This window comes from Gorilla gorilla, chromosome 7 (genome assembly GCF_029281585.2).
Source record: "Gorilla gorilla gorilla isolate KB3781 chromosome 7, NHGRI_mGorGor1-v2.1_pri, whole genome shotgun sequence".
Classification (NCBI taxonomy): Eukaryota; Metazoa; Chordata; class Mammalia; order Primates; family Hominidae; genus Gorilla; species Gorilla gorilla.
In genome coordinates, this window is record NC_073231.2 from 72,337,426 (window position 1) to 72,481,604 (window position 144,179).

Consider the following 144,179-nt stretch of genomic DNA (forward strand, 5'->3'; position numbering starts at 1 on the left):
GGACCCAGGAGGCAGCCTGCATGGGAACAATGTGGACGTCCCCGGAGCTCCTGGCTGCAGCCCCGCTTTGGCACTGGACTTGGTGGCGCCAGCCCCTCAGCCTGGAGGTGTTCTGATGCCTGCTCTGACCCCCACTTCCCACTGGGCCCCCCAAATCCTTAGACGTGTAAGGCTGATCGCCAGCATAAACCTTTACCTCATGAGGCTCTTAGAGCACTCTCCCCAGGCTGAGCCCTGGCAGAGCCCCGAGTCTTCCAACCACAGTCGTTCCTTTGTTCAGGAAACATGTTTTGAACAAGGAAGAGGCTTTCAGAGTGCCTCTGTGCTTCCTGCCTGGTTGACCCAGACAATTCAGTAGCCACTGATCAGGAGAGCACAGGCCTCGGGAGTCCCCTCTTCTGGGGGCCTCAGGTGAGGTCACAGAGCAGGTGACAGAGTGACATCAATTCTGAGATCTGCAGGGATGACCACCAGTCAGATGAAAGCTGTCCCCAAAGCAACCATGACAAAGCAACTGATAGGGTTTGCTGTGTCCCCACCCAAATCTCATCTTGAATTCAAGATGTAGCTCCCATAATCCCCAGCTGTCCTGGGAGGGACCTGATGGGAGGTAATTGAATCATGGGGCGGGTCTTTCCCGTGCTGTTCTCCTGATAGTGACTAAGTCTCATGAGATCTAATGGTTTTATAAAGGGCAGTTTTCCTACACATGCTCTCTTGCCTGCCGCCATGTAAGACCTGCCCTTGCCCCTCCTTGCCTTCTGCCATGATTGTGAGGCCTCCCCAGCCATGTGGAACTGTGAGCCCATTAAACCTCTTTCCTTTATAAATTACCCAGTCTCAAGTATGTCTTTATCAGCAGTGGGAGAAGAGACTAATACAGCAACTCAGCACTGAGTGGGGCAGGTGAGCTGGGAGCAGAGGCTGAGGCTGCAGCAAGATGAGCAGGGCTGCTGGGGAAGGTTTCTAACGCAGCCTTGACCTGGGCACCTGCGACCAGGTTCACTCCATGGCTTCCCTTGGCCTGGTCTCCAGGGCCTGCTGCCACTGCCCAGACCCCCCCTCCAATGCAGCCCAGGCCTTGTTCTTGCGGCTGCACTAGCAGCTCCCGCGTGGGCGTTTCTCCGCCTCAGGCTCCCTTCCCTTCCCGCTGGCTCCCCAGCACTGCCTGCCCACCCTGGACATTCTCGGGAGACCCTTCTGTCCACTATTTCAGTAGTCCAGGGCCGTCTAGTGTGGAGCCCCCAGCGCAGGTGTGAGCACAAGCCCACTGGACACTGCCCGCAAAGATGGGGCCATGTGCAGGGAACGGCACCTGGAGGCTGTTGCCAGCGCCTGAGCGTCTCCCGACTGAACCGCAGAGGGGCAAGGGAGCCTGCAGAGGAGCCTTCGTGGTTTCCTTGGATCTCGCGTTCGGAATACTCCGCAGGCACCGGGCTGTAGTGAGTGTCCGTCCTTGTGGGATGCTGGGCTTTGGAGTTCCAAATGGAGGGCAAAGTATTTGTATCCACGAAGAGCATTACTAATAGAACTGACCTGCAATTCAGAACTAATTCCTATTTTAAGAGGAACGCAGTAAAAAACTAATAATAAAATAAAATAATAAATATAAATAAATAATAAAAATAAAATAAATTGGTTGCCTTTCATTTCTAAGTAAATATGCAACAGAGTTTCCAAGTTAATACAGGAAAATGTGGACAATTCAGTAATTAAATGCATCCATTTGTCAGATATCTCTAGAGGCCTAGTGCGTAACTGCTAAGTCCTGGGAATAAGGCACGCTCCCTGCTCATCCAAGAAGAGAGCGATTGAGAAAGCAAGCATTTAGTTACAAATTCACTGAGCACTACCACCCACAAATGGAAACTGTAGTGGGGTGATAGTGTCCCCTAAATTCCTGTCCACTTGGAACTTCAGAATGCAACCTGATTTGGAGACAGGCTCTTTGAAGATGTGATTAATTAAGATGAAGTCATACTGCATTTAAGCTGGGCCCTAAATCCAATGACTGGTGTCCTTAGAAGAAGAGGAGGGGACACAGAGATACATGCAGAGAAGTAAACAGGATCTTATATGGAAAAAAAAAAAGTGATTAAAGATCTTCAGAGGAGGAATTTACCCTGGACTATGTGGGTGGCCCTAAATGCAATCATCTTTGTCCCTGTGATATAGAAACACAGAGGAGGCTGCATGGCCAGGGAGGCAGAGGTTGGAGTGATGTGGCCACAAGCCCAGGAAGGCCGGCAGCCACCAGAAGCTGAAGAGGCAAGGAACAGACTCTCTTTCACCTGGAAAGCCCAGAGGGACCCGACCCTGCCAGCCTCTGCATGGGTAAGAAAATGAATTTCTGTTGGGTCAAGCCACCCAGTTCATGGTAATTTGTTAAGCTACAGGAAACCAGTCCAGAGCCTTTGACCTCCTTGTCCTCCAGAGTCCTTTCTTCTGCTCCACCTGCTTGGCTGTCTGTCGTGAGAGTGGTATGAGAGTCCTTCTAGTATTCTAACCATTGCAAACAAGCAGATTCCTTGCAGAGACAGCACACGAAGAGCTTGGAGAACTCTGTGCACAATCCTAGAAGGAAGCCAAGTGCTCTTCCAAGTGCTTTGCACACTTTATCTAATTGAAACCTCAAATAGCACTAATTGATGAGCACTGTTGCTTTGCTTGTTTGCCAATGGGGAAACTGTGGTGTGGGGATGTTGGGTTACAGCTGAGGCAACAGCTCACAGGCGACAAAACTGGGGTCTGACCTGGCTCCAAAGCCCTGCTTCCTCACCCAGCTGCCGGCCTCTCGGGTAAGGAGCTTCCTCTGAGTTGTATCTGTTATTGGAATACTTTGGGGAATAACCCATTTTAGATCTTGTCCAATGCAAATAAAGCTCAGTGTGCTGGATGAATGCAAAGGACATACTTTCCCATCATGATCAGCTCAGAGAGAGAATTCATTAGCCAGTTTGCCTTAGAAACGCCACACAACATCCAACAAATCCAAGGCTGAGCCAAGAGAAGGTTTAGCCAAAGTAGATAAACACAAGAAATCCCCTTTTCAATCAAGAATATTTCCCCTACAATTTTTCACTGTAAATTGTGCATCTTGATGGGCAACCAGTCATTCCCTCCCATAGCCTTCCTGTGACACCAGCAGGACATCCGGGCAGATGTGTCCACAGATGGACTCTGCCCACCAGGAGGAAGGTGGAGCCCCCAGCCACGTATCTGAGAGTTGGTTAGGACAGACCTTAGTTGAAATTATAACTAGTTAGTAAAAAATCTAATCTTGGGAATCCCCTCTTGAAAAAAATGTTGCAATTTTAAGTACTCTATCAATATTGTGGAAGATCCAAATAAAAGTATCATAAAATGAAAAATTTTCCAGCCCATTAAGCCTGACTTTTTAAAATAGTACTTTTTACATTTGCTTAAATCGGATTTAGGCAGGGAAAAATTTTAGTTGAAATTTTTTTTTTTTTTTTTGAGATGGATTCTCGCTCTTTCTCCCAGGCTGGAGTGCAGTGGCGCTATCTCGGCTCACTGCAAGCTCCGCCTCCTGGGTTCATGCCATTCTCCTACCTCAGCCTCCCGAACAGCTGGGACTACAGGTGCCCGCCACCACGACCAGCTAATTTTTTGTATTTTTAGTAGAGACGGGGTTTCACCGTGTTAGCCAGGATGGTCTCGATCTCCTGACCTTGTGATCCACCCACCACTGGCTCCCAAAGTCCTGGGATTACAGGCGTGAGCCACTGCACCCAGCTGATTTTAGTTGAAATTATAATTGCTTAGTGAAATACATAATCTTTGTGTTGAGACATTTTGCTATCTCTGCTCTCTGGGAAATGTAGCAATAGAGAATGACACCCTACACTGACCTGTTGACCTCAGGATATGAATGGGGCAGTAGGGATCTGGTGTCCAGACAGCTGGAGACAAGCTCCTGAGGTGCCTGTATATCCCCGCCTGGCGGGGTACAGCTTGACAAGCCCTAGCCCCAGCCTAGGAAGATGGGCAGGGGGCACGGGAGCAGGAGCTCACAGATGAGAGGGGCCCCAGGATCAGAGAAGGCTGAAGCTGTGTTACTTACCAGCAGCACGCCTTCCCCTACATACTCCATGGCTTCAAGCTCCATTCGCCCCTTATAAATGGGGATTGTAATACTTAAAATATCTTATAGGACTGTTGGGAACGTGAGTGAGGCTTAGCACAAAGCCAGGAATATAATAAGGGCTCAGTAACTGATCATTAAGGTTCCCTGGAGCACCACAATTGTGGGGAAATCACAAATGAGTGTTTCTGATGGATCATTTTCAAAGGGGTTTTTTCTCTTCAATCTCCATCTCACCACCCCTACCCCCAGCCCCTGATAAACACTATTCTGCCCTTTGCTTCTATGAGTTTGACTTTTTAAGATTCCGTATGTAAGTGAGGTCATGCAGTATTTGTATTTCCGTACCTGGCTTATTTCACTTAGCATAATGTCTTCTAGGTTCATCCATGTTGCCTCTGATGACATATTTCCTTCTTTTTCAAGGCTGAATGGTATTCCATTGTGTATATACACCACAGACTCTTATCTTTAGCCAAGGTAAATCTCTAGCTCCAGCCCAGACCTTCTCCAGTGCTCTCCACAACCCACTCTGGAGGAATTCTTTTCTCTTAAACTGCCCATTCTCCCTCAAGCACATCCCCATGGAAAACCCTGGGAAATGGAGAAGAGGAAGTCTCTGTAAAGAATTAACAGCAGGAAGGCAAGATAAGTCTTTAAGTTCAGCAGACTAAGGAGCTCCTCCTTTTTATAACTTTATGCCTGCCACGTGTGTGCCTCACATTCCAAGGACAAGTGTATTTTGCTCAGTACGCCTCATTACTCAGTAAAAATTGAAGCAAAAGCATCTCTCTCGCCCATCGAGCACTCAAGGCTTTGCCTTCAGTCTGACTTTGCTCTAGGGGCCTTTTGCAAAAGCCCATATCCCTTTCCTCTCTGTGCCCCCAGGCCAGGCAGGCTGAAGGCAGCAGTGCCTCCTGCAAAGGCTGTGCCTGGTGTTCATGGCAGCCATGAGGTCAAGTAAATGCCAGAGACCAGTGACTGCCCCTGCCATGGGTAGCGCTGTCCTTCACCATCACCAGAAGGGCAAGAGAATCTCACAGGGAAAATCCCCAGGCATTTGTGTCCAGTTGCATTTGACTCCACAGATTAACTGTGGGTTCATCAGTGTTGCTCAATTTGCAATGAGCTGGCAAAGGCTAGCGGCTTCAAGAATGCAGTCTGGGCTTTACTTCCCACCAACCAAGGCCCTTTGATAAGTCACAGTGACTTATTCTGGGAAATAATTAACTTCTTTGAAAAATCAGATTAATGCTAATATCTGCCAGTTTTTCTGGGGAAATAGGTTTGGTTCATGACAGTAAAACACCACATAACGTGTTCTCCGTGTTGATGAGACATTACACTAACAGTTGAAGTCAGGACTGTGATCCGTAGTATATCGAGCTATATTAGTGATACATGATGGGTGTATAGTTTTGAAAACTTTGAAAGTGGTTTCAACATAGAAGATGCCATGTAGTCCTCCAGGGCAGAAGTCATTACCTCCATTTCCTGGAAGAGAACAGATGCGGAGAAGTTAGTATGGTTCACGGCGGGTTGGGGGTGGGGGTGGGGGTGGGACCTCGTCTTGTGCAGGACAGCAGGTTGGCGGAGAGCTGTGCTGAACAGTGGCAAATTACAATGTGGGTACAAATGGAACCACACTGTGGTGGGTCACTCAGATGTCCTGAACAATGCGTGGTACAGTGAGACACAGAGGGGTCAGAGATGAAATGGAAAGTGAGACACTCATACCTCCTGCCCCACACCTGCTGGCCTCTCCCCGGCAAACACCATCCCCCCGTCTCACCTGTGCTTTCCTCCCTCTGTTCACAATTTCCCCACCTAAGTTTGCCTTTGTTACAGCACTGTTACTGGTACAGGGTCTTGACTGCAAGTTGTTGAGATTCTTGGCATTTTGAACAAAGAATTGGACAAAATGCACAGCAAAGCAACGAACGAATGAAGCAACGAAACAATGAAAGCAGAGATTTATTGAAAACGAAAGTACACGCCACAGTGTGGGAGCCTGCTGAGCAATGCTCAAGGGCCCGGACAGAATATTGTCAGGATCATTGGCCACTTCATGCTCCCCTCATGTAAATGAAATGGTGGCCTGCAATCGGTCTGATTGGTTGCAAAAGCAACCAATCAGAGGCTGAAGTGCAGTTACAAAGGGCACACTCCTATGCGAGTATCTGATTGGTTGCTTTTTGCAACCAATTAGAGGCTAAGATGAAGTTACAAAGTTGCAAACGAAGACAATTTTCAATCTGCCACACAGAAAAGGTGGGGGATTGGAATAGTAGCCTCTGGTCCTTTTGTTACTTAGACGTGGAAAGTTACGGTTTTCCTTTCAATTTAGTTCTAGGAAGTTGGGGTGAAACAGCCTTAGGTTCCCTGCCTCCAGACCCTATTCTCCTGCCTCAGTACCTGTTAAACTCCTCTGTCACTTATCTGTCTTCCCAATTAGGCTGACAAGCTCCTGAGGGCAGTGGCCCTAAAATGACATCACAGTGGCCTGATAGTGAACACGTGGACCATCCAAAACAAATCTGCTTCAAAGGCAAATGACATGTGTGAGAGACGCTACCCAGGGCCAGGTAGGCTGTCTTGGGGGCACAGAGAGGCACAGAGAGGAAGCATGAGAGCACCTTCAGTGCATCAGCCTGTGCCAGTACCACGTGCGTAAAGACGCAGGAGATGATGGCAAGGAATTTTAACATCTGCCTCCTTGATATTCCCATATGCTAATTTTTGTGAGAAATATTTTGAATACCAAAACCAATTTTTGTTGAACATTGTGTGTGCTCTTGCACTATTTAACCTTTATGTGCACTAAAGGCTGAACTTACCCTAGTTCATCTGACTTTTAGCCCCCATCCCCCTCTCACTATGGATGTCTCAGGAGAAGAGGTGCCATAAACTGGAGTTTCCAGTTCACCCCAAGGTTCATCAACAGGGACACTCCACGCTATATCCACAGACAAAAGAACATTGAGTCAACCCTGGCCACAATGACTCAGGCACGGACACACCTGGCCCTGCCAAGAAGCCCCAGCCACAAGCCAGAGCGGTGAGTAGGACAGGGACTCCTGCAGGGGACAGGGGATGTGATGCATCCTCTAGGGCAGGCCAGCTGCCTGTGGGGGCCCTCAGACCATCCTGGAATCTCACTGTTCAATCCAAAATGGGGCTTCTAACCTACTGGAGAGGCCCCTGTTTCCTGCGGTTTGTACCCTCACCTAAGCAAACGGCCACATCTTGCCTACATCTTGGCGTTTTTGGAAACACCATAATTATATAACGTGATGTGTCAGTGGTAGTATTTTCCCATTGTGACAGACTTTCCTCCCATATGAACTGTGTGTATGGCCTGTACATTTTGTTTTATTTTATTTTTAATTTAATTCTATTTGTTTTTTTAGAGATGGGGTCTTGCTATGTTGCCCAGGCTCATCTCGAGCTCCTGGACTCAAGCAACCCTCCCACCTCAGCCTCCCAAGTAGCTGGAATTACAGGCTCAAGCCACTGGTGCCTGGCACCTGTCCATTTAGAAAATAACTGCTGGGCTTTCTGAGCACTCGTTATATGCTATGCCTCTAACACACTTTCTCATTTAATCTTTGGGGCACCCTATGGATTAGATATTATTCTCTCCCTTCCACAGAGGTACAAACTAATGCTTTGAGTAGGGACTTGCCCAAGGTCACACAACTGGCGAGGGATGGCCCTGAAGTGTGTTTAAAAAGTGAACCACAGCTTACCCAAGGCCAGACTGACCAAAGCAAGGGACATGCACCTCGAAGCAGTCCTTGAATCAGAGCGATGTCCAGCTGCCTGCTCTCTCCTGGCCTTGTTGCCTCATTTAATTTAGTTCCAGGGAGTCAATACATGTATTATTTTAAAGGAAAAATGAAAACATTCCAGAAGAACATTTGAGTATAATTTCAAGCTCAAAAAGAACACAAAGATCACTTTACAAAGAAGTCCTATAATGAATAAACTCTTCATGGGGGGTGGGGGAAACCAGAAAAAATAAAGTTGGATTTCCTTGGGATCCACTCAACTCTTTAATTCTGACTCTCAGTTACTAACAAAACATTCTCCCGTGCAGCCCTTCACCCCATACTGCTCCATCAAGCAGGAAACTCAGGAGCCTTTACCAAAATTGGCACATGACTGTTTTCAAATGAATCATCAGCTTGCTATTGTTCTTTCAAGGAATTTTTAGGAAAGAAAGAAAACAAAATTCTCCAGAATCCAAGATTTGGTGATAGATGTTTGTTGTCTTCTTGGCCCTCTTCTGTAAAGAACTTCAGCGAAATCAAAGAACAGATGCATCTTTAAAAGACAGAAAGATGAGAGAAAACTAAAAGAAAAAAATATGGTGGTTGCCAGGGGAGGGGTGCTGGGGTAAGGGATTGGGAAGACCCGATACAAAATCTCAAGAAGATCAAGAAATCTATTGTAGGACACGGTGACTGTAGTTAATAACAATATATTCTATCTTTGAAAATTGGTAAGAGTAGATTTTAAGTGTTCTCATCACAAAAAAAGTATGTGAGGAAATGCATGTGTTAATTAGCTCAATTTAGCCATTCCACAATATACACATATTTCCAAACAACATGTTGTACACCATAAATATATAGAATTTTTGTCAATCCAAAAAAAATTTAAATCTTCTGAAGTGGAGAATCTAAATGGAAAGAAATATAAAGAAAAATATATTGATTAACAGATAAAACAGCTAACGTCAACTTCATTTGAGCCTCTGATATTTGGGGTCCTGGCTGCCTCTGCTGTGGCCTTGCTCCCTGGCCTCCCGCTGGTCCCGGGCTGGCGGCTCTGGGCTTGCTTCCCACAGCCGCGTCCCTCCTCCTGTCTCCTGGAAGATCTGACCCGACACAGTAGCCTCGGTACCATCTGTGGATGGGAACCTCCGAGTCTGTGTTCCCAGCCTGACCTCCTTCTTGGGGTCCAGTCCGGAAGCTCTCGCTGCCTGCCAGGCCTTCCCTGCTGTGGGCCACTCACATCCTGCAGCCTAAAATTTCCCAGAAGAACCTCATTTTCACCGTGTGCCACCGAGCCTCTGTAATGACTCCTTGTTCTCCATGGATGGCCGGGACACCTGACCTGGCCTGGGGATTCTGTCGGCCCGCACTGCCCCCAGCCGCCGTGCCCAGCACTGTCCTCATGCCCCTCTGCGGCGACACGCAGCACTCAGTCCCATGGGCCCCTTGCTCACGCTCTCCCTTCTGCCTGGACGGTGCTCTCTCTGCCCTTTTCCACCCGATTGACGTCTACTTTTCCCGTACATTTCAGCTGAGATAAACCAGACCCTGAAAAGGCCTTGGTGACTTGCTAGGCAGGCCGGCACTGGTGGGCGCGTTGGCTCCACGCACCTGACCCTGGGCTATGCCACATGCCCACTAGTTCCAGGGACTGGGGACAGACAGTGTTTCTTATTCACTAGGAGGCACAGTGCCCGGCACACAACAGGAAGTCGCAAGCAAATGAGCAAATGATTGCAGCATGGATAAATGAAGGTAATTGATTTCTTCCTGAGAACATACTTGGGTCTGGGCCCCACAGGAAGTGCTAGAAAAGCTTTCATCTGATGCTGGGTTATTTATGCCCAAAAAGGTTTTCTTGAGGGATCATGGAAAGACACAAGGTCATTGGATAAATATAGTACTACTTCCTAGAGGACCTGATTTACTGAATAATTAGCTGACATGATAGAAAACAATAGTATCACTGCAAAGAGGCCTTTATAAGATTTGACACAAAGGCCTCCAAGACGTATTTGACTTTGCACCTGGCTACCCAATTCACTTTGCTGCACATCCCCCAAGGGGGGCAGTCCGTCTGTCTACTGGGCTCCTTCTCTGGAAAAGTCTGGGAAACATTTCCAGGGGGAGAAGCTCTCATGCTGTCCCCCTGAACACCTCACAGCAGCCCTTATGGTCAGCCTTTGAAGTGATGGTTTTTGATTCCTTACTTTTCCAAGTCAAAATCAGCACAGCCCTCAATGACTGGGGCTAGGAGCAGAGGTAGAGGAAGTTGGGAGGCGTTGGAGTAGGAGATTCAGGGAAGACAAGTTTACCATTTGAAATCATGTCGTGTATTGAGAAGGGCATGGACCTTAGAGACAGAACTTCCGGCTCTGCCACGGACACATGCAACCTTGGGTAAGGTAAGTCTCAGGTAAGTAAATTAAATCTGCATGGAAAACCCCATTTAGGGCTTGGCTTACAACTGAGCAGCAGGCAGTGAGAGCTGGTAAGGATTCTGTTCTCATGACGGTCATTTGGAAGGTTGGTGCCTTTACCTTGCACACTGGGGATTCAACTCAGTCCTGACCCACCACCTCAAGAAAACAATTTTCTTTCATTTCCTTAACACCTGATATGGTTTGATTGTGTCCCCACCCAAATCTCACCTTGAATTGTGGTTCCCATAATCCCCATGTATCATGGGAGGGACTAGGTGGAGATAATTGAATCATGGGGGCAGTTTCCCCCATCCTGTTCTCCCGATAGTGAGTTAGTTCTCATGAGATCTGATGGTTTTATAAGGGGCTTCTGCCTTCACTGGGCACTCATTCTCCCTCCTGCCACCATGTGAAGAAGGATGTGTTTGCTTCCCCTTCTGCCATGATTGTAAGTTTCCTGAGGCCTCCCCATTCATGCTGAACTGTGAGTCAATTAAACCTCTTTCCTTTATAAATTACCCAGTCCTGAGTATGTCTTTATTACCAGCATTAGAACGGACTAATACCCAAATCTCTATTTCCTTTCTTGCATATTTAAGAGATGCCAGAAGTTAACTTCAAGTAGTTTGAAGCCTCTTCAGTTGCTTTGAGGCTGGACCCAGCGGGCGCCCTTCCACTCTCTGGCCTTGTGCACAGTCAGACTCTTCTCCCAGGAGCCAGAAGGAGCCAAGAGTCAGCTGGACAGGTGGTATGGCTGGGGTGTGCCCAGGAGTTTGTGAGCAGGGGCCAGGCTGGGGAAGGATGCCGCAATTCTGAAATGCTGTCCTGATCCAGTTTTGAGGCCCTGGCTAGAAGTCAGTCAGTTCCCCTTCTTGAGCAGATTCACTCCACATCCCCAGAGGCTGCCTTTGTTGGGCTCTCCCACTCTGGGCCACTGTCCACCTGCCCTCATCACCCCAGGACAGATACCAGACAGCCCAGCACAGCCCCACTGCTCCGGAGCCCTGACATTGTTCAATCCCACCAATCCGCAGCCTGCTTGCCTGGCCTCACCTGCTCCTTCATGCAGAAACTGCAAGAAGGGAGCTTGCCCTGAGCTCACTCCCCTCATTCAGGGCCTCCTGACCCTATCCAAGCCTCCCCAAGGAGCCATGAGAATAACAAACTGTAAAATTCTTTCTGGTGTCATTCCTGACCTGCATCTGGCCTCACCACACTTCACCCAAGGTAATGTGCTTGTAACAGGCACAGCCCAGGCAATCAGACTGGCCTTGGGCATTCATTGGCACGAAGAGCATGTCCCCTCTTTGGCATTCCCTCACCCCTGCCCCCCAGCCACCAGGCCAGAGCCATGGGAAGGTCACCTCTTGGATGTTAGCCACCCTATTACTTTCTAGATAAAGAAACAATCTTGCTGCTTCCTCTGCTCTAATGTGGCAGTTGCTGTCTGCCTCACCCAATGGGAAACAGTCATGAGCAGTGTAAGATGAGACATAACCAGGCCCACACATGTCTTTCCACAGGTCAGAATTTACGGAGGCTATTTTAATCATAAAAGCTACAAATTACCTGGAGTTCTCAAGGAGGCAATTCTTAGTATCAGCTATGGAAACACAGGCTCAAGCCACTCCACAAGTCAGTCAATATTGCAAACCATACATAGTAGTATATTTAATCAATATATAAATGTTATAGATTAAACATTTCACATCAAACAAAGTAACGTTCAACGTTCAAGAGAAAAGGAGGTCAGAAAAGGAACTAATGAAGCAGTCCAAGGAGAGAGACGAGGAGAAGGGGAGTGTCCTTGGCTGATCCCGACGGACGCCAGTGTCTTGCAAGGAAGAGGCTTTGATGTGGGCAGAGGCTTCATCAGCAGATGCCAGGTGCTTATCACAAGTGACAGCAGGACAGGGTCTGCCAAGACAGCAGTGTCTACCTGATGAAGTCTCACTCATTTTATGGCCACAGAGTCCTCTGGTGAAGACTGATAGTAAAGGGTCATGTCTTATCTGGTTAAGTGCGCATCTGCCAAGAGGGTCTTGTTAGCTAGTGAAGTTCTGCTCATTTTATGGCCCTTGAGTCATCTGGCAAGGACTGATAGTAAGCGTGTGCCTGTTCATGCCCTTGTCTAGTTAGGTGCAGTCTCTGTTGATTAGGGGAACATCTTTTCTCTATTGGCACGACGCCTTTTGAGATGTAAGATGGAGTAGTTTTCCAAGATAGAGTTACTTATGTCAAGCGTGCTGTTTACAGAAAGGCAGAGGTCTCCTTTCATTGTTCCCCACAGTCATCTAAATGCGGAGGTCTTCCTCCCTGAGGCAAACTCCCCGGAGTGGGGGGAACGCTGGCCTCAGAGTCAGAAACCCAAGCTTACTTGCACCCTGAAGGTTTCACTTGAGCCAGGTCACTTTACTGCCCTGGAGCTCCATTTTCTTATTTCTAACATGGAAACAATAACACCTGCCACAGGGTACCATGAGGAGGGCGAAGAGAGGATGATGCCTGCCCTCTGGTGATGCTGCTGGTTTGAGCAAGCCTGAGGTAGGGCTTTCCCCTGCTGCAACAGGATCCCACTTTCTCCACCATCGCCATTTGTAACCCTAGCTGTGGCCGTTGGTCTAGGGGAGGAAAATGTCCCTCACTGGGACATGGATGTGGTGCTTTTAGGAGCCTGCATGGTTAGTGGATGAGAAGTAATTCCCAGACCACTTCAGGGCTGCTTACTGGTCAGACAGCACACAACCGTCTTCCCTTTCTAAACCTAGAGTTGAATTTACCCTCATCTTGTTCTGCTCCCAGAAATCATCCTTCTGTTTCTTGCTTTTTATGCTCCTGTAATGTAAAAAATAGTTGGCAACTTTTTCAAAAACTATGTAGCTGCCTAAAATCAAGAATTTCTATAATTTAACCTGATTATTAACTCCCTTAAGGAAAAACAAAGATGAAAAGCTTTTGGTAGGAAAGTTACATTGTGAAAGGATGATTTTGCTACTTATGCAGTCAGTTTTATTACCGAAAAGCTAAACGTAACCCAGAAATTTAAATATCCTGAGATGTGGTTTTTATTTGAAAATCACTAAATTGTGCTGAGTGTAGGGGTTCAGCTAATTGTGAGAATCTCTTTTTGATGACGTCATTACCCAGAGAAAGAAGAGCTGCCCCCAGATCTGCTCAACAGGGAATCCAGTGCCTCCACTGAAATAACAATCCTTTTGTTTAAGGCAACAAATCTCTCCATAAATCAAAATATTTTTCAACAGAGAAACTGTTGCTTCAGAATTGATGAATAATTTTAAAAATTCTATTTCTATTCTTACATAAGATGGTTAATTACAGGGATTTGAATCACTAGTAATCGAAGGATCAATAAAATATATTGGCTGGGCTCTGTGGCTGGCATCTGTAATCCCAGCACTTTGGGAGGCCAATGCAGGAAGATGACTTGAGGCCAGGAGTTGGAGAGCAGCCTGGCCAACATAGTGAAACCCATCTTTACAAATTTTGTTTTAATTAGCTGAGTGTGGTGTTTGCATGCCTGTAGGCCCAGCTACTCCAGAGGCTGAGGCAGGACTGGATCCCTTGAGCTTGGGAAGTCACACCTGCAGAGAGCCATGATCATGCCACTGCACTCCAGCCTGGGCAACAGAGCAAGACCCCATCTCCTATATATACATAGGGAGAGAGACTATATTCAGTAAGAAAAGGATTTCTGTTTTAATATGCCTTCATTAATTTGGAAGATAATGGCAACGCTGAACTTTACCTAAGCCCAGTTCTCCTGGGAAGCGTTCCAAGAAATGGACAGCCCCCCAGGACCCCCTGCCGTCCCGTTTCTGAGATAAGGCCCTCCTCCAGCGTCGCTCAGTCACTCACATGAGGCCCGTCTCCTCTTCTTGAGATCCCAAGGGACTCTGAATGCCTTCCTTGTCTACCTGCCTTGACACATCCCCAGGCTGCCAGCTTCACTTCAAGATGCCTCTCACTGCAAAACCTTCTCCCCACTACGGCAGCCCAAATAAAGCAGTCTCAGTTGATCTGTGCATTCTTTCTTTCTCAGTTTTGGTGCCGTGACTCAGATAGGGCCAGACTTCACCTGGAGCCCTCATTGATCCCCAGGTAACGAGGCTCTTAGGGCCCTTGGTGCTCCATTCCTGACTGGTGCTCCGGAGACCCAGGCCTGTGCCTGACCTCAAGTGATCTACCTCCCTTGGCCTCCCAAAGTGCTGGGATTACAGGTGTTAGCCACCACTCCCATACTAAATATTTAATATTACGAAAAATTTAATTTGTGTTTAACAAAATTAAATCATTTTGACAAACTTTTATTCATAAGTAATCATGTTTTGTATGTTTTGTAGTGAGTCAACTTTAAGTCAACTTAAATTTACAGTTTCCAAGATCTTTAGGTAATTTAAAACTGGGACTGAGGCTTAATTAATGAATATTTATTATATACCTAGATCATTTGTAAGTAAGAGAACATTGAAGGATTAATTACTAAGCATAATTTTAATTTTATATAATGTTTGCCTCTTTTTGTTGTTGTTGTTTTGTTTTGAGACAGAGTCTCACTCTGTCACCCAGGCTGGATTGCAGTGGCGTGATCCTGGCTCACTGCAACCTCTGCCTCCTGGGTTCAAGTGATTCTCCTGCCTCAGCCTCCTGAGTAACTGGGACTACATGCACTCGCCACCATGCCCAGCTAATTTTTGTATTTTTAGTAGAGACAGGGTTTCACCATGTTGGCCAGGAAGGTCTCGAACTCCTGACCTTGTTATCTGCCCGCCTCAGCCTCCCAAAGTGTTGGGATTACAGGCATGAGCCACCGTGCTCAGCCTCTTATTTTTATATGTACAGAGAGGTTATATATATATTTGAGCCTATTAGTGAAGACGCATATTTTTGGCATTTTGAGAAGTTGTAGTATAAGGGATATGTGGGTCTTAGAAAGCTGTGAAATGTATATTCATGAGTTCTGCTAACCTGTTGCAAAATGCTGGTGTGTGACAGTTTGCAATTATTTACCTCCTAATTTGCTGTGTGACATAGAAATTACTTTGGATAAAAGTTAAAATCAACATATATGATTTTACTGGACTCTACTGGAAGCAATAAAAGCAGAGAGAAACAACTTTGTAAGCAATCTGTGTAGGATACGTTTTTGCTAAAGGGAAAAGAGAGTACTTTTGTCCTAAAGTAAAACGACTTGTTTTTCCATAATAACAAAGAGGAAAGTACAGGACAAAACCTGAATGAATATAGGAAGTTGCAGAAGGTTCTCAGAAAGTGATTTTTCTTTGCAGTGGTCAAAGCTGGCTAAGGTTGGTCGGGGTTTGTTATGTAACAGAGCAGTTCCCTCACTGCAATCTATTGAAAGTCAGCCCTTGACACAAGGGTTTGTATTAAAAAAAAAAAAAGACATTTGCAGGGGTCGAGCCAAGATGGCCAAATAGGAACAGCTCCGGTCTATAGCTCCCAGCGTGAGCAATGCAGAAGATGGGTGATTTCTGCATTTCCATCTGAGGTACCGGGTTCATCTCACTAGGAAGTGCCAGAAGGTGGGCACAGGACAGTGGGTGCAGCACACCATACACGAGCCGAAGCAGGGCGAGGCATTGCCTCACTCGGGAAGCGCAAGGGATCAGGGAATTCCCTTTCCTAGTCAAAGAAAGTGGTGACAGACGGCACCTGGAAAATCGGGTCACTCCCACCCTAATACTGCGCTTTTCCGATGGGCTTAAAAAATGGCGCACTAGGAGATTATATCCCACACATGGCTCAGAGGGTCGTACGTCCACGGAGTCTCGCTGATTGCTAGCACAGCAGTCTGAGATCAAACTGCAAGGTGGCAGAGAGGCTGGGGGAGGGGCGTCCACCATTGCCCAGGCTTGCTTAGGTAAACAAAGCAGCCAGGAAGCTCCAACTGGGTGGAGCCCACCACAGCTCAAGGAGGCCTGCTTGCCTCTGTAGGCTCCACCTCTGGGGGCAGGGCACAGACAAACAAAAAGACAGCAGTAACCTCTGCAGACTTAAATGTCCCTGTCTGACAGCTTTGAAGAGAGCAGTGGTTCTCCCAGCACGCAGCTGGAGATCTGACAACGGGCAGACTGCCTCCTCAAGTGGGTCCCTGACCCTGACCCCTGAGCAGCCTAACTGGGAGGCACCCCCCAGTAGGGGCAGACTGACACCTCACATGGCCGGGTACTCCTCTGAGACAAAACTTCCAGAGGAACGATCAGACAGCAGCATTTGTGGTTCACGAAAATCCACTGTTCTGCACCCACCGCTGCTGATACCCAGGCAAACAGGGTCTGAAGTGGACCTCTAGCAAACTCCAACAGACCTGCAGCTGAGGGTCCTGTCTGTTAGAAGGAAAACTAACAAACAGAGAGGACATCCACACCAAAAACCCATCTGTACATCACCATCATCAAAGACCAAAAGTAGATAAACCACAAAGATGGGGAAAAAACAGAGCAGAAAAACTGGAAACTCTAAAAAGCAGAGCGCCTCTCCTCCTCCAAAGGAACGCAGTTCCTCACCAGCAATGGAACAAAGCTGGATGGAGAATGACTTTGATGAGTTGAGAGAAGAAGGCTTCAGAGGATCAAACTACTCTGAGCTACAGGAGGAAATTCAAACTGAAGGCAAAGAAGTTAAAAACTTTGAAAAAAATTTAGACAAATGTATAACTAGAATAACCAATACAGAGAAGTGCTTAAAGGAGCTGATGGAGCTGAAAGCCAAGGCTCGAGAACTACATGAAGAATGCAGAAGCCTCAGGAGCCGATGCGATCAACTGGAAGAAAGGGTATCAGTGATGGAAGATGAAATGAATGAAATGAAGCGAGAAGGGAAGTTTAAAGAAAAAAGAATAAGAAACAAACAAAGCCTCCAAAAAATATGGGACTATGTGAAAAGACCAAATCTATGTCTGATTGGTGTACCTGAAAGTGACGGGGAGAATAGAACCAAGTTGGAAAACACTCTGCAAGATATTATCCAGGAGAACTTCCCCAATCTAGCAAGGCAGGCCAACATTCAGATTCAGGAAATACAGAGAATGCCACAAAGATACTCCTCGAGAAGAGCAACTCCAAGACACATAATTGTCAGATTCACCAAAGTTTAAATGAAGGAAAAAATGTTAAGGGCAGCCAGAGAGAAAGGTCGGGTTACCCACAAAGGGAAGCCCATCAGACTAATGGCGGATCTCTTGGCAGAAACTCTACAAGCCAGAAGAGAGTGGGGACCAATATTCAACATTCTTAAAGAAAAGAATTTTCAACCCAGAATTTCACATCCAGCCAAACTAAGCTTCATAAGTGAAGGAGAAATAAAATACTTTACAGACAAGCAAATGCTGAGAGATTTTGTCACCACCAGGCCTGCCCTAAAAGAGCTCCTGAAGGAAGCACTAAACATGGAAAGGAACAACTGGTACCAGCCACTGCAAAATCATGCCAAATTGTAAAGACCATCGAGGCTAGGAAGAAACTGCATCAACTAATGAGCAAAATAACCAGCTAACATCATAATGACAGGATCAAATTCACACATAACAATATTAACTTTAAATGTAAATGGACTAAATGCTCCAATTAAAAGACACAGACTGGCAAGTTGGATAAAGAGTCAAGAACCATCAATGTGCTGTATTCAGGAAACCCATCTCACATGCAGAGACACACATAGGCTCAAAATAAAAGGATGGAGGAAGATCTACCAAGCAAATGGAAAACAAAAAAAGGCTGGGGTTGCAATCCTAGTCTCTGATAAAACAGACTTTAAACCAACAAAGATCAAAAGAGACAAAGAAGGCCATTACATAATGGTAAAGGGATCAATTCAATAAGAAGAGCTAACTATCCTAAATATATATGTACCCAATACAGGAGCACCCAGATTCATAAAGCAAGTCCTCAGTGACCTAGAAAGAGACTTAGACTCCCACACAATAACAATGGGAGACTTTAACTCCCCACTGTCAACATTAGACAGATCAATGAGACAGAAAGTTAACAAGGATACCCAGGAATTGAACTCAGCTCCACACCAAGCAGACCTAATAGACATCTACAGAACTCTCCACCCCAAATCAACAGAATATACATTTTTTTCAGCACCACACCACACCTATTCCAAAATTGACCACATACTTGGAAGTAAAGCTCTCCTCAGCAAATGTAAAATAACAGAAATTATAACAAACTGTCTCTCAGACCACAGTGCAATCAAACTAGAACTCAGGATTAAGAAACTCACTCAAAACCGCTCAACTACATGGAAACTGAACAACCTGCTCCTGAATGACTACTGGGTACATAACGAGATGAAGGCAGAAATAAAGATGTTCTTTGAAACCAACGAGAACAAAGACACAACATACAAGAATCTCTGGGACACATTCAAAGCAGTGTGTAGAGGGAAATTTATAGCACTAAATGCCCACAAGAGAAAGCAGGAAAGATCCAAAATTGACACCGTGACATCACAATTAAAAGAACTAGAAAAGCAAGAGCAAACACATTCAAAAGCTAGCAGAAGGCAAGAAATAACTAAAATCAGAGCAGAACTGAAGGAAATAGAGACACAAAAAACCCTTCAAAAAATTAATGAATCCAGGAGCTGGTTTTTTGAAAGGATCAACAAAATTGATAGACCACTAGCAAGACTAATAAAGAAGAAAAGAGAGAAGAATCAAATAGACACAATAAAAAATGATAAAGGGGATATCACCACCGATCCCACAGAAATACAAACTACCATCAGAGAATACTACAAACACCTCTATGCAAATAAACTAGAAAATCTAGAAGAAACGGATAAATTCCTTGACACATACACCCTGCAAAGACTAAACCAGGAAGAAGTTGAATCTCTGAATAGACCAATAACAGGCTCTGAAATTGTGGCAATAATCAATAGCTTACCAACCAAAAAGAGTCCAGGACCAGATGGATTCACAGCCGAATTCTACCAGAGGTACAAGGAGGAACTGGCATCATTCCTTCTGAAATTATTCCAATCAATAGAAAAAGAGGGAATCCTCCCTAACTCATTTTATGAGGCCAGCATCATCCTGATAGCAAAGCCTGGCAGAGACACAACAAAAAAAGAGAATTTTAGACCAATATCCTTGATGAACATTGATGCAAAAATCCCCAATAAAATACTGGCAAACCAAATCCAGCAGCACATCAAAAAGCTTATCCACCATGATCAACTGGGCTTCATCCCTGGGATGCAAGGCTGGTTCAATACATGCAAATCAATCAACGTAATCCAGCATATAAACAGAACCAAAGACAATAACCACATGATTATCTCAATAGATGCAGAAAAGGCCTTTGACAAAATTTAACAACCCTTCATGCTAAAAACTCTCAATAAATTAGGTATTGATGGGACGTATCTCAAAATAATAAGAGCTATTTATGACAAACCCACAGCCAATATCATACTGAATGGGCAAAAACTGGAAGCATTCCCTTTGAAAACTGGCACAAGATGGGGATGCCCTCTCTCACCACTCCTATTCAACATAGTGTTGGAAGTTCTGGCCAGGGCAATTAGGCAGGAGAGGGAAATAAAGGGTATTCAATTAGGAAAAGAGGAAGTCAAATTGTCCCTGTTTGCAGAAGACATGATTGTATATCTAGAAAACCCCATTGTCTCAGCTCAAAATCTCCTTAAGCTGATAAGCAACTTCAGCAAAGTCTCAGGATACAAAATCAGTGTACAAAAATCACAAGCATTCCTATACGCCAATAACAAACAGAGAGCCAAATCATGAGTGAACTCCCATTCACAATTGCTTCAAAGAGAATAAAATACCTAGGAATCCAACTTACAAGAGACGTGAAGGACCTCTTCAAGGAGAACTACAAACCACTGCTCAATGAAATAAAACAGGATACAAAGGAATGGAAGAACATTCCATGCTCATGGGTAGGAAGAATCAAAATCGTGAAAATGGCCATACTGCCCAAGGTAATTTATAGATTCAATGCCATCCTCATCAACCTACCAATGACTTTCTTCACAGAATTGGAAAAAACTACTTGAAAGTTCATATGGAACCAAAAAAGAGCCTGCATTGCCAAGTCAATCCTAAGCCAAAAGAACAATGCTGGAGGCATCACACTACCTGACTTCAAACTATACTACAAGGCTACAGTAACCAAAACAGCATGGTACTGGTACCAAAACAGAGATATAGATCAATGGAATAGAACAGAGCCCTCAGAAATAACGCCACATATCTACAACTATATGATCTTTGACAAACCTGAGAAAAACAAGCAATGGGGAAAGGATTCCCTATTTAATAAATGGTGCTGGGAAAACTGGCTAGCCATTTAGAAAGCTGAACCTGGATCCCTTCCTTACACCTTATACAAAAATTAATTCAAGATGGATTAAAGACTTAAATGTTAGACCTAAAACCATAAAAACCCTAGAAGAAAACCTAGGCATTACCATTCAGGACATAGGCATGGGCAAGGACTTCATGTCTAAAACACCAAAAGCAGTGGCAACAAAAGCCAAAATTGACAGATGGGATCTAATTAAACTAAAGAGCTTCTGCACAGCAAAAGAAACTACCATCAGAGTGAACAGGCAGCCTACAAAATGGGAGAAAATTTTTGCAACCTACTCATCTGACAAAGGGCTAATATCCAGAATCTACAATGAACTCAAACAAATTTACAAGAAAAAAACAAACAACCCCATCAAAAAGTGGGTGAAGGATACGAACAGACACTTCTCAAAAGAAGACATTTGTGCAGCCAAAAAATACACGAAAAAATGCTCACCATCACTGGCCATCAGAGAAATGCAAATCAAAACCACAATGAGATACCATCTCACACCAGTTAGAATGGCAATCATTAAAAAGTCAGGAAACAACAGGTGCTGGAGAGGATGTGGAGAAATGGGAACACTTTTACACTGTTGGTGGGACTGTAAACTAGTTCAACCATTGTGGAAGTCAGTGTGGTGATTCCTCAGGGATCTAAAACTAGAAATACCATTTGACCCAGCCATCCCATTACTGGGTATATACCCAAAGGACTATAAATCATGCTGCTATAAAGACACAGGCACACGTATGTTTATTGCGGCTCTATTCACGATAGCAAAGACTTGGAACCAACCCAAATGTCCAACAATGATAGACTGGATTAAGAAAATATGGCACATATACACCATGGAATACTATGCAGCCATAAAAAATGATGAGTTCATGTCCTTTGTAGGGACATGGATGAAATTGGAAATCATCATTCTCAGTAAACTATCAGAAGAACAAAAAACCAAACACTGCATATTCTCACTCATAGGTGGGAATTGAACAATGAGAACACATGGACACAGGAAGGGGAACATCACACTCTGGGGACTGTTGTGGGGTGAGGGGAGGGGGGAGGGATAGCATTAGGAGATATACCTAATGCTAAATGACGAGTTAATGGGTGCAGCACACCAGCATGGCACATGTATACATATGTAACTAACCTGCACATTGTGCACATGTACCCTAAAACTTAAAGTATAATAAAAAAGAAAAAAAAAAGCTGGCTAAGGTTTAATGGAATTACTTACACAATTTTCAAAAAGAACTTTTTACATTTACATTTGGTCTGCTCTCACTGAGATGTTGAAAAAGTTTTCCTTTGCCTTCTGAGTAAGCTGCCTAGAAGGTAAAGACCCTTGTGCTTTATGTTGACTTTTTAATGTTCTTGATTATTTAAGAGAACCAAATATTCTCATTTTGAAAGCATTAAGATTCTTTATAGTCATGTTACCCCCTACGTTTCCTTATAAAACTTTTTTATTTCTGAGACGGAGTCTCTCTCTGTCACCCAGGCTGGAGTGCAGTGGTATGATCTTGGCCCACTGCAACCTCCACCTCCTGGTTTCAAGCGATTCTCCTGCCTCAGCCTCCCAAGTAGCTGGGATTACAGGCATGCAACCACACCCAGCTAATTTTCGTATTTTTAGTAGAGACAGGGTTTCACTATGTTAGCCAGGCTGGTCTCGAATACCCGACCTCAGGTGATCCTTTAATGTCACTTTGGTTAAGTAGGTAGCCAGGTACAATTTCTCAGTAATCCATGATTACACCTTTTTTTTTTTTAATGTTATCTTAGAAACAGGGGCTGTCTCTGTGGCCTAGGCTGGAGTGTAGTGGCATGATCATAGCTCACTGCAACCTCGAACTCCTGAGCTCAAATGATCCTCCCGCCTCAGTGTCCTGCTTAGCAAGGACTAGAGGTGAGCACCACTGTGTCTGGCTAATTTATTATTTTTCTGTAGAAAGGGGTCTCACTGTGTTGCCCAGGCTGGTCTTGAACTCCTGGCCTCAAGAGATCTTCCTGCCTCAGTCTCCAAAGTGCTGAGAGTACAGGCATAAGCCACCATGCCCAGTCTTCAATTATTTTTTAAATGTCAACTTCATCATGATTTTCCCTCTTTAATTTGAATCTAACAACTTCTCAGCCAGTGGTTTTCTTTTTTAAAAAAAAAGCAATGAATTTTATTCATAAAATGTGCTTACAGAGTAGATTTTAAGTGTTCTCACCACAAAAAATTATAAATACATGAGGTAATGCATGTTAGCTTGATTTAGACATTCCACAATGTATACATTTATTTTATTTTATTTTATTTTTTAATTTTACTTTAAGTTCTGGGATACATGTGCAGAACGTGCAGGTTTGTTACATAGGTATACATGTGCCATGGTGGTTTGCTGCACCTGTCAACCCGTCATCTATATTTTAAGCCCCGCATGCATTAGGTATTTCTCCTTATGCTCTCCCTCCCCTTGCCCCCCACCCGCCAACAAGCCCCGGTGTGTGATGTTCCCCTCCCTGTGTCCATGTGTTCTCATTGTTCATCTCCCACTTATGAGTGAGAACATGCGGTGTTTAGTTTTCTGTTCCTGTGTTAGTTTGCTGAGAATGATTGCTTCCAGCTTCATCCATGTCCCTGCAAAGGACATGAACTCATTCTTTTTTATGGCTGCATAGTATTTCATGGTGTATATGTGCCACGTTTTCTTTATCCAGCCTATCATTGATGGGCATTTGGGTTGATTCCAAGTCTTTGCTATTGTAAATAGGGCTGCAATAAACATACACATGCATATGTCTTTATAGTAGAATGATTTATAATCTTTTGGGTATATACCCAGTAATGGGGTTGCTGGGTCAAATGGTATTTCTGGTTCTAGATCCTTAAAGAATCACCACACTGTCTTCCACAATGGTTGAACTAATTTACATTCCCACCAACAGCGTAAAAGCGTTTCTATTTCTCCACAGCCTAGCCAGCATCTGTTATTTCCTGACTTTTTAATCATCGCCATTCTAACTCAGCCAGTGGTTTTCAACTGGGGCTTTCACATCGCTTACCCATGAAGTTTTATAATGTGCAGACATTCAGGACCTGCTCCTTCCTGAGTCCCTTTGCACTTCATATATTCTTGATATATTTTAACTATATGCTTTCATATATTATGTCAGTATTATTATATGTTGTATCTGAAGATATTGTCTCCATAAAGATCATGTTAATCCATTTTAATAAATTAGATGTGACAGCCATTCTTCTTTGAAAATGGGGCTGTCCATGTTTGTGGGTATTTTATCTAAGTTTACTTGGACTGATTTTACTACCGTGTTTTGCATATGCCAGAGCAACAGCACAATTTCCCTGTTGGTTGGATCATTCTTGTCATGAATTCTCATCAGACTTTCACTTTTGAAAATGGTCAGTAATAAGGTAACCACAGCCATTGTAAGTCTTTCTTCATCTACATAGTTTTTTTTTTCTTTTACTCTGATGCTTCTTTGAAAGCTTTACAATCAGCTATTGGCCAAGGTGATATGGTTTCAAAAAAGAGTTTTCTCAGAACCCTATGGAAAAGGTATCTGTTTAGGTGCAGATCTCTGATGGCATTGCCTAAACCATGTCTGTGGATTGAGTCAGGACTTCCAAGACTCTAGTTGAGAAATAGATGGATTTGTGAGACTGCTGACCCAAGATCCAAGAATTAATTGCATAGGGCTGAATGAACAGATGAGGAACAACTGTGGTTTTTGTTTAGAATATTATTGATGTTTTAATGTTCTATTCTCTGAATACATAAGGTGTTTTTGCTTTCCTCTTAAGCTATCTGTAACTAACAATTTATTAGACTCTTTTTGTAAGTGGAAATAAAACATTTATAAGTGATATCTTATTCTCCTTGTCTGGGCCCTCCAGAAGTCAGAACTTTTATTGAGTGTTCTTACTTTTTCATGGCAATATAATTGTTTGTCTAGGTTGGATAAGAATCTGTCCTCCTTGTAACAAGACAAAATTGGAAACAATGGTTCCATAACAAAGGCCATGACTGAAATGTCATATTTGAGAATGATGGTCATTTAATAAGATATGAACAGACACTTTTGAGGAACTAAGATTGACTGTATGGAGCCAATGTTTACAAACTCTCCCAGGAATACTGGTGTGGTACCTGGCAAATATGTTCTCAGCCTTACAGATGAGCAAAGACTACTTCCTGACCAGCCCAAGAACATTAGGACAGCTTGGGTGGGGACCTCAAGATGAGAAGAATTTGACCAAATTTATAGATATTGCAAGTGAAATCTAGTGGTTTGATCTAGCTTTGCCTGCTTAGCATCAAGAGGCTTTAAGAAATCCAATCTGAGATTCTTTATGAAAACTTCCAGCACAGCAAACTTAAGGCCAGCAAATTTAACATCCTACAACACCGACATAAATAAGTAGGCTAAATCTAATGAGACCAGCCTTATTTTGTGATCAAGAGCAAGGTTTCTTTCATATTATCTTTAATCAAAAGGGGGATAGTTAAAGAGAATTGTGTTTGAGTAGAAAACTATAGCACTCCCTGGGTTTATCGAACTCTGGCCCTGCCTTTGGGCTGTTTCTTGCCTCTTTTTGTAAATCAAGGTACCTGATGAATATGCATTCTCTGTCTTATCTGGCAAAGAAATAATTGACTTCCTCCCGCTCTGAAGAAAACGGCATTGATACCTACTTATAAATTAGATCAGACCCTGTCACCTTACTCAGATCGTCAGTTTCCCTCAGTGTCTACCTAAAACTCTCCCAGCAAACAGTTCCCATTTTTCTCCCTCCCTCCTGACTTGGTGTCACTGAGAATTCAAGCCTGACGGCCAGATCCCCTAGAACTCCAGGCTGCCTCATTAGTGGCCCTTGCCTAGGATGGCAGAAGCTCTGTGAGCTGAAGCCTTTGGACTTGATCCAAACCTCCCAGAGGCCCCCCTCTCCCCCCACCACCAAACGGCAGACCCTGCATGGGCTAGATTCCCCTGGACAGGTCAGAAGGAGGTTGAGCAGAATGCTCAGGTCATGCACACCCTCGTACAAGAGATAACCATACCTGTGCACAGCATCACAAGAACACCAGCAGCCTGGCTCAGGAACTGCAGAAACTCAGGGAATGGGGCTGCTTAGTGGCTTGGAACCCACTGAGAAAGGACAAGAGCCTGGGGTGTTAAAGCAGTTAAACAGGGAGTGGTCCAGAGTCTCCTGGGATTCACAAGAGAGAGGAGCCAGGTCTTCCAAGCCACTGAGCCAGGCTAGAGGGGAGTCTCATCCTGGAATATGGGAGGGCAGGGGGTCCTGTGGGACTGTCCATTTCTCTCTTAGATCACAAAATGGTAGAAGAGGATGAGGATATCTTATTTATCTATAATATATTTAGGGCTACAAGTGCAGGTTTCTTACATATATTCATTGCAAAGTGGTGAAGTCTGGGCCTTCAATGGAACCATCACCCAGGTAGTGTACATTGTACCCAGTAGGTGGTATTTCATCCGTCACCCATCCTTCCACTCTCCAACCCTTCTGAGTCTCCAAGGTCTATTCTTCCACTGTGTATGTTCATGGGTATGCATTTCTAGGTCACATTTGTGAGAACATGCAGTATTTGACTTTATTCTTCTGAGTTATTTCACTGAGGATAATGGCCTCTAGTTCCATCCATGTTACTGCCAAAGACATGGTTTCATTCTTTTTTATGGCTGCATAATATTCCATGGTGTGTGTGTGTGTGTGTGTGTGTGTGTGTGTGTGTGTGTATGTATGTGTATGTATATGTATATGTATATCTCACATTTTTTTTTGGATCCTGTCTCCTGTTGATGGTGTTGGTGGACACTTAGGTTGATTCCAGATCTTTGCTACTGTAAATAGTGCTGCAATAAACATACAAGCTCAGGTGTCTTATGTAATGACTTACTTTGAGGGTAGAGGAGGATTTCTTGACCATCAGTTGTTGTATTGCAGGACAAGGTAAAGTTCAACCTTGTCATTCTCCCCTCTTATTCAAGAGGAATGAAGATCATCATTGGTGAACAATATTCACCAAGGTTAATCATCATCTTCCTGAGTGAGGTGAAGTGGGTCTGAGAAACACTCTACCAGGACTTTTGCTCGTGGCATTCCTGTGAATCGGTTCAACCACCTGTTGAGAGGGGGTGGCACAGTCCAGAGTGTTAATACATTGAAGGCCAGTCTTATTGAAAGAGAAATGCCTAAAATGATGAAGAGAAATGTGAGTGTAAAGGTCACATTAAAGGGAAGAGTGAGTGTCGATCCCTGGGAATGATGAATCTCACTGAGCCCTCACTGATGAAACTTCTCCCCTATTGCAACAGCCTAAATAAATCATCTCCTTAATTGTCCAGCATATTCTGTCTTTCACAACAAGATTGAGAGTCTTAAATTTACATAATGTAACAAAAATATTAGAAATAATGTCATGAAGTGTTCCATCTTAAACCTTCTATGTAGTATTTTTTTAAACCTTGTGTGGTATTTTTATGAAAACATCTGTAATCTTCTGATAAAAATACTACATAAGATGGTGAAAGATTTGTCAACCAGTAAAGAACTCCTGTCTTGGCCTAGGAAGGTGTAACTGTGTAGACACAGTTCATAAACCTAGTAGTGGGCATTCAGCTCATTTTAGTTCAATCTAAGACCTTTTATCAGAGCCGTATTTTATTATTGCACAGGCACCTACCCCCCCCCCCCCCACCCCGCCCCACCTCCTCCACACACACAAGGCCTAGAGGACTTTACACAAATGAGGCAATCCAGTATCGTGGTTTGATTGCTGTAATGATGGACAGATAACATTTCTTGATGAGCTGTCTCCCAGATTCTCCCAGCGTAACCAGGGTTTAGTCGCTTGTGGTTTGGACACACAGTCTCTGGAAGCCCATCTCCTCATTTTTAGTCAGACCCAAAATGTAAAGAGTCCAGCCCATCCTCATCCCCTGGGTGTGCCCTTGAAATGCGACTGGTGTGAACCGGGACGTGCTGTGTGTGTGAAATGCACACCAGATTTCAAAGACTTAGTATGAAAAGAAAAATGCAAAGTATCTCCTTAATAATTTCACATGGTTAATATTGATAGGTTAATATTCTGGATATGTTGGGATAACAATAATATCCCATTAAAATCAAAATTAATTTCACTTGCTCATTTCTTCCTTTTTAAAAATGTAGCTACCAAAAAATTTAATGTTACATCTGAAGCTCACATTCTATTTCCGTCAGACAGCACTGAGTCTAAACTCAATTTCTGTGAGTACTAATAAATGCAGAGTGACCTTCATGGGGCCTGCTTCACAAGGGTCACACACCCTAAGGCATCTGTTCTCTCGCCTCTTGTCACATGGAGTCCCCCAAAGTCAGCCTCTCAAGCAGCAGGGCCCCTGAGCACCAATTTCAAAAATGGACTGGGTAGGAATTCCCCACCCCAGGCAATCTCCCAGCCCCTACCTGCTGACAGAGATGTCAGCCAAGTGTCAGAACTGTGACCAGGACACAGATTCCTGCACTCCCACAGCTCCCCAGGCCCACAACAGGCTGGCTCCAGGACCGTGGGGGCCCATAGCTCAGGCAGCCCCCACATCCCTAGGCTGCCAGGTCTTGGTTTCACACCTTCCCCCTCATCCAGACACAGTCCTCTTTCCTCTCTTCCCTTGGAAAGTCTCCTAATTTTGAGCCACTAGCCGTTCATCTGAGGCACCCTGGGGGGCTCCTGCTGCCCGTATTGAATTGTACCTGCATTCCACATAAATGACTGCAGCTGGCTCTGGCCAGACTTCCCTAGAAGAGGAGAGCAGGAAGGCCTTGCTGGGGAGCATTCGGGGTCCCTGGGGCCAGCAGGGCATTCAGCAGCAGTTGTGTAGGGTGACGGCGCACCTGCCAGGCACCCTGGGAGCAAGCTGCCCTTCACCTGCTGCCCTCTCCCTGCAGGAGCTACAGCACCTGTTACACAAGAGTGCAGGTTTCCCTTCTGTATTTGAAAAGGGAAATCTAGTCTTCTCTTAAGGGTTGGCTTCTTCCCAGGTGTCTTCTCCAGATAGATCATTCAAGCATCTGTTCCTACCAGGGCCGGAAGAAGACACCCTAGAGGAGTACTTCAGATTCCCAATGGGAGGGCAACCCCTGACCTAAACACCTGAGAATGTCTCTAGGACACAGGGTGAATGTGCTCTGCAAGATAATGAATGAGAACAAAAGAATTAAGACAAATACAGAATAGCAACTTTATCTTATTCAAAAGACAGATACTATTTTAATTGCTACAGATCTTAATGGGTTCAGCAACCATCCATTAAACAATCTGTTAAGACTTAAGGCAGAACTGTCATTAATCTGAGTTTTCTAATGAAATTGTTTGTACAGAGCATAAATATCAATCTTCAAATTACAATACGGAGCATAAAAGGGGGCCTGAGGATCTCCGCAAGGCAGAGCTGACCACTGAGCTCTGGGGTGCTGGGATAGAGACCCCCAACACCCAAGCCTGCCTTAATTTCCAGACGCAGCTTCCTTCTTAATAGTCTATTCCTAACATTCTTGCCTTCTCTAGATTTCTGAGGTTTTAAAATGCTGCAAATACTCATTTTCCTGTTGAAATCTTTCACACGTCTTATAGTACGTAGCCCCCACATTAAAAACAAACAAAAGAAAACACCAGAAAGTTGGGGATGGAGTTGTGAGGCAGCCCGGCACAGGCCTGGGCTGTCCCAGGGGTCTGAGCAGATGGCCACCCAGCAGGGTGGAAGGTGGAAGCTTAGCCTCCAAGAGGGGATTGAGTAAATAGTAAACAAGGAGCTAGGTTCTTCATGGTAGCCGGGCGGGGTGGTGCCAGCCTTTCACTGTGGGAAGAAAGCCTCACAAATGCAGAAAAGGGAAGGGCTGGAATGAGTGAGTGCTGTGGGCCTGAAATGGGAGGCATTGGTGTGAACTCATGGTTTCCAATTTAACTTGATAAATGTGGAAAGAAGTATAGATGTGAGTATGTACAGATGTGTGTATGTGTGTAGAGATATAGAGATAGATGATGAAATATATTTCTTCATGCTGTCCACAAAAGGTACCTGGGACAAGGACCCCTTGGTAACAAAGGCCACACCTATATTGCAGATCTTGGCTTCCAAATAGCATTTTTCATTACCACAAGGAAAAACGCCTGGTTCAGAGTTAGCAGGGAAAGCACAAGATGGCCCTGGAGTATCCTGATGTGGCAGAAAATAAGAACGTGCTCAAACAATAATGGGCACATGTGCAGGAAACACAGAAGCCAGGCTGATGAGGCTATCAGTGGCCAAATCCAGGGTAATTTGGACATCAAGACAATAATGATAGCAATGCATTATAACTCATTGAATAAAACAGGAATTCATGAGAATGCACAAAAATAATGTTTTGAAACCATACACACGTATGTACACATGTGCATATATGAAAGAGAACTACCTCTTAGTAGAATGCCAACTGATAAATGCAGAAAAAATAATGACATTTGAAAAACACCTCTCAGCAGTCCTCTATTCCGGCAAGAAACATCAATAGATGTTAAAACTTAAGAAGGCAAATGGATGAGGAATGAGACCTTAAATAGTTTCAACTTTATCTCCACAGCAAATAGTTACTGAATGATTGCAAACGGAATCAAAAGTAACTTTATAGCAGAGGAGCCTGGCTACTAAGATAGCATCTTAATCATGTGATCAAAGTCAGTGTCACAAGCCATGAGAGAAATCAGCATCAATTTGCCAACTGATAAGAGGTAACAGAACATACTACCACATACGTGACAATTCAGTGAAAATACGTGGAAACCAGCTCTAATCTAGAGGAGACACTGGACTGCACCAAGTGGAGGGATATTCTACAAAATTTCGAGGCAGCAATTTTCAACAATAACAAGGTCATAATATTCAAGGAAAGACTGAGAAACTGTTCCAGATGGAAGAAGATTAAAGAGATACAACAAGTGGGTGCAACATGTGATCTTGAGTCAGGGCCTTTTCCTGTAAGGTTTATGACAGGGAAAATTGGAGAAATTTGAATGGGATCTTTGTACTATTCCTACAACTTTTCCTTAAGTTAGAAGTTATTTCTAAACTAAAAGTTAAAAAAAAAATAAGTATCTTGTCTCTTTTATTGTTGCCTGTGACCAATAAAAATCATTTTCTTAATTTTTGCAATCTAGCATCTGACAAGGTCTAATATCCAGAATCTACAAGAAACTTAAACGAATTTACAAGGAAAAAAACATCAAAAAGTGGGTAAAGGACATGAACAGACACTTCTCAAAAGAAGACATTTATGCAGCCAACAAACATGAAAAAAAGCTCCACATCACTGCATTAGAGAAATGCAAATCAAAACCACAGTGAGATACCATCTCATGGCAGTCAGAATAGCTAGTATTAAAAAGTCAAAAAACAACAGATGCTGGTGAGGCTGTGGAGAGATAGGAATGCTTTTACACTGTTGGTGGGAATATAAATTAGTTCAACCATTGTGGAAGACGGTATGGCTATTCCTTAAAGACCTAGAACCAGAAATACAATTTGATCCAGCAACCTCACTACAGGGTATATACCCAAAGGAATATAAATCATTCTATTATAAAGATACATACACACATATGTTCATTGCAGCACTATTCACAATAGCAAAGACATCAAATCAGCCCAAATGCCCATCAATGATAGACTGGATAAAGAAAATGTGGTATATATACACCATGGAATACTATGCAGCTATAAAAAAAAATAAGATCACGTCCTTTGCAGGGACATGGATGGAGCTGGAAGACATTATCCTCAGCAAGCTAATGCAGGAACAGAAAACCAAACACTGCATGTTCTCACTTATAAGTGGGAGCTGAACAATGGACACAGGGAGGTGAAGAGTGCACACTGGGACCTTTTTTTGGGGGAAGGGGAGGGAGAGCATCAGGATAAAGAGCTAATGCACATGGGGTTTAATACCTATGTGATGGGTTGATAGGTACAGCAGACCACTATGGCACACATTTACCTTTGTAACAAACATGCATATCCTGCATGTGTATACCGGAACTTAAAATAAAATAAAATAAAATTTAAAAGAAGGAAAAAGAAAAAATTATTTTCTTGCATGTAAATAGGTGAAAATTAGACCTCATAAATGTGTATGTATATGTGGTATACCTGGATGATAGATAAATGACAGATAAATAGATAGGACTTAATTTTCAGTTAAATATATTAATATATGTGCATAACATTACACATACATCACATATATGACTTCGCTCTCAGGTATATCTTTTACATAAGAACCTCAAAAGTCTTTGGAACAGAAACATAAGCTCTTCCAGACTTTAGATTAATTTAAACTTCAGTCTCCATTGTAACATTCCAAAACTCCTGTTGAGCAGTAAATTGGAGTTGCAAAAGTTGTATTTCAAGAAGCCCTGAGTCACAACTTTTCAAAAAGTGTGGCTCCTGTTAAGCTGAGGTAGGGAACTCTGGGGGCTTATGCAAGGACAATCTCTAACTTGAAAAAGGAAACTGTATCAGAACATCCTTAGTTCTCCTCTGACTTTGTTTTAAGGACTGCACTCCTCCATTGCTAATGTCTCTAGCTCACTGGGCTCTTTGACTCTAATGCTGCTGCCCTAGGCAGGTGGGCAGGCCTCTGAGATGCTTCAGGTTTGTTTGCATGAGGGCTAAGCCAGGGTCCCACAGCACAGGGTGTCCCATGCCCTCCCCGGCTCCAGCAACAAGGGACATGGTCTATGGGTGAGCGGGGCCCATGGGGGCCATAGGAGCTGGTCAGAACCAGGCAACACTCCCTGCAGGCTCCTGGGAGAGTCACTGGCCCAATCTCCTTCGTTACAGACCCTCTCATAGAAGGTCTTCCGTAACCCATCTTCCTACCCCATCAACCTTCACAAGAATCACTTCTGAAACACTGAAGACCTGACTGACGCCTCAAAGCATATTGGTAAACAAACAAATCAAGGTAACTATTTTCATGACTAACCTGAAGGAACAAAAGGACTAAAGAACATGACCCAAAATACCAGCCATAACTACTTTACCAAAGATATGTTTTAAAATCTTCATTTGTACACTCTCTCTGCTCCCAAACCCCTGCTCACACCTCATTAGAAGGTGAGAACAGGCAGCAAAGATGGCTTCTCACTTTTTCTCCATCAGAAGCTTAGCAGTCAGCCTAGGCAACATAACATAAGCCATCTTTACAAAAACAAACGAACAAACAATTAGCTGGATGTGGTGGCCCAAGCCTGTGGTCCCAGCTACTCAGGAGGCTGAGACGGGAGGATTGCTTGGGCCCAAGAGGTTGAGGCTGCAGTGAGCTATGATCCTGGCCACCTCATGTCTGGTGAGAAACAGAATAAGCATAAGGCTGGCTAATAAAGGTGGGATCCCCTGCAAAGCTCTCACATGGAAGGACATGCTAGTGACATCTTGGTACAGCAAGGACCATGGCTCACCTGAGACAAAGTGGGTGGCTGGACACCTGGCCATCCCCTGCCTGGGACTAATGTGTACACAGACGCCTGCTTACAAGGACAAGTGCAGCACCTTAGCCCCCACCCCCAAGAAAGGGATTTGTGATCCCAGTAATATTTATCATCAGGGTTTTTTGTTCTTTCTTAAAATACCTTGTTCTAAATCCTGAGTACTGGTGTCCACTGTGAACGAACCAGGGCCAGTGATTAAGGAATGAAAAGAAGCAAGGTCCACTGCGCTTATGCCCAGGTTTGTTTACCAGATCCCCTCAGCTACTCAGCAAACCTGCAGATTTTGCAATCCCGTATTAAGAGGCTTGAATGAAGTCTTTATATGCAATTCAATCATTGCAGCCTTGGGTCTAGTCCATGGGCCTGGATATTTATTTTCACATCTTGACCTGAGGTTGGCTCATGTTAGTGGCTGTGTCTGTGATCTGTCCTCAGGGCCCTCCTCTGTGTAACTTATCACACCCTGTGACGCAGCAAAGAGGCAGAGCGGGTACCAACATTCGCGTGAAAACCAAAACTCAGTCTCACACAGAGGCCTTTACACAAAACCCAGGACCCTGCATCTTAACAAAAGGCGTCCATCTCCCAGCAAATGGTGTGAGGAAAGAAGGCCCCTCCCTGAGGGTCCCAGCAGCCTGGGGTGGGGCGGGGATTCAGCTGCATCCTGGGATTGCTCTTGAAGACCCTGCTCCCACTAGGACCTGCCCTGAATACGAGAAGGAATGCACTCACCAGGGTGTCTGCCACCCCTGCCGACCGGCCAACTCCCTCCCGTCTCTCTCCTTCTTTGCTTGTTTTTTGTCCAGTTGGGCATTTGCTGCCAGCCTTTTTCTGTTAACGTGCCCCTGTTTCAGGGTAAATTTAAAGGTCACAGATCAGCCTCTGGAGGGTAGGTTTCTTTGCTGCGGGTGCACAGACCCCCTCCCGGGAGCAGGAGGTACAGCAGGAGGCTGTGTGCCAGACTGGCCCCTGCTCACACCTCATTAGACGGTGAGAATGGCCAGGAAAGACAGCTTCTCACTTTTTCTCCATCAGAAGCTTAGCAGTCAGCCTGGGCAACATAACATGAGCCATCTTTACGTAAACAAACAGAGAATTAGCTGGGCATGGTGGTGTCAGCCTATGGTCCCAGCTACTCAGGAGGCTGAGGCAGGAGGATTGCTTGAGCCCAGGAGGTTGAGACTGCAGTGAGCTATTATCACACCACTGCACTCCAGCCTAGGCAACAGAGCAAGAACCTGTCTCTTGAAAAAAAATTAATATTTTTTAAATTTTTTTTAAAAAAGAAGCATATCAGTGACAAAGTAACGCATGGACTGGTGGCAGGAGGAGCCTAGCAGCAAACAGTGGCCATCCAGGCCCTCGGCATGAAGAGACACACTGTCAGCATTGCAAATGTAGTATCAAAAATACATTTATTCTCCCTCTAAGCAATCTTACCCACTCATGGCTTTATTTGCTACCCACATATTGAGAACTCCCAAATATGTGACCATTGGTCATGTCTGAACACTGGGCTCCAGACCTGCAGACACCAGCATGCACTGGACGTTTAGCTGTCTGTCCCAAGGGGCCTCAGACTCACCATAGCCCCTCCCTGCCCAAAGGATCCCCTGACACCTTTCTGTAGGATCCCAACATGAGGAGCCCAAGCTGAGGCCTCCCATGACCTCTACCCTCACCTCTACGTCCAGTCTATCACTAAGCCTCCTGAATGGGTGAGCATCTGAGGAAAGCCCACCAGGCCCAGGTTTCCTGCTCCGCACCCCAAGAGGCCTCCTGGTCATCCCCTGTCATCCTCACTCTGACCTGCCTTTTCCCTGTCTACCCTGCAGCCTTCAGGGTCGTCAAGTGCAGTCCTAGCCAGACTTACTCCCTCCCAGGTCCTCTGTTGCTTGTGACTCTGTCTGCTGCCCTCCCTCACCAGCCCGAGACCCTCAACTGGCCTTTATACCCAGCCAAGATAGCCATGCATCCACCCTCCCAGTCTGAAAGGCCTCTTGTTCCTGGACTTCTGGACACCAATGAGTTCACACCTAACTCGGCCTTCAGACTTCAGCTCAAAGGACACCTCCTGAGGGAGAAGCTCCTCTTGGCCCTGTCCTCCCCCAACCCCAAATCTGACTCCATTTAGTACCCTCACCAATACCACTTTCAGGTGCTTCTAGCACGCTATTCCTCAAATCATCTACCAAGTTTGCAGTTAGATGTTTAATGTTCAGCTGGTTTGATTACTGTCTCTCCCACCAGCTGCCTTCCACTACACAATTTTGCCCAACTCTGTGTCCCTAATCCACAAAAAGTATGTGAGGTACAGCACATATATTCTGTGCTCAGTAAGTGTTTGTTAAATAAACACATGCATGAATGGCAGAAAGATGCTATAGAAAGAACTCAAGACATGCTGGATTTTCAGTCATCATTTTAGGTTAATATCATCTTAGGTTTGAGTCAATGTGAAAAAAAATACTAAAACTATTCTACAGATTAGAAAGCAAAAGGAATGGGTGTATAATGTGTTATTTTCATTGTCATGATTCGTTCTAGCTGATTTTTGTTTTTTTCCCTGGGGAAGGTTTGCGCTGCGGTGGTGTTGCCCAGGGTTGGCCCATGTGTATGGTGGGGAAGCATGGACTACCAACCGTCGGGAGCTTGGGGGAGGCATGTTCATTTCTGTGCATTCCCCCCTGCTCCTCTAGAGTGTAGGCACAGCATGGGAGTTACAAATAATCTGTAAAATGCCACTAAATGTGTCCTTTCACTATTCAGAAAGTCCAAAAGGAAAGAGAAACCAGTTGAATTTCATGGCCCTGAGACACTCGTGGGCTTCTATGACTTTGCATAATGCTGGCTGATAGTTGGTACAGCCCATCCCAACTCGTGGCCTAACACGATTTTTTGACTTTATGGTGGTGTGAAAGCAACACGCATGTAGCACTCAAAGCACTCAAATCACGCTTTGAATATCCATGAAAATTCTGTGTTTCACCTTCAGTACAATCTCAATAAATTACAAGAGATAGACAACACTTTTTTCTAAAACAGGCTTTGTTTTACCTGATGTTGCCAAACTGTGGGCTAATGCAAGTGTTCTGAGCATGGTTAAGGCAGCCTGGGGCTAAGCTGTAATGTTTAGTGTGGTGGGCACATTAAATGCACTGTCAATGGTACTTCCAACTGACCATGGGTTTGTTGGGACATAGCCCCATTGTAAGTCAAGGTGCATCTGACGGGTTGGCCGTGCCTCACAAAGCCATTTTTCAGAAATGTTCAGTGGACCGAATGTGCACAGATGCTGGGCACTCACTCCACAAACATGACCATCATTCTCCTCCACTCCAGCCTTTCACCTCTTCCTCCCGGGAGCCATTAGGCACATTTTACAAACTTGAGAAATGATTGAGTCCATGTTCTCTGATCTTTTGGCTGCCCTAGGCAAATTCCTGATGAAAAGCTGGGCCATCCTTGACGAGCTCCTGAGACTGGATGGGGTCAGAGCCACATCCACAGCATGGCCTGCTCCAGGAAGTCTCCCCACACCGCCCCCTTAGAGTTCAACAGGAATGTGATGGGATCAAGGTAGGAATTCTCGAGGGGTTGCGTAAAAGTTGTGTAGTATGGAAGAGATGCAAGCAATTCCACTGGGGATTGCTTTCGGCTATGCTAAGGCCACTTAAACCAAACAGGGAGTCTTCACACACGACAGCCAGTCTGCAGGCAGCAGCTCCCGCCCTCAAAGTCAGAGCGTCCCAAGCTCCTCTGTCTCCTGTGCCGTCACCCTGATAGCCACTCTCATCCTCATGAACAAGCCGGCCCCACCTGGCCATCAGCGCTGAACCCCTCCACTCCCCCATTCCAGGAGGCAAGGCAGGGAGGAAGGGAAAAAGCACATGCCGCCAGCCTCCACTCCCCTCTGAAGGAGCTTCCCCATCCCCCTTCAACTGACCACTGCCACATAACATGGCCAGAAGTGTCCTGCAGCCACCTGTCAGCAAGTCCAGCTGAGAAATGGAGCCTTTCCCACTGAGCTCATTGCCACTCACAATGAGATTGAAGTTCTGTTAAGAGAAGGATGTTAGATGAGCACAGTCCTTGCCTCTCAAGTCAACACGAAGATACATATGCATGGACACACACACACATACACACACAACACACACGTACACACATATGTACACATATATACACATATAACACACACATACACATGAATACACACATAAACACTAACACAGACACATATATGCATACACATGACATATACAGATATATACATGTAAGAATATACAGATACAAATACACATACACACAGAGATACACACACAGACACACGCAGATACATACACACAGATACACAGACACGCACACACATACACACATGCACACAAACATGTACATACATACAACACAGCATCTGGCATCAACTCAGTGGTCCAAGTTAGATTCTGATGAGTCCATAATTGTGCATCTGATCTTCAAAAGAATCTACTGCCCTCCACCTATTTCAAAAGGCCAAACTTCATGATTCTGTACTAACTTCAGTCAGTTATGCTGCACATAGAACTTCTCAGTGATTTGCATGATCAGAGGACATTCCATTTAGTCAAGGGTCCATGTGTTATTCTTAAGAGCTTTAAGAGCAACCCTTAAAACAAATATGAAAAATAAAAGCATCCAACGGGAATTGTACTTGGTGTGACTAAACAATCCATTGAAAGCTATGAATACCACAACTCAAGAACACATGATAAGCATGAAGAGTGTTTCCCTACAACTGTGCCTAACGCTACTGCTGCCCTTAGGAGGGCAACAGGGTGCAACAGAGAGCAACAGGCCACAGTCAGAGCAGAGCTGGGTTCAGATCCCGCCTCTGCCCCTCAGTAACTCCACAGCCCAGCTGAATCTCCTTTTCTGTATGTGCAGAATGTGGACGGTGCATAAGGACAGAGGTTGTATATGTAAAGAAAAGGCTCAGATAATGTAAATAGTGTTTGTTAATGCCATTGGAAAATTCGGTTTTCTATCCTTGTTCAGACTAGATTAATTAATCAGTTGGAAAAAAATTAAAGCATAGCACGTTACCCTGCAGCTGGGGAAAAGCAGCACATGAAAGACGGACATGTTTTAAGGGTTTTGGATACAGACTATTTAGCCACAATACTAGCAGTACAATGTGGGGGGTCATATTTTATTGTTAAGAAAGAGAGATAGTTATTTCTCAAGGTGAGAATGGTAAGTGTTTCATTTTCCCAGGGACTACTTTGGAGAAACCAATAGGAAGGCATTCCATTCTGTTTTCCCTAGTCCCTAGACAGGCAGCCTGTCTTGGATTAACACCACTGTGCCTCCACGCAGGTCTGGGTGGAGGGGCTGAGCTGGAATTCCCAGGGCTGCTGTCTGGAACACAGAGCCTGAGGAACCATCCGGGCCATTTCCTGGCCTGGACACTGAGCCAAGTAGCAGGAGGCAGAGGGAGGTGAAAGCAAAACCCAGCCCCAAGGCTGTGTCCCTTTTCAAAGCTGCCCACCTCATGTTGGTTCTTTCTTGCGGGTCATACTAAGGACCTGCCACAATTTGGAACTTGACTTGGAACCACTGTCACCCTGACTCTTCATTTTAAAAAGTCATTCTCCTCAAAAACAAATGAGTAAAACATAAAAACAAATTCATTCTTCACTTTCAAAAGAGCTTATAAAATCAAAACCCTGGGGGTGGTTTTGGATACAGGTTTCCAGCTTCTAGGAACACAGAGTGTCTTACACTTTCCCAAGTTTCCCTTCCTCACAGGGGACCCCAGGCCTGAAATGATCTCCTTTCCCATTTAACTAATGCTTTCCTTGCTTCTTGGGGAGTCGTTTCTTGGTGACTGCCAAACTCTGCAGTGGAGCCGCGGGCAGCAAGCCCTTCTCACACTGCAAGAACACACAAGGACAAAGGATGCTAGTCAGAGAAATGCATTTATTTTTACAGTATCACTTCCTCACCCCACCCCCCCGAATGATAACTGTTTGGATTACTTATTATGAACTTGGAGGGGGGAGAAACCTCAAATCTAATTTGGTTTTCACTATTTGCACCACTATTTGTTTATCTTTCATTCATTACTGAGCTTGGGAAATTATAAAAAGAATCCGGCCATTCATCCACCCTGGGTCTAGAAGTTTTAATCTGCTGCCTTTCGGCTGCAGTCCTTCTTTCTCAGCTACTTGCATATTGAGATAGAAAGGACCCATAAGGCTTCTGTTTCTCTATAAATACTCTAACATGCAGGGGGGAAGCCACTAAGTAAAACACATAGAAAATCATTCTGCAAATATGAGAGAGCCATTTAGCCACAGAGCAGGCTGGCCTCTGCGGACGTTGGGGTCGTCCATGCTTGACCAGAGATGGACCAGCGACTGATGGGAATCCTGGTCCAAGGAGGCTGAGGGAGCAAGACCTTGTTGTGGTTCAAACACCACTCCATTCGTCTCCTAGAACATGTTGAGTAGTCCTCGAGGGCAGGGGAAACAGTGAGAAAGCTGACCTGGGCCCAGGAACGAGAAGGTGAAGGCAGGCAGGAGGTGGAGAAACCATTCCCAGGGCTTGCACAGCTCCCAGGAATGCAGCCGAGTTTGGGAGCACAGGAAATTGAGCACCAGGCCTGTAGTCAGCTGGGTCAGCCCTGGAAACTCAGGCCAGGGTGGCTGCAATCCCACGCTGGCTTGGGGCAGGTGTGTCCTGCATCTGTCCCACCTGCCAGGGCTCCTGCCAGCCATATCCTGTTCCCACAGGGAGCACACAGTGGGTCAGTACCCTTGTGTTCCAGGCACCCCATCTCCCCTCCAGCACCAGCGGGGAGCCCTCCTAGATGTCTTGGCAGCATCATAGCCTCATGTCCCGCCTTCGCAATTGATCTCCAATTTATCCTTTCTACCCAACCCAAGTCACCAGCTCCTTCAAAGGATGTCTGAAATGTCCCAGCTCTTTCCATGTCCACAGCTGCCTGCCCATCTCAGGGCCTCACTTCATCAGGCCTGGAGGGCAGCATGAGCGGTGAAGGAACGCAGGCCTCACAGCGATCACAGCAAACAGAAAGCAGCGCCATTTACCAGGTGTCACTGTGTGCCAGCCTCAGCCGGGGCTACTCCCAACCCATTCACAGAGAATGAAACAAGACCACTGCATCCTTCTCCAGGCCACAGCAATGTGTCATGTCACATGTCACAAGGAAGCAAGTTCAGGCTGGGAAGAAGCTTCACGAAGAAGGCCTGAGCTCTTCCGGGGGAGGTGCCAGGCTCTTCACAACTGACCTGCTTCCTCCAAACCAGGCCGGGCCCTCGTTTAGATACCACTAGTGGTAAATTTGGAATTTCACCAATCAATCTTTGCAAAACAAGCTTGTGTGCCGTGCTGTGTTTTGAAAAGCAAAATGGAGACAGGATGGGCTTTTGTGATCTTGCATGCATGTGGCCTGCATAACACTCTCAGTTATGGAGAGCTGGTGGGGTCCAAGAACCCAGCTGTGGCATACACAGGGCTCTAACTGCAAGAGAAGAGGAACCTTGGAAAGAGGGCCGTCTGTGTGTCTGTGTGTGTGTTTTCCTGGCAAAGCTTCTTGTTTTTACATGAGGGTTTTATTCATACTTGGACTATTTGGAATTTGATATTTAATTAAAAGTTGCTATTTGGGCAATCCTAAAGATAGAAAATCAAACACATGCAGAAACTGCAATAATTACATGTGTGATCTCATTTTAAGCACAAACCATTGTTGCTATTCTTATAAATTTTTCTGCACATTCCTTGCAGTTGAACATGGGCTCTATCCCCGGAACTGCAGGGGAACAGAAGGCGCTGGATGAGGAATCACCTGACCCAGGTCTACCCTGACTCTCCTTCAAAGCATGCATTTCGAATAAGCATCTGAGCTTCTGAGGGTTGGCTCCATCTCTCAACGGGGAGGGCAGGCAAATGTCACTGCATTTCCTACCTGCAGAACTACTGTCATCAGCCATGGAAACTTTGGATGTAGAAACACTTTCAGTCCCGACTTTATTTCTCCACTTCCAGTTCCTCCTCAGCCAAGGGCAGACTTGCAGACAGTCCGCCCATCCAACAAAGACCCTGAGACCCATCAGGAGTGAAGGTTTAGGCCCCCCTAAGTGTTTGTGAAGAAAGATAAAAAGTAAAATAAAACTGGGAAATGGCCAGGCCCAGTGGCTCATGCCTGTAGTCCCAGCGCTTTGGAAGGCCGAGGCAGATGGATCATGAGGTCAGGAGTTTGAAACCAGCAGGTTGAAACTCTGTCTCTACTAAAAATACAAAACATTAGCCAGGCGTGGTGGTGGGCACGAGCAGCCTCCCAGCTGCTCGGGAGGCTGAGGCAGGAGAATCACTTGAACCCGGGAGGTGGAGGTTGCAGTGAGCCAAGATCATGCCATTGCACTCCAGCCCAGGTGACAGTGCAAGACTTTGTCTCAAAAAAAAAAAAAAAAAAACTGGGAAATACAAGGTCAACAGTGAAGCAAGAAGAGAAAGTAAAACCTCAGTGGCCCAAGGCCTGTATTCTAACACCTCCCAAGTGACTGCAACATTCCCAAGCCCAGGAGAAGGCCCCCAATGGTCTAAACAGGCGCCCTATCATTTATAGACACACGTACAAGGCACCCTCTGTTGTGTGTGGCACTGAGGTGTTAGAGCCAGCCAGGAGGAGAACAAAGAACTCTCAGGAGCGGGCACAAGCACCCCACACCCCCAGCAGCTCAGAGCAGTGAGGCAGACATTCACTACACAGAAAAGCACAGAGACCCATCGCACTAGCAGAGAGCCTTCTTTCCTGCACCATCTCCAGCTAAAACACAGCACAGTAAAATTGATGTAGACAATGACAACCTGGGACAGGAGAAAATGGATGAATTATGTCCTGGAAACTTTGCGTAAGACGGCAGGAAATTGGAAAGTATATTTCAAAAAGATTGTCACCAAAAAAGTGTTCAAATTTAAATGCCTCTATTACAAAGGGTTAAAATCTCCACCATCCAAAAAAATCACTTTCCTGGAAGAGTCCATTCATTATGATTCGGATAACTGGTATTTTATTTGGCAATTCCTCCCTTTGTTCTACAATGAGGAAAAGCTGAAAAATTCTAACTATGATTTTTCTTTGTGCCTCAAAATCTGCTTGTCAGTCTTCAGATTTTTGGAAGTTGATTTAGGTTCCAGTCCCCAAGATAGGCTAGAACCAATGTTTATTGAATCTTTACTGTGAGCCTAGACTGTACCAAATATGTTACAGCAACTGTCTCACTCAGCACTCAGAGCTCCTCAGTGGGGCGGGTGCTGGTATGAGGCCCAGGACATGGACGAGGAAACTGAAGCCTGAGGAGGTGAATTAAATAATGAAAGCAGAGCAAGAACCATGTCAGGATCCAAAGCTGTGTCCCTCTGGCTCCTGAACCCAAGTATCCAACTGCTCTGAAGGTGGGAAGGAGAGGAGACCGGCACAGAGGGCCCAGGTAACTTAACAACAAATCGGCTCTCACGAGAAAGTCAGGTTGGCTACATGACCAAATCCCAGGCAACTCCTCTCTCAGCCAGCACTCAGAGATTCATTAGGGCCCTGTTAACAGCAGTCCTTGGTGCCCCATCTGATTCCAGCAACAGCTTTGGGTCCCTTCAGCAAAAGACAGCACTGTGCAGAAGAGGGGACTCCTCTCACTGGGTTCTAAAATGGGAAAACAGAGAGCAAGGGGAGGCAAAAAGCACTCATACTTAGCCATGATCCATGTCTTACTTCATCATAGGTCTCCTGTTAAATCACCTTTTTTTGACATAAATTTAAGGGATACAAGCGCAGATTTGTTACATGGATATACTGCACAGTGGTGAAGTCCAGACTTTTAGGGGAAACATCACTCTAACAGTGAAGGTTGTACTTACTAAGTAATTTCTCATCCCTCACTCCACTCTCCCATCCTTCCCAACATCTGCAGTGTCTAATGTGTACCTGCATGTGTATACATTAGTGAGCACCCACTTATGAGTGAGAACACTTGATATTTGACTGACTTGTTTCACTTAAGCTAATGGCCTCCAGTTCAATCCATGTTGCTGCAAAAAACATGATTTCATTCTTTTTATGGCTGAATAGTATTCCATTGTGTGTATATACCACGCTTTCTTTGTCCAAAGTTGGACACACTGAAGTTAACTCTGTACCTTTGCTGGTGTGAAGAGTGCTGTGATAAACACACCAGTGCAGGTGTCTTTCTGACATAATGATTTATTTTCCTCTGAGTAGATACTCAGTAGTGGGGCTGCTGGATCAAATGGTAGTTCTACATATACATTCTGTATGTAGAAAATGCCAAAGAATTCTTAAGAAAGCTACTAGATCTAATAAGTGAATTCAACAAATTTGCAGGGTATAAAATTAACACACAAAAAGCAATTGTGTTGAGAAATCTGTCTACTGTTTTCCATAGAGGTTGTACAATTTTCATTCCAACCACTTGTTAGCTGAGAGCTGTCGGGGGTAGGAGTAGCCTCAGTGTTTCAGCAGGCATCTGTCAGAGACCCCTTAAAAGGGGCTCAGCCACCACTGTCAGCTCCTGCATGCCCCAGCACCATCCCCTGCAGCTGTCCATGGCCACCCTGGGCCCTGGACCCCTCACGGGGAGAAAACACAGAAATCACAGGAACCCTCACAAATGCCACACACAGCCATCCCAACTCCTCCAAGAGCAGGCAACGCTCAGCCTGAGAAGCTTGCCCTGGAGGAATTTAAGTGTGGGCTTTCAGCTATTTCTAGTTTTTATTTGTTTCTGGAAAGGAGGGTGAAAAAGAAAGGGAGGAGTTGAAAGGGGGACACCAAAAGGCCTCCTTTCTATTGTTCCTCGTCATTTGAAACTCATTACTTGCCTGCTAGACTATGATCCTGCCAGGAGTCCCTGGCGGGCATCCAAGAGAGCCCGCAGTGTCCTCTGAGCCCCAGATCTGGCCCTTGGGGCTCCCAGCAACCACCCAGGCTCCTCTATCTGCCCCAGGGCCACCTGCTTCTCACCTTGATTTCTCTATACTGATCCGAGTAGAAGTAAGCTGAGCTGCTGACATTTATCAACCTTACTTAGACTGAGGGGCCCAAGAAACACCACAGGAGTTAAAGGGAGGTGAAGGCAGAGGGGAGTCCAAACTGGGTAGAAGGTCTTTTATGCTCTCACAACCCTGGGGCAATGCAGAGCGCAACAGTGGCCAGCACTGTTGGGGAAGACAGGGCCATTAGCATTAAGTTATTCACAGAGAAGCTGGATGGCTTCACATCACTATCTGGCTTCAGGCAGGCAATACAGAAGTAGAGACAAGAATGCCAGCCTCAGAGACTTCTGGTGCCATGCCGTCCCCACACCCCACACGCTGATGTGGCTGGGAGGGTTTCCTCCTTCAGTACGTGAGTAGTATTTCCATGTCTGGGGCTGTGGTAGTACTTGGACGGTCCTCAGCCCTTTCTTCCCACACTGGTGCCTTTCTAACGTTGGGCAACCCACAGTGATTTAACCTCAGAGCCTCTCCAGCTGCAATGGAGCCAACCTCAGAAACCCACCGCCTAGGAGGAAATGGAGGAGTATCGTCTGGGCACACAGGGAGTCATTGGTTCTCACCATAGATTTTATATTATTTATTCTTACAATCTAATAGTAATCTGCTCTGCTGGCCAGAGAGTTTGAGCTGCCCCAACAGATTTTCAACAAAAGTATTAGTAAAAGAGGGAACAAGCTTGTTCTTTGATACTCTAGAAAGAAAACCAGATGCACTGAGTAGAAGTACCAAGTTCTGAGTATTTTTTTAGAAGTTGTAATGTTTATCATTTTTAGCTGCTTGTAAAGAGAATGTGATGTCTTGGCAGAGAGAACCCTTCTCCAGAAGCACTGCCTTGCTTTGTCATGAAGAGTAATCCTTCGTGCCTCAGTCTCCCATGCATTCCATTTGGGGAAGAGTGTGGAGGCTCTCCCACCCTGCCAGCACCAGAGCAGGGACAAAGACAGACAGGCAGCTACGGTTTTAGCCTCCTCCACCAGCCCAAGCCAGAGGACGAGCTGTCAAGATGCTGTGAAGTTTCATTCAATGTTCTGTTCCACAATTTGGCAGTTGATGCTGACGTATAATGCGGCTGCCTCCCTCCCTGAGGTTCCTCCAACAGGAACACCGAGTTCCTGACTCCACACTTCCCTCTGTTCTCTTCCTTCTGTTCTGAGCATCAGCTGTGGCTCTTCTAGTAAAAGGTACCTAAGGCATTCATGAGTATATCTAGGGGTAAGCAGAGGTCACCTACCTTAAGTCTACGCAAGACTGATTAGCATCCAGTCTCCATGTTTTGTGCATGGCCAACACTCTCACTAAGATTTCAGAGACTCACCTGAGGTGAGCGGCTCATATTCTCCTGCCTCTGGCTCCCATGAGTGTGAACTATTTAGTGATCAGCACACAGTGTGACTCAGTCCTCTTAATTATTGACCATCAAGAAAAAAAAAAGAAACTCAAAGACATATCCAGGTGAGGAGAGGAGGAAGTCATATCATACCACAAAGCTCTGCCCGGGACAAGCCTGTTTCCAAGCCAGCAGGCACAGCTGCACCCAGGCCATAGCCCCTCTGAATGTGCCAGCCCCTCTCCTCCGCCCTCTTGCCTCTCCCCATCATTGGCAAAGTGCTGTTCATCCCCAGTGCAAAGCAGTTTGGCTATGTCATGTCGACCTAGCTCAGCCCTCGTTCCTTGAGCAAACACAGCAAGCACATATCCCGAGAGGGTACTGCTGGGGCTTCCTCACAGTGGTGGGAGCCAGGCAGCAGACAGGTGGCTTGTCTACTAGGTCACGATGAGGCAAAGGACAGAAGTGAAAGAGCAGGGGCATAGGTGTTGCCAGGGCTGAGAGTTGCAGTCCTGGAAGACTTCCTGGACAAGGGGACATCAGTGCAGAGCCAGGATGTTTCCTGGGGGAAGAGCGTTCCAGATGGGGGAGATAGCATGTGCGAAACACAGAGGCAGGGACAGTGGCAGCACAGGACAGGGGTAGGGTGGCTGGCATAGGAAGGGAAGGAGCAAGGAATAGGGCAAAGAGGCAGGAAGGACCCAGGCCGTCAGGCACACAGGCTACTGGAGACTGCCTCTCGCTCAGTATGAGACAGAGAGTGGCTAGCAGCAGTTGAGCTGAGCATGACATGCTGTAAGAGCCCTCTGTCAGTTTTCAGAGACACAAGGTGTGAGCTGAGGGAAGGAGAGACCAGGCAGGGGGCTTGCAGGGAGGCCAGTGAGAGATGATGCCAGCCTGGGGAGCTAGGCAGAGCTGGATGCGGTGAGAAGGGCTGGCTTCTGCACGTACTTTGAAGGGGAAGCTGATCGAATGTGTGATGCACTGGGCGAGCAGCGTGGAAGGAAGAGATGAGTCAAGCATGACTTCAGCATCGGGCGGCCAAGCATCATCCTGCCCTCCTCCTCCAGGAAGCCCATCCAGGCAGCTCTCTGAACAAAGGTGGTGCCTCTTCAGGAAGAGCTAGGGTGTGAGCAGCTGCTGTAAAGGACGGGTCCCCACTGTCTGTCTTTGGGCTCCTCTTCTCTCCTCTTCCCTAAGAGGTGGAGGGAGTTGAACCGCCAGTCCTCTGGCAGGAAGACATTCAAAGGAAACTTTTCCTAGAATTGTGAGTAGCAGAGCTGCTAAAAATGAGGCTTGGCTTTACAGGGCACATACTGGAAATAAAGGCTATTAATAGGTTCCTGCAGGACCATTGCCACACTGAAACCGGCTCCCAGGCAGCCAGCCTCGCCCAGTGGCGCCCATGGGGGTGAGATGCAGAACTCCAGGCCTTCTAAGCAGGGCAGAAAAAGAAAAGTATTTCATAGACTTGCCTTAGGAGTGCAAAAAGAGTCAATAACCTTTTCCAACCCCAGTGTAAGGTGAACAGACCCATGAGCTGGTGGGAATATTTGAACACACACAAAACTGAAAGGTCACAGAGCAAAGCTGCTTCCTGCCCATTCCACCTTTGCACAAAGAACACAGATTGGGGCTTTGGCTCCCTTCAACACATGATTGGCACCTAGTGTGTGCAGACACTGGGCGAGCCATGCTCCCCTGGCACAGCATCTGTGAAACCCACTGTACTGCTGGGACCAAGGGGGAAATCAGGTAGCAAGAATGAAAGTCCCTGAAAAACAGCCCATTTCTCTCAAGCAGCAAGAAGCCAAAGGAAAAAAAAAAACCAACATAAATTCTTTCTGAGCCCAGTTTCCTCATCCATAAAATGGGCATAATGCTGCTTACACTGGTGTTGTGAGAATCAAATGGGATGACATCAAAAGGGGCCGGCTCCCTGTGAGGAGCAGCGAATGTGAGTTTGCCTTCCCGGTTGCTAATGGAAGAGGAAAACAAAGAGTTTGAGCCAAGGGGGCCGTGCAGAGCCTGGGAGTGCAGGAGGAAGCTGCTGCAGTGGGCTATTTTCCACAGTCTCCGGAGGACGGCGGTCACATACTGAGTGCATGCCCTCTTTCCACCTCCCACCAGAGCACCCTCTGTGCCAAGGCAATATTGCAGTAGTGCTGCATGGAATTCGTCCAGCACACAATGAACAGAAACTGCCTTTTGATTTCTTCTTTTATCTTGCAGACTTTTCATGTTTTCTCCAGAAACAGAGGACCCCAGCTCATCAGGGCATTCTTGGGATGCCAAGACTCAAGACCCCATGTGGTCGCCTATCTCCTTCCTCTGCTCCCCGGTTTCACCTGCGTCTCACACAAAACCAGAAACCCCTCAAGCAGAAACAGGGTCTGTGACCGAATCATCATTTCTGGGGTTTTTTTGTTTGTTTGTTTGTTTTTTGTTTTTCCTCTTGGAACAGATTCGGGAGGAATCTAAGTATCATTGTAAAATTCACAAAATCTCAAACCCACTGAGTGAGCAACAGATGAGGGAAATTGCTCCACATCCCGTGGAGAGGAAATGAACAGGACTGGGGAGGAAGAATGTGCTGCGTGGTGGGAACACTGTTTTGATTCCTGATGCTGCACATCTGCCACGTTTCTGCACAGAGCTACCAGCCCGGGCAGACGCTGAGGACCCTCCTCGCGCACTGGAGCTGTGGCCTCGGCAGCTGTGGGAATGCGGACAGGAAGCAGGGGACCCTGGAGGCGAGAGGAGGAGGACATCCTGCGGGGATAGATAAAAAATAACGGCCGGGCTGTGGGAACCTCTTCCGAGCAAACATGTGAGCCCAGGAATTTCCTGAGCCAGAGATCTGACTCCAGTTATTTGTTGTAACTGATTATTTGTTTTCCTGGAGATTTTGCATAATTTTGACAAAGGGAAAGAAGATATAAAGCCAAGACATGCATGACTGCCCTTCTGAAGCCTCTGCTCACAGAGCAGAGGGATAGGAGGCTGTGATTCAGATTATGTGGCCTGCAGGCTGGGGAGGGCGACCCTGCAGGGGCCCAGGAGCAGGTGGAGTGTGCCCCACAGACCCCTCCCTGGGGCAGAGGGACAGCAGATTACTGGGCCCCAGACACATTAGGTGGCACGTGCTGGTTCCCTCTGTCCAGCGAGCCTCTCCCCCAGCATCATCCAGCCCTGGGCCTCCAGCAGGCAGAGGAGATCATGACCAGGAAGCAATTCATCACCATCCAAGGCCTTAGCAGACTCTGGCTTTCCTTTGAATTTCCAAGAAAACTGCTCCATAATTTTTATCAAGACTTATCATTTGCCCATCTCACCCTACACACTAGAATTTTAAGCGATGAAGTACATGTGGAGACTTACTTTGTAGTCTTTTAAGATAATGACCAAATGAACATTTCTGGCCTCACTCAGCATCTGCTCTGACACAGGTTTAAGGGGCTGCCGCGGCCAGGAAGAGGTGGGCCTGGTCCTGTCGGTGGATGCGCATTCTGCTTCCCTTAGGCGGGGCTGGGCATGCTGGGACCTCCCCTGTGAGGGGACAGCGGAGCTCGCAGGGCAGACCCATGTCCCTGGTGTCTTCCTTCTGATGGGCCTTCCCCTCATGTCGGGATCCACCTTACAGGGCATCTGGCCTGGTGTCTGCACATAGTGAAACATGGCTGAGTGTCCCTTGCATTAAATGCATGTCCTTGGGATCGCGGTTTCCCTCTCCTCTTCCTTGTCTTTCCCAAGAAACCCTCCACCCTCACGACACCCCACTAATATCTCCATGTGGCCAACTCCTTACAGGGTCAAATATGCTGGGCCACCCCCTCTGAGGCCGCAGCTGCATCTCAGGTTTGCATTCTCACCATGGCCGTTCTACTGATGGGAGCTTCATTTCTATTTGCTGGAGGTATTACACCTATTTTATTTTTCTTTAATGAAATCCTCCTCACTTCCATCACCTCACTGCACTCCTCTCTTCAGAGCTTTCCTTCTCTCCCCTCCTCCCTCCCCATCTTTCTTCCTTCCTGTCCCCAAAGACCAGGCCATGGTGCCGTCGAAGGACACAACAGAGCCCCATGTGGACTGGGAAGCTGGCCCTGGCCCAGGGCCCCTCCAGCACAGCCTTTCCCCCACTGGCCTTAGGCAAGTGCCCTGCAGTGTCTATCTGCAGCCATCTCTGCCTCGTGTGTTTACAAATTCACCTTCTGCTGTGGATCCCTGTCAACTGCAGGTCCGCCCAACACATCTCGCCCTGGATCTCACTGGGTGGACGTGAACATCCACCTGCACGACAGTAAAGGAAAAACGACAAGGTGGAGTTGTGGGGGCAGGGGGTGGTTCTTCCCATAAAAACACAGAAGCATCACAAGAATAATATTTGTTAAAAGCCTCCAGGATTTGGTGCCGAACATCTCTCAAGGCATCTCCTGATTTCCCAGAGCTGATGGAAATATTCTGAAGGTATTAATAGAATGCAGATGTTGGAGAATGCGACTTAGAATCCTACTGAACAAATGACCCTGTTGGGAGGCAGTTTGCAGTCTCCAGGGACATTCCACAGAGGGCCCAGCTGATCGTCTCATATTGAAACAGCATGTCCCAGCATTCCAGCTAGAAGAAGCGGAACAGGGCTCCTCCACCAGATATAAATCACAAGGCAAAGGGCAACTGAACTCCTTCAGTCCTGCCCTCCCTCCTTCCTTGGTTCATCCTCCACCCCTTCCCCCGCTCCCGCCCCCCAAGGAAAACAGAGCTTGAGTAAGAGGCTGCCAAGCCAAGCCACGCAGGCGCCAGACGGCCGAGCGCGGCACACACGACGGCCGTTTGGGAGGCTCACAGCTTTCGGCACTGCGGCCCTGATGTTTTTGCTTCACTGCAATTTGTTTCTGATCTCCAGTCAAGTCCTTACAACGCTGGGATCCTCTAGAGAGTTTATACTTTGACCTCGTGACAATTAACACCAGAGGCCAAGAAAAAAAAAAAAAAACTCGATAAGAGAGAAACTCAATTGGTGGGAGGTGGAGGGTGGGAGGACGGGCGGGGGCCTATTACTAAAGTAAATGCGTTACTTGTGAAATTATTTCCCATCCAATAAAAAGAATGCAGTGTCTTTAAAGAGAGAGTTGCCAAAATGGAAAGAAAGTCTTCTTTCAAAGACTGCCAAGCCTGGCGATCCTCGGTGAACTGTGTGTTCAGGAAAGGACACAAATTAGCCAGGCTGGGCAGCCGGCCTTGCGCAGGAGCCCTGGGACAGAACCTTTCATAGCTCTGTGTGGTTATGAAAGTGTGGGCGAGCCTGCCGTGTCCTCTGCATGGAGGTCCCGTCCAGGCCCTGCCACTGCCCACCCAACAGGGCAGACCCAAGTGCTGGCCAGAGCTGTGGTCCCGGGTCCCCAGCCACCAGGACTACCACGGGTGACGGGAGGACATGGGCAGTGTGGAAGGCTGTCTGTCTCACCTCTCAGGAGAGGCACGGGGCAGGTGGGGCATGGAGCCCGACACTAGAAAAGTCTGGGTGCTGCCTAAGGTGCCCCCTGGGAGGCAAGGATCCTGACCCCACAGCCTTCTGAATGGCCTTCCAGCTCTGCTGAGCACAGGCACCTGTGTCCCTGGGGACACACCAGCTGTGTGGACTCAGGAGCAAAGGCACCCACAACACACAATCAGTACCCAGCCTGGAAGTAGGAATGTACCCTCAGAGCCACCCAAACCAGGAGCCCCTCAGAGGACAGGGCAGGGCATGGGCCCCAAAACAAGGGGTCCAAGAGGGCCAAGCCAGAGCCGCAGCTCCCAGGTGGGACACATGCTTCATTTGAATCTGTTCTTCCTTTCAACACTTTACCCTCCTTCCAAAGACAGTCTGTGTTTGGAGCTTGGCCCGGGTTTGAAGGAAGGGGCCAGTGCCATCTGTGGGTACCAACGGGATGATGTGCACATGGCTGGCTGTGAGAGCGGCCTTTCTCCCAGGAGACAGCAGTGGAGGAGGCCCCAGGGCCATGGGCTGTTCGTCGTAAGCCACTGATCCCAGTAGCAAACAACGAAGAGCACAAATAGGGCAGGTGCCACCTGCACAGAGGCACGTGTGCAAACACAGAGGAGCCAGCCAGCCAGGGAGGCAGGTTTCGAAAAGAATTCCCAGTTAAAACAAAATCATCAAAATTATGTTCTTACTTCTGAAATTTATCGGAAAGCAAGATTATTACTATCCTGAGCAGCTAACTGTTTGGGCTTCCTTAGAAAATAAAACATCCCTCAACAGAGGATGCCTGTCGACGTCCATGGGTGCCAGCACACATGGCTGAGGCCTGTGGAGGGTCCCATTACCCCGAGGCGACGGAGGGGAAGGGGGCCCTCTGCGCGCTCTGTGGGGACAGAGGCTATTATGAGAGCTGAGGAGAGAAAGTGAATCATGTTTGGGAATCAAGGCAAGTCAGACCATGGAAGTAGAATTGAGACAGCTGAGCTACTCAAGCAATGAGAGCAGAATGAGTATCTTTTGGCAAGGGAACAGCATGTGCAGACACCTAGAGAGGAACAGGGTCACTGTCCCCAGCCTGGGATGGGGAGCAGGTGGGAGTTGGAGAGAGGAGGGTGCTATGGAGAGGATCAGGTCTGCAGAGCAAGTGGGCACGGGACCACAGACCATTCTCCAGACCACTACGCCTATCAAGGATGCCATCTTTGCTTCATTTTTCCGTTGTGGTAAAATATACATAACATAAAACTTACCCTCTTAACCATTGTTAAGTGTGCAGTCCAGTAGTGCCAAGCATATGCAAAGCGTTGGGCCACCATCACCACCAGCCATCTCCAGAACTCATTTCATTTTGCAAAACTGAAACTCTGTATCCATTAAACAATAACTCCCCTTTTCCTTTCTTCTCTGCCCTGGGCACCCACCATTCTATTTTCTGCCTCTATGAGTTTGGCTATTCTTGGTACCTCCTGGAAGTGGAATTATGCAGTATTTGTCCTTATGACTGGCTTATTTCACTTAGCATATATCCTCACAGTTCATCCAAGTTGTAGCACGCGTCAGCATTTCCTTCCTTTTCAAGGCTGAGTCATATTCCCCTGTATGTACATGCCGCATTTTCTTCATCCATTCATCTGTCGATGGACATGTAGGCTGTTTCCACCTTCTGGCTATCATGAGTAGTGATGCTATGCACATGGGTGCGCACATACCTCTTTGAGATCCTGCTTTCATTTCTTTTGGGTCCATGTCAGAAATGGACTTGCTGGATCACAGGCTAATTCTATTTTTAATTTCTAAGGAACCTCCCTACTCTTTTCTACAGCAGCTATGCCATTTTACATTTGCACCGTGTGCAGGGTTTCCAATTTTTCCACATCCTCTCCACTGCTTGTTATAAGGATTAGACTTTTGAAGAGAAAAGCCCTGCTGGATTTTTAAACATCCGCTGTGGATGAGGGAGTTCCTCATACTCCTTAGTTCTCAGCACATTGTCATCAACGGCTGATGCAAGGACCCTTTTGCTGAGATTTTTAAATTCCATTGTGTCCCATATACCACTCTCATTCCCTTCCCCTTCAAAGGCAGTGTCTTTATGATGCATTTCTTCTTACTTGAATGCGTTCTTACAAAGTGTGTTTTATGATCTTGTGTGCATGTATTTTTGATTGATGTAAATGATTGTGTATTTCATCTTGTTTGTTGCCTATTTTTTTTAGCCAAGTGCTATGTTTTTAAGACTGTCCCAGTCTCTATGTGCACACCGAGTCCTTCACAGGACACATTTTCCATGGTCTGAGCACACCATTTTCCACTCATCCAGGCCTCAGAGACCAGCATCCAGGATGCCCCAAGTCCACATCCCCAACAGAACACCGTGATGAACATCCTCACACACATCACCTCCAGGACCTGCCTGAGGATGTCCACAGAGCCCACTGCTGAGTCCCAGGTGGTCTTGCATTTAATTTGGTTAATGGACCAGGTCCCTCTGCACAGCCACCAGCAGCACACAAGAACTCCCACCAGCAATCCCACAAGGAGGAAGCTGGGTTGGGGGTAAGCCTGATGGAAAGCTGAGCTTGCAAACCAGATTAGAATTTAGACTTTGGCTTCTAAAGAGTAGAGCCATTGAGGATTTTTAACCAACTCCATAAACAAGGTAAATAATAGCACCTTTTATATTCCAAGTAATCCTTAGGCAAGGCCTTTCTTCGTGTCACTCTCCTACACAGGCTACTGCTGATGACTGTGATTCTCACAAAAGGGCAACACTCTGAGATGGGGGCTCTGCCCCAAACTCCCACTACACCCATTCACACTTGGCCATTCATGCCACCTTTTAAACATGTATGTCAAAAGCAATTTTCTAATAAGAATCAAGAGTAGAGGCAGGGATTAGAGCTAGCCATACTGGGGTGACATTGCAGTTCATGTAGTGTCAACCATGCCCACATAACTGAGTGTACACCTAAAACCATAGGATGAGTGAGAACTTAACCGAGGATGAAGACAGGGTCAGTGAAGAGGATGAGGGGTGCGTTCCAGAAGTGGTAAAGTCTCCTCAGCTAGACACTAGAGTCAAGAGCCACCATAAAACAGGAGGTTAGAGGGCCTGCACAGAACATAAAAGGGGGCCTTGCAGGGCAGGGGACACAGCCACACAATGGAGATGCCCAAGACAGTGGGACCCACCTGGGCCACACAGCATGAGGATTAGGAGCAAAAAAACTTATCAGGTAGGAGTCTGGATCCTTCACTTACTCACCTGGCTCTCTACGCCTCGGGTTCTTTGTCTCTAAAATGAAGACAGCAATCGTCTGTTTCTTCTCTTCTGAGGATACGTAAGCTCCTTGTGCCAGGCACGGCTCCAGGTGTGAGGAGGTTCAGTAGTGAGCAACCCAGACCAGGTTTCCATCATAAGGAAGCCTGCACCCAAGACAGGGGAGACAGCAATAACAATTAAAAAGTACGAAAACATTGTTAGGCCCCCACATCTCAGCTATGGCAGTCCAGATGTTCGCTGGGCCTCTCTGCGCCTTACGATCTAGGTAATATTGTGTCCTACCTCTATCCTATGTCCTGTGGAAGGAAGCCAGTGGTCTCCCAAGACTTTCTGAAAATACATCCCCTGGAACTTCTCAAGGTCATTCTGTCTCCTTCCTGCCTGCCCTGAATTCTTCTTCTCTACTTAATACACTGGTCAAATATTTCCTTGATTCATACACACATGCACACATACACACATACACACATGGCAGTGACAGATTTCACTGAGAACCTTGGAGCTATGGTGGGGCTTATAGAGAGTCAAGGCCAGACTTTTCCTTTGCATCACGTTTGCAGTATTCCTTTTGCCACTGGCTATGTTGCTCAGTCCTTTCCATTCTGTGTCCTCTAGTTCTCTCCTTTCTATTTTCCTTCAACCCTTATGGAGGTGATATTGCTACCCCAATGGGTCCAGAAGGTGTGAACCCCCTCCCTGCAGGGGGTGTGGAGGGCAGAGCATGGAGCCAAAACGGATTATTCTCAAGCCTTGCCTGGTTTTGGACTTGCCTGGGACCCTTCACCCCTCTTTCTTCCCTATTTCTTCCTTTTGGAATGGGATTGTCTGTCCTAGGCCTATCCCGCCATTGCACATTGGAAGCACATAACTTGTCTGGTTTCATGGGCTCCCAGCTGGAGGGAAATCAGCCTCAGGAGCCATCGTACCTGTAATCTCACCCACGTCTGATATTTAGATGAGACTTTGGATTTAAACTTCAAAGTCAATGCTGGAATGAGTTAGGATGTTTGAGGTTGTGGGATGGAATTAATGTATTTTGCACTTGAGAACATGAAGATTGGGGGACTAGGAATGAAGTTTCATGGACTGAATGTGTCCCCCCAAAATTTATGTGTTGAAATCCTACCCTGCAGTGTGATGGTTCTAGGATGTGGGGCCTGTGGGTCATGAGGTCATGAGGATCAGTGCCCCTGGCTTCTGCCCGTCCCTCTAATGAAACATCCCACTGTTTGAGTAGAAGCCAGGGGCACAGATTCTCATGACCTTAGGGCCCCATTGGCCTCTGCACTGGACTTAACGGATGGCTGTTCTGTCCTCACCTCTCTTGGACCTCCCCACAGCTCTGACACTGTGACCACACCTTCCTTAAAATGCTCAACTCTCTTGCCTTTTACGTCCAAAGCAGACCTTCTTGCCAGTCACTCCCAGGCAGGGCCCCTGGAAGCTCAGGATCCTCCCCTCGCACATTAAACTTGGGGCACTTCTAGGATTGGCCTGGAGTCGCCTTTCTTTCCCCACTCTGGTGTGCCAAGGGTCAGCACACCTTGTCTATGGGGGTCAAATGGCCAATCTTAAAGGGCCTTCTTGCAGCTGCCCACAATGGCAGCCTCAGACAGCCAATGTGCAAGCAAAGGAGAGTTCCAATAAAACTTTATTGACAAAAGCAGGCAGCATTTGCTGAGCATAGCTCCATACCTTCTTTGAGTACAGATCCATTCCCAAGGCTTCAAAATGACTCAGATTTATAGTTTCCACTCAGGTTTCTCCTCTGAGCTGCGGACCAATCCTTGCCTCCTTGGACACAGCTTCGCCAGGCTAACCTCGCAGCCTCCCACTGCCCACGCGGCTGTGTTGTGTGTTCCATCTCAGTAACGAGGCAGCCATCCTGGCAGGGAAGCCAGACGCCCGGGCTAGCCTGAACCCGTGGCCGGCGCCCCTGTGTTCAACTCCAGTGTGGATGTGCCCATTTACTCGCTAAGAGTTGCAGGAGGTTTGCTCTCCGCTCCAGCCTCACAGCACTTCCCACGTGGCGTCACGTGCCCCCGAAGGCAGCGCAGCCCACACAGCTGCAGAACCTAAGGGCATGCGCCAGCTTCCCTGCAAAACGCACGGTCCCTGGGTCTCAGAGCAGACTCCGACCAGCAGGGCATGTCCCTCCTCCTCCTCCTGGCTCCACCTCAGACCAGGCTCCAGCACCCCCATCTACCTACAGCGTCCTGTTCTCCCCGCTTTACTGAATTTCTTCTCATCTTTCAAATCTCAAGTCAGATTTATTAAATTCCCCTTCATATGCTCTGAATATACCACACATCTCTTCTTCCATTGTATATTTATTGTTTTGATCATGGGTCAACAAACTACAGCCTGCAGTCTAAAGCCACCCTCCATCCCTTTCTGAAAATAAAATTTTGTTGGAGCTCAGCCTCTCCTGCACTTACATGTGGTACAGATGCTTTTGCACCCCCATGCAACGCAGAGCTGGGCGGTTACCACAGGGACCAGGAAGCCCACCAAGTCTCAAGTCTCTACTGTCTGGCCCTCCACAGAAAACATGCGCCAGTCCCTGGTTTTGCTGATTTGATAAGTCTGTCTGCCACACTGGACAGCAACCCAAGGAGGCTGGAGACCATACATGTCCTTCACTGCAAGAGCTTCACCACTGGCGGCAGGGCCTGAGCTCAGCACTGGCTGGCTGGATGCAGAATCAGATCCGCCACATCACCAGATCACACGTCCCACCCTTGGCTGTCTCCTAAGCAAAGACAGTCATGATGCCAGGACCCAAAACGATCACTTCACACTCTTTTTCTCCCTAGCCTCTCTAGTAATGCCCATTCACTCTGCTGGCCGTGATAGTTGAGGTTCGTTGACAACCCAGTGCTCTTCTAAAGACGAAGGAGGCAGTAAATAAATTGTCTGAACACAGGGGCTTGTTATCCAAGTGTGAGTACAGCAATCACACATGAATAAAATATCACCTTTGCAGAATGGCCACACACACGGTCACACACACGGTGGCACAGCCTGTGAGGGCATCTGGGCATTTTGCCTCATTTTACAGTAGACAGAACTAGGCTCAGAGGGTGCTGCAATTGGAAAGAGTCTACTCTTATCTTCTGGCTGTGAAAGCTCTTTCCTTTTTAGCACAACAACGTTTCCAAAATGTGTGTTTATGAGGAAAAACGGGGCCCTTTGCTCAAATGTGATTGGAATGGGGGGCATACGCCATAGCCTTGGTGGAGGTTCTACAAGAAAGAAGCCTGCCTAACATGTCCAATGTGTTTGGCCTCAGTGCTTTTTCCCACCAAATACCCAGAACCCCTCTGCAGAGACTGGTGTTCTATACACTTGGAGAAACACATACCTTTAATAATCCAAGTCCATACCTATCGCTGTGTCCCTGAGGAGAAGATTTGTGGGGAGAGGTGTCTTGGGCTTCCTTCCTATACAATGCCTTCATCTCCCAAATCACCCCATTGACCCATTCTCTCAGCACAATTGAGTTAAACTCTTAAGAAACAAGCAATTTCATTATCGGAGCAAAGTAATTCCCCTATAATAGAAATGACAGAGATAATCCTTTTAAGTGATTTTTGATGTTTAAAAGAAGAGGTTGCCTACTTACATGCAAGTTAATATCAGACTACACCCTGGGTGATGCCCCATGAACACCTCCTTCACCCTCCACGTCCATAAACAGGAATCAGTTTTGCAACATCCTCCTGGGATGCTGCTGACAGCCTCCTCTGGGCTCTGCTGCACCTCAGTGAAACTCAGGTCATGACTCACACATGATATACTTTGTTCCTCACTCATTCATCTCTCATCCGTCTTTATATCACCCCCGCCTCCTGCCAGTGTTCAAAGAATGTTCATTGAATGAAACCGAAAGCCTTTGCATTCTTATCTCACAGATCACTGGCCAACAAATATTTCTCAGAAACCTCCTATGTGCTCAACCCCATGCTGGGCCGGAGTCCAGGAGCTCACAACCTAAAGGGGGAAATAGGGGAGACACGATGGTCCAGAGGGCACTATGAGGAATGTCATCTCATCACCGTTAATGAAAATGATAATTTTCTGGGAAATTGGGAGAGGTCTCACAGAGGAGACTGGAGCCCCTCATGGGGCCGGAGGAGCTCTGCTGGACATACCGAGGGCAGGGTGAGTAGGGCTGAAAGCAGGAAGGGTACTGGGAATAGCTTGTGGAGGGGTAGATAGGCCACCCTGGGATATCTGGACTTTGTCCTATGGGTAATGGAAGCCATGGAAGATTTTTAATCAAAGCAACGTGATTAAGTCTATGTTTAGGACAAAACCCAGTCTGGAGGAAGGACTGCAAGGGAGAAAGCCTCTTTTTATTTGAAAAGGCACTGGAGTGAGGCTGCAGTGTTCCTAAGCAAGGATTCTTGGGTATCCTATGAGACACATGCTGTCTAGGCAAAGCCAGAAGTGGGGGGTAAGGTGCTGCTGAACACGGAGAGGGTGCTATCACCTCTGAGACGGCAACCATTCCCAACAAAATGAGGCAGAGAGCTGGGGATCAAAAGGGACCTGCTCTTGCCCAGGCTTCATGTTCATCCTCCACAAGGAGTCAGGGCATGTGCCCGATGCTGGTGACGCTGGCAAGGTTATGGTGGTGACACTAGCAAGGTCATGGTGGTGATGCTGGCAAGGTCGCCGTGGGGCCCACAGCAGCAGGAGGGTGCCCATGGTGGGCGTCGTTGCCCCGCCCTCGTGGCTGGAGACAGGAGCCCTGCAGGATACTGGACAATACTGGGAAGGAAAAGGAGGGAATCCTCGACCTTGGGCCGGAGCCTGGCCACAGACCACTGAACCCGGAGTGTCTCGACAGTTCTCAAGTAGAAAAAATTCTTGGAAGCTGACGAGGCAGTGAGTGAAAACAAAAGATCCTATCTGGTAGGAAATAGGATAAAATGGAGAGAAATTTGTTTTGTTTGGGGAGATAAAATAAGCAACAGACCACTGAACTCAGGTCAAAAGAGCACAGCCGCCTGCCCCAGAACTGATGGCAGACAGAGAAGGAAGTGTGTTGGAGGTAGGTACAAAGAAGAAGCTATTTTGAGGAAAATCATCTTACACCCGGTATGGCTCCTCTCTGCTGGAAGGCGACATCCTTGTGAGTAGACCGACCAGATCCCTCATGATGAAAAACATCCCAGGCAATGCTGGCGCATGTGAGAGCTCTCTAGTTTCTTTGTGCAGATTCCTCCTGGAAAGCAAGCAGGGGCCTGAATGATGCACACTGGCCTCTTCCTGAGTGGATTCTCTCACCGAGTCAGTGCAGTTGCCGAGTTTCCACCTGTCTTTGTGCTGTGTGGACCCAGCTCTGGAGGTGAAAACCACAATCAGAGGGACCTCAGGTAGAAGGGCAGCCTCACCCCGGGACCTGAGCCATTTATAACACAGGTCAGCCTAATGGCTGCAAGGCCCTTGTGTTTGAAAAAAAACAAGCTGTAAGCCTGTGGGATTTCCATGTGCTTTGAAGTTGCTGTTTATACAAAACATTTTGCTAGCAGTAATTGACTGATGCTTCTTCAGTGTACTTCCCAATTGCCCAGAGAGCTTGGGAACGTGACTTCGAGAAGAGACGTATGGCCCCTGAATCTGGTTTGTGTCTAGGTAGTTTCAGAAGTGGTCTCCTCATTGGCTGTGTCCTTTCTCATTTCATCACACATGACCCTCTTCTGCATATGTCCACAGGGCTTTCCCAACAGGATCCATTACCATTGGGAGAGCCTTGAAAATTGAATGTTTCATTATTTGCTTCCTGGGTAGATATTGTTTCCAAAATGCAAAGCTGTCTTCACTCTGATAGAGGTGGTCTAGGCATGATCTTGGCCACTTTGAACATGAAGCCCAGTGGAGCATGCATAGTCTGACTTGTCACATAGGGGTGGACTCATGAGGCTGTCACATGAGGAAGTGATTGAGAGGATCAAAGCAATTATTCAAGCCAGTCTTGGCAAAAGACACAGGTATTACAACAAAGGGTCATTTGAGGCCCACAGAGAAAGGTCATTGTCATGGTAAGAGAGCTGGAAAGCTGCCCTGCCACTAATTAGCCATGTCTGAGCCCAACAGATTTTTTAAAATAATATATAATGGCTCTATTGAGATATAATTCATGTACCATACTATTCACTCATTTAAAATGCAGAATTTAATATATTCATAGAGGTGTCCGATCAGCACCACAATTAATTTTCAAATAGTTTCACCATACCTAAAGAAAACTCGGCCTGGTTTGGTGGTTCATGCCTGGCCTGTAACCCCAGCACTTTAGGAGGTCAAGATGCGCAGATCACTTGAGTCTAGGAGTTTGAAACCAGCCTGAGCAACATAGCAAAACCATGTCTTTACAAAAAATACAAAAAATTAGCCAGGCATGGTGATAGGCACCTGTAGTCCCAGCTACTCTGGAGACTGAGGTGAGAGGATCTCTTGAGACCAGGAGGCAGAGGTTGCAGTGAGCTGTGATCACACCACTGCATTCCAGCCTGGGCAACACAGAGAGACCCTGTCTCAAAAAAAAAAAAATGTTTTAAGAAAGAAAAACCTGTACCCATAAGCAGTCACTTCCTATTTACAACCAATCACCCCAACCCTAGGCAACCACTAATCTTCTTTCTGTCTGTAGATTCCAGGCATATTTTTAATATGCCTGAGCCTCAGTTTCCCCATATATAAAAGACAGGAAACTGGGATGTGTGGATGCTGGAGAAGCCCTCTGAAGCCTCTATTCCTTTAACACTCCTAAGACCTATTATCATGTAATATCCAATTTTTCATGTGATCTTGCAAAATCAGGCTATGGTGCTGGCCCTGGCTTGGATTATGTTATTCGATTAGTTGAAAGAGTGTAAGATTTGTTTGAGAGACCAAGGAGCACATCACATCCCATTTCACTGATAGTCACAGGCTCCACTCTGCCACAGACCTCCCTCTGGAGAGTGGAGCCCCTGCTTGGGAGCCTCAACACAGATCACAGAGCACAGTAACAGGATCGTTCACCAAGGCTCCAGGTGAACAGCACTGGTCACACTCTCTAAAGAAAAACAACAGACCCTCTTAGAGGCAGAACAGCACCTGTTCTGGGACACTTGGTCACCGTCCACTCCCAGCCTAAGGGAAGGCTCCAAGTGGAAGCAGTAGATTGGGAGGGGATTTTGTTAAATTATTTTAAAGTGAACAATTAGGTGGCATTTAGTACACACTGCACAACCACCACCTCTCTCTAGATCCAAAACATTTCCATTACTCCAAGGTAAAACCCCTTACCCATTAAGCAGTTTCTCCTTATTTCCCCCTCCTCTCAGCCTCTGAAAGTCACCAATGTGAGTTCTGTCTCTATGGATTTGTCTATTTCATATAAATGGGATTGTATATTATCATGTCTGTCTTCTTTCCCTTAGCATAATGTTTTCAAGGTGCATCCACATTGTATCATGTAGCTGTATTTTATTACTTTTTGTGGTTGAATAATATTTCATTGTATAAATATGTCACAATTTGTTTGTCCATTCTTCTGTTGGTAGGCGGACTTGGGTGGTTTCCACCTTTTGGCTTATGTGAATAATGCTACTATGAAAATGCATGTTACAGGTACTTGTTTCTGTACCTGTTTTCAATTCTTTGGGGTATATACTTAGAAGTTAAATTGTGGGGTCATACATTAATTCTATGTTTAACTTTTTAAGAACCACCACACTGTTTTCCACAGAGGTTGAATCATTTTACATCCCCACCAGCAAAGCACAAGGGTTCTAATTTTTCCACATCCTTGTCAACACTTTTATTTTCCATTTTTTAATTATCACCATTGTAATGGGTATGAAATGGTAACTCATTGTAGTTTTGATTTTCATTTCTCTATTGACTAATGACATTGAGCATCTTTTCTGGTGTTTGTTGGCCATTTATGTATCTCCTTTGCAGAAACTCTTTTGCCCATTTTTCAATTGAATTATCTTTTGTTGTTGAGTTGTAAGAGTTCTTTATGTATCCTGGATACCAGATGCCTGTCAGATGTATGATTTCCAAATATTTCTCCTATTTCATAGGTTGTCTTTTCACATCAAAGGATAATGTCCTTTGATGCACATTTTTTAAATACATATAAAGCCCAGTTTATCTAGTTTTTCTTTTTTGTACATGCTTTCTGTGTCATATCTAAAAATCCATTGTCAAATCTAAGATCATGAAGCTGTATCCCTATGTATCCTTCTAGGAATTTTATGAGTTTAGTTCTTATATTCAGGCCATTGATCCATTTTGAGTTAATTTTGTATATGATGTGAAGAAGGGGTCCAACTTCATTCTTTTGCATGTGGATAGCCAGTTGACCTAGCACCACTTGTTAAAGAGACTATTCTTTCCCCATTGAAAGCCTTGACACCCTTGTTAAAACTCGATTGACCACAAATGGTTTGTTTCTGGGCTCCCAATTCTATTTCCTTGATCGATAAGTCTATCCTTATGCAAGTACCACATTGTTTTGGTTACTGTAGTTTGTAGCACTTTTCAAATGGGGATGTGTGAGTTCTCCAACTTTGCTCTTCTTTTTCAGGATTGCTTTGGCTATTTGGGGCTCACTGAAAATCCATACGAATTTGAGGGTCAACTTCTCCATTTCTTCACAAATGTTATTAAAATCTTAATAGTGATTGCATTTAATCTGTAGTTTTCTTTGGGTAGAATTGATGTCTTAACAATATTGTCTTCCAGCCCACAAATACGGGTTTCTTTTCCACTTATTTAGACCTTCTCTTTAATTTCTTTCAGCAATGTTTTGTAGTTTTCAGTGTACAAGTCTTTCACTTACTTGGTTAAATTTATTCCTAGGTATTTTACCTTTTGGATGCTATTGTAAATGGATTTTTTAAATTTCCTTTTTGTATTTTTCATTGGGGGTATACAGAAACACAACTGCTTTTTGTGTGTTAATTTTATACCCTGCAAATTTGTTGAATTCACTTATTAGATCTAGTAGCTTTCTTAAGAATTCTTTGGTATTTTCTACATATAGAATGTATACGTAGAAAATACATGTGTATGTATATGTAGAAAATACCTCTCTGTGAAAATAGAGAGAGCTTTCCTTTTCCAATGTGGACATCTTTTTTTCTTGCTTGATTGCTGTGCCTAGAATTGTCAATACAATATTGAATAACAATGGTGAAAGTGGGCATCCTTGTGTTGTTCTTGAGTGGGAAAGTTTTCCGTCTTTCACTATTGATGTGATGTTATCTGTGGGTGTTTCATAAATGCTCTTTATATCATTGAGGAAATTTCTTTATATTCCTACTTTAATGAGAATTTTTATTATGAAGGGTATTAGGTTGTGTCACATGCATTTTCTGCATCAGTTGTGACAATATTATGCATTTTCCCCTTTGTTCTAATTATGTGGTATAGTTCATTGATTGATTTTACTATGTTGAACTACTTTTGCATTTTTGGAATAGATCCCACTTGATCATGGTGTATAATCCTTTTAGTATGCTGTTAGATTCAGTTTACTTGTATTTTGTTTAGGATATCTGCATTTCTGTTCAAAAGGGACATTGGTCTGTACTTTTCTTGTGATGTTTTTATCTGGGTTTGGTATAAGAAATATGCTAGCATCATAGAATCAGTTAATAAATGTTTCCTGTCTCATATTTTAGAGGAGTTTGAGAAAGATTGGTGTTCTTCTTTAAATGCTTGCTAAAATTTACCGATAAACCCATCTGACCCTGGACTTTTCTTTGGTGGAAAATTTTCCTACTACTGATTCAATTGTTGTACTCGTTTATAGGTATCTCAAGATTTTCTATTTCTTCTTGAATCAGTTTTGATTATTTGTATGTTTCTAGGAATTTGTTCAATTCACTTAGGTCATCTAATTGGTTGGCATACAATTATTCATAGTATGCTCTTATAATCCTTTTTATTTCTGCAAGATCAGTAGTAAAGTCCCCATTTTCATTTCTAATTTTAGTTATTTGTATCTTCTCCTTTTTTGTACATCTAGCTATTAGTTTGCCAATTTTGTTGATCTTTTCAAAGAACCAACTCTTGGTGTCATTAAGTCTTTCTGTTGGTTTCTATTGTCTGTTTTATTTGGTTTGGATCCAATCTTTACTGTATCATTTTTCTGGCTAGCCTTGGGTTTAGTCTGCTCTTCTTTTTCTAGTACCTTTAAGTATAAAGTCAGGTTATTGATTTTATATCTTTCTTCTTTTTTAATGTATGCATTCAGGATTATATATTTCCCTCTGATCTTTACTGCATACTACAAGTTTTTGTATGTTACAGTCTCACTTTTATTCATCTCAAAGTATCTTTTAATTTCCCTTATGATTTGTTCTTTGACCCCCTGGTTGTTTAAGACCATGCTTAATTTCCACATATTTGTGAATTTTTCAGATTTGGCCTCTGATATTGATTTCTAGTTTTATCCTACTGTGTTTGGAAAGGATACTTTGTATGACTTCATTTTTTTGTTTTGTTTTGTTTTGTTTTGTTTTGTTTTGTTTTGTTTGAGATGGAGTCTCACTCTGTCACCAGGCTGGAGTGCAGTGGTACGATTTTGGCTCACTGCAACCTCGGCCTCCTGGGTTCAAGTGATTCTCCTGCCTCAGCCCCCTGAGTAGCTGGGACTACAGGCACATGCCACCATGCCCAGCTAATTTTTATGTTTTTAGTAGAGATGGAGTTTCACCATGTTGGCCAGGATGGTCTTGATCTCCTGACCTCATGATCCACCTGCCTCGGACTCCCAAAGTGTTGGGATTACAAGTGTGAGCCACCGTGCCTGGCCGACTTCAATATTTTTAAATTTACTGAGGATGGTTTTATGGCCTAACTTGTGGTCTGTTCAAGAGCATGCTGTGTGCACTTGAGAAGAATGAGTATTCTGCTATGGTTTGACAAAGCATTCCATATATGTCTCTTAGGTCTACTTGGTTTATAGTTATTCAAGCCCTCTACTTTCTTGTTGATCTTCTGTCTAGATATTCCATTCATTACTTAAAGGGGGATACTGAAGTCTTCAACTATTATTGTGAACTGTCTCTTTCTCCCTTCATTTCTATCCATGTAATTTGGGGCTCTAATTTGATACATGTATGTTTATAATTGCTACTTCATCATGAATTGACTATTTTATCAATATATAATGTCCCTCTTTGTTTTTGGATGAAAGTCTATTTTGTCTGATATTAATATAGCTACCCTTACTTTCTTTTGGTTACTATTTGCATAGAGTAGCTTTTCCATCTTTTCACTTTCAATTCATTGTGTTTTTGGATCTTTGGATCTGAATTGTCTCATAGACAGCAAGTTTTTTTAATCCATTTTGTCAATACCTGCCTTTTGAAATGGAAAGTTTAATCCATCTACCTTTTATGTAATTGAATGTAGGGAATGAAGGACTTACTAATAAGGAAGTACTTACTTCTGACATTTTGCTATTGTTTTCTTTATGCCTTTTTTGTCTCTCATTTCCCCCATTATTATCTTCTTTTATATGTAATTTTGTGTAGTAAACCATTTTGATACCCTTCTCATTTTCTTTTATGTATATTCTTTAGATTTTTTTGTTACCATAGAAAATATAATTAACATCTAAGTGATATATAATTTAGTTTTAATTTAATTTATAGCAACTTAACTTCAATAGCATGTAAAAATTCTGCTCCTGTACAGCTCAACTGCTGCCCATTTATGTTGTTGTTGTCATCACAAATTACATTTGTATACATTGTATGCCCACTAATACATATTTATAATTATTCTATGCACTTGTCTGTTAAATCATGTAAGAAATTAAAAGTGGAATTGAAAACCTAAAATATAATTATGCTGGTTTTTATATTTGCCTATGTAGTTAACTTTCCTGGAGATATTTATTGCTTCATGTGGTTTCAAGTCACTGACTACTGTTTTATCATTTCACTCCTTTAGCATTTCTTATAAGACAGGTCTATTGGTGGCAAACTCCCTCAGCTTTTGTTTATCTGGGAATGTCTTAATCTCTCCCTGAATTTTGAAAGATAATTTTGCCAAATATAGAATTCTTGGTTGACAGTCTTTTTCTTTCATTTGACTTTAAATGTCATCTCCCTGCCTTTTGCCCTTCATGGTTTCTGGTTAGCAACTAGAAGTCTACTAGTAATCTTATTGGGGATCTCTTCTATTTGACAAGTCACTCCCTCCTTCTATTTTCAAGATTTTTTTTTTTTTGGCATTCAACAATTATATACCATGTCTAATGTGGATCTCTTCAAATATATCTTATTTGGAATGTGTTGTGCTTCTTGGATTTGTAGATTCATATCTTTTATCTAATTTGGGATATGTCCAGCCCTTCTTTCTTCAAATATTCTTGCTGCCCTCTTCTTTCTCTGTCTTTTCTTCTTCTTGGATGCCCATAATGCATATGTTGGTTTGCTTAATGGTATTCTACAAGTCCCTTAGGTTCTATTCACTTTTCTTCATTCTTTTTCTTTCCATTCCATTTATAATCTATACAATCTCAATTGTCCGTTCTTCAAGTTGACTGACTTCCTTAAGTCTGGTCAAATATACTGTAGAAATCCTCCAGTAATTTTTTTTTTTTTTGAGATGGAGTCTCACTGCAATGCCCAGGCTAGAGTGCAATGGCGCAATCTTGGCTCACTGCAACCTCTGCCCCCTGGATTCAAGTGATTCTCCTGCCCCAGCCTCCCGAGTAGCTGGGACTACAGGTGCACACCACCATGCCTGGATAATGTTGTATTTTTAGTAAAGAGAGGGTTTCACCATTTGGCCAGGCTGGTCTCGAACTCCTGACCTCAGGTGATCTGACCACCTTGGCATCCCAAAGGGCTGGGATTACAGGCATGAGCCACCGTGACTGGCCCAATAAATTTTTCATTTCAATTATTATACTTTTCACCTTCAGAATTTCTATTTAGTTCCCTTTTGTAATTCCTGTGCCTTTACTGATATTCTCAATTTGTTCATACAGCATTGTTCTGGTTTCCATTAGTTCTTTGTTTATGGTTCCCTTTAGCTCTTTCAGCATATTTAAGACAGATGACTTAAATCTCTTTCTAATAGCTCCAGTGGTTTGACTTCCTCAGAGATGGTTTCTGTCCATTTATTTTATTCATTTGAATGGGCCACATTTAACTATTTCTTTTTATGTGCAACCTTTTGGTTAAAAACTGGAAATTTTATATAATAATATGGCAACTCTAGAAATCAAATTATTCTTCTCCTTTAGGGTTTGCTATTTATTGATTGAAGGCTGCAATAATCTGTAATCTATTTGTGCATTGAGTTTGTCGAACTATTTTGTTTCAAAGACTGTATTTCTTGTCATGTGTGGTCAATGAAGGCTCTGTTTCTTTAGCTTATTTTCAGCCAGTATTTTGATAGAGATTTCCTTGAATGCCCATAACTGAAAAATTTAAAACAAACAAAAGATCTCTCCTCATCTTTGCAAATTGACTGTGCTGGGTCACTCTTTCAACATTTAACCGATCTGTTTACAACTCTGCCTCAGCCTTCATTTTGTGCTGGAACTGAACCTACAGATCAGCCAGAAGTCAAACCTTTAAATCTCAAGTCTTTTCAGTGCATGTGTCCTGCCCTGGGTGTACATGTTGCTTTCTAAATTCTGCAGTATACGTGGGTACTTTTAAATGCTCTTAATTTCATGAAGAAACTCTATCTTTCCCTGTCAGGGAAACTTAAATGTTCAATTACATGTCTTAATTGTAATCTTTTGCCCAGGAGGTTATGGATTATTTGTTTGCCATGCAGTGTTTTAGGGCAATGCCCACTGCTTTTCTACCCCAAATCATTTCTGAGTGAGCCAAAACAGAGACAAGCATCTTGTGTCAGTCCTTCAGGTAGCCCTCAGACAGGTGAGAACAGGCAAATACAAAAATTTGTAAATAGGATTCCTAGAGTCAGAGACCAGAATTCCACCCTGGAAATGCAAGCTGACTTCCTCAAAACTGCTGCCAAGCTGGAAAGGGGGTGAAATAAGAGCAAACAAAAATGCCACAAAGTTTTCCTCCCATTTTTTTAAAGTTGCCTTTTCCTTGATTCAGCATTCTTTTGGTTACTGTAAACCTTTGACTGTTTTCCAGAGTTCTCACAGTTTCCGCTTGTTTTTGACATTTCTGTGGCGGGGCAGGAGCTGCCTATGCTTCCTCTGCCATTTTGCTAACCTGCCTTGCTGAGAGGGGATTTTTGAGAAGCGTTTTTGTTTTAATGGGGAGGAAGGGGTTCTATGATATTCGTGCTCCTCAAGGCACACGTACCTCAAGCCAAATAAGGGCACTTCACAGGCCCTGTGGCACCATGAAAGGCCTGTCAGAGAGGTCTTGGGGAATTGGACGGTTGTGACTACTTCTTGTTGAAAAAAGTCTAACCATGATAGGTTACCTAAGCTGCCCTGATGGCAGAGCAAGGAGAACAGTCTAGAGCAGGACCTGCACTTCTACTGACAGGGCAAGTAATGGCCCATATCTCCATGAGCAACATTCCACAGTGCTGCTATTAGAGCAAAAGCTGAGAGTTGGTTGAAGTGGTCAGGTAGACCATGCAAGTGTCTCCTTCTGAAATGGGTAAGGAAAAGGCAGCTTCTGAGCCCCTAGAGAGGTAACAATGTCAAATAATAACTGCACTAGACAAATGAGACCTTCCAGTCACCTACTCTCCTCCTTCCCAGCCCCTAACTCCAGAGTAGAAGGAAAGGGTGAAGAAATGTTCTCCTTTCCAGTGCCAGATCCCCAGGCTAGATCAGGATTGAGATGGAGTCAGGGAGGGGAGACACTTTCAATTAGATGAGAGATCAAAGTTAGGATTTAATTCAGGCTTGACTTTGAATAGTTAGAAGTAAATAGGAAAACTATGATTTCTGCCTGAGATCTCCTCAAGAGCAATGAAGAAAACATCAATTGATTAATTAAAATTGGATTGTTTCCTGCTTTGCACTTTCCTAAGTCCATTCAATATATGGGTGACACACATAACTGGAATGTGAGTGGGGAAAGGGAGGGCAGAGAGAAGCAGGAAGTAATCTGTTGTTTCACATTACAAGTCAGAAAAATTGGGGCAAGAATTCAAAGAAAATTTTAGCATGGTGCATTTAAAAACTTAGGGTGGAAATGTGTTCTGATGACACTGACTTCCCTGCTGTGTTATGGTAAGTGGGAAGGATGGATGTGAGCATGGGTCCACAGCTCCTCTCCAGAGAGGGCCCCTCCTCACTCTCAGGCCAGGACTCCTGGGGGTCTGCTGCTGGAATCCTGGTGAGGGCATGCCCCACCAGGAGCCTGTGTGAGAAACCGTGTGCCCTCGGTGGTTTCTTTAAACTTGGTGCCAGGGAAGCTTCAGCAAGTTGAACATCCCAGCTGTGCTCTGAGTGTGTGAGACGTCCCAACTCCAATATCCACCACAAAGTTAAGAAAGGAGAGAAGAGGAAAGGAAGCTGGAAGTTCTCTGAGTACTGGTAACTACCAAGCCCATCTGGACACAGGGGCTGTGGGGTGGCCTCTGCGAGAGCCACTCTTGTCTTCATGACTAAGGGGATGCCCAGCAGCGTCTGCTCATCTTCTTCCGAAATGGACCCTGTTTAGGTTAGTCTTGCTGAGCACTTAGGTGCATGTCTTCCTGGTAATAAAATTGAAATAACGTATTTTCTTGGCTGCTCCATAAACTGTTCTATGAATTTATTCTACAGGAGAAAAGGAAGGAGGTGGAATAAATGTGGCATTGGCTTTTTGATTGTGGTTTTTATTTCCATAAAGCTTAGATCACAAGAATGCATGAGATATTTACACAAATCTTTCCACAATTCCTGTGGCCTGTGGGGGCATAGCATTTCTATGACTTCACCACCGTGGCTGGCGTGTGCTCTCTCAGCAACTTTGCTGGCGACAGGGAGCAGGCCCCACCAGGGCCTGTAGTTCTGGGGCAGAGCAGGCAAGGTTTGTGTGTACCTTATTTCTTCTTCCTTCCATGCTTTTTCTGTAGCAAATTCAACTTCGAAAAGCAGTCTGGGCTTTTCTCTATCATAAAATATGGTGAGTTTTCTTATCATTAAGTACTCACTCTTTCCTAGATCATTTCGTTGGGGATGATAAAGTCAGAGGATGATAACCGCAAAAAACCAGGCTTCATTCACCTTTGCCATGAGAAGACTCAAGGGCTGATCCATCCCATGTGAGAGAAGCATGGGAAAAAGGCAGCTGTGAGGCAACAAGGCCCATCACGCAAGCTTCTCAAGTAATTCAGATTTCTGTGGCTGCAACAGGTTCTCCAGCAGATGGGGGATGAAGCAGCCTGGGAGTCTCGGGCTGCGTGAGGCTAGACTCCAAGCTTCACATAGGCACAGGGTGCACAGCAGGGCCAGGTGGGCAGCCACTGCAGGAAGACTACCTGCAGGAAGTCTTCAGACGCCAGCTGCACACACCAACATAAAGCAGCAGCAGTGTGTGTGGGTGATGGTTTCCAAGCCACCTGATGTGGAGCACAAATGACTCATCCCCTGTCCAGACACCACCCCGGCTTTTCTCACATTAGTCATCTTATTTCTTATTTCTCTGACTTTGCACTACTGCCCACTAAGAATGTTGGTATCATGATCATCACTTTAAATGATGGGGGACAGGGTTGGTAGAGGTTTGGGAACACACAGACCTCCTATGGCCATGGCCATTTGGCCACGTGAGCCCCTTCTGCACCCTCCTCCACCATCTGTGAGAGGCAGTGCACTTTGGGAGGAAGAGTATAACGTTTAGCCAAGGAGACTGGCATTTAGGTCCTGTCTTCACCACTTCTTAGGCGAGACACATGGTCAGCCTGCCTAGCCTCTCTGCCTCCTTTGCCTTGCCTGTGTAGTGGAGATAACCACATCTACCTTGCTGAGCTTGCTGAGGATGGAATGCAGCTGCACTAGGGCAATGTCTGGGGCACAAGAGGTGTCTCAGCAAATGAAATCTGAATAAAGCTCCTGGTCTGAGCTGAGAACAAGCATCCTGTAATTCAGGTTTTAATTATCTTGATTCACCTAACATCTGCAGTGGGCAGAAAGCACTGGGGGCAGCTGTACCCAGCAGCCTGGCTGCCCCAGAGAGTGAGTGGGGCTCCTTCCACCCAAGAAACAGGAGAACACTTTATCCACAGTAGGGAAATCTCAAGGCACCCAAGGGAAATTGTCCGGTGATTTACATGTGACCGTGTGGGCTTCACAGGTGGCAGGAAGAAGACCCAGTGTCCACACTGGGAGTGGGGAGCCCCTGAGAGGAGCCCTCGGGGTCCCAGCAGGAACATGAGTACGCCACGTGCTCACATCTGCTCATCCATCTCCAAGGTCCCTTCACTACCTCCATCCCTTATGAGGTTTTCTGGGAAATTTAACTTGTTTTCATGCAGGTTTAACAAGAAGCAATATAGCTTTTATTACATACAAATTAAATAGCCTAAAGGAAAAGTTTCAATTCCACTGTGGTGTTTAAATGTGACCCTGTAGGCTCCGTTCCCTCTGGGAATGCTGGACTCCAGATCATGGCCAAGCATGTTCAGAAGCCAGCAGCCCACAGCACCCTCACGGACCCAGCCCATCTTCCCTCGCTGACCTCAGACCGCACAGCTGTCTCCTTGAATGAACAATAAAATGCCTGGCTGCAACACCAGGCACAGCCAGCAGTTTCATTCCATATCGTTTAGCACTTTTCACATCAAGACCAGCAGATTTTAAGAGTCAAAACCTTTATAAACTTCAGAGCTCTTCATAGTGGTTTTTAACTTAAGCAGGGAGTAGAAAAGATGAGAAAATTCCCCCAGAGAGATTAAAAAAAAAAAGCCAGTTATTCTTTTAGAAGTCAAAGCATCCTAAATATCTTGATAGGAACATAACACCTCATGCAGATCTATGTGAGGAAGCCCTTCTCTGTGGAACTCAACATAGTATCTGGGACCAGACTTTTTACTAATTCTTTATATACTGCAACCAGATCAGACACAACTCCTCATGGACTGTGATTCTAACAGTGTTTGAAGCTAATCTAGAAATGATTTAAGCAATATCATTTCACAAACCAGGTCAAAACACAAATAGCAGCACCTAAAAATCCTCTGAACATTTCCTTGCAACAGCAACTCACTAGGAAATAAGACTCACAGCCACAGCAGGGCATAGGAAGGGGTCCCAGGTGTGAATGCAGACAGAAGGACTTGCCCAGCTTTTCCTGGGAGCAGCCGGGCACCCACAAAGGCAGGGCTGGGAGTCATAGCGGAGACACTGGGGAAGAAGGAGACATCTCACGGAGGCCGGTGAGCATAACAATTTGGGAACACCCAGAGGAATGACTGGTTTTCCTCTTTTTTAACTACGGCTGTAGCACATGCTGTATTTTTGCCTTAATATCAATATACAATAAGATAGGTCTTCAGAAATAACACCACACATCTACAACCATCTGATCTAACAAAAACAAGCAATGGTGAAAGGATTCCCTATTTAATAAATGATGCTGGGAAAACTGGCTAGCAATATTCAGAAAACTGAAACTGAACCCCTTCCTTACACCTTATACAAAAATTAATTCAAGATGGATTAAAGACTTAAATGTAAAACCCAAAACCATAAAAACCCTAGAAGAAACCCTAGGCAATACCATTCAGTACATAGGCATGGGCAAGGACTCCATGACAAAAATGACAAAAGCAATTGCAACGAAAGCCAAAATTGACAAAAGCAATTGCAACGAAAGCCAAAATTGACAAATGGGATCAAATTAAACTAAAGAGCTTCTGCACAGCAAAAGAAACTATCATCAGAGTGAACAGGCAACCTACAGAATGAGAGAAAATTTTTCCAATCTACCCATCTGACAAAAGTCTAATATCCAGAATTTACAAGGAACTTAAACATATTTACAAGAAAAAAACAAACAACCCCATCAAAACGCGGACAAAGGATATGAACAGACACTTCTCAAAAGAAGACATTTACACAGCCAACAAACGTGGAAAAAAGCTCAATATCACTGATCCTCAGAGAAACGCAAATCAAAACCACAATGAGATACCATCTCACACCAGTCATAATGGCGATTATTAAAAAGTCAGGAAACAATAGATGCTGGTGAGGCTGTAGAGAAATAGGAATGCTTTTACACTGCTGGTGGGAGTGTAAATTAGTTCAACCATTGTGGAAGGCAGTATGGTGATTCCTCAAGGATCTAGAACCAGAAATACCATTTGAATCAGCAACCCCATTACTGGGTATATACCCAAAGGAATAGAAATCATTCTGCTATAAAGACACGTGCACATGTATGTTTATTGCAGCACTATTTAAAATAGCAAAGACATGAAACCAACCCAAATGCTCATCAATGATAGACTGATAAAGAAAATGTGGTACATATACACCATGGAATACTATGCAGCCATAAAAAGGAATGAGATCATGTCCTTTGCAGAGACATGGATGGAGCTGGAAGCCACCATCCTCAGCAAACTAACACAGGAACAGAAAACCAAACACCACATGTTATCACTCATAAGTGGGAGTTGAACATTGAGAATACATGGACATAGGGAAGGGAACAACACACACCAGGGCCTGTTGGGGGGTGAGGGGTGAGAGAAGGGAACTTAGAAGATGAGTAATAGGTGCAGCAAACCACCATGGCACACATATACCTATGTAACAAATCTGCATGTTCTACACATGTATCCCATAATTTTAGAATAAATTTTAAAAAATAATAAATAAATCCATAAAAGACAGGTCTTGCTGGAGTGGCTCTGGGCTTGGTTTTCCTTTCTAACGACAGCTTCATCAATGACTACCAATCTTGACCATCATTTCCTCACCAGAAACTCAACTCTGGCATTCGAATGTAGACAAAATTGGAAAAACCTTTCATTCAAACCAAGAAGGTATAAAATGATATCCAGCAATGCAAAGCCTGCAACTACAGGGGGGAAATCAGCTCAATGAAACACTCCATTAACTCTAACCACCAAACTTCTTACGATTCTACTTCTAACCTCACACCTATAAATCCAGTTCAATGCACACTCAAGTTATATTTCTTTCTCTATAACCTCCTTCAGTCTGTTTGTGTTCAGATAAGTGCAATGATATACTCTGAACTGACCAAGGCCTCAGACCATTTTTTTAAAATTTCAGGGCAGATTGATGACAGGTGCCTCCAGGAGCTGTGCCTGGTAGGGTCTAGCTAAAGTCATGGGAACAGGAGAGACAGCCATCAGTAGGTGCACCTTTCTTTTTGACCAACATGGCCTTTTCTCAACTCTGTGTATTTCAGGGTGTGTCATGTATGTCTATCTACCTGCTCAGTGACATTGAGCAGAGTGCCCCATCACAAGGATACACCTCTGGACCATGACCACCATGAGGCCAACACAGCAGGAGGTGCTGCTACGGGCCTGGAGGGCAGAGGGAGCCAGCCGCAGGGGCTGCCTCATCTTTCTGGGCTTCAGGGTCTCCACCTACTGGGTGCAGAGTGGGTGCTGCACAATCTCCGAAGACCCTGACAGCTCTGAAGTAACCCTGTCCCACTTTATAACCAGAGCCGCCATACCTGGAGGTCTTCCCTTGGCCAGCTTGGTGACCTAAGGCCTTAGCATAGACCCCCTGGTTGTCCTAACGTAAAGAAAAGGCCGGGCACAGTGGCTCATGCCTGTAATCCCAGCACTTTGGGAGGCTGAGGCAGGTGGATCACCTGAGGTCAGGAGTTCAAGACCAGCTTGGCCAATATGGTGAAACCCCGTCTCTACTAAAAATACAAAAATTAGCCAGGTGTGGTGATGCACGCCTGTAGCCCCAGCTACTCCGGAGGCTGAGGCAGGAGAATCACTTGAACCAGGGAGGCAGAGGTTGCAGTGAGCCAAAATCGCACCACTGCACTCCAGCCTGGGTGACAGAGCGAGACTTCACCTCAAAAAAAAAAAAAAAAAGAAAGGAATAGAGGAGGAAGGGAATTCCAATATCTGCAGATATGCTCTTGAGACACAAATATATTTTTTATAGAATCCCATCCCTGACCCTCATTCAAGAACTATTACCTTTTTCTTTCTTTGCCTGTATTCATAAATGCAGCTTTACTCAGATAGTTCAGGCTCCGAGGTAGTTTACAGCAGGTAGGCAGGCAGGTTTCATAGAGCCAGATGGCTCCTGGAGGCACAAATCCTGGTAAGGAAGTAAGAAACGGCCCAATAGGTCATTCTGGATGTGTTATTGCAAGCTGTTTCCACTGGGCCTTTCTCTCAGGGTGAATGATTTAAACAATGTATGCCTGAAATGGCTTTCTAGACCAGATCTCCCAGATGGCTTCTTCGTAGAGACACAGGCTAGGATGTCAAGTGGGTGTTGTTTATGACAACCAAGTGATGAAACATCATATTTATATGCTTTCTGAACCATTATCTACCTATCATTTCATCATGGTATTAGTTCATTCTCTTTGATTGCAAACAACCGAAATCTACTGTGGCCAATATAAAGTAAATAGCAAGTTACTGAAAAGATACAGAGTACTTCATAGAATCTGGAAGAACATGAAGAACAGGGCTCAATCTCAGTGCTTCTTGGTGAATAAAACTAAGTTACTCTTTGTTACCAAAGTCAGGAAGTGGAGTGAAAGCTTTCCCTGGGATACACCTTCATGACCAGTCACAGACACCGGATCCTTCCTCACACACCCAGACATGTCATCTTTGCCCGGCAAAGCTCTCGGCCGGGCAGTGTCCATGCACAGCATATGCAACGTCAGCATGCGCTACAGTCTTGGTTATAAATCACAGGCCCTGAAAAGGTTCTGCCACTGCCCCAGGCAGTCCTTGTCTGTGTCTTTCCTGTTTCACTCATTAGACATGAAGGCTTTCCCACTGTGAGCCTTCCATGATGGTGGCGTTAGGACACAGGGTGCCCCTTCCTGGAGAAGCTGGCATGTAACCAGGTTATCATATGTCTAACCATGTATAGAAATGTGTTAAAGGGAGAGTTGGCCCCCTGGTCTATCCAAATCTGTGCCAGTGAGGAATGTAGCCAAATCCTCCCACTGTACAGAGTGCACTGTTCCAGGAGAAACTGCAGTAAATATATGATGGGGCTCAATGAGGAAACACCACAGCCTCTCGGGTGGATTATAAACACTGACCTTCTTTATTCAGCCACCTATGCTGCTGATGAAAAGCTAGGTGATATTAAATTTCCTTTGATGAGACAGACTTTGGCAGAAGGTTATAAAAGATAAAAGCATGAGGTTTGAAGCCAGAACCCTGACAGCTTACGAGCTACAGGATTTTAGGCAGGTCACTTAATGGGCCCTTGGTGGGGCTGTTGCCAGCTGCTGGATGATGTTATGTATGGTGCCCAGCATCAGTGGTTGTTCAGGAAAGGGCAGCTATTACTAAAAAAGAATCAGAATAGAAAAGGTTTTCATGCACCTCTCCAATTTTTCTATCTGCTTCAACTCAGAACTGAATGCTATTTCGTGTGCCAGGTACATGTATCTGTGCAAGAGAAAAGGCTGAGGGAAAAAGAGAAAAGCAAACAGAACACCCAGACTGAGAGAGCAGGTACTGAGGCCAGAGACGGGGAATGGGGGATGGGCAGCAGAAATGAACAGCCAGGCCCACCCAGGACATGAGGACAGCCTAAAAATCCATAGGCGGTGCTTAGAAAGTAAAATACCTGTCTTTAAAGTTCCTAAAACTTGACCAACTTATTTGGTAAATTGTTGAATGCTTGTGACTCCCAAGTGTGATCTGGCTGAGGACCCATGAGGAACCACATTCCACTTTCCGTGCCATTCTCTCGGGCCTCCCAGGAATCCCTCCTCCTTCCTCCTACCCCTTTTGCAGGAAACCCCCCCAGGCAGCCCTCATACCTTGAGGAAATCCAGGAGTGAGCCCTATTTGTCTAAGTCAAGTGTGGCATCTTTGTCTCTCTTGTCATTAATGGTTCTGGAACTCTGCCTGCAGCCATCAGCCTCAACATCCCCTAAGGACTGTGACCAGTCCAAGAATGGGCCTGGACCAGGCAGATGGATCAGGCTCCACTGGCTGCTGGGTCTCCTGCCTGTAGAGCCTGTAGAGGCTGCCACCATCCTGGAGCCTGCCTTCCCTTTGGACTTTCAAAGATGTAACACCTACCTTTACCACTTAAGCCAGTGGGAGGTAGGCTTCCAGCTACTTCCAACCAGAGCATCCTGAAAGGTCCACCTGGCAACTGCTGCTCCTCGTTTAGTATAATGAGCAATGAGGACTAGCTGTGCCGCTGCTGAGCTGCTGAGGACTTGCTTTCCTTATCCACAGTATGAGGCCAGCTCTGCTGCTGCAGGAGCCGTGATCTGCACCCTTTGGAAAGTCAGGCTCCACGACTCTTTCACCAAAAAGTGCACCCCTTGGTCCCCGCCTTTCACCACCTAACTCTCTCTCCACGAACATGAGGAAAATTCAGGGTACAAATCACATACAGCAGAGACTGTAAAAGAAGTTGCATTATTCAGTGAACTGGTTAAAAGAATCAAGCTAACTTCTAGAAGCTTCTAGTAATTACTTCCCTTTAGTCCCTTTAGTCCCCGGTGATCTGGGATTGTGGAATTGTTTTAGATATAGATTTTTCCAATCAAATTAAGTCTAGTAAGAGTGAAGCCAGATTTTGGCTTATAAGTAGACCTAGGTGGGGGATTGTGCTCAAGTCTTCTCCCATTAATTGGCTTCCTTTTAGCAGCAGCAGGAAAATCAGCCCAACTTGGCCTCCATCCCTGACTTCCCTCCGCTATAGAAGGCCCAACTCCAGGGGTTACTGCTCTTGTGGGCTAGCTTATTCTAGTTTCGCTGTGACACACAGGTGAAACCATTTCTTTTAGCTCACCTCAAATGAACTATTTTTCTTTCTAGGTGTCCCAGATACAATCATATTTGAAATCTTACACTCAGCTGAAGGTTCCAGCCTCTCCAACTCAGAGGCCCTCTATACTGACCATAATGTTGCTGTCTCCTTTCTCAGTGGATTATACCGACAGTCCCCGACCTTTTGGGCACCAGGGACTGTTTTCAAGGAAAACAATTTGACAGTTTTTCCACGGACAGTGGGTGGGATGGTTTCACGATGAAACTGTTCCACCTCAGATCATCCTTCTCATAAGAAGTGTGCAACCTAGATCCCTCGCATTCACAGTTTACAATAGGGTTCGCACTCTTATGAGAATCTAATGCCACTGCTGATCTGACAGGAGACAGAGCTCAGGTGGTGAGGCTTACTGGCCCGCTGCTCACCTCCTGCTGTGTGGCCAGGTTCCTAACAAGTCATGAACCGGCATCAATCTATGGCCTGGGGGTTGGGGACCCCTGGGTTATACCTTTATAATCTCTCTCTCTTTTGAAAAAAGGCCCTTCGCCATCACATCAACAACCCTGGATATAACTCTCCCTGATAAGGCCCCAACAAAGCTGACTTCCTCCATGAGCTCCTCATTTAGCCATTCGCTTGAAAGCATTCACTGCTTGCCTCTGTGGGCTGATGTGCTATGTAGTTACAGCAGAGAATAACAAGATAAAGAAGAAAGGCTCTGCACTTAGGGACCTTATCGTGTAGCACAGAATGCAAATAACTTTAATATTAGTCTCTAGCTGTATCATGGAAGAGATCCAAATGAAATGCTACAAGAGTTTGGGAAAGAGATAAGACTTTCAGTTGGGGAAATCTGAGTGAAAGCTGCTTGGAAAACATGGAACATAAGTTTGGTTTCAGAGGATTCATAGAATTTTAATTGGTAGCGAGGGTAAGGGGAGGGCATTGTAGACAAAAAGAAGGGCAGAGGCAACAAGAGAATGGCAGGAAAGGTGGGGCACGCTCCGGAAGAGGTGGCGTGGCTGGTGGACAGGAAGCCGGGTAAAGGAAGACCTGTTAGCAAGCTAAGTCTGGCCCAGGTGGTGGGGAGCCTTGGGTATCAGGTTTTAAAGAATGTTTAATCTCATACATGGCAGGGAATCTTATTTCTATCTCAGCAGAGCTCCTACTGTATTTTACTTTAGCTTTTGGTGTATTTCCTCTCAAGTAAACTGGGACATCTGTCAGGGTCTCTTTGCTTCTCTGTCACCTCAGCGCTTAGCCCACTGCCCTGCACATAGGACGTTCCCACCCATGTGTGCACAATGAATAAATGAACAGATCAGAGCTTTACTTTTTGAAAAGTAATCTCACAGCTGGGGGGAAATGGATGAAAGTTGTGGGGGAGAGGGAAGGTCTGAAGGAACTAAAACCAGGAATTCAGAAGCCCGATTCCAGCAGTGCACGTTGAAGGAGAATGAGAAGCAAAGATGGATTGGAAAGAAACTGTACAGGAAGTACCAATACGGCTCGATCAGACGTGAGAAATAAAAATGAAGGGGAAATTAAAGTGACTGCAAGCGTTTGCTCCCAGGCATCAAGAGGCCTGGTTGTGCTGGGGGTCAGCTGGAACCCTGCCTCCAGAGGACTCCAGCCCTATCAGAGCAGGAACTTCACCGTTCTGCTTTTTTCACTGCTGTGTCCCCAACATCAAGAACACAGACGTCTAGGCACTCAACGTTTTTTGAACAAACAAATAAGTGAACATGTTGCCTTAAGATGACATTCCAAGCCCTCATAAATGTCTGATTTAGTTAGAAATAGGAGCCTGGTATTTAGCACTGAAAGTTTAGCTTTAAGAGTCATCTGCACAAAGGCAGTTGTGGGAGTGCATGCCTGCACCCCTACACAGCTGGAGTTGTGGGTGGGGAAAGGAGGGGCTTCACAACCGCTGAGGTCAAAGAGTTTCAGAGAAAGCCTAACTGAGCAACTGTGTCCAATAGTCCAGAGAACTTACAGAGATGATGAGGACTTGGACACTGAATTCGGCAGATTGGAGGTCACTGTGACCCTCACAGAAGTAGTTTTAGAATTGTGGATACTGAAGATCACTTTCATTTTCCCTAGTCAGATATCACACATGTACATTTCCATACACAAACACACTCCCCTGTCTCTCTTCAAGAGTTGGGGTCAGCCAAAACACATTCATTTTGAGGGAATTAGGACTTTTTGCCAAAGGGTAGATGACTGTGTACGAATCCTATGGTGAGGCATTCCATTTGAGTGCACCGGTGGAGTAGAGAGAAAGCGTGTCAGCTGGGTTCTGTGCACAGCCAGGCCCAACACAGAGCACAGGTCACCACTGAGGGACTGTCACAGTGCAGGCAGATCTTCCCTGACAATGGGAGGGGCCCAGCCTCCAGCCATGCAAGAATGAGGTGAGGTTCCAAATGTGTAGGGATTTGGGCCTCATCCAGGGCTGAGACACTCTGGGCTGACAGTGAAGCAGATTGGAGCCCCCAGCTTATGCTAAAATCGGCCCAGGCTCACTGTGATCCTTTAGGCCAGAAAAGACCAGCTGTCCACTGTGTGCCTGCCAGCTAGCACCAGGGCCCCCTGCTTGAGCACTTAGGAAGCCCTTCCTGAGCCCTCTCAAGCAGCGCTGGGCTTGCAAAGTCCCTCCCCACACTAGCTCCATGAGCATAGGGGTGTTTATTGCAAACATGACTAGAGTTCTCTTCATAAGTAAAAGCCTACAGAGTATTATTATTCTGGAATATCACTCATATTAGAAATCTAAGGACAGGGGAAATCAGGTTATCTGAAAGAGAAAAAGAGCCTGAGCTTAGAAAACTCAGAGGAATGTCAAGGACCTCCTCTTTGGAATTATTTGGAGAAGCAACCTAGTTCTCTGAGGTGCAGAATATCTCATCTCAGCTAGGAAGAAGCACTGGGTATGAAGGGATTTAGACCAAAACACAGGCTTGGAGACACCCAGGCAGTGTTAGCACAGAACTCTGCGAGGGAAGAGGCTGAGGAAAGTTTGACCTGGGAGGTGAGTGGGATGTTAACAGAAGAGGTGAAAGGGATCAGAAATATTCTGCAAAATAATCACAATAAAGCCTGCCAAGGGTGCCATAGCAGTCAGCCATCTGCTAGGACCCCAGACTCTGAAATTTTCGGATCCAGGGCCCACGAGGCCTCTGTGCGCAGGAGAGTGCCCTGGGGAGTGCAGGGACCTGCTCAGTAAATCTCCATTAGATCAGGCTGAGTGCCCTGGGTGGAGGGACAGAGTTGCCAGAAATAGCTCCTTTCCTGCGAAGGCAGGAAAGATCGCAGCTGCCATAGGGCCTGTGCAAAGGGGGCGCCCGGGTGGAGGGCGGAGGGCAGAGAAACGGAGTCTGCACCGAGAGGCGGGGACCAGGAGGCGGGAGACAGCCTGGGAGCCGCTTTGAAAGGATCTCATAAAAGTGCCATTTGTTGGGAGCCCGGAGGAAGTGGAGGCAGCTTTGGCACACGTGGCCACGGTGCTAAATTAACTGCTAACACAAATAATCAAAGTGCAAGACCCATCGAGAGGCTGGCGCCAGCGAAGCGCGGGGGCGGCGGTCAGCGGGGCTGGCGGGCGGCCTGCGGCAGGTGAAGGCAGGGCGGGGGCGGGGGTGCGCGGGGACCGGGACTCCAGGCAGAGGGATGTGGGGGCCGCCGGCGGATGTGCTCTGGGACCCAGGGCAGTGGGAGGAAGGGACTTGGGGAGGGCGCACCGCGGGAACCAGGACGGAGGGAGGCCGGTGGAGGTGAGAGCAGGGGGAGCTGCGGGGAGTCACCCGGAGACTCTCACCCAAGAGAGGGGATGGTGTGCCGGGGACGTGCCCCGGGACTCAGGCAGGGAGAGGTGGGAGTGGCAGACTTGTCCTGGGCCTCCGAGTAGTTGAGGGGGAGGAGGAAAGGGGTCACACCCGGGCAGGGGAAGGCAGAGCAGTTCGTGAAGCGGAGGGGGACAGGACGTATATTGTCCGCCGACCTGACCTGTGGCCGGGAAAGGCAGGGCTGGGGATGTGCCCCCGGACTCAAGGCAGGGGAACGGCTGGTGGAGGAGCCCTGATGGGACCGAAGGCAGGGGTGGCCGTCCCCGGCGTGGCGCTGCAGTGAGCTAAGGTTCTTCCTTCTGCACAGGTGTGCATAAGGCGCACAGCTGCTCTCTGATGCCCCTCGCCGCTACCGGGCCGTGATGGTGGCAGGGGGCCTTACTTGGCGATGAGGCAGGCGGTGTAACTGAGGGAGCAAAACAGGTCAAATCTGAGGCCTGGCCGTCGGAGCTTTGTTGCGGGCAGGCCTGGTGGCTTGGCAGACCTCCCACTGACTAGGGCGCCCTGACCTCCCGGACGAGGCTCCCAGGGAGAGTCCCGTGGAGGAACGCCATAGGGAACCTGCTTCCTGGGTATACACTCCTTGTTTCCACCAGCAGCAAGGTTGGAATATTTTTTCACAAACTTTTTTGTTAGCCTTGGCCTCCGAGCTGTGTAGCAGAGGCCATCGGCTTCAGTTTGTAGATAGAGAAAAGAGGGTGGACATGACTGCTTTCAAAGCTGCCGCATGCAGCTTGGAGCATTCCTTCTCAGCACTGGTGATATCCACTTTGCCATGAAGTAAGATGGAATAAACCCGTTTCTAACAAGGTGGAAGAGGAAGCCCCAGTAATGGCAGGTGTTCTGGGGCGACCTTCTTGGGGTCCTGGAATTAAGAGAAGGTACTTCCTGGAGACAACTGTCTTTTGAGAAAATTCCTAAGCATTGGCTGATACCTATTATTGGGTAAGGGATTCTCATCCAGTTGTTTCTTTGTTTGTTTTTTGAGAAAGAGTCTCACTTTGTTGCCCAGGCTGGAGTGCAGTGGTGCGATCTAAGCTCTTGAAACCTCCGCCTCCCAGGTTAAAAAAATTCTCCTGCCTCAGACCTCCTGAGTAGCTAGAACTACAGGGGCCCACCACCACACCCAGCTAATTTTTGTATTTTTAGTAGAGATGGAGTTTCACCATGTTGGCCAGGCTGGTCTCGAACTTCTGGCCTCAGGTGATCCATCTGCCTTGGCCTCCCAAAGTACTGGGATTGCAGGTGTGAGACACTGAGCCTGGCCCCATTCTTTGTCTCTAAGATTCAAAGCAAGGTGCAATTAGAATTAGTCTAGCAAATAAGTTGCAAAGAAAAAAAATAGAGAGAAGCCAGCCAGCAGCAGTGCAGGGGAGCCTCGGGCTCTGTGAGATAGCCACCCTAAAGACACCTTAGTGAGCACACAATCCTGGCTTTACTGAGCCAAAGTATCAGCTTCTGAAGACTGAAATAGAAAGGCAGATTGGGGAACTGGCATAATTTAGTTTTTGTAAGTTTTTAGAAACTAGATTTAACTTTAATTTTAGTGCATTTATGTCCAACACATATGTTTACACAGATGCGGCCAATGAAAAACAAGAATTCCTCTCTTTGGAAAAGGTATTAAAATCATAATAAAATGAATAATGCTAGTTAGATTCCCACTAGGTGTCTTTATAAGAAAGGAAGATTGCTGAAATGCATCCTCCACTTCTTCCCTGGATGGTTAGAACCACCTTGTGAGACAGGTGTGGTCACGAATCCTATACTCACACCTGAGGACACCAGGCCCAAGGGGTCAGTGGCCAGCTCTGAGCCACCAAGGATGGCCAGGGAGCCCATGTGATTTAAACCCAAGGCCACATCTGGAGCTGATGCTCTTTCAACCCTCCCAGGAGGAGATGATACAGAAAGGTCACAAGAATGCATTATCCCTCTACATTCATTTTTTCAACAAGTATTTAGCTCCTACCATGTACCTGCATCGAGAACCAGGAACCAAGAAAGACGAGTAAGCAGATGAGGTTCCTGCCTCACGGAGGAGCAGGGAGAGGGACATGGAGCAAAGCACCTCCAAAGTGACTGTCTATTATAGGCCATGCCTGTTTGCGGAGTCCCAGCACTCGGACAGAAAAAGGCAGTGACCTCGAATTCTCACAGCACCACCCCTGTGGTGACAAGGACCCGGCCAGAATCCTCAGTGCCTGCTGGTTGGGAGTGCTGGCTGGGCATTGGTTTCCTCCCACCGGGCATCTCATGGGCCAGCCTCTATTGTCATCCCCATTCCACAGGTGAGGGAAACAAAATTGAGAGGGATTGAGGGCATTCCCCAGGTCTCACAGGAATGGCATAGCCTAGCTTCAAACCATGTCAGGTTTTGTAGTTTTTCAAAGCTTGTTTTCTTCTTCTGTGTATTGAAAAGAGGATAGGACTTGCGTCCTTGGTTGACTTGTGTGACTGCAGCGTTGGGAGCTGGGGGCGTGACCACAGTGGTGTGATGTGTGAATGCAGTACACAGCCCAGGGAACATAGCCCAGAGTCGGAGGGCTGGCCGCTCACCCTGGCATGGAAGGCCCTTGCTCCACCTGGGCTCGCTCCTATCACTCCATGCACAGACAGGCATTAGCTGAGGCAGGCGACAGATGATAGAGAACAGCACCATGTCGCCACGCTGCCACTTCACAGCATCCTTCCAGCAACCTGGAGTACTTCCCTTTCTAGAAAGGAAGAAACTCAGACTTTGAAAGCTTGCATCCCTCGCACAGTTAGGAGCTGAGAATTAGAACCCCAGGACTCCAGGCCTCCAAAGCCTGTGCTTTGGCCACAGCAGCACAGAACTCCTCTGCAAAATGAAGCAAGTAAGAACTAGAAGTGACCAGGCACAGTGGCTCCCGCCTATAATCCCAGCATGTTGGGAGGCCGACGCAGGAGGACCACTTGAGCCCAGGAGTTTGAGACCAGCCTGGTAACATGGCAAAACCCCATCTCTACAAAAAATAAGAAAAATTAGCCAAGCGTGATGGTGCACACTCATCAGCTACTTTGGAGGCTGAGGTAGGAGGATCACTTGAGTCCAGGGTGATTGGGGCAATCACACTGCTACACTCCAACCTGGGCAACAGAGTGAGACCCTGCCTCTAAAAAAAAAAAAAAAACCAGAAGTCTCTCTTCCAGCTCAGCTCAATGTGCAAAATGTGCAATCATTTTAGGGTGAAAAGAGCTACAAATTCAGTTCCTTATTTAAAAAAAAAAAAAAACCATTAAACTAGGTCAGGAAAACAAAATGATACTTGGTGTAGCCTGGTCCAACTCTAAAGACTCATAATGGAACATACAAATTGGTTGGAAAGGGGCAGAATTATCTGTAATTGTGCCCCGGTCATTGTGCAGGCCAGTTCTGGGCACACGGGAAGCCCAACACAGCCCCTCTTTGGCTGCCCAGAGACTCCCAGGGGCAGCAGAAACAGGGCCATGCTCCTCAGTACCCCCACCATGCCCACTTCTCACAGCACCCTGAGCCATGTTATAGGATTCGAGAGCTGACCCACTTGTGCAGGAAGGGTGCGCCTGTCTTACTCAGGGTGCCTTCCAGTTCGCTGCCAGTTCTCATGCTGGGCGATGAGGAGGAGCCCACTGAAATCATCCGAAGTACTCATGGCCTGAGGCCCAGGCCACAGTGAGGAGATCAGGAAGCCCTCACTCACTGGTGCTGCCATGCTGATGATGTGAGTTCCAGCAACTCTTGGGTCGTTCTGAGCAGTGGTTGATGTGTGTCACCCACAGGAGCATGCAATGGGCACACTGGGTCCTGGTTACCCAGTGCCTCTCCTCCCCACCCTCAGAGCCCTTCCCAGTCACAGCCACTCTGACATCAGCCTCTGATTCTCTCTCCTCTGACAAGACTTGCAGAGACTTTTCTATGTTCGCCCTACTCATAAGAGGAAGAAGTCTCTAGAGATGGGATTTCCGATGCTGCGAGAAGCAAAAGGTCCTATCTGCTGCCCGAAAGGCAGTTTTATATTCTGCATAATCATAAGAATGCCTCTGTCTTAAAGAGCAAATTTCTACTAAAATCAGACCTGTGTAGGGCAATGGATGAAGAGTCCCAAGCTCTGGCTGCGAGCTGATAAGCTGCCTGCCGCAGGCAACACTGAGCCCAGCCCAGTGCCTGACTTCCCAGGCTAGCACAGCTACAGGGGCTTTCTTATTTGGGGCTTTCTTGGCCTCTGCGCAGATGCAGTGAAGCATGCTCAGGTCAGCAGGGAGATAGATGCTCTTAAAAACAAAAGCAAGAGTAGTTTCTTCCTTCTGGGTATAGGGGCATGTGTCAGATTCCAAGGGCAGTTTTCCTAGCATCTCAGAGGTACCTCTAAGGGACTGCCTGTCTTCCCACTATTAGACTCACTTAGACCACCTCACAGCCGCAGCCATTCTTTGAGACTGGCTTTAGGGCAGCTCCAGAGGCAGCTCTGGTACAGAGGACGGAACCCTAGCCCAGAGCCCCAGAGAGCCACTGCTTTCCTGGCTGCACCTGCCTATCACAAAGCCCTTCCCTCCTGGGTCCTGCACGAACTCCCACTCCTCTCCACTGGGCCTCTGCGAAGACCTGCTGGCATGGAACGGCCATGTGTTCTGCACTGTCTCTGGCACTGCACTTCCCCAGCCCACCTAGGACCCAGAGCCTCACTAACCGCCTCTGAGGCCAGGTGGCTTCCTTGTGAATGCATAGCCTCTGGTAGGTTTGTGCACCGGTTCCTCCAGTGTGCCAGAGCTTTTGTGGCATGGACAATGGTTTCCTGCATTTACGTGCAGGCTCCCAGTCCACAAGGTAGACTCTGAGGAAAAGCAGCATGCCTTCTATGGCTCTGGTGACAACAAGAAATGCCAGACCCAGTAGTGGAAACAGCAAAGGGCCTTCCTGAGCAAACTCTTAAGACCAGCAAGAGTGCAATGAACAAAACTGTACATAGCGAAAGCCCCTGCAAAAGGCAGCTTATATTTACCACACAATAGCAATCTGCATGTGCAGAATGGGTCCAGGGATAGCATACAAATAATGTCTCATCACCTCATTGGAATTAGAAGCATAATATCTGAACTTTCAAGTGACTAAATTAAGGATAAATTCCTTGAAGATAGGAATTGTGTCTCATTGACCTTCTTAATCCCAATAGTCACATGATAGGAACACATTAAGAACTGAATGAATAAGTGACAGCTGGTAAGAGAGGGGATGAGGAAAAGGAAAAAATAATATAAGTTAAAGCATTCAGTCAGTAAATAAAAAGTTCATTTCGGGTTGTATTATTATTACGAAATGAGACAAGCATATCTACACAAAGCTCTTTCTACTCCACTCTTGAGACAAAGCATGACTCTGAGGAGCACGGGGCTTTGCAGCAGATCCTTGAAGCTGTCCTGCTGTGGTCCTTCCTGTGGGAGGGGACCCCCAGCATGCAGCACCTCAGTTCCCCTCTAGGCTTCTATTTCTAGGGTTTTGTTTTTGGGACAAGATATCTCTCTGTTGCCCAGGCTGGAGTGCAGTGGTGCAATCATGGGTCCCTGCAGCCTCGACCTTCCAGGCTCCAGCAATTACCCCACCTCAGCCTTTTAAGTAGCTGGGACTACAGGTGCACACCATCGTGTCTGGCTAGTTTTTTTATTTCTCTTTTTTGTAGATGGGGCCTTGCTATGTTGCCCAGGCTGGATTCTATCTCCTGAGCTCAAGCGATCCTCCTGCCTCAGCCTCCCAAAGGTTTCTATTTCTATTCAGATGAAGAGCTTGAGTCAGCTAAATTTGACACCTCTTGTGAGATTCCAAAGGTTCAAAAACTACTGGAACATAAGGCAAAATGATCTTTTTTTTTTTTAACCATACTCAGGAGGTGGGTCGCCATAGCAGCCTTTTTATAAGAGAAAGAGAGAAGTGGTGGGAGGTGGAAGGTAAAATACCAGCCTCAGAGCATCTCCTGCTTTTTTTAAAGTTCTTATAATAAACGTGATTTCTTTGTGCTTTATATTCCCAACACCCTAGCTATTTGTTTGCAGCACTTGAGAAAATACATAGCCTTTTACTTGTTTAAAAAGAGGGGTTTTTTCAATACAAAAAAGTTTTAATATAAGAACCAGCATAGCAGCCAGAAGACTATCTGTTTTAAAGGGGATGTTTTGCTGATTCCAAGTCTGTGACAACATGTAGAACAGACCAATTAGAGAACATCCCAGGAACCCTCACCCAACGCAGCTGTTCTAGATGCAGCTGGGGTTTGCTGCCTGCTCTTTTCTGAATGTGTCCAAAAGTCTTCTCCAGAACATCCAAATTTAATCCCAGTGTCAAGCTTCCAAGACTTAATCACTCAGCTACAAGGAGATTCCTTTGAAGCTTGCACAGTTTGCGGAAGTGTGGGGAGAGAGGAGGAGGTGGTGGAGAAGGGAAGAGTGTGAAGCCAGAGGATGTACCCTGCTGGAACCTGTGGCCGGGGTGCCCACAGTCTGTAGTCACCACGATGAGCCAACAGCACTTCAGCCTTATGCTGCTGGCCCTTCTTTCCTGTCTAGAAACTGAGGGTTTTCCATTTTATTTTCCAAAGAAGCCAGAAGTATTGTACATTTACCGTAATAAGCCCAAGGAAAATGGTATTACAAACCAAATAAAAATGGAAAATAAAACGAAATTTTAAAAAGTAAAACAAGGCAGTTGGTCACCAAACTTTTGCAATTGAGAAGAAAGATGTCTTTTACCTTATCTGCTCTACATATTTTTCTCTCCAACTTCATGGGCAGCAGAGCCGTTGCCTTTACCAGGAAGCTGTTCCGAACATTGTAATGAAACCCCTCAGATATTCCAGGCCAGTACTGTTTTAAAAAGAGATGTCTAAAAATTCCATTGTACTTGAGATTTCTCCAAATTAGCCATGCTTTGTGCATTTTTTGCCAGAATTCCACTACTAAAATCACTCAAACCAGACCTGCCTTACAAGAACTCCTGAAGGAAACACTAAATATGGAAAGGAGAAATTGGTACCAGCCACTGCAAAAACATACCCAATTGTAAAGAATGTCGACACTATGAAGAAAACCGCATCAATTAATGGGCAAGATAACCAGCTAGCATCATAATGACAGGATCAGATTCACATATAACAATTTTAACCTTAAATGTAAACAGGCTAAATGCCCAATTAAAAGGCACAGACTGGCAAATTGGATAAAGAGTCAGGATCCATCAGTGTGCTGTATTCAGGAGACCCATCTCACGTGCAAAGACATACATAGGCTCAAAATAAAGGGATGAGGGAATATTTACCAAGCAAACGGAAAGCAAAAAAAAGCAGGGTTGCAATCCTAGTCTCTGATAAAACAAACTTTTTAAACCAACAAAGATAAAAAAAAAAAAAAAAGAAGAAGAAGGGCACTACATAATGGTAAAGGGATCAATGCAACAAGAAGAGCTAACTATCTTAAATATATATGCACCCAATACGGGAGCACCCAGATTCATAAAGCAAGTTCTTAGAGACTTACAAAGAGATTTAGAGTCCCACACAGTAATATTGAGAGACTTTAACACCCCACTGTCAATATTAGACAGATCAATGAGACAGAAAATTAACAAAGATATTCAGGACTTGAACTCAGCTCTGGACCAAGCTGACCTAATAGACATCTACAGAACTCTCCACCCCAAATAAACAGAATACACATTCTTCTCAGCAACACATAGCACTTATTCTAAAATTGACCACATAATTAGAAGTAAAACACTCCTTAGCAAATGCAAAAGAATGGAAATCATAACAAACAGTCTCTCACACCACAGTGCAATCAAATTGGGACTCAGGATTAAGAAAAATCACTCAAAACTGCACAACTACTACATGGAAACTGAACAACCTGCTCCTGAATGACTACAGGGTAAATAACGAAATTAAGGCAAAAATAAATAAGTTATTTGAAACCAGTGAGAACAAAGACGCAATGTACCAGAATCTCTGGGACACAGCTAAAGCAGTGTTTAGAGGGAAATTTATAGCACTAAATGCTCACATCAGAAAGCAGGAAAGATATAAAATCAACATTCTAACATCACAATTAAAGAACCAGAGAAGAGGCTGGGTGTGGTGGTTCAGGCCTATAATCCCAGCACTTTGGTAGGCTGAGGCAGGCGGATCCTGAGGTCAGGAGATCAAGACCATTCTGGCTAACATGGTGAAACCCCATGTCTACTAAAAATACAAAAAAATTAGCTGGGCGCGGTGGCATGCACCTATAGTCCCAGCTACTTGAGAGGCTGAGGCAGGAGAATCGCTTGAACCCAGGAGGCAGAGGTTGCAGTGAGCCCAGGTCGTGCCACAGCACTCCATCCTGGGTGACAGGGCAAGACTCCATCTCAAAAAAAAAAAAGAACTAGAGAAGCAAGAACAAACAAATTCAAAAGCTAGCAGGAGACAAGAAATAACTAAGATCAGAGCACAACTAAAGGAGATAGAGACATAAAAAACCCTTCAAAAAATCAATGAATCCAGGAACTGGGTTTTTGAAAAGATTGACAAAATAGACAGACCACTAGCCAGACTAATGAAGAAGAAAAGAGAGAAGAATTAAACAGACACAATAAAAAATGATAAAGGGGATATCACACTGATCCCACAGAAATACAAACTACCATCAGAGAATACAATGCACACCTCTTCACAAATAAACTAGAAAATCTAGAAGGAATGGATAAATTCCTGAACACATACACCCTCCCAAAACTAAGGCAGGAAGAAGTCAAATCCCTGAATAAACCAATAACAAGTTCTGAAATTGAAGCAGTAATTAATAGCCTACCAACTAAAAAACACCCAGGACCGGAAGGATTCACAGCCAAATTTTACTAGGGGTACAAAAAGGAGCTGGTACCATTCCTTCTAAAACTATTCTAAACAATAGAAAAAGAGGGAATCCTCCCTAACTCATTTTATGAGGCCAACTTCATCCTAACACCAAAACCCGGCAGAGACACAACAAAAAAAGAAAATTTCAGGCCAATATCCCTGATGAACATCGATGCAAAAATCCTCAATAAAATACTGACAGACTGAATCCAGCAGCACATCAAAAAGCTTATCAACCATGATCAAGTCGGCTTCATCCCTGGGATGCAAGGCTGGTTCAACATATGCAAATCAATAAACATAATCCATCACATAAACAGAGCCAATGACAAAAAACCACATGATTATCTCAGTAGATGCAGAAAAGGCCTTTGACAAAACTCAATACCCATTCATATTAAAAACTCTCAATAAACTGGGTATTGATGGAAAGTATCTCAAAATACTAAGAGCTATTTATGACAAACCCACAGCCAATATCATACTGAATGGACAAAAACTGGAAGCATTCCCTTTGAAAACTGGCACAAGACAAGGATGCCCTCTCTCACCACTCCTATTCAACATAATATTGCCAGGGTAATCAGGGAAGAGAAAAAAAAAGCGTATTAAAATAGGAAGAGAGGAAGTCAAATTGTCTCTGTTTGAAGATGATATGATTATATATTTAGAAAACCCCATTGTCTCAGCCCAATATCTCCTTAAGCTGATAAGCAACTTCAGCGGTCTCAGGATATAAAATCAATGTGCAAAAATCACAAGCATTTCTATACACCAATAATAGAGAGCCAAATCATGAGTGCACTCCCATTCACAATTGCTACAAAGAGAATAAAATACCTAGGAATATAACTTACAAGGGATTTGAAGGACCTCTTCAAGGAGGACTACAAACCACTGCTGAAGGAAATAAGAGAGGTCACAAACAAATGGAAAAAACATTCCATGCTCATTGATGGGAAGAATCAATATCGTGAAAATGGCCATACTGCCCAAAGTAATTTGTAGATTCAACGCTATTCCTATCAAGCTACCATTGACTTTCTTCACAGAATTAGAAAAACTATTTTAAATTTCATATGGAACCAAAAACGAGCCCATATGGCCAAGACAATCCTAAGCAAAAAGAACAAAGCTGGCGGCATCATGCTACCTGACTTCAAACTATACTACAAGGCTACAGTAACCAAAACAGCATGGTACTGGTACCAAAACAGATATATAAACCAATGGAACAGAACAGAGTCCTCAGAAATAATGCCACACATCTACAATCTACAGAATGGGAGAAAATTTCTACAATCTATCCATCTGACAAAGAGCTAATATCCAGAAACTACAAGAAACTTAAACACATTTCCAAGAGAAAAACAAACAATCCCATCAAAAAGTGGGTGAAGGATATGAACAGACACTTCTCAAAAAAAGACACTTATGCAGCCAATAAACATATGAAAAAAAGCTCATCATCACTGGTCATTAAAGAAATGTAAATCAAAGCCACAATGAGATACCATCTCACGCCAGTTAGAATGGCCATCATTAAAAACAACAGGAAACAACATCAGGAAACAACAGATGCTGGAGAGGATGTGGAGAAACAGGAAAGCTTTTACACTGTTGGTGGGAGTGTAAATTAGTTCAACCATTGTGGAAGACAGTGTGAAAATTCCTTAAAGATCTAGAACCAAAATGCCATTTGACTCAGCAGTCTCATTATTGGGTATATGTCCAAAGGGTTATAAATCATTCTACTATAAAGACACATGCACACGTATGTTTATTGCGGCACTATTCACAATAGCAAGGACTTAGAACCAACCCAAATGCCCATCAATGATAGACTGGATAAAGAAAATGTGGCACATACACACCATGGAATACTATGCAGCCATAAAAAGGAATGAGATCATGTCCTTTGCAGGGACATGGATGAAGCTGGAAACCATCATTCTCAGCAAACTAACACAGGAACAGAAAACCAAACACTGCATGTTCTCATTCATAAGTGGGAGCTGAACAATGATAACGCATGGACAAAAGGAGGGGAACATCACACACTGGGGCCTGTCGGGGTGGAGGGCTAGGGGAGAGATAGCATTAGGGGAAATACCTAATGTAGATGATTTGATGGGTGCAGCAAACCACCATGGCACGTGTATACCTATGTAACAAACCTGCACGTTCTGCACATGTATCCCAGAAGTATAATTAAAAAAGAAAACTGAGGAAATAGAGATAAACAAAAGGAAAAAAATTACAAAACACAAAAAAAAATCACTCAAGACTTTAAAAGAGCTCAGGAAACTAATTTACGTGAAATTAATGTAACTTATTTCAACTTTGCTCGACACAATTGATAAGAATGAAATTCTTCAAACTACAGACTTACACCCCCACCTTTGTTACCGTTTGTCGAAGGACAACAATCCACTTCTTTCCATTTGTTGTCGAACTTAAAGGAAAACTCAGAGGAATTTCTGGAAGATTGTATGTTTTCCAAGAGATTTCAACAAGGGTTTTTTAAAGTTTTGCACTTTTGTAGATTTGGCAACCACAAGCAACTAAACAGGAATGAAACATATTGTTCAAAACCAATTACTTATTTTTTTTTACAATTTTTTCTCTCACTTTCAACAATCATTATGCAAACCTCGACTTATTGTATGTACAAATAAAATAAGCGTACAACGCATTTTGTCTTTTTTTTTTTCCTGCCTCCAGTTTATTTGCACAAGTAGCACAAGAGGACCCCAGTCCCATGCAGATGGCAGCCCGGGTCAGGGCAGGGGTCGCACCAGTCCTTCTGTCCTCACATTGGCAGACAGAGATATCTACTCTGAAGCCTTTGTAGGGGCCTGGGCACCTTTGGGAGCCTGAGCTGGAACTGAAGCTGGAGCTGCAGCCTGGGCCTTGGTTTGATCCTTGGCCTTGGCCTTGGCCTTGGCCTTTGGCCGGCACAGCCTGAGCCTCTTGGCCATGCGGGCATGACCACGCTTCCCAAGCTTGGAGTGGGCAACGTAGGCAATCGATCGAGCTTGCGGCTGACACCCTTTGAGATCTTGGGCTTAACCTCCTTGGGCTTTACGAGGGCCTTGATAGCCTTGGCACCTATGCTCATGGCCTTGGCATTGTTGGCCTGCATCTTCTTTAGGCCCTTCTTGTGCCTCTTGGCAAAGCGTATGTTCCTCGGGAACTTGGGGTCCACCTCCTTAAGAGATTTGTATCTTTGTGATCGGGGTTTCTTGATACCATTTCTGTGCCATTTTCGGGACTGGTTGTGTGTGGCATGGGTCTTAGACTTGGCCATGTCTGCACCTTAAGCCGCGGCTCCTGAAGTGCCTAGAACCGAAAGAGAAAGGGGCCACCCATACATTGCATTTTGATAACAATCTTCTCAACATATTGTGTGTGTCTCCTGACCCCACTAGTTCGGGTTTCGTCAGGGCTGCCTGCATGATCTCAAGGCCAATCAGGAAGGAGCAGTGAGGGTTTTTGTCCTGAATGCATTGATATCAGCAAATGAAGGTTTTCAGGGCTTTATTGCAGATCACACCCTACTGCTGTTGATAGTTTTTCTTGCTGTTGTTCTTTCTTTTACCCTTTATTTGGTGGTAGGAAGTGGAAGTTAAGGGTGTGGTGAAAAGATAAATATGATGCTTGAAGATTAGAATCTGACCTTTGTTCTGATCAGCCCCTGGCCCTGTGCAGTTCATGGCATCCACACCACATATGGAAGTCCACTTAATGAGACAAGCAGACATTCTGCAGTGGAGATGGTGAAGCTGGATTTTCATCTCCTAAGGAGAGAGCTGATTTCATTCCTCAGCTTCAGAGAGAAGTGAATCAAAAGATGAAATCTAGCCATCACGCCTTCCTCCCTTCCCTACATGTGCTATCTGCACTACAACTGTCTTGACTCACCTTTCTCCATTGTTCTCCGTTTCCCCTTCTCTTATAGAAAGCCCTTTGCATCCTAATCCTACAAGCAATGTCCCACCTGCCACACTCAAGAGCCCTATGAGGGTCTGCAGACCGTCTGTTTCCTCGCTTCCTGTCCTAACCTCACACTACATTGTTTATTGGGAATGTGGGGAATACCAAAAATAAGACATAATCAAGCTCACCACTTTGACGGTTAATCAGGAAACCTCACTTGCCGCCTATTGGGAACACATCGTTAGCCAATGGAGAGGAACAAATATTTTGAAAGGAAGGCGCAAATTTAAGTGGGGGGCCGCAAAAGAAGCTAATATTACTCCTCAAAAGACATTGCTACCAGAGCCACATGCATTTCTTTTTTCCTTGCCAAAATATTCAAACCAAGGTTTGTAGAAGAACTTTGAACCCCACACTTTATATCTGCACATGGGAGCTGAGTTGAATCTGTGCTTTGTTTTTTTAATTTATTGAGGAGGAAAAAAGCCTTATCTGTATGCATCTGTAAAACCTAATGCATGACCTACTTTTTATATTACCTAATTTTGAGATTTTGGTTAACCCCCATTCTCTTTAAGTCTCAGTTTCTTATTCAATAAAATATATGGCTTGGACCATTTGTTGCTATGGTTCACTCTAGTTCTAAAATGCCATTCTTACCAAATTTAAATCAACTTCACCATGGGGACAAAGCACGGGAAATTTATGGAAAATGACAAGTCCTGAGCATAGAACCACATCCCTGAGCTGTGCCCTGGAGGAGAGTTGAGAATGAACACCCATTGAGATTTAAATGAATGAGAAATAAACCTTTGTGTTTTGTTTGTTTGTTTGTTTGTTTGTTTGTTTTTTGAGGCTGAGTCTCGCTCTGTCGCCAGGCTGGAGTGCAGTGGCAAATCTCGGCTCACTGCAACCTCTGCCTCCCCAGTTCAAGTGATTTTCAGCTTCCAGAGTAGCTGGGACTATAGGCGTGCACCACCACACCCAGCTATTTTTTTGTATTTTTAGTAGAGACGGAGTTTCACCATGTTGGCCAGGATGGTCTCCGATCTCTTGACCTCGTGATTCACCTGCCTCAGCTTCCCAAAGTGCTGGGATTACAGGCATGAGCCACTGTGCCATGCCTGTCATTTTTAAATCTTTAAACATTTGGGGGTTTATTTTTTACAACAGCTACTGTTAACTAATGTATTTCTGGACTTCCATTTCCTCATTTAAAAAAATGAGAGGCCGGGCATGGTGGCTCATGCCTGTAATCTCAGCACTTTGGGAGGCTGAGGCGGGCGGATCACCTGAGGTCAGGAATTCGAGACCAGCCTGGCTAACATGGTGAAACCCCGTTTCTACTACAAATACAAAAAATTAGCTGGGCGTGGCAGCATGTGCCTGTAATCCCAGCTAGTCGGGAGGCTGAGGCAGGAGAACCTGGGAGGCACAGGTTGCAGTGAGCTGAGATGGCACCATTGCACTCCAGCTTGGGCAACAAGAGTGAAACTCCATCTCAGAAAAAAAGAATGAGAGTAATAATTAGCATCTGGGAATGTTTCTGTGAGGCTGCAATCAAATGACACTTGTGGATCAGCCCGGATGTGTCTGCAAGAGTGGGCTTGACTTCTCTGTTTCTTCCCTCCACCCAGCTGCAGAGGGAGGAGCAGTAAGCCCTTGTCACCAGGTGGACAGTGATGAGGTTGAGGCCCACAGAGCCCCCCAGTGGATGCTGTTCTTCTGAAGAGCAGCCTACAAACCTGCTTCTCCCAGAGGAAGCTGTGTGGAAAGTTGCTTCCCCATGCCACACAATGGTCTGGGCAGAGGCCATTGGGGTGGATGATTCACTCCTCCAAGGGCTCAGGAAACCGAATTCCTTCTGCACCCTACTGTCCACTTGCCTTCCCTGCTTCTCTACCTCCCATTGGCTTCTTCTTGCCCTGAAGACCCGCTGCTGTTCTCACGGTAGACCACGGGGTGCTTGGAAACTGATGATCCCTGCACATCCATGAAGATCGTGTGCCTCAAGATTCCAGCTTCCGTCTGTTGGCCACAGAGGTGCTTCCTGATGGGGTGGGTGGGCCCTTGCTATTCCTCAGGGGACAGGGCATCCTGAATGCCTGGGACTGTTCCTTCTAAAGCAGCCTACTCTCACAACAGTGCACCCTGAATGCCTGGGACTGTTCCTTCTAAAGCAGCCTACTCTCACAACAGTGCACCCTACACCCACCAACAAAACCACAGAAAGCCCACACAGGGTCATTAGGGAGGACCTGCACATACAACTGCACACAGGCAGACAGGAGGCCAGGCAGGCCCTCAGGGAGGCAAGAAGAATCAGGAGGTGAGGAGACTGGAATCACCGGCTGTGGCTCAGGCAGGTGTGCCTGAGACAGGGTCACAGATCCCCCGCCTAAAAGCAATGCAAATAAATGTCCTGTCAGGGAAGACACTGTGAGCTCCGTCCCTGGTGTGAGTGTGAGGGATGAGCGGGTCTCCGAATTCAGCTCACCCTCAGTCACCCGCTCTGTAAACCAGGAACCAGAAAACCCAGCACTGGCCAAGGAGAGGTGCTTCACACCTGTAATCCCAGCACTTTCGTAGGGCAATGTGGGAGGATCGCTTGAGTTCAGGAGTTTGAGACCAGCCTGGGAAACATGGCAACAAAAATTTACAAATTAGCAGGGCTTGGTGGCATGTGCCTGTAGGCCCAGCTACTGGGGAGGGGGAGGACAGAGGATCACTTGACCCTGGGAGTTCAAGGCTGCAGTGAGAGCCCTGTTTACGCCACTGCACTCCAGCCTGAGCCACAGAGTGAGAGCCTATCTCAAAAAAAAAGAAGTAGGAGGAGGAGGAGAGAGAAAGGAAGAAAGGAGGAAAGAAGAGAAAGAAAAAGGAAGGAAGGAAGAAGGAAAGAAAGAGAAAGAAAGAAAAGAAAAGAAAAGAAAAGAAAAGAAAAGAAAAGAAAAGAGAAAAGAAAAGAAAAAGACCCACCCAGCACCTCTTCATTGGTGCTGAGGATAACGTGACAGCTTAAACACGGACCTGCTTTATTTTGCTTACATATTAAAATGGACGGCCTCCAAAACTTCCTTGACTTCACACCACGTCGTCCATATTCTCACCGTCTTCCTATCACTCTTCTGAGAGATTTATTGAAAACTGTAACTTACTGAATTTTTCCCATCCTAAGTAGAAAGGAACATACTCAGCTCTCAGAGTCACTTTGGAAAGTTTCATCATCTCCATCACCCGGCGGGCAAAGCTCTTTTTGGCGCCTGCTCCTTTTGGAAGCCTGAGCCATTCCAGGCGGCTTGGCGACCCTGGCTGCGCAGGCCACATACGGAGGCCCAGCTCGGCGGGAGGGGGCGGGCGGATCGGCGCTGCCCTAGGGGACTCCGGGCTCCTGCCCTCAGCGCGGCTCCCGCCAGCCTTCGCCCCCGCGCCTCCCTCTCCGTTCTGCTGGTTGCCCTGCGACGATGCTTGGCTCCTGCCTCAGGTCCCCGGCTCGAGTCCCGTACTCCCCGGCCGGCCCTTGCGCTGCCTCCCCCGCCCGGCCAGGTGTCCTGCCCGGCGTGAATGGGAGAGGTGCTTCCCACTGCGGGGGAGTCTGGGGACTCCCCGCGCCAGCCCTGGCCGCACGGCGCCGCGCCCCGCCCACCTGCCCATACTTTCTCAGTCCCTGGAAGCCGTCCTTTCCCGGGAAAGTCCCTCTCGGTGTTATCATCCTTCTGTTTTCCCTATCAGTGCTTGTAAACTTTTTGTTTTTGAAGACTCCTTTGAGACTGTGTTAAAGGACAGGAGCCTGCCCCCAGGAATGTCTGTGCACATAGACGCGTGGTTCTGGGAGGCGCGGGGTCTGGGTGTTTCTGCAGCTCCGGGCCTGGGGCTGTCCCCGCAAGGCCCCGCAGCCCCGGGGGTCCGGAGAACTCCACCGCACTGGTGTTTCTGCGCCCATGCCGGAGCCCAGCCGCGCTCTTGTCAACCTTTCCCCTCTCAGTCCTCGAAGCTGGGGACAAAACCGCCAGGAGAAATAAGGCACAGGACTAGGGGAGGGGAGGGATTAGAAACTGTAATTCAACCTAATATTTGAGGCTTGGCAAGTGTGCCTATGGGATTTCACGAAAACCCCCGAATCTTTTTCATTTCAGAGCAATTAAGCCGACCCCAGCGTCCTGGCTCCAGTAAGCCGCTCAGCTCTCCGTTTTATTGCCTGTTTCCTTCTCCCTTGCCAGCACGAGCGAGCTCCCATCCTTGCGCTCAACATTAAAAACCCACACGGCGTCGGTGCCACGGAGGGGCCCCACGAGCAAGTGTGGGGCTGGGGCAGGCGGCCGGGCACATGTGGCCCCCGGGGCCGCGCACAGGCACAGCTTTCGCTCTAATCAGAAACATCCCGCCGTAATTTAATAGTTCCCACCAAGCACAGACACCAAGTCTAGCGATTCTTCCTCCACATTCTTAACCCTTAGAGGAGGTGGGAAGGCCAAAAGAGAGGGGAAATTAATCCCTTAGAGTTGCTACCCTGGGATTTTTCACTTGCAGTTTTTTTCGCTCTGATGTGAAAGAAAACGATGTGAGCTTTGGAAGCTTGCAGGGAGCAGGAATTTATATTAAAATGCCCTTCCTCGGTTCTGGCAAGGGGCATGGGTGGGGGAGAGCGGTGGAGTCCCTCACTCCCTGGGGAGGGCCAGTCCTGCTAAGAGGCCAGACAGAGCACCTACCGGGGCCACCAGCAAAGCAGCGCACCGATTAAAAGTGTTTGAATCCTGATCCCGGTTCTGAGGCCTCCCTCTCCAGCCTCTGGGGCTCGGCCAGCCGAGCGCCTCTGGGTTGTGGATGTCAGTGTCTTCCCCAGGACCGTGGTCGTGGGGGTGGGAGTCCCCCTCAGCCTGTCACATTCTCACCTGCAGGTGGAATGCCATAACTAAGAAAGCCACAAGATTGTAAGCATGAGCTTTGGAAGAAATTTGTCTTCTACTTAGATGTTTTGATTAGTTAGTTTTGATTTAAATTAAGTTTTCCTAAAATTCAGGAGTAGGAACCCACCATGTCAACTTTTCCATATCGTTAAGACCAGTCAGTGACAGCTGTCAACCCTCTGTGGCTTGTCTTCCATACCCACAGACTCGTATCCATCTGAGGCCACTGGTGGTCAGGCTTCCTCTGCTGAGTGAGCCATAGGCCCACATGCATGTATGTGTACACACACTGCACCCATACACACACTGCACGCATACAGCACCCGTGTGTATACACAGCACGTGCATACACAAATGGCATACATACACACACCACACATGTACACACACAGCACACATACACATAGCACAAGTGTATACACACAGCACATGCATACACAGACAGCACAGCTGCACACACACCACATGCGTACACACGCACTTGTACACATACACTGTGCATTTCTCTCAGTGAACATTCACCACATGCCTTGGGTGCATGCAGTATTATGCTGCATGAGATAGGGTCCCCAAACCTGGCTTCACCTTCAAAGCACTGAAGGAATTTTGAAGAGACTCCCTGATCTACCAAATCGAGTGAGGACTTGAGACATTTTTATTTATAAAGGCTCCGAGATTGCTCTGAGGTGTACCTGGGGCCCGCAGGTGGAGAGCATTCATGTTTGCACCACCTGTTAAGAAGCTCACCCCCAACGCGGTGCCGGTGGAGAGTGGCTGGCATCTGGCACTCAGGTATGCAGGTTTGCTCTGTGACTCTGACGAGTGGTGGGACCTACGGAAAACGGTAGAGCTCTCAGAGTTCCCCTTCGCTTATCTGCAAAAAGAAGACGATAATGGCATCCGCATTATAGAGTTTTTGTGCACATGGAATGAGTGAATATTTGAGAAGCATTTGGAACAGCAAGTGGTTTAAGTTGTGAGTGCTAAATAGAAGTGTTACCATTTCCCTTGAGATGTGAGTTGATGGTGTAGACTGGTGGAGGGCCGAGGAAGCCTGCAGCACTGGGAGAGAGGGTCCTGCTTGTGGCAGCATGACTGGGAAGAAACACCATGGCAATGGTTTGCAGGTGGGACTGATGGGGAGATGTGCAAGCTGAGGGAAAGTGTAGAGACGTGTTCATTTATGAATCATCTACAGGCCCAGCTAATCAAATTCACGTCAAGCAATGTTGTTCTCCTTCCCAACAGGCCTGACTCTGGGAACAGGTAAGTAAATGGGGTGTGCACATTTGAGGTGAGATGGAGGCTTTCTCAGACCACACGGGCCCACTCCCCCTGCAGATCCTAAATCTACATATGGCCTAACTAAAGAGCCGCATGAAGGAATATGCACAAGATGACTCTGCAGGCCCCTACCACTGGACACGTGACTGCTGCTCCCCGCACCGATGGAGAAAGGGGCCTAGAAGAGGCCGGCCAGTAGCCTGCAGTCAGGATCTGGGCCACGAATGGAATTCTCAACTACAGACTGAAAGCCTTGGTGTGTAGACCAGCCTCCACCCTCTTTCTAATGGAGAAAAGCTCCTTATCAGATATAAAATATTTGATGTATGTATTCATATGTTACATAAATGAATGTGATATTTATTTGTTCATTTATAAGCTTGATAATAGGCACAATTTTATAAGAAGCACATGCCATTCTACACGGTGGGAGAAGCTGGGTTCAACGGCTCCGAGAACTTCAGCCTGTTAGAGAGACCAGTGTTTTTCTTTGTGCTTAGGAACAGCATTTTGTAGTGAAATGTGTCTTCAATGACAGCATTTAGCATCCTGTCCCAAATAAGAACAGCCTCCCAGTGAAATCCAGGAAACCAAAACAATCATGACAAGAGAATGTGCAATGCCAGATGAATCTGGATCCTACATTTTTTTTGTCTCTACTTTCTTTGACATTAAATATTGTGTGAGAAAAAACTCTGACTCCCAGTGAGCCATCTGTCTTTTGTTTCTTTTTGGGTGTGTAGCCACCCGCAGTAATCAGCCTAATCCTGAAGTCAGTAACTCTGTTACACAGATAGGGCCCTGATTAGAGGAAAGCGAACCAGGGGCCTCTGGGTTTGCTTCTCCAGGTTCCTTAGATACTTACAGTTTGGCTCTCATCACTCCCACATTCCTAGAAAATCCAAGGGCAGGTTGTCCGGGGTGACCCTGGCCGGGGTGCCAGCTTCCCTCAGGCCCCACAGGGATGTGGATGGCCCAGGCTGGCGCCCTGGTGTCCTGGGCTTGCAGAGCCACCACCAGGGAAGCTGCCCCAACCCACTCCTATCCAGCAGGTTGGAGGGCTGGGGCGGGTAGGCGGGGGGGTCTATCTCTGGCAAGGATTGTTTTATATGGGTGGCTTGAAGTCATTCAACCTTTAGCCTTATGCCTGTAACTCCACCCCCGGAATCCAAGAATTGCAATGCCTGACCAAGCTAGCCTCACTTTAATGATGCGTGTCATCTTTTTCCCTGAAAAATCCTTTTTCGCAGTGGTCTCAGGCTGGAGGTGACCGCCATCACAGGACCCAAAGAACAGACATTTCCCCAACAACTCCCGTCGTCCTAGAACACAGATCCAGAAAGGCAGGCACCTGAGGCAGAGCCAGGACATTCACCTCGGGGCCTCCAAGTTGCATCCTCCTCCCTCCCTCCTCAGAAGCACGTCCCCTGCCCTCTCCTGTCTCCCGGGGCTTTCTGCTTCCTAACTCCTCTCTAAATCAAAGCAACATATTTATCCTGGAACTCGACCCCTTTCCAGCCAGTGTGGTAATTCTCCAGGCATTTGCATCTTCAGATTTTTATCTCCAATCATTAAATGGAAGCTTTGTGTCTTGTTAAAGGAATGTCTGGTTTGAGGGGAGGATTTTTGGATAAATCCTCCTTACACCTAAAATCACTTCAAGATTTCTGTGTGCCTGGATCTGAGAGCCGAGGATGCTGGAGCAGCACGCCTCTCACCCCAGCCCCTGCCCAGGACTCTCCCAAAGATGGAGAGGGTGGCACTAGGTCAACAGTCCCAGATGCCTCTCCTTCCTGCAGCATCGACCTTGGGATGAGGCCTTGAAGGCTATCTAGATGGTCGGGGGAAGAACGTGGGGAATCATGGGGTACAGAGGGAGGTGGAGCAGGGCCCAGAGTAGGTTCACCAGGCTCTGTCTGGCCAGCTGACAGAGCAGAGATTAAGGGCTGGGCCTTTTCATACCGCATGTCCATGTGTGAGCCACACACTGTACCAGCGAAGCTAGGGTGACACCAGATCTGAGTGCTAGAAACCTAATGAGGTAAAGAAAAACATTTGGAAGATGATTGTAAAAGCCATACTGATTATAGTGATTCTGGTTAACTGCTGATCACTCAGGCCTGATTACCATGGTGTACAATAATGACTATGTACATCCTGAAATGTGTGTCAGATTAGCTACATTTTTTTGATTACAGCAGCAAATTCTGCAAATGTATGACCACTCAGTCTTTATAATTAGCTTCTTCTGTGGCACTATCTACTCAAGCAGCCTGGTTTTGGGCATTTGTTCTAAAATATATGAAATGAATAAGATAAAATTTTTAAAAATAGGGAAAATAGCCACACTGGGCCTGCTCCAAAGGCTCACATGACCAGGCCCCTGCCATGCCTGCCTCCTGGAAGGAAATCACACCAGAAATCAGGTGACAGCACCGTTCTACTCACTCCCTTATCTCTGGTGCCCAGAACGGCACCATACACCATAGGTGCTTCATACACGCTTAATGAGGGAAGTAAACAAATGGCTAAAAGTAAAGGCTGAATCAGTGTGGGTGATGTTTTGACAGCTGCACTCTGACACCCCTGATGCTCCGAGAGGCTAGAGAATAACACAGCACAGGTAAGCGCCTTCCAGTTGGTGACCTGTGTTGGCACCCTGGCTCCATCACTAGTTCTTATGACTGTTCATGTCATTCACCTGGGGGAGCCTCTGCTTTCTCTCAGGAAAGTGGAGATATTAATCACCTCCCAGAATTCATGAGAGGATTATATGTTTTTAGAAAATAATTCCAGGCTGGGTGTGGTGGCTCACACCTGTCAATCCCAGCACTTTGGGAGGCCAAGGCAGGAGGATCACTTGAGGCCGGGAGTTCTAGATAAGCCTGGACAACATAGTGAGGCTATGCCTCTACAAAAAAATTTTTTTTAATTAGCCGAGTGTATACACACTTGTGGTCCCAGATACTTGGGAGGATCACTTGAGCCCAGGAATTTGTGGCTGCAGTGAGCAGTGATCATACCACTGCAATCCAGCCTGGGCTACAGAGAAAAACCCTGTCTCAAAAATTAAAAATATAAATAAAATAACTCCATAAATGCTAATGCTAAAGCAACTGCATGCTTTCCTTTGAAGTCATTTACATTCATTTAAGTGGGAATTTCTTATTGTGCAGTGCTAGGGTTTGAATGTGTGTCCCCTCAAAAATTCATGTTGAATCTTATCTCCCATGATGGTAGTATTAGGAGGTGGGGGCTTTGGGGAGGTGATTCAGTCATGAGGGCTGCATTGTCATGAATGGAACTAGTATCCTTATAAAAGAGGCTTCAGAGAGAGGTCGCCTCCTAGTCTTCCACCCCTTCCATGCTGTGAGGACACAGCAGCAATAGGCCATCCTGGAAGCAGAGAGCTGCTCTCACCAAACACCAAAGCTCATACTTTGCTCATGGACTTCCCAGTCTCTAGAATTAGGGTGTGAAATAAATTTCTCGTCTTTATATGTTACCCAGTCTCAGGTACTTTATAATAGCTGCACAAAGGGACTAAGACATGGGGTATGTGGTGAGCATCTTGGCACCTCTCCTTCTAAGGACCCTCCTTAGTAATGGATGGAACCCATAATTGGGCCTTGTTTTTCAAAGAGAACTACTAGTGTTTTCAGAATTTTGCCTTTCGACTCACCAAACTCCATTGAGGAGAAGAAAATTGTGCCTGCCCTCTATTAAGTGTAGGGGCATTCATCCTTTCAGGCTGGTTCCAGCTTTTGTTAGAGCAAAGTGAGTGGCACCCTGAAGGCAGCCCTCACCATGCCCATCCTTCGGAAGCAGCCCCATGTCTGGGCACAGCAGGGTACCCTGAAAGAATGTGCTCTGGCCAGAGCCAGCCCAGCCACCGCTTTGTGATGGGAGGCTGAGCACACTGCTTCATCTCTCTGGGCCCTGGTTTCCTCTTCTGCAACTTTTTTTTAAATATAGTTTACCTCCAAGGTGAGTGCTAGAGACTGAATTGTATCCCCCAAAATTCATATATTGAAGCCTTGACCCCCTGTCTGCAACTATATTTGGAGACAGGGCTTTTAGGAAGTAATAAAGGTTAAATGAGGTCATCGTGGAGGAGTCCTGATAGGGAGAGGCTGGTGGCCTCATACCAAGAGAGACCAGAGCTCACTTGCTTTCTGCCATAGGAGGACCCAGCAAGAAGGTGGCCACGAGGCAGGAAGGGGCCCCCGCCAGACACCACATCTGTCAGCATCTTGATCTTGGTTGGACTTCTGAGCCTCCAGAACTCTGAGAAATAAATGTCTGTTGTGTAAGCCACGCAGTTCATGGTATTTTGTTATGGCAGCCTGAGCTGACTGAGATAGTGAAGATTAAATGAGAACTTCAGGCAAAGCTCCCACCTCAAAGGAGCCTCTCATAAAAGTCAGCTCTCTTTCCCAAGCACAGTACTCTGAGTATGATTCAGCTTTCCCTTGATAAATTAGGATCCTGCAATGCCTCAGAATCATTGCTCTGAATAAGAAATCTCCACACACAGTTATATGAAAGAAACCATAGAAGGTGCTGAAAATACCAGTGATTGCACGCCTCTCAGAAAGCAAATTTCTCTTTCTTTTACCGTTAAATCTCATTCTACCATTCTGCTATTTGATACTTTAGTGTAGTAAATGCTAGAGAAAGAAGCTGTGATTCTACTGAGTCAAGGATCTGTTTCAATTAAATGAAAGCTGCATCCTTTGAAACAAGCGTCCCCTGGGTGGATGTACAGCTACCATCCTCCTAGTGAATGTGCTCTCCATCCAGTAGTCCTCTAATGAAGTTATTGCTGAAATAGCTTTTTGCTCCTCCAGGGACTTGCCGGAAGCAATGGGATCAGCCAACCAGAGCTTTCCTGTCTGTCCTCTGCCAGCTCTGAGCGGCACTTGACTCAGGCATCCCATCGCCTCTGTGCCCCTCTTCCCCTTCCCTCTGCCCCATAGTCTTCTGAAAAGAATGGGATGAACTAACATCATTAGGAACTAGATCGCTGATCCTTCCCAAGGAGTGTGGCACTTCTTTCTGGGAAGATTCTCTCTGGGCAATACACCCTCAAGAACAATAAAGGACCCTCCAATTACACATGTCAATCGCCAGTCCCCCAGGGAGGTAGCCATAGCTCAGGGTGGGATGGTGCATCACTGGCAGCCACCTGCATGAGGACTCCCAGGCCCCCCTGCCATGCCCACCACCCTCTCCCCATCTACACCAAAGAGAGCCCCTCAGCATTTTGAAGAGGGGATAACAAAGGGGTTGAGTAGACAGCTTGTAAATCCCTGTCCCACATATGGGGCTCTGCCCCATTCCCCAAAATAAAAAGATGACACAGAAGAGCTGGCAGCATTCTGGGTGAGCAGCAGCCTATGGGTGAGAGACAACTTCCTTGTTTCCAGGACCAAGCTCTGTTTTGGTCCCATGAGGCATGCAGTTCCTCAGCGAGGTGAAGGAAGACACCCTCACTTTCCTGAATTGTTTGCACCAAGCTTCAGATGAGCCTTGTGGGCAATCGAAGTCCCAGTTGCTTTGAGAACCCTGATGGAAGGAGCTGTGTCACTAACCTGTCAAGTCCCAGACATTCTGCCACTCTAAGATAAACCACCAAGATCGGAGGTTCTCTTTTAAATCATACAGTTACCTTGGAGGCAGAGACCCCTTTGTCCTTGGCCCTTGGTCCTAGATCCTTTCTCTGCCATGGAGGCCTCAGTGGCCTGAGACACCAGAGAGGTAAGTTTGATTTGGGCAGGAAGGCACGGGAAGTGTCCAATACCCCACTTGGCCTATCCTCTGGGGTATTGGACACAGTGGCCAGTACCATAGAGGGGTGCAGGTGATGGGCCACAGGGCAGAGGCAGGAGAGTTCAGGAATGGGGAAGTATTTGGAGAGAGCCAGTTATAGCAAACATGTTCCACGAGAGAATGCCCCAGCTGGCCATGTGGCAGTACAGTGTCTATTCACGGGCAAGGAAGCAAACAGCTGACTACACAGCTTTAACTTGGAAAGGAGTGGATTTCTTTATCACTGATATATTAAAAAATGCCACCACAAAGATATTTAAAACAAGAATCAGAAACCCAAGCCAGGCTAATGCCTCTGTAAATAACATAAAGAAACATCACTTATGAATGGTATTAACTACTACACAGGGTGCAGGGCTTGTCATTCCAAAAATAAACATTTGCTTATAAAGAAAAGAGTGGGATTGGTTGAACCAGTTTTTTGGGCCAGTGCAGAAAAGTAAAAATCTGATTTATTTTTTCCCCTGTTCTGTTCCATTAAAATGAAATCGTGCAGAAAGCAACGTTTCCGTATGTATGCCTGTTTTTAAAAGGTGGGGGAGCTCTAGGTGAACAATTATCCAAATATGATGCCCACTGCAGCAATTCAATGTGTGTGGCATAGAAGCTGAAGTTTCCTTACAGGGTCTCCTAAGGTCTTCACAGGCCATAGTGTGCTAAAGCCTGCCCACAGCTGCTTGAGAGAGCCAATGGTGCACAACCTCTCACAATCCCTCATTCAGTGACCTTGCGTCGGCAGCTTAAGATTAGCCATGGTGGAAGTATTTCCACCACAGAAACCAGTAAGCCCTACCCACCAGGGCTTCTGTTCCCCAGAGACCTAACTGTTAAACATTTACCAGCATAGCACTGGAAAAAGTTGTTGCAGACCAAAAATAGGCAGACGAAGGCCTCTGCCTGTTGGAGTATGGCCCGAGCTAGGAATGGTTTTTGTGTTTTCAGTGATTGGTAGAAACACCCTTGACCACTATCATCAAACACTGAATGGTTTTGGAAATTATCTTTTGCTACAGATTTGATCATGTTTCTTAACAAATTCAACTTAAAATGACAAAACAGCACTTATATATAACACTTACAATGTGATAAACTCATTTTGTCAACAACTAATCTTGTTGAATCACAAGTAATGTCAATATACTTTATACACTTCCTGTATTGTTAAAGTTTAACATAAGAAATTAGCTCTCCATTCCCATACAAGTACACAGTGGATATATATATTTTTTAGCTCAAACCATGGTTGTGGCAGCAATACTTGCACTTCATTGCAAGTGTGAAAAATTGGTCTATATTTCAAAATCCATTTAAGCTTTTGGGATCTGGAACAAGATGGTATATACCACTTTTCCCTACTGATCTCCTCTAAATGCAACTAAATAAGCCCACAAATTATAAAACAGACTATGATTTTAGAAAGAAGAACTCTAAACCCTGAAAAGGAGAAAGTGAACTAACTAGGGATTTTAAGACTCAAGGAAAAACCAGGAGGTTCCCTAGGTGTCCTAAGGGATCAGCCATGACAGGCCTGCAATTCGGACCCCCAACAGGCATAGATTAAAAAGCTTTTATAGCCTGCTCTCGCTAGCAAAAAAAAAAAAAACTGGGAAAGGGGAAGCCTAAGAGAGTCCTGATGGGAAGCCTTGACTTCTGCTCGGAACCAGGGAACCAGTAGGCCACTTAACCTGCCAGGCCAGGTTAAGTAGCACCCTGCATTGCCCTGCCCTCTGCCCAGTTGCATAAGGAGACCAAGGCCCAGCAGCTCCTGAGCTTCTATCTCCCAGTAACAGAAGGTGAGCCAGCAATACAAGGCAACCCAGAGAGGCGCTTTCCATCTCTCCAGGGCAGCACCAACAGAGATTGAAAGGGGCCCCCAGAAGTGCCAGAAGAATGAGTCAGACCAGAAAAGCATTGCAAGCATTTTGAAAACTAAACTGATATGAAACTAGAGCCAATAGCAGGCCACAGTGTACATACCAATCTTAAGCAGGGTGACTGCCTGCTAAAACAGAAGATTTCAATCAGATGACAGTCTCCTAACATAATAAACAAAATGTTCAAGATGCAATCAAAAATCACATATCATACCAAAAACCAATAGAACACAACTTCAATGAGAAAAGACAATTAACTGATACAAATACAGAGATGAATTAGAAGTTGGAGCTATGGGACAAGGATTTTAAACTAGCCATCATAGAAATGTTTTAACAATCAATTATAAATTATGTCAAAACAAATACAAAAACTTCAGCAAAGAAAAGAAATTATAAAAAAGAACCAAATAAAAATTACAAACTGAAAAATATAATAACCAAAATGTTTTTAAAGTACTCGAATTTAGTAGTAGAGTAGTGATGACGGATGCTACACTCAGTGAACTTGAAGACAAACCGATAGAATTTATTCAGTCTGAACAACAGAGAGAAAACAGACTTTAAAACCAAAGATCTACCATTCATATTATTGAACTCCCCAAGGATAGGACTAAGGAGTATGAGACCAAAAACTTCCCAAATTTAATAAAATACATAAGCCTAAAGATTTTAAAAGCTGAGAAAAAAATAAATATGATAAACCAAACCTACACAAAGACACATTATAATCAATTCCTAAAAATCAAAGAGTTAAAAACAAACAAGGAGAAATAATACATAACTTATAAAAGAACAGAAATTCATATGACATCAGATTTCTCATCTGAAACTACGGAGGCCATAAAAAAGTAATACAACAGTCTTCACATGCTGAAAGAAAAGAGCTCTCAACTGCAAATTCTATATGTGGACAAACTATCCTTGATGAGTGAACAGGAAATTCTCACACAGAGAAAAACTAAGAAAATTTGTTACAGGCTAAATGAAACTCCCCAAACAGAAAGAAAATTATAGCAAAAGAGGGCTTAAAATTTTAGAAAAGAAAAAGAACAATGGAAAGGGTAAAAAATAGAAATAAAGACAATAGACTATCATTTAATGAGTTACTTTAATGATATTTTATGGTTGAAGCAAAACTTATAAAACAATCTGATGTGGTATTCATTCTATGTGCAGGGAATACTTAAGACAATTTATATTTATTTATTTTTTATTTATTTATTTATTTATTTATTTTTGAGACAAAGTCTCACTCTGTCACCAGGCTGGAGGGCACTGGCACCATCTTGGCTCACTGCAACCTCTGCCTCCCAGGTTCAAGCAATTCTCCTGCCTCAGCCTCCCGAGTAGCTGGGATTATAGGCACATGCCACCAGGCCCAGCTAATTTTTGTATTTTTAGTAGAGATGGGGTTTCACCATGTTGGCCAGGACGGTCTCAATCTCTTGACCTTGTGATCCGCCCGCCTCGGCCTCCCAAAGTGTTGGGATTACAGGCGTGAGCCACCGCACCCAGCAACAATTTATATTTAAAAACTAGGGAGGGTAAAGGACCTATGTGGAAGTAAGGTCTACACATTATTCAAAATGATCAAACGTCAACACCAGTAAGCAGTGATAAGTTATGTATGTCTATGGTAATATAGAACAAGAAAAAAGCTATACAAAGTAATATACTCAAAAAACACTTTGAAGAAATCAAAATGGAATTCTAACAAAAGGTTCAAGTACCACACAGAAAAGCAAGAAATAAAAAAGAGAAAATGAGAAAAAAAAAGAACAAACAGAAAAGAAATAATAAAAAGTCAGACCTAAGCCCTACCGTATCAATAATTACTTCAAATCCGAATGCCTTAAATACACCAATAAAAGCACACAGGTTGGCACAGTGGATTTAAAAAAGATGCAACCCAAATATACGCTGTCTACATATAAACTCCCTTAATGCAAACAACATAGGTAGGTTTATAGCAAAAAAGATGAAAAAGATATATCATACAGACATATTTTTTAAAAGCAAAAGTGGATACATTAAAGTAGATGTCAGAGAAAAGAACGTTAAAAAGATGGACATTACATCAACCTACCAAGAATATACAGCAATTCTAAATCTACATGCATCAAATGCCAGAGCTTCAACTAATAGAACTGAAAGGAGAAATAAACGAATTGTAGTTCAGAGCCTAAACACCCCACTCTCAGGAACTCAACATCACCATCAACTGAAAGGATTTAATTGACATTTATAGGACATCATCTAGGAACAGCAAAATGCACATTCTTTGTTTGTTTGTTTTGGGTTTTTTTGTTTGCTTGTTTTTGAGACAGTGTCCCACTCCATCACCGAGGCTGGAGTGCAGTGGTGCGATCTTGTGCAGTGCACCACGCCCAGCTAATTTTTGTATTTTTAATAGAAACGGGTTTCACCATGTTGGCCAGGCTGGTCTTGAACTCCTGACCTCAAATGATCTGCCTCGGCCTCTCAGAGTGCTGGGACTACAGGTGTAAACCACCATGTCCAGTCAAAATGCACATTCTTTTAAAGTGCCATATAATGTTATTAAGAATGTTGGGTCATAAATCTTACTAAATGTAAAATAATTGAGTCATACAGAGTGCATTCTGTTACCATGATAAAATAAGACTAGAAACAAATAACGGAAAGATAAAAGGAAAATTCCCAGACACTTGGAAATTAAATAACACACTTTTACATAATCCATGAATCAAAGAAGGGGTCCATAAGAAATTTTTAAAAACAATTACAACTGAATGAAAATTAAAAGACAACATATCAAAATGTTGGGGATTGAGCTAGAGTAGTATTGAGAGGGAAATTTATAGCCCCAAGTCCTTCTAACGAATGGAGAGATCTCAAATCAAAAATCTAAGCTGAACTTAGATTGAAATCTCATGAAATAGGAAAAAGCAAGGCAAAATATATCAAAAGCAAGCAAAAGTAAAGAAATAATAAAGATAAAACAGAAGTCAATGAAATTGAAAGCAGAAGAACAATAGAGGAAATTAATGGAGAAGAATGATTCTTTGGGGAAAAAATAATGAAAATGGCAAACCTCTAAGCAACTTGACAAAGATAAAAAGAGAAGACACAAATCACCAATATCAGGAATCAAACAAATGAAATTACAAATGATTCTGCAGTATAACAAGGAAATACTGCTAACAACTTTATACTTACAAATTAAACAACTTAGAAGAAATCACCAGTTCCTGGGAAACTCTAACTACCAAAACTCAGCCAAGATGAACAGATAGCTTAAATAGTACTATAATTATTAAATTGAATGTGTAATTTAAAAGTTTCCCAAAGAGACATCTCTGGGCCCAGATTATTAAGAAAACTTAACAACAATTTTACACAAACTCTTCCAGAAAATAGAAGAGAAGGAAACACTTCTGAAATCATGCTATGAAAAACTCTACATATATAAATTTAACAACAGAGATGCAATGTACAATTTTCTTAAACAGTACAAACTACTACAGTTCACCCAGTAAGAAACAGATAATTTTATTACCTCTATATTTAGGAATTTGAATTTGTAATTTTTAAAACTTTCCAGAAATAGGCATTTCTCAGTAGATAGTTTCCCTGAAGAATTCTATCAAATGTTCGAAGAACACAAGTATGCATAATCCCCTCCAGAAAATAAGAGGGTGTACTTCCCAACTCACTTATAACAATACTATTGTGCTGATACTAAAACCAGACATAGTACAAAAAAGAAAACTATTGACCAATATCACTCATGAATATAGATGGAAACATTCTTAATCAGATATTGGTAAATAAAATTCAATAATAAATATAAAATATGTGCACAATGACTAAGTGGGGTTTATTCCAGGAATGTAAGACTGGTTCATTATTCAAAAACCAATCAATGTAATCTACCATATTAATAGGAAAAAAATTATATGCTCATATCAGTTGATGCAGAATGACAAAACTCAACACCATTTCATAATCTTTAAAACTTTTAGTACATTAGGAAAAGAAGGGAAATTCCTCAACCTGATAATGAGCATCTACAAAAATACTATGGCTAACATTATTTTTAATAGTGGAAACTGGATGTTTTTCCTCTAAGATCAGGAGCAATGCAAGGATGTCTCAGCATTCTTCTTTAACATAGTTCTAGAAGTACTAAGCAGATGCAATAAGGTGAGCCAAAGGGAAAAAAAAAAAAACATGTACAGAGTAGAAATAAATAAAACCATCTCTACTTGCAGATGACATGATTGTCTATGTAGATATCTTAAGAAATGTTTTTAAATCTCATAGAACCAATAAATGAGTTCAGTAAGATTGCAGGATACAAAATCAACACACAAAAATCAATTGCACTTCTATCTACTGAAAACAAATGGAAGCCAAAATTAAAAGTTCACTACCAATTATAATCTCTTCAAAGAAAATTAAATTATTGGCTATAACTCTAACAAAACATGTATAAGCCATATGATAAAAATTATAAAATGCTAATGAAGGAAATCAAAGTCATAAATTTTTTTAATAGACATACCATGTACATGGATTAGAAGACAACATAGCAAACATATCAATTATCCCTAAATTTATAGACAGAGCTAATGAAATTCCTATCAAAACCTTGAAAAGATTTGTTGTCAACATAGAAAAATGTATATGGACAGAAAGAGGTCCAAGAAGAGCCAAATCAATTTTGAAAAATTAGGATAAAGTGGGAGAAATTATTAGGCTTACTATATAGCTAAAGTAATCAAGACTACGTGATATTGATGGAGGGATAGACAGATAGATCAGTACAACAGACTAAAAATTCCAGAAGGAGGTTTACATACATATATGCCCAGTTGACTTCTGACGAAGGAGCAAAACAGTTCAACAGAGGAGGGAAAGCCTTGTCGAAAATAGTGCTGGAGCAATTTGACATCCATAGGCAAACAAAATGTGAACCTCAACCTAAACAGAATACCTTAGAAAAAAAAAATCAACTCTAAATGGATCATAGACTTAAATGTAAGCTGTAAAACCGTAAAACTTCTAGGAGGAAGTCTTTGGGACAAGGCACTAGGCAAAGATATCTTAGACTTAAACACGGTAAAATCCATAAAAGAAGAATATAATAAATTTGACCTCAGCAAAATTATTAAATTGAATGCATAATTTAAAAGTTTCCCAAAGAGACATCTCTGGGCCCAGATTATTAAGAAAACTTAAGAACAATTTTACACAAACTCTTCCAGAAAATAGAAGAGAAGGAAACACTTCTGAAATCATGCTATGAACATGCAAATGTTTGTAGCAAAATTTCAGTTTTTGCTCTGCAAAAGACCCTGTTAAGAAGAATGTAAAGACAAGCTACGGGATAGGATAAAATTTTTATAAACCATGTATCCCACAAAGGACTTGTAGCTAGGCTATCTAAAGAACTCTCAAATCTCAACTTAAAAAAAAAATCTATATTAGTAAAGGAGCAAAAGACACTAAGAGATATCTCTCTGAAAAGGACATAGAGATGACAAAGAAGCACATGAAAAAAATTTCATCATCATTACCCACTAAGGAAATGCACGTGAAAACCACAAGGAGCTATCACCACATATCTATTAGAATAGCTAAAATTCAAATGATGCAATATCAAATGTGAGAGAAAACATATGGAGAAACTGGAATGTTTGTGGGAATGTAAAATGGTATAGCCACTCTGGGAAATACTTTGGCAATTTCTTCTAAACCTAAAAGTGAACTTACCTTATGACCAAGAATTGTACTCGGGCATTTCAGAACAATGAAAATTTATTTTCTCACAGAAATTTGAGTATGAATATTCATAGCAGCTTTATTCATAAAAGTGCAAAACTCATAACTACCAAATATCCTTCAATGGGTGAATAGTTCAATAAGCTCTGGGACATCCAGACAGTGGAATACTACTACTAAACAATTTTTAAAAGCTATTGATCCACACAATTTTTATGACCCTCAAGGAAAGCCAATCTCAAAAGTATAAATACTGCATGATTCCATTTATATAATGTGTGTGAAATAACATAATTACAGAGATGGATAATAGGTTAGTGGTTGCTAAGGGTTATGGATACAGATGGAAGCACAGGTGTGGCCATAAACAGGTAGCATGAGAGAACCTTGTAGTGATGGTACCACGACTGTAGTCATGGTTACATGAAGTTACACATGTGATAAAATTGCATAGAACTACACACACATATCCACCAATACTATAGCTAGTGAAATCTCAATAAGCTCCACGGATGGAACCAACATCAATTTCCTGGCTGATATTGTAGCATATTTACACAAAATAATAACACAGGGGGAAGCTGGGTGAAGGGTACTCTTGACCTCTCTTACATTTCCATGCAACTTCCTGTGAACCTATAATTATTTCATAATGAAAAGCTATTTTTTAACAAGACATATAAAGGTAATGGGACGGATCATTTCCACACTCAGATGTGCAAAGAAAAGATTGCCATATTATTTTTTTGTAACTGATTTGATCTTGCTCTCAAGTCCTACACTGCTGGATATCAAGAGAGAAACATTAAATTTTCTAAATAAAGTATTTAGATTTTTTCTGGTTTATAAGAACAGTCATACAAAGTCCATATTTTTTAGAGATGAACACTGAATTATGTAGGAATTAAAGCGATGTAATGTCTGAGATTTGTTCCAAAATGTTTTTTTGTTTGTTTTTATGTTTGTTTGTTTTGAGACAGAGCCTCCCTCTGTCACCCAAAATGGAGTTCTGTGGCATGATCTCGGCTCAATGCAACCTCCACCTCCCAGGTTCAAGCCGTTCTCCTGCCTCAGCCTCCCAAGTAGCTGAGATTACAGGCCACCATGCCCAGCTAATTTTTGTATTCTTAGTAGAGAGGGGGTTTTGCCATGTTGGCCAGGCTGGTCTCGAACTCCTGACCTGAAGTGATCCTCTCACCTCAGCCTCCCAAAGTGCTGGGATTACAGGCATGAGCCACCACACCCAGCCCCCAAATGTTTTTAACAGAAAAGGAAAAAGAAATAGAAGAGGAAATGATGATGAAGTGAACATGACAAAATCTAGATAATTCTAGAATGTAGGTACATGTGGATTATTAGATTATTATCTTAATTTTTTTGTATGATGTTTGAAAATATTCATTCCATAATTTTCTTTTGAAAAATCAATTAAACGTGTAGTTGAAGAGTCTCCACTTAACCTTCAATAGGAACTATTAAATCTGGAGTATCATGACATACTAAAAGCACCTATTAAGAGAAGAATCTTATCAAATTCTAGATGTGCCTTCCAAGTGATGATATCCTCAGTTAAAATCACATGCTCATGAGTTAATGTCATTATTTGGCAGCAGCTTGTTGTGTAAAACGGCATTTTCAAAGGTGAAATATGTAAGATCTCCTTCCTATTAGATCAGCATTAAGAGATGAACATTTGTCTTTGATTTTGATGACACAGAAAACAAACTTTGAATTCTGAGTGAAATATTATTTCTCCCATAAAGAATTCCATTCTTCTCATTAGAAGAACTATATTACAAAACACTGTACACAATTATTATGTTTTGAATTTTGTCAATAAAAAATTTGTAGGGATTTGTTTTCTCTCTTGTTACCTAAGTACCTACATAATGTCTTCAATATTGCCCCTTGGCTCACAAAGCCTAAAATATTTACCATCTGACCTTTTACAGAAACAGTTTGCTGCCCCTGTTGTGAGGACAGCTTGCACGTGTGATGATGTAGCAGCTCTAGACACCTCTCCGCACGTAGAGAGGTCCTATGTCCAAAGCAAAGCAAAACAAAACTTTAGAAATAAACTGCTCAGCCCTGTCTCCATCCTCTGCCACTCTCAATACAGCATGAGAAGTGGAACACTCTTCTAGTTCTCTCCTCTCCTGCACACACCACATAGTTGGCCCCCCAGATTAAGAGACCTGAAGTGACACAGGACATTAGAAGTGTGAAGAAGACCGGAAAGAGGTGCCCACTGCAAGTGCAGGAGTAGATGGCCCTGCACGGAGCTGTCCCCCTAGACTTACCCTCACCTCCCTGCCACACCCCCACCCAATCGCATTCATTCTTCTTGAAGGATCACAGCCCCCCTCTGAGTGGTTTCCCTGTTTTCAGCCTTAGACCTTAGGCCCTGTTAGGGACTGCATGTTGTATCCCCCAGAATTCACATGTTGAAGTCCTAACCCCCAGTGTGGCTGCATTTGGAGTGGGGCCACTATGGAAGTCATTAAGGTAAAATGAGGTCATAAGAGTGGGGTCCTAATCTCATAAGAGTAGTGCCCTTACAGGAAGACATGCCTGAGGGCTCACTCCCTCTCTGCTCTCTGTATGGAGGAAAGGTCATGGGACATATAGCGAGAAAGGACACAAAGGGAGCTCTCACCAGACACCAACCTGCTAGCACCTTGCTCTTGGACATCCAGGCTCTAGAACTGTGACAAAATACATGTCTGCCTTTAAGCATCCAGCCTGTGGTATTTTGTTACACAGCCTGAGCAGACCAACACAGGCCCCTTCCATTCATGGAGCACCACGGCTGTAACAGTTACCTAGAATATTTCCAGGCCCAACACTTTCGTATGCAAAAAGTTGCTGTTATTCCTCATGGTTGGACAAATAGACTCTAAATTCCTTAGCCTGAAAGCCAAACTCGCTATTGCCAGCAAAACCCTCTCTCATTCACTTTTCCTGCCTGCCCTCCAGCCAAATGGACAGCTCTTCACTCCCAGACTGTGCCACGTCCCTCCCCGTTGCTGCCACGCAACTTACCTTTTTCTGTCGTCCAGATCCTCAAGGGCAAGCTCAAATCCAATGTGTGCTCCATGAAATGTTCCTTGCTGCCATCCTGAAAATGCCATCTCTCTGCCCCTGAAATGTCATGCATGTGTTTGTGTTCTTTCTCTTCTGCACTGAATTGAAATATACACTTTCTTGTGTATATTTCTTAAATGTCTTCATGTGTGTATTTCTTAAAATGTCTTCAACTCATGCACCTCACCCTTAAGGAGACTGTACAGTTCTTGAAGTCCAAACAATGTCTAATTAGTGCCTTTAATTTTCACTCAGTAGCACTCAGTAAATATCTGACAAAAGAATCTCACATTATTTGTTTAAATATTTTCTAATTATTTATTCATGATAAGTAGACTGAAACAAACTGATAAATTTGAATACGCCCAAATGATCAATGTTTGGAATCTCAAAAATTCTGAGCTTTCTGACCCTAAACTGATCCAAGGAGCAGAGCACAGGGCCAGCCCATGTGAGTGTGAATTTCACTCTGCTTCCCCTGCAGTCTCTAGAGACAGGGGGAATCTACAGAAAGGGATCCTTCAGGGCCATAGTCCTTTTCTGTTTGTAAATAATGAATGATATGAGATTTCCTTCAACATTTTGCTTCAAGAGTCAGAGCATAAACACACATAGGCCTATCATTCAATAACTGATAAATCAGTGGTTTCTTGTTCCTTTTCCCCTTTCCAGAACCGAAACGAGCTTTGGTCCTTTAACTTGATATTGTTTAAAGAGTGATACTGAAACCCCATACACTTAAACATAATGCTCCAAGAACTTCCAAAGTGTCCCTGTTATCAGATTCTGACAAATCATCACACACTATTCTCTAAGAAGGAACAGAGAAAATCTCTTTACCTGAGGCCGTGGCCCACGTCTAATTAGGAACATAACATTGTCCCATTTTTCAGACTCTTCTTGAGATCTACCTGGGTCTGACACTATCCTCACTTACCATGCACGCAATTTTTTCTTAGGAAATAACATATGGCATCCTGAGCTTCCCTTTGCCTGGGGTCAATCGTTAGAACAGCTCCCATTTGTTGAGGGTGTGCTCACACCTGATGCGCTATATGGGTTACATCCCTCAATCCTCACAGGACCCCGTGAGAGGCAGTGCTATTACATGACCAGATGGCTCAGAAAGGCTACTACATGATCAGATGGTTGAGAAAGCCAACCTTAGCAGTCACTCGGTTATAGTCACAGACCAAAAGCTGCAGACTACACTTTAAAAATAACTTTTATACTTATACATTCACAGTAAGTTACCAAGACAGCAGACGAGCAGAGAGGTCTCCTGCTCCCTTCACCCAGTTATCCCCAGTGGTTACAATACAAAATTAAAACCAGAAAAGTGACATTGGTACAATGTGTGCTAGGTTTGAGTCATTTTATTAAATGTGTAGATTTGTGTAACCACCACCTAAATCAAAAATCACAACTATCCCATCACCCCAAGGCTTCCTTTGTGTTACCCCCTTTATAATCATGCCTCCCCCGCCCCTACCACCCCCAGTCCCTGGCAACCACTCATCTCTTTTCTATCTCTATAATTTTGTCATTTGAAAATGTTATATAAAAGGAATTACAGAGCATGTAAACTTTTGATATTGGCTTTTTTTCACTCCATAAAATCCTCTGGAGATTGATCCAGGATGCTTCATGGATCATTCATTCGTTCTTTTTTTATGGCTGAGTATTCTCTGGTATGGATGTATCCATTTATTCAACCATCACCTATTAGGGACATTTTGGTTGCTTTCAGCTTTGGGCTATTGCAGATAAAGATGCTGTGAAGAGTTGTGTACAGGTTTTTCTGTTGACATAAGTTGTCATGTCTCAGATAAATGCACAGAAGTACCACTGATGGGTTACATGGTAATTGTATGTTTAGCTTTTTCTAAGAAACCACCTATTTCCCAGATTGTCTGTGCTATTTTACATTCCCACCAGCACCACATGCAGGATCCAGTTTCTCTGCATCCATGATAGTATTCAGTGTTGTCAGTACTTGCTTTTGGTTTTGGTTGTTCCAATAGGTGTGTCCTGATATCTCACCATAGCCTTAGTTTTGATATCCCTAATATCTAGTAATGTTGGATATCTTTTTGTGTGTTTATTCGACATCTGTATGTTCTCTTTGGTGAAATATCTCTTCATATCTTTTGTCCATTTTCTAATTGGATTGTTTGGTTTTTACTGTTGAGGTTTGAAAATACTTCATGAATTCTAGATGTAAGACCTTTCTCACATATGTGGTTTTCAAATATTTTCCCTCAATCTGCAGCTCATCTTTTCATATTCTTAACAAGTTCTTTCCCAGAGCAAAAGGTTTTAATCTTGATGAAGTCCAATTTATCGATACAAATTTTTTCTTTTATGATTCATAATTTTGATGTCATGTCTAAGATTTCTTCACCAAGCCCACAGCCTAAAAATTTTCTGCTATATTATCTGCTAAAAATTCTACAGGTTTATTTATTTATCTATTTTTGGAGATAAGGTCTCACTTCTGTCACCTAGGCTGGAGTACAGCGGCACAATCACAGCTCACTGCAGCCTCAACTTCACAATCACAGCTCACTGCAGCCTCAAATTCCCAGTCTCAGATGATTCTCCCACCTCACTCTCCCGAATAGCTGAGACTATAGGTGCATGCCACCATACTGGCTAAATTTCTTTTGTATTTTTAGTAGAGACAGGGTTTTGCAATGTTGTCCAGGCTGGTCTTGAACTTTTGGCCTCAAGCCATCCACCTGTCTCAGACTCCCAAAGTGCTGGGATTACAGGTGTGAGCCACTGCACCCAGCCAGTTCTGCAGTTTCACATCTATGTTCCATTTTGAGTTAATTTTTGTATAGAGTGTGAGGTTTAGATCAAAGTGTATGTTTTTGGACTGTGGATATTCAATTAGTCCAGTACCATTTACCCTTCTTCCATTTATCCTTGCTTTTCACCTTGGTCAAAAATCAGTTGGCCATACTTGTGTGTGTGTTTTTCTGGGTTCTCCATTCTCTTCAGTTTTTCTGTGTCTAGCCCTCTGCCCATACCCTTCAGTAGTGATGTCTGGAGCTACATAATAATTGTGAAGCCAGGTAGACTGATACCTCTTACTACATCCTTCTTTTTCAAAATTGGTTTAGCTATTCTAGGAAACTAGAATAGTTTTGATATAAATTTTAGATTTATAAAGTCTATGGTATTATATGTTTGGATATAAATTTTAGAATAATCGTGGCTATATCTACAAAAAGATTGTGAAAATTTTGATAAGAATTGCATTAAACCTGTGTTTGAATTTAGGGAGAACTGGCAATGTTGAGTTTTCCAATCCACAAACATGGCATGCCTTTCTGTTTATGTAGATCTTCTTTGATTTTTTTCCATCACCATTTTGTAGTTTTCAGTGTGCAAGTCCTATAAAATGTTTTGTTAAATGTGTACACAAATATTTCATTTTCTTTGGAAAATTGATAAATTGTATTTTTTATTTTGGGTATCGATTTATCTCGTGTCCTGTGACTTTACTGAACCACTTGTTAGTTGTAGGAGTTTTTTTGTAAAGTCATCATACATATTCTATGTAAACAACCATGCTGTCAGCAGTTTTATTTCAGGCAGTTTTATATCTTTTTTCATATCTCTGTGTCTTTTATATCCTTTTTTTTTTTTTTTTTTTTTTTTTTTTGCCTTACTGCATTGGCTAGAACTTCCAGGATTGTGCTTACTAACAGTAGCTAGAGTAAATATCTTGCTTTATTTCTGATCTTAAGGGGAAAACAAATACTCTTTCACTATTAAGTATGATGTTAGCTGTGGGTTTTGTGGGTATACTCTGTTTTCTTTCTGATATTGGTAACTTGTGTCTTTTTGTGTCTTGCTAGATGAATTTTATATATCTTTTCAGAAAACCAGCTTTTTGTCTCATGGATTTTCCCTATTGTCTTTCTGTTTTCAACTTTATTGACTTCTGCTCACGTCTTTATTATTTATTTCTACCTGCTTTGGGATTATTTTGCTCTTATTCTCCTAGGTCTTTGAGGTAGGAGCTTAAATTACTTATTTGGGATTTTCTTCTTTTTCTATTGTAAGCATTTATTGCCATAAATTTCCCTCCTGGTACCATATTGACTGCATACTACCAACTTTGTTTTTTGGTTTTGTTTTCTCTTTTTTTTAAATTATACTTTAAGTTCTAGGGTATATGTGCACAACATGCAGGTTTGCTACATAGGTATACAAGTGCCATGTTGGTTTGCTGCACCCATTAACTCATCATTTACATTATATATTTCTGCTAATGCTATCCCTGCCCCTGACCCCCACCCCACGACAGGCTCCGGGGTGTGATGTTTCCCGCCCTGTGTCCAAGGCAGGAAATTGTTCAATTCCCACCTATGAGTGAGAACATGCAGTGTTTGGTTTTCTGTCCTTGTGATGATTTGCTTAGAATGATGGTTTCCAGCTTCATCCATGTCCCTGCAAAAGACATGAACTCATCCTTTTTTATGGCTGCATAGTATTCCATGGTGTATATGTGCCACATTTTCTTTATCCAGTCTATCATTCATGGACATTTGGATTGGCTCCAAGTCTTTGCTATTGTGAATAGTGCTGCAATAAACATACGTGTGCATGTGTCTTTACAGTAGCATGATTTAAAATCCTTTGGGTATATAGCAGTAATGAGATTGCTGGGTCAAATGGTATTTCTAGTTCTAGATCCTTGAGGAATCACCACACTGTCTTCCACAATGGCTGAACCAGTTTACACTCCCACCAACAGTGTAAAAGCATTCCTATTACTCCACATCCTCTCCAGCATATGTTGTTCCCTGACTTTTTAATGATCTCCATTCTAACTAGTGTGAGATGGTATCTCATTGTGGTTTTGATTTGCATTTCTCTGATGACCAGTGATGATGAGCATTTTTTTCATGTGTCTGTTGGCAGCATAAATGTCTTCTTTTGAGAAGTGTCTGTTCATACCCTTTGCCCCCATTTGATGGGGTTGCTTGTTTTTTTCTTGTAAATGTGTTTAAGATCTTTGTAGATTCTGGATATTAGCCCTTTGTCAGACCGGTAGATTGCAAAAATTTTCTCCCATTCCGTAGGTTGCCTGTTCACTCTGATGGTAGTTTCTTTTGCTGTGAAGAAGCTCTTTAGTTTAATTAGATCCCATTTGTCTATTTTGACTTTTGTGGCCATTGCTTTTGGTGTTTTAGTCATGAAGTCCTTGACTTTGCCTACGTCCCGAATGGTGTTGTCTAGGTTTTTTTCTAGGGTTTTTATGGTTTTAGGTCTAACATTTAAGTCTTTCATCCATCTGGAATTAATTTTTGTATAAGGTGTAAGGAAGGGATCCAGTTTCAGCTTTCTACATATGGATAGCCAGCTTTCCCAGCACCATTTATTAAACACAGAATCCTTTCCCCATTTCTTGTTTTTGTCAGATTTGTCAAAGATCCGATGGTTGTAGATATGTGGTGTTATTTCTGAGGCCTCTGTTCTGTTGCATTGGTCTATATCTTTGTTTTGGTACCAGTACCATACTGTTTGGGTTACTGTAGCCTTGTAATTTAGTTAGAAGTCAGGTAGTGTGATGCCTCCACATTTGTTCTTTTGGCTTAGGATTGTTTTGGCTATGTGGGCTCTTTTTTGGTTCCATATGAACTTTAAAGTAGTTTTTTCCAATTCTGTGAAGAAAGTCATTGGCAGCTTGATGGGGATGACATTGAATCTATAAATTACCTTGGGCAGTATGGCCATTTTCACAATATTGATTCTTCCTGTCCATGAGCATGGAATATTCTTCCATTTGTTTGTGTCTGCTTTGATTTCACTGAGCAGTGGTTTGTAGTTTTCCTTGAAGAGGTCCTTCACATCCCTTGTAAGTTGGATTCCTAGGTATTTTATTCTCTTTGTAGCAATTGTGAATGGGAGTTCACTCATGATTTGGCTTTCTGTTTGTCTGTTATTGGCGTATAGGAATGCTTGTGATTTTTGCACACTGATTTTGTACCCTGAGACTTTGCTGAAGTTGCTTATCAACTTAAGGAGATTTTGGGCTGAGACGATGGGGTTTTCCAAATATACAATCATGTCATCTGCAAACAGGGACAATTTGACTTCCTCTTATCCTAATTGAATACCCTTTATTTCCTTCTCCTGCCTGATTGCCCTGGCCAGAACTTCCAACACTATGTTGAATAGGAGTGGTGAGAGAGGGCATCCCTGTCTTGTGCCAGTTTTCAAAGGGAATGCTTCCAGTTTTTGCCCATTCAGTATGATATTGGTTGTGGGTTTGTCATAAATAGCTCTTACTATTTTGAGATACGTTCCATCAATACCTAGTTTATTGAGAGTTTTTAGCATGAAGGGCCGTTGAATTTTGTTGAAGGCCTTTTCTGCATCTATTGAGATAATCATGTGGTTTTTGTCATTGGTTCTGTTTATCTGATGGATTATGTTTATTGATGTTCATATGTTGAACCAGCCTTGCATCCCAGGGATGAAGCCCACTTGATCATGGTGGATAAGCTTTTTGATGTGTTGCTGGATTCGGTTTGCCAGTATTTTACTGAGGATTTTCACATCAATGTTCATCAGGGATATTGGTCTAAAATTATCTTTTTTTGTTGTGTTTCTGCCAGGCTTTGGTATCAGGATGATGCTGGCCTCATAAAATGAGTTAGGGAGGATTTCCTCTTTTTCTATTGATCGGAATAGTATCAGAAGGAATGGTACCAGCTCCTCTTTGTACCTCTCGTTGAATTCGGCTGTGAATCTGTCTGGTCCTGGACTTTTTTTGGCTAGTAGGGTATTAATTATTGCCTCAATTTCAGAGCCTGTTATTGGTCTATTCAGAGATTCAACTACTTCCTTGTTTAGTCTTGGGAGGGTGTATATGTCAAGGAATTTATCCATTTCTTCTAGATTTTCTAGTTTATTTGCATAGAGGTGTTTATAGTATTCTCTGATGGTAGTTTGTATTTCTGTGGGATCGGTGGTGATATCCCCTTTATCATTTTTTATTGCATCTGTTTGATTCTTCTCTCTTTTCTTCTTTATTAATCTTGCTAGTGGTCTATCAATTTTGTTGCTCTTTTTCAAAAAGCCAGCTCTTGGATTCATTGATTTTTTTTAAGGTTTTTTTGTGTCCCTATTTCCTTCAGTTCTGCTCTGATATTAGTTATTTCTTGCCTTCTACTAACTTTTGAATTTGTTTGCTCTTGCTTCTCTAGTTCTTTTAATTGTGGTGTTAGGGTGTCGATTTTAGATCTTTCTTGCTTTCTCTTGTGGGTATTTAGTGCTATAAAGTTTCCTCTACATACTGCTTTAAATGTGTCCCAGAGATTCTGGTAGGTTGTGTCTTTGGTCTCATTGGTTTCAAAGAACATCTTTATTTCTGCCTTCATGTCATTATGTACCCAGTAGTCATTCAAGAGCAGGTTGTTCCGTTTCCATGTAGTTGTGTGGTTTTGAGTGAGTTTCTTAATCCTGAGTTCTAATTTGATTACACTGCGGTCTGAGAGACAGTTTGTTGTGATTTCTGTTCTTTTACATTTGCTGAGGAGTGCTTTACTTCCAACTATGTGGACTATTTTGGAATAAGTGCAATGTGGTGCTGAGAAGAATATATATTCTGCTGATTTGAGGTGGAGAGTTCTGCAGATGTCTATTAGGTCTGCTTAATGCAGAGCTGAGTTGAAGTCCTGAATATCTTTGTTAACCTTCTGTCTCATTGATCTGTCTAATATTGACAGTGGGGTGTAAAAATCTCCCATTATTATAGTGTGGGAGTCTAAGTCTCTTTGTAGGTCTCTAAGGACTTGCTTTATTAATCTGGGTGCTCATGTATTGGGTGCATATATATTTAGGATAGTTAGCTCTTCTTGTTGAATTGATCCCTTCACTATTATGTAATGGCCTCTTTGTCTCTTTTAATCTTTGTTGGTTTAAAGTCTGTTTTATCAGAGGCTAGGATCGCAACACCTGCTTTTTTTTTTTTTTTTTTTTTTTTTTTTTTTTTGCTTTCCATTTGCTTGGTAGATCTTCCTTCATCCCTTTATTTTGAGCCTACATGTGTCTCTGCACATGAGATGGATCTCCTGAATACAGCACACTGATGGGTATTGACTCTTTATCCAATTTGCCAGTCTGTGTCTTTTAATTGGGGCATTTAACCCATTTACATTTAAGGTTAATATTGTTATGTGTGAATTTGATCTTGTCATTGTGATGTTAGCTGGTTATTTTGCCCATTAGTTGATGCAGTTTCTTCCAAGCATTGACAGTTTTTACAATTTGGCATGTTTTCGCAGTGGCTGGTACTGGTTGTTCCTTTCCATGTTTAGTCCTTCCTTCAGGAACTCTTGTAAGGCAGGCCTGGAGGTGACAAAATCTCTCAGCATTTGCTTGTCTGTAAAGGATTTTATTTCTCCTTCTCTTATGAAGCTTAGTTTGGCTGGATATGAAATTCTGGGTTGAAAATTCTTTTCTTTAAGAATGTTGAATATTGGCCCCCACTCTCTTCTGGCTTGTAGAGTTTTTGCCAAGAGATCCGCTGTTAGTCTGATGGGCTTCCCTTTGTGGGTAACCTGACCTTTCTCTCTGCCTACTCTTAACATTTTTTCCTTCATTTCAACCTTGGTGAATCTGACAATTATGTGTCTTGGGGTTGCTCTTCTCAAGGAGTATCTTTGTGGTGTTCTCTGTATTTCTTGAATTTGAATGTTGGCCTGCCTTGCTAGGTTGGGGGAGTTCTCCTGGATAATATCCTGAAGAGTGTTTTCCAACTTGGTTCCATTCTCCCTTTCACTTTCCAGTACACCAATCCAATGTAGATTTGGTCTTTTCACATAGTCCCATATTTCTTGGAGGCTTTGTTTGTTTCTTTTTACTCTTTTTTCTCTAAACTTTTCTTTTCACTTTATTTCATTAATTTGATCTTCAATCACTGATACCCTTTCTTCCACTTGGTCAAATCAGCTATTGAAGCTTGTGCATGCATCATGTAGTTCTCGTACCATGGTTTTCTTCTCCATCAGGTCATTTAAGGTCTTCTCTACACTGTTTATTCTAGTTAGCCATTCATCTAATCTTTTTTCAAGGTTTTTAGCTTCCCTGCAATGGGTTTGAACATCCTCCTTTAGCTCAGAGAAGTTTGTTATTACCGACTTTCTGAAGCCTACCTCTGTCAGCTCATCAAAGTCATTCTCTGTCCAGCTTTGTTCCGTTGCTGGCGAGAAGCTGCGATCCTTTGGAGGAGAAGAGGTGCTCTGGTTTTTAGAATGAGATGAACCAGGCACCTAGGTTGGAAATGCAGAAATCACCCATCTTCTGCGTTGATCACACTGGGAGCTGCAGACCAGAGCTGTTCCTATTCGGCCATCTTGGAATGGAATCCCTGCATACTATCAACTTTGATATGTTGCATTCTCATTTTATTTAGTTCAATATATCGTTTGCCCTTGAGCCTTCTTCTTTGATCCATGTATTATCATATAGCATGTGTTGTTTAGTTTACGAGTATTTTAAATTTTCCTATTATCTTTCCTTTGTATCCAGATTTATTATGTTGTGGACAATGTACTCTGTACAATTTCAGTTCTTTTAAGTTTTTTAAGGTTTGTTTTATGACCCAGAATATTGTCTGTCTGATGAATCCTCCATGGGTATATGAATAAAATGTGTATTCTACTATTGTTGGATAGAGTGTTCTTTTTCTTTCTTTTTGAGATGATGTCTTGCTCTGTCACCCAGGCTGGAGTGCAGTGGCACAATCTCAGCTCACGGCAACCTCCACATCCCAGGTTCAAGCAATTCTTGGGCTCTTTTTGGGTTCCATATGAATTTTAAAATAGTTTTTACTAGTTCTTGAAGAATGTCATTGGTATTTTAATAGGAAAACATTGAATGTATAAATTGCTTTGGGCAGTATGGTCATTTTAATATAGGCCATTTTAATACAGGAAGATTGATTCTTCCTATCCATGAGGATGGAATGTTTTTCCATTTGTTTGTGTCATCTCTGATTCCTTTGAGCAATATTTTGTAGCTCTCCTTGTAAATATATTTTGCCTCCCTGGATAGCTGTATTCATAGGTATTTCATTATTTTTATGGCAGTTGTGAATGGGATTGTGTTCCTGATTTAGCTCTTGGTTTGATTGTTATTGATGTATAGGAATATTAGTGATTTTTCACATTGATTTTGTATCCTGAAACTTTGCTAAAGTTGTTTATCAGCTTAAGGAGCTTTAGGACTGAGAATATGATGCTTTCTAGATATAGGATCATGTCATCTGCAAACAGGAATAGTTTGACTTCCTCTCTTCCTATTTGGATGCTGTTTATTTCTTTCTCTTGCATGAATGCCCTGGCCAGGACTTCCAATACTATCTTGAATACAAATGGTGACAGAGGAGTGGTGATAGAAGGCATCCTTCTCTTGCACTGATTTTCAAGAGGAATGCCCCATGATTTCTAATGGGAATGCCATTGTGGTGACAATTAGGAGTGGTGACAGAGGGCATCCATCTCTTGTGCTGATTTTCAAGGGGAATGCTTCCAGCTTTTGCCCATCCAGTATAATGTTGTCTGGGGGTCAGTCATGGATGGCTCCAGTTATTTTGAAGAAAGTTCCTTCAGTGCCTACTTTATTGAGAGATTTTAACATGAAGGGATGTTGAATTTTATTGAAAGCCTTTTCTGCATCTATTGAGAGATTATGTGGTCTTTGTCTTTAGTTCCACTTATGTGATGAATCACATTTATTGATTTGTGTATGTTAAAGCAACCTTGCATCCTGGAGATTAAGCTTACTTGATCACGGTAGATAAGCTTTTTTATGTGCTTCTGAAGTCAGTTTGTCAGTATTTTGCTGATGATTTTTGCATCAGTGTTCATCAAAGACATTCACCTGAAGTTTTCTTTTTTGTTGTGTTTCTGCCAAGTTTTTGTATCAGGATGATGCTAGCCTCATAGAATGACTTAGGGAGGAGTCCCTCCTCCTCAATTTTTTAGAATAGTTTCAGCAGGAATGGTACCAGCTTTTGTTTGTACATTTGTAGAATTCAACTGTGAATCTCTCTGGTCCTGGGCTTTTTTTCATTGGTAGGTTATTTATTGCTGACTCAATTTCAGAGCTCATTATTGGTCTATTCAGGGATTCAATTTCTTCTTGTTTCAGTCTTGTGAGGGTATGTGTGACCAAAAATTTATCTGTTTCTTCTGTGTTTTCTAGTTTATATTCATAGAGGTGTTCATTATATTCTTCAACTGTTATTTGTATTTCTGTGGGGCCAGTGGTAATATCCCCTTTATCATGTCTAATTGTGTCTCTTTGAATCTTCTCTCTTTTCTTCTTTATCTATTTTATTGATTTTTTTCAAAAAACAGTTCCTGGATTCGTTGATCTTTTCAATGGTTTTTTGTGTCTTAATCTCCTTCAGTTCAAACTGGTTTTGGTTATTTCTTGTCTTCTGCTAACTTTGGTATTTGTTTGCTCTTGATTCTCCAGTTCTTTTAGTTGTGACATTAGGTTGTTAATTTGAGATCTTTCTAACTTTTTGATGTGGGCATTTAGTGGTATAAGCTCCCCTCTTAACACCACCTTAGCTGTGTCGCAGAAATTTTGTTATGTTGTATCTTTGTTCTCATTACTTTCAAAGAACTTCTTGACATCTGTCTTAATTTCATTATTTACTCAAAAGCCATTCAGGAGCAGCTTATTCAATTTCCATGTAATTGTATGGCTTTAAGCGAATTTCTTAGTCTTAATTTCTAATTTGATTATGCTGTGGTCTGACACATTGTTCGCTATGACTTCAGGTATCTTGCATTTGCTGTGGAGTGTTTTGCTTCCAATTATCTGATCAGTTTTAGAGTATGTGCCATGTGGCAATGAGAAGAATGTATATTCTGTTGTTTTGGAGTAGAGGGTTCTGTAGATGTCATCAGGTCTTTTTAATCTACTGCTGAGCTCAGGTCCTGAATATCTTTGTTAACTTTATGTATCAATGATCTGTCTAATATTGTTAGTGCAGTGTTAAAATCTCCCACTATTATTGTGTGGGAGTATAAGACTCTTTGAAGGTCTCTAAGAACTTGCTTTATGAACCTGGGTGGTTCTGTGTTTAATGCATATATATGTAGGATAATTTGATCTTCTAGTTGAACTGAACTTTTTATCATTATGTAATGCCCTTCTTTGTCTTTTTTGATCTTCGTGGTTTAAAGTCTATTTTGTCTGAAACTAAGATCGCAACCTCTGCTTTTTTCTATTTTCTATTTGCTTGGTAGATTTTTCTTCATCCCTTTATTTTGAGCCTATGTGTGTCATTGCATGTGTGATGGATCTCTTGAAGACAGCATACCATTGGGTCTTTATCCAGCTTGCCACTCTGTGCCTTTTAATTGGGGCATTTAGCCCATTTACATTCAAAGTTAGTATTGACGTGTGTGGATTTGCTCCTATCATCATGATTTTAACTGGTTATTTTGCAGACTTGTTTATGTGGTTGCTTAATAGTGCCACTGGTCTGTGTACTTTGGTGTGTTTTTGTAGTGGCTGGTAATGGTCTTTTCTTTCCATATTTAGTGCTTCCTTCTGGAGCTCTTGTAATGCAGGTCTGCTGGTAACAAATTCCCTCAGCATTTCCTTGTCTGAAAAGGATCTTATTTCTCCTTCACTTATGAAGCTTAGTTTGGCTGGATATGAAATTCCAGGTTAGAATTTCTTTTCTTTAAGAAGGTTGAATATTGGCCCCAAATATCTTCTGGTTTGCAGGGTTTCTGCTGAGAGGTCCAGTGTTAGTCTTACGGGCTTCCCTTTGTAGATTACCTGACCTTTCTCACTAGCTGCCGTTAACAATTTTTTCTTTTATTTTGACATTGGAGAATCTGATTGTGTCTTGGGGATGATCTTCTTGTGAAGTATCTTAGTGGGGTTCTCTGCATTTGTTGAATTTGAATGTTGGCCTCTCTAGCTAGGTTGGGGAAGTTCTTATGAATGATATCCCCAAGTATGTTTTCCAAGTTGGTTTCATTCTCCCCATCACTTTCAGGGACACCAGAGAGTCATAGATTTACTCTCTTTAAATAATCTCACATTTATTGGAGGTTATATTAATTCCTTTTCATTCTTTTTTCTCTATTCTTGTCTGACTGTCTTATTTCAGAAAGCCAATCATCAAGTTCTGAGATTCTTCCCTTTTCTTGGACTATTCTGTTATTAATACTTGTGATTGCATTATGAAATTCTTGTAATGTGTTTTTCAGCTCTATCAGGTTGGTTAAATTCTTTTTTCTATACTGGCTATTTTGTCTGTCAGCTCCTGTTTTGTTTTATCATTATTTCTAGGTTTTTTGAATTGGGTTTCAATGTACTCCTCTAGCTCAATGATCTTCCTTCTTATCCATATTCTGAATTCGATTTCTGTCATTTCAGCCATCTCAGCCCAGTTCAAAACACTTGCTGCAGAGGTGATGTGGTCATTTGAAGGAAAGAGGGCATTCCAGCTTTTAGAGTTTTCAGGGTTCTTGCACTGATTCTTTCTCATCTTTGTAGGCTTATCTCCCTTCAATCTTTAAGGCTTCTGACCTTTGGCTGAGTGTTTTTTTTTTCTTCTTTTATACTACCTGATGACATTGAGGGTTTGATTGTGGTATAAGGTGAATTCAGATGGCTGGCTCTGTTTCTGGAAGATTTTAGGTAGACAATGCTCATCTCCCATCTCATGGACTCTGTGCTCTGAACTAGTATTGGGCCCCAGCTTTGTTCTCTGGATCCTCAAGGTTAAGAATCCACTTGTGCCAGGGGGCAGGGGGCCTGAGGTGTGGCAGCTATGGCAGAGTGTTTGCAGGTGCCAGGGGGCCTGTCTCCCTGCAGGCATTTACTACGGTGGCAGAGGCAACACAGCTGGTGGGGTGGTGTCAGGGGGGCCCTTGCTGGGGACTATGTGCACAGTCATGCTAAAGGTGGTGTTGGCTCAGGGGTAAGGTGCTGGTGGACACAGATCTAGGTGCCTTATCTGTGCCCCACAAGCAGGAGTGATTGCTAAGGGCAGGGGAGAATCCACTGTTTTCTACACAGTGTTAGTGCAAGGGCAGGGTGTTAGTGGGCATGAGGGTGGGACTGGCTGACTCTCTGCCCACCAAGGCTTCATCTGCAATGGCAGTCAGTTGAGGGAGGCGGGCCAGACTGCACTCCCGTGCACTGGTGGAGCAAGGAAAGCAAAACCCATCCATGCAGATGGGCAACAGCAAAGCAACATGGAGAGTTGCCATGGACTTGGGGGAAGCTGCAGTATGGGGAGGGAGCATGCAAGCTGCTGTATGGCCATAGTGGCTGCCCCATTAGACCTCTCCACTGGTCAGGCACAGTCCACCAACACAGAAGCTATGGTGCAGGCCCCCAGGGCACCTGAGACTGCTCTGCAAGTGGGTGTGGCCAGGCTGAGGCCCTAAGAGAGGCCAGCAGACCAAGGGGTGCTCAGATGAGATGAGCACCATCGGATGAGCAAGATTGCCCTGCAAAGTTCAGGCCTGACAATTCCCCTAGTGAATACCCTTTATTTCTTTCCCTTGCATGATTGCCCTGGCCAGAACTCCCAATACTGTGTTGAATAGGAGGGTTAAGAGAGGACATCCTTGTCTTGTGCCAGTTTTCAAGGGGAATGCTTCCAGCTTTTGTGCATTCAGTATGATGTTGGCTGTCAGTTTGTCATAGGTGACTCTTATTATTTTGAGGTATGTTCTTTCAAAACATAGTTTATTGATTACTATGTTAGTTCATTCTCATGTTGTAATAAAGACATACTCAAGACTGGGTAATTTACAAAGAAAAAGAGGTTCAATGGACTCACAGTTCCACATGACTGGGGAGGCCTCACAATCATGGTGGAAAGCAAAGGAGTATCAGAGACACATCTCACATGGCAGCAGGCAAAAAAGCTTGTGTAGGAGAACGCCCCTTTAAAAAACCATCAGATCTCATGAGCTTTATTCACTCTCATGAGAACACATGGGAAAGACCCGCTCCCGTGATTCAATTACATCCCACTGAGTTCCTCCCACAACATGTGGGAATTATGGGAGCTACAATTCAAGATGAGATTTGGGTGGGGACACAACTAAACCATATCATTCCACCTCTGGCCCCTCCAAAATCTCATGTTCTTATATTTCAAAACCAATCATGCCTTCCCAACAGTCCCCCAAAGTCTTAACTCATTTCAGCATTAACTCAGAGGTCCACACTTCAAAGTCTCATCTGAGACAAGGCAAGTCCCTTCCGCCTATGAGCCTGTAAAATTAAAAGCAAGTTAGTTACTTCCTAGATACAATGAGGGTACAGGCATTGAGTAAATACACCCATTCCCAATGGGAGAAACTGACCAAAACAAAAGCACTATAGGCCCCATCCAAGTGCAAAATCCAATAGGGCAGTCATTAAACCTTAAAGTTCTAAAATGATCTCCTTTGACTCTATGTCTTACATCCAGGTCATGCTGATTCAAGAGGTAGTTTCCCACAGCCTTGGGCTGCTCCACCCTTGTGGCTTTGCAATGTATAGCCCATTCCTGGCTGCTTTCATGTGCTGGCACTGAGTGTCTGAGGCTTCTCCAGGCACAGAGTGCAAGCTGTCAGATCTCCATCTGAGACCACCTCAACCTGGACTTCATTGCTGCTATCACCATCAGCATTTTGGTCAAAGCCATTCAACAGGTCTCTAGGAAGTTCCAAATTTTTCCATATCTTCCTGTCCACTTCTAAACCCTACAAATTGTTCCAACCTCTGCCTGTCACCGAGTTCCAAAGTCACTTCCACATTTTTGGGTATCTTTACATCAGCATCCCATTACCCAGTACCAATTTACTGTATTAGTCCATTCTCATGCTGCTAATGAACTAACAAAACCATTTATAAAACGATCAGATCTCATGAGACTTATTCACCATCTTGAGAAAGACCTAGCCCCATGATTCACTTACCTCCCTCCAGGTCCCTCCCACAACACTTGAGAATTATGGGAGCTACAATTCAAGATGAGATTCAGGTGGGGACACAGCCAAACCATAACAGAGGGCATCCTTGTTTTGTGCCAGTTTCCAAGGGGAATGTTTCCAGCTTTTGCACATTCAATACGATGTTGGCTGTCAGTCTGTCATACGTGGCTCTTATTATTTTGAAGTATATTCCTTCAATATCTAGTTTATTGAGATTTTTTAACAGGAAGGGATGTTGAATTTTGTCAAAAGCCTTTTCTGCATCTACTGAGATAATCACGTGACTCTAGTCTTTAGTTCCATTTATGTGATGAGTCACATTTATTGATTGGCATATGTTGAAGCAACCCTGTGTCCCAGGGATAAATCCTATTTGATCATGGTGGATTAGCTTTTTTATTTGCCACTGCATTCACTTTGCCAGTAGTTTGTTGACAATTTTTGCATCAATGTTCATCAAAGATATTGGCCTGAAGTTTTCTTTTTTTGTTGTGTTTCTGCCAGATTTTGGTGTTAGGATGATGCTGACCTCATAGAATGATTTAGGGAAGAGTCCCTTCTCCTCAATTTTTTGGAATAGCTTCATCAGAAATGGTAGCATCTCTTCTTCGTACATGAGGCAGAATTCAGATATCTGGTGAATCTATCTGGTGCTGTACCTTTTTTTTTTTTTGGTTGATAGTCTATTTATTACTAATTCAATTTTGGAGCTCATTATTGGTCTCTTCAGGGATTCAATTTCTTCATGTTTCAGTCTTTGGAGGATGTGTGTGTCTAATAATTTATCCATCTCTTCTAGGTTTTCTAGTCTGTGTGCATAAGTGTTTGTAGTAATCTCTGATGGTTATTTGTATCTCTGTAGGGTCAGTGATAACATTCCATTAGTCATTTCTGATTGTGCCTATTTGCATATTTTCTTTATTAGTCTAGCCATCAGCCTATCTGTCTTACTAACTTTTTTTCAAACAACCAAATTCTGGATTCGTTGGTCTTTTGAATGGTGTTTTGTGTCCTACTCAGCTTCAGTTCTGCTCAGATTTTGGTTATTTCTTGCCTTCTGATAGCTTTGAGGCTGGTTTGCTGTTACTTGTCTAGTTCTATTAGTTGTGACATTAGGTTGTTAATTGGAGATCATTCTAACTTTTTGCTGTGGGTATTTAATCCTAAAAATTTCCTTCTTAACACTGCCTTAGCTGTGTCCCAGCGATTCTGATGTGTTCTATCTTTGTTTTCATTAGTTTCAAATAATTTCTTGATTTCTGCTTTAATTTCATTACTAGCCCAAAAGTCATTCAGGAGTAGGTTGTTTAATTTCCACATAATTCCATGGTTTTCAGTGACTTTTTAAAGTCTTGATTTCTATTTTTACTATGGACATTTTCAGTTTCTTTCATCAGTGTTTTATAGTTTTGAAGGTAAAAATCTTTCACCTCCTTAAATTTATTCCTATCTATTTTATTCTTTTTGAGGTTATTGTAAATGAGATTGTTTTCTAAATTCTTTTTCAGATAGTTCATTGTTAGTATATAAAGCTACAACTGATTTTTACTTGTTTAACAGCTTTTGGTAGAGTCTTTTGGGTTTTCTGTATATAAAATCATCTTATCTACAACAAAGGGAGTCTTATTTCCTCCTTTCTGATTTGAATAATTTTATTTCTTTTCTTGCCTAATGGCCTTGGCTAGAACTTCCAGTACTATTTTGAATAAAATTAGTGAGAGTGGACATCCTTGTTTTGTTTTTGATCTTAGCAGAAAAGCTTTCAGCTTTTTGCCACAAAGTATAAGGTTAGCTGTGGGCTTGTTATATATGGCCCATATTAGGTTAAGATGCATTCCTTCTAAACCTAATTTGTTGAGAGTTGTTATCATGAAAGGATGCTAAATTTTGTCAAATGCTTTTTCTGCATCTAATGAGGTGATCATATGACTTTTATCCTTCATTCTGTTAATATGGTATATTATGTGGATTTGCATATGTTTAACCATCCTTGCATCCCAGGAATAAATTCCTTATATTGTGTGATCATTTAATGTGCTGTTCAGTTTAGTTTGCTAATATTTTGTTCAAGATTTTTGCATCAATGTCCATCAGAAATATTGGCCTATAATTTTCTCTTATGTGATGTCCTTGTCTGGCTTTAGTACCAGAGTAATTCTGGCCTGGTAAAATAAGCTTAGAATTGTTTCCTCCTCTTCAATTTTTTTGGAAGAATTTGAGGATAATTAGCATTAATTTTTTATATTTTTGGTAAAATTTACCAGTGAAGCCATTCAGTCCCTGGCTTTTCTTGGTTGGGAAGTTTTTGATTACTGGTTCAATCTCTTACTTGTTAATGATGTATTCAGATTTTTTATTTCTTCATAACTTGATTTCAGTATGTTGTGTGTTTACAGGAACTTATTTATTTCTTCTAGGCTATACAATTTTTTGGCATGTAATTGTTCGCAGTAGTCTTTTATGATCAGACATATTACTGTGGTATCAGTTGTAATGTCTTCTCTTTTGTTTATAATTTTAAGTCTTTTCTTAGCCTAGGTTAAGGTATTTAAAATTTTGTTTATCTTTTCAAAAGACCAGTTCAGTTTCCTTGACATTTTTATTGTCCTTCTAGTCTCTATCCATTTGTTTCTGCTTTAATCTTTATTATTAATCTTTACTAATCCTCTGCTAACTTTGGGGTTAGTTTGCTCTTCTTTTTAAATTTCCTTGAGGTGTAAAGTTAGATTGCTCATTTAATATCTAACTTCAGTTCAGTCACTGTCTTCTTCAGCTCCCAAATTTCTGTTTGGTTCTTTTTTATGGTTTCTAACTCTTTACTAGATTTCTCATTTTGTTCACGCATTGTTTTTCTTATTTTATTTAGTTATCTATCCATATTATCTTGTAGCTCACTGAGCTTCTTTAAGAAAATTAATTTGAATTCTTTGTCAGGCAATTTATACATCTTTATTTATTTGGGGTCAACAACTGGAGATTTATTTCATTTCTTTAGTAGTCTCATATTTTCTTACTTTTCATGCCCCTTGAAGCCTTGCACTGTTATCTTTGCATTTGAAGAAGCAGTCACTTCCTCCAGTCTTAACTGACTAGCTTCAGGAGAGAAAGATCTTCACCAGTCAGCCTGGCTAGAGATTCCGGGGGTCTCTCAGATTTCTTTATGACTACATTCACTCCACTCCTCTATTTTCCCCCTGGGGAGTGGGGTGGGGGGGTCTTAGGATTGTGTGCTTTCTCTCAAATCCTCTTAATCTTGTAAAACCAGACCAAGTACTGACAGCCTCCCATTTGTTTTCCCTAGAGTAGCACCCTGAAGTGTTTAAGGTTGTGTATCTTCTACCAATTCAGCAGAGTTAAGACAGCTGCTGATATCCATGTGCTGTCTGTGTGGGAATGCGCATTCCATCTGCAGGGGAGCATGGGAAGCTATCTGAGAGGGATCACATGTGCTGGCCATTATGGTGAGGAAACTCATAAGCTAGTTGGGGGTCTCTTATCTAACAGACACCCCACAGGGCTCATGGGGTGAACCTGGTGGGGCTCCTGGTGAAGTCTCTGAGCTGACCAGTAGGATCTGCAGCTGTATGAGAGTGTCATGCACAGGCTGCTGTGAAACCCTGTCCCTTCTCTCTGCTCATGCTGCTCCCAGGCAATTCATCTGTGCCAATCCCTGTAGTGTTCTGGATGGGTGAGACAAAAGTGGGTTTCCTGGGCAGTATCCCACAAGGTTTCTTTCTGAGTTTGTTTGGGTTACTATAACAAGATATCATAACCTGGGTGGCTTATAAATAACTGTGAGAAATAAATGTTTATCTCAGGCTGGGTAGTCCAAGATTAAGTATCAGACAGACTCAGTTTCTGGCGAGGGCCCATTACTCACAGACAGTGACTTCCAGTGGTGTCCTCACTTGGTAGAAGGGGAAAGGCAGCTCTCGGGGGCCTTTTTTTTATTAGGGCACTAATCCCATTCATGAGAGCTAAACCCTCATGATCTAATCATCTCCCAAAGGCACCATCTCTTACTACCATCACATTAGAGATTAGATTTCACATACGAATTTGAGGGGGACATTCATTCAGATCATAGCAGCCAAGGAAGCCAGGAACTCACTTTGCTCTTACTTCGCCCATGGAAGAAACCGCAGGCTGAGGGTTTCTCTTGGCACTGATCTATGCTGCCTTCATGGAGGAATGACACACATAAAATGAAACTGTTCTTCTCACCCTCTTCAATGCTTCTATTCTTGGATTTTTTTGCTTCCCCATTTTGCTGGAACCTCTAAGCTAGTCTTCTGGGTTTCCATAAAGGTATTGTCATTATAAGTGGTTGTTAAAGCCAGTGTTTCTGTGGGTACCAGAGGGTTGAAGGATGGAACCTCCTATTCTGCCATCTTGTTGATGTTTCCTAGAGTGTTCAGGTGTATATATGTTTATAATTGTTATATCTTTTCCATAGATTGACCTTTTTATTATTATAAAATGTCCTTCTTTATCTCTAGCAACATTTTTATCTTAAAGTCGATTTTGTCTGATAGTATAGCAACTCCAACTCCAGATTTATTAATGGTTGCTGTTTGCATAATATATCTTTACCATCTTTTTACTTTCAATCTATTTATATTTTTCACTCTAAATTGCATCCCTGTATAGAGCATATACTTAATCTTATATTTTTATCCAGCATTACAAGCTGTACCTTTCAGATTGTTATTTTATTATTGTTTTATTCATTCACACTTAATGTTATTATTGATGTAGGTACATTTATGTCTGTCATTTTGCATTTTGTTTTCTCTTTGTCTATTACTCCTTTACTACTTAACTAAATATTTTCTAGTGTAACATTTTATTCCTTTAATGATTTTTTCAGGTTTTTGCTTTTGGTGTTCCTCTAGGGCTTACATATACCTGGTAACTTATCAAAATCTACTTCAGATGTGTACTGACTTAAAGTAGTTATAGTAATTAGATATAATGAGATATAGTAATGTCTGCTCCATTATTGAGCCAGTTGTGACTAAGAGAGGCAATGCACTCACAGCCACATTGTAGCAGTGAGAAGAGTTGGGATTAACAGGACCATTTAGTAACTGGTGTAACTCACCCTTGGCTGTGCATTAGAGTCATCACTGTAGCTTCTAAAAATGCCAAAATATCACCTTCACCCCAGAGTTTCTGCTCAAGCACTCAGCAGATGAGGCTGGCCACCAGTATTAAGTTCTTCCACTGATTCCAATGTACAGACCTTGGAACCAGGCACAGCACAGTATACCTACTGAGGTTGCAACTGCTGAGGATCTGATGCCTCAAGCTAAGATCCTTCAGTTTTCAAGTTGTCCAACCAACTATTTGACAGTCCCACCAGACCCTGCTAATTATCCAGTTTCCCCCTAAAGTTAGACTGCTGAGCAGAAGCTTAGTCCTTGCCAGAACCCTCCCATTTAGACACCAAAGAACATACTTCCAGCTGCTAGCCAAGGTCCCCCTCCATAGAGACCATGCTGAACTAAGGTGTTGCCACTCTTCAGGCCTCAAGTATTGTCACTACCAAAGGTTCCTGCCACTAGGCTTCCCCTGCCCATCAGACAGGGTCCTTATGGGTATTAGAGTTGGCCTTCCTCATGGCTACTGCTTTTTCCCTTTAATATCCTATCCCCAGACACTTCTGACTATGGCCTATAGAAGCAGAAAGTCCCATTTCTGGAAAGTCAAGAGGCCAAAGAAGGGTAATCAAATAAACTTAGTTTGCAGCCCTGTGGTCAATCATAACGGGAGCATCACTGATGATGACTAAAAATCAGCAGTGTCCAGATTCCAAGAACCAAATCAGATTCTTATACACATGGTTCCACCCCTGCCTGTAAACTGGAGCAGGAGGCCATAATCCTTAGCAAACTAGCACAGGAACGGGAAACCAAATACCACGTTCTCACTTATAAGTGGGAGCTAAGTGATGAGAACACGTGGACACATAGAGGGGAGCAATACACCTGGGGCTTTTCAGAGGGTGACAGGTGGGAGGAGGGGGATGTCCAGGAAAAATAACTAATGAGGGGATGGAGGCAAGATGGCCAAATAGGAAGAGCTCCAGTCTACAGCTCCCAGCATGAGCGATGCAGAAGACAGGTGATTTCTGTATTTCCACCTGAGGTACCATGTTCATCTCACTGGGGAGTGTCGGACAGTGGCCACAGGACAGTGGGTTCAGTGCACTGAACATGAGCCAAAGCAGGGTGAGGCATCATCTCACCTGGGAAGTGCAAGGGGTCAGGGAATTCCCTTTCCTAGTCAAAGAAAGGGGTGACAGATGGCACCTGGAAAATCAGGTCACTCCCACCTAATACTGCACTTTTCCAATGGTCTTAGGAAACAGCACACCAGGAGATTATATCCCACACATGCCTCTGAGGGTCCTACGCCTACAGAGCCTCGCTCATGGCTAGCACAGCAGTCTGAGATCAAACTGCAACGTGAGCAGCTAGGCTGGGGGAGGAGCACCCGCCATTGCTGAGGCTTGAGTAGGTAAACAAAGCAGCTGGGAAGCTCGAACTGGGTGGAGCCCACTGCAGCTCAAGGAGGCCTGCCTGCCTCTGTAGACTCCACCTCTGGGGGCAGGGCATTGCCAAACAAAAGGCAGCAGAATCCTCTGCAGACTTAAATGTCCCTGTCTCCTCAACAGGGTCCCTGATGCCCAAGTAGCCTAGCTGGGAGACACCCCCCAGTAGGGGCAGACTGACACCTCACACAGCTGGGTACTCATCTGAGACAAAACTTCCACAGGAATGATCAGGCAGCAACATGTGCTGCTCACCAATATCCACTGTTCTGCAGCCTCCACTGCTGATACCCAGGAAAACAGGGTCTGGAGTGGACCTCCAGGAAACTCCAACAGACCTGCAGCTGAGGGTCGTGACTGTTAGAAGGAAAACTAACAAACTGAAAGGACATCCACACCAAAACCCCATCTGTACGTCACCATCATCAAAGACCAAAGGTAGATAAAACCACAAAGATGGGGAAAAAACAGAGCAGAAAAACTGGAAACTCTAAAAATCAGAGTGCCTCTCCTCCTCCAAAGGAATGCAGCTCCTCACCAGCAATGGAACAAAGCTGGATGGAGAATGACTTTGACGAGTTGAGAGAAGAAGGCTTCAGAGGATCAAACTACTCTGAGCTAAAGGAGGAAGTTCGAACCCTTAAACCCAAAGAAGTTAAAAACCTTAAAAAAAAATTAGATGAATGGGTAACTAGAATAACCAATGCAGAGAAGTCCTTAAAGGACCTGAAGGAGCTGAAAACCAAGGCAAGAGAACTACATGATGAATGCACAAGCCTCAATAGCCGATTCAATCAACTGGAAGAAAGGGTATCACTGATGGAAGATCAAATGAGTGAAATGAAGTGAGAAGCGAAGTTTGGAGAAAAAAGAATAAAAAGAAACGAACAAAGCCTCCAAGAAATATGGGACTATGTGAAAAGACCAAATCTATGTCTGATTGGTGTACCTGAAAGTGACAGGGAGAATGGAACCGAGTTGGAAAACACTCTGCAGGATATTATACAGGAAAACTTCCCCAATCTAGCAAGGCAGGCCAACATTCAAATTAAGGAAATACAGAGAATGCCACAAAGACACTCCTCGAGAAGAGCAACTCCAAGACACATAATTGTCAGATTCACCAAAGTCGAAATGAAGGAAAAAATGTTAAGGGCAGCCAGAGAGAAAAGTCAAGTTACCCACAAAGGGAAGCTCATCAGACTAACAGCTGATCTCTCGGCAGAAACTCTACAAGCCAGAAGAGAGTGGGGGCCAATATTCAACATTCTTAAAGAAAAGAATTTTCAACCCAGAATTTCATATCCAGCCAAACTAAGCTTCATAAGTGAAGGAGAAATAAAATCCTTTACAGACAAGCAAATGCTGAGAGATTTTGTCACCACCAGGCCTGCCCTAAAAGAGCTCCTGAAGGAAGCACTAAACATGGAAAGGAACAACTGGTACCAGCCACGGCAAAACCATGCCAAATTGTAGGTTTTGCATCGAGGCTAGGAAGAAACTGCATCAACTAATGAGCAAAATAACCAGCTAACATCATAATGACAGGATCAAATTCACACATAACAATATTAACCTTAAACATAAATGGGCTAAATGCTCCAATTAAAAGACACAGACTGGCAAATTGGATAAAGAGTCAAGACTCATCCGTGTGCTGTATTCAGGAAATCCATCTCATGTGCAGGGACACACAAAACCTCAAAATAAAGGGATGAAGGAAGATCTACCAAGCAAATGGAAAACAAAAAAAAGGCAGGGGTTGCAATCCTAGTCTCTGATAAAACAGACTTTAAACCAACAAAGATCAAAAGAGAAAAAGAAGGCCATTACGTAATGGTAAAGGGATCAACTCAACAAGAAGAGCTAACTATCCTAAATATATATGCACCCAATACAAAAGCAAGTCCTTAGATACCTACAAAGAGACTTAGACTCCCACACAATAATAATGGGAGACTTTAACACCCTACTGTCAACATTAGACAGATCAACGAGAGAGAAAGTTAACAAGGATATCCAGGAATAGAACTCAGCTCTGCACCAAGTGGACCTAATAGACATCTAAAGAACTCTCCACCCCAAATCAACATAATATACATTCTTTTCAGCACCACACCACCCCTATTCCAAAACTGACCACATAGTTGGAAGTAAAGCACTCCTCAGCAAATGTAAAAGAACAGAAATTATAACAAACTGTCTCTCAGACCACAAAGCAATCAAACTAGAACTCAGGATTAAGAAACTCACTCAAAACCGCTCAACTACATGGAAACTGAACAACCTGCTCCTGAATGACTACTGGGTACATAACAAAATGAAGGCAGAAATAAAGATGTTCTTTGAAACCAACGAGAACAAAGACACAACATACCAGAATCTCTGGGACACATTCAAAGCAGTGTGCAGAGGGAAACTTATAGCACTAAATGCCTACAAGAGAAAGTAGGAAAGATCTAAAATTGACTCCCTAACATCACAATTAAAAGAACTAGAGAAGCAAGAGCAAACACATTCAAAAGCTAGTGGAAGGCAAGAAATAACTAAGATCAGAGCAGAACTGAAGGAAATAGAGACACAAAAAACCCTTCAAAAAATTAATGAATCCAGGAGCTGGTTTTTTGAAAAGATCAACAAAATTGATAGACTGCTAGCAGGACTAATAAAGAAGAAAAGAGAGAAGAATCAAATAGACACAATACAAAATGATAAAGGGGATATCACCACCGATCCCACAGAAATACAAACTACCATCAGAGAATACTATAAACACCTCTATGAAAATAAACTAGAAAATCTAGAAGAAATGGATAAATTCCTCGACACATACACCCTGCAAGGACTAAACCAGGAAGAAGTTGAATCTCTGAATAGACCAATAACAGGCTCTGAAATTGAGGCAATAATTAATAGCTTACCAATCAAAAAAAGTCCAGGACTAGATGGATTAACAGCCAAATTCTACCAGAGGTACAAGAAGGAGCTGGTACCATTCCTTCTGAAACTATTCCAATCAATAGAAAAAGAGGGAATCCTCCCTAACTCATTTTATGAGGCCAGCATCATCCTGATAGCAAAGCCTGGCAGAGACACAACAAAAAAAGAGAATTTTAGACCAATATCCCTAATGAACATTGATGCAAAAATCCTCAATAAAATACTGGCAAACCAAATCCAGCAACACATCAAAAAGCTTATCCACCATGATCAAGTGGGCTTCATCCCTGGGATGCAAGACTTGTTCAACATACGCAAATCAATAAACATAATCCAGCATATAAACAGAACCAATGACAATAACCACATGATTATCTCAATAGATGCAGAAAAGGCCTTTGACAAAATTCAACAATGCTTCATGCTAAAAACTCTCAATAAATTAGGTATTGATGGGAGGTATCTCAAAATAATAAGAGCTATCTATGAAAAACCCACAGCCAATATCATACTGAATGGGCAAAAACTGGAAGCATTCCCTTTGAAAACTGGCACAAGACAGGGATGCCCTCTCTCACCACTCCTGTTCAACATAGTGTTGGAAGTTCTGGCCAGGGCAATCAGACAGGAGAAGGAAATAAAGAGTATTCAATTAGGAAAAGAGAAAGTCAAATTGTCCCTGTTTGCAGATGACATGATTGTATTTCTAGAAAACCCCATCGTCTCAGCCCAAAATCTCCTTAAGCTGATAGGCAACTTCAGCAAAGTTTCAGGATACAAAATCAATGTTCAAAAATCACAAACATTCTTATACACCAATAACAGACAAACAGAGATCCAAATCATGAGTGAACTCCCATTCACAATTGCTTCAAAGAGAATAAAATACCTAGGAATACAACTTACATGGCATGTAAAGGACCTCTTCAAGGAGAACTACAAACCACTGCTCAACTAAGTAAAAG

At 44.0% G+C, this 144,179-nt stretch overlaps 1 long non-coding RNA gene and 1 pseudogene across 1 annotated transcript; both read right to left on the reverse strand.

Annotated features, from left to right (window-relative positions):
- Nucleotides 1–3,364: 3,364 nt before the first annotated feature.
- Nucleotides 3,365–98,597, reverse strand: LOC101126439 (uncharacterized). Its single transcript, XR_010134990.1, has 3 exons — nucleotides 98,019–98,597; nucleotides 54,382–54,542; nucleotides 3,365–5,599 (listed from the first exon to the last, which is right to left on the reverse strand). It is a non-coding gene; the product is annotated as an uncharacterized lncRNA (long non-coding RNA).
- LOC134756396 (large ribosomal subunit protein eL29-like) lies at nucleotides 93,749–94,371 on the reverse strand (annotated as a pseudogene).
- Nucleotides 98,598–144,179: the final 45,582 nt, after the last annotated feature.